This window comes from Haemaphysalis longicornis, unplaced genomic scaffold (assembly GCF_048455015.1).
Source record: "Haemaphysalis longicornis isolate Haplotype H1 unplaced genomic scaffold, Haemaphysalis longicornis Haplotype H1 scaffold_6, whole genome shotgun sequence".
Taxonomy (NCBI): Eukaryota; Metazoa; Arthropoda; class Arachnida; order Ixodida; family Ixodidae; genus Haemaphysalis; species Haemaphysalis longicornis.
In genome coordinates this window covers 161,354,662-161,491,669 of record NW_027526407.1, presented here as the reverse complement: position 1 = coordinate 161,491,669, position 137,008 = coordinate 161,354,662, and the positions used below count along the sequence as shown (strand labels likewise).

Sequence of the window (137,008 nt, the reverse complement as noted above, 5' to 3'; positions counted from 1 at the left end):
TCAATCTCGAGTAGAAGCGCTCTTTGCGAATCCCATATTTTGCGAGATTGTTCTTATAGTTGTCTTAGAAATATCACGTTTTCCTTTGCAATTTGGTATGTGTGCAAGTAATTCTGATATTTAAACGACGCGCTGTGGTTGTTTTAGGGTCCCCGCATTAGGCCAAAAAGTTAAAATCCTTCAAAGATTTTGACCACGCGTCAACCACTTGCTATGAGTTTTATAGCCATATTTATAAAAACTGTAATTTCGAATAAAAACTGATCGCGGTTAGACACCCCTTTCTAAGCTGGTCCCTATATTTTGGCGATTTCTATAGTTAAGCCAAGAATTGGAAGAGAAACTTCATTTTTCTCTGTCATATGGTGATGTAAAAATTATGTATATATTGACCGACACAAATAAAAGTAGGACGCCTGCGTCAGGAAGCTACAGCGAATCGACCGGCATTTCGTCTAACAACATTATACGCTCTAGCGCAAGGTACAAGCTCACAAACTTCAAGGGAAAGAGTGCTGCTCGCGAAAAGCCAAACCGCCGCTGTTCACCTTTTGAAAGTCCGTCTCCACATGCCAGTTAACAAGTCAAGCAGCGTCCGAGGGCCGTCGCAAGGCGGCACAACAGCAATTTTACGGAAGCAAGGGCAGGTTTTCCGCTTCCTTGGTCCCATTCACACACAGGGTTTAACGTTTGCTTTTATAATTCTAACGTTTGCTTCAGCGCCCAGTCTTGTCACGTTCTTTGTCCCGTTTTAGCGCTGTTTTTCCATATTCAGCTTTAAATATTTTTTCCCACTGCACTCAATTTGACGCGTTTCGCCTGCTAGAGGACTGCGATTCTTCACAAGGCCTACAAGCTGAAAGTGGTCTTATTTTCTGCCATTTTGGCTACTAGAGTATTCCATTTATTGCAATACCATTCGCATGGTAGGACGAACTGTTGTTAAGTAGTGACAAAGTGGAACTCATAAAATAACGGTATACAAGCATGCGTCACTCGTAGCACGCCTGCGTCCCCTCTCTCTGTGCTACATCAAACTTTGTCAGTGAGAGCCTATATAAATATATATATATATATATATATATATATATATATATACGAAACAGAAGTCAAACTGAAAAACATAACAAATATTGTAACGTTTCGACCGGGGACCGGTCTTTTTCAAAGATACAAATAGTGCAGATCAGTTTGGTTAAAATACAGTTCAGTTGTGGGCGGAGCAAGCAGATGTATCAAGCAAAACGTAGGCTCTAGGTATATATATATATATATATATATATATAAATATGTGTATATTAAATATATATATATATATATATAGGGTTTGGAAATGAGGGGCTCGTTAGGAAATACAGAAAGAAATGCCGGCAGTCTACAACGCCAAAGAAGGCATAGGGGAGTGGTTAGATTATTTATTTCCGTTAGTGACGTTACATTATTATTAATTTTTATTAATTACGTGAGAAAGAAAGAAAGAAAAACACGCGCCCAGAGTGGGGACCGAACCCACGCCTTTCGATTAGATCTCGAATGCCTTTGGTAAGCCGAAAGCCGAATTGGTAAGGCATTCGGTAATTGGTAAGAAAGCCGAATTGGTAAGGCATTCGAGATCTAATCGAAAGGCGTGGGTTCGGTCCCCACTCTGGGCGCGTGTTTTTCTTTCTTTCTTTCTCACGTAATTAATAAAAATTAATAATAATGTAACGTCACTAACGGTAATAAATAATCTAACCACTCCCCTATGCCTTCTTTGGCGTTGTAGACTGCCGGCATTTCTTTCTGTATATATATATATATATATATATATATATATATATATATATATATATATATATATATATATATATATATATATATATATATGTATACACACGAGAGGGTAGACACACGTAGGAAAACGATGATTGAACTAACGTTTCGACCGGACCCCGGTGGAAACGTTAGTTCAATCATCGATTTCATACGTGTGTCTACCCTCTCGTGTATTTTTGAACGGAATCCCGGAACCTATTCATCGCTATATATATATATATATATATATATATATATATATATATATATATATATATATATATATATATATACATGTGTGTGAGTGCGTGTGTGGCACCAGGCCTATATCAGGGATAGAACATCTAATCGAAACGCACCAAGTCCACACGGTCACGTCCACCGACAAGGATCGGAAGCGCGTCCAGAAAAAGAGCGAGTCATTGGTTCTGTTTATATAAAGATAAACATAGTTGTTTGTTGCATGTGTTTTGATACTTCATTCCTCTCTAAGGAGAAGGCATTACGTGAGGGGTGGCGCAAGTCCAGACTAGTATAAAAACCCAGAAAAGGGGGGCGGGGGTTCCCGGTACATAACTATATAGAATAGCGACACAAAAATAAATGAGTGAACAAGCTTCCAAATAGATGCTACATGCTTTATATTGTGACAAAATGAGTGTTTAAACTGCTTGATGAACCATGCATCGCCGCCGCTTAATGGTGCAAATAATTCATACAAGTCTAATGCAAACAACGGGAAAGAGCTATGCAGCTAATTATTGGGCTTAAGAATAAAAAACCGACGATGTAATGTGAGCATGCAGCACTCAAGTCTTCCGTCTGCACTGAGAACATTGAAGAAAGAAGGCACGCAAGCTATAAAAGAAACGACAAAAAAAGAGAAGTGAAAATACGAAATGGACGAACAAAGGGTAAAGAAAACAGACTTAAGTACACTATATCATTCCGTGCGCAGAGGGCAATGGTTTAATCACTCAGAGACTTTAACCACAACGAAGTGATTGGAAAGAGTGTGCAAACCTTTGAATGAGCGAACAAAAAATCATTGTGCGAATCTTTTGGCGCATGGGCAAGGGGAGGAAAATTGATGTTCATTTTAAAGCGAGTTGAAGCATGCACTTTTGGTGTGACTGAAGATTACGGTGATAAGTACTAGTTAAACATGTGCAATGATGCAAGCCTTCCTAGTTTCCGTAGCTGGTGGTAGTGAGCAATTGATTCGCTCACTTTGAGTTTTGTAACGCAAGCAAAGGAAAACAAATTTGAGAAAGCAAATCTAATGGCGAGGTTCCGATGGCTCGTATGTTGTAGATGAAGCAACGTTCAAGCGGGTCCCACATCGCGGTAGTATAGTCTTGTATTGGGAATGTTTTTTTTATATAGGCTAGCAGTTCTAAGTGTGAAGGAGCAAGGTTCATCGTACTCTGCAGATACACGAAACATCTGCTGGCCCTGGCGATTAGTCTGTTTACGTTTACGGTTGAAGATAGATGTGTGGTAATATGAACGCCTAAGTACTCGTGAATGAAGAGGCTCTAATGAAGAGACTCTAAGAAAAAACCTGTAAGGGTGAAATCACAAATTAATCCCCCGGTACGTCGGTGACGTGAAAATATGTTGAATTTTAATGTGTTTAATGACATTTTCAAATTGTTGAACCAGCTCTAGGTTCAGAAAATGTTACATCCTAGATTAATTCGCTCTTGTTTACACGTAATTTTGGAATATAACACACAATCATCCGCAAACAGCGTATGTTATTTGAAATGTCTGACGGCAGATCTTTATAATAAATAAAAACAGCAACGGGCCGAGCACTAACCCGTGTGATAGGCCGCATAAAATGGATGCTTTGTTCAATTGTGCTCTATTGACCACGAGAAATGGCTTCCTTCTAAGAAGGAAGTTTTCGATGCTGTTAACGGCATATGGGTCAAGATTCAGCAGTCATACATTACATATACGTGACGATGAGGTACCTAAACAAATGCGTTTTCAAACTCGGAGAAGATTACGTGTGTTGGAATGTTACTCTCAAGGCTTACGTAAAATCACGCCTGAATGAGGCAAGCTGCGCTTCGCAAGACAGCCCCTTGCGGAAACTATGTTTTCGCAAAGCGGAAAAAATCACATGGCGCCCGAAGTGATAATAATGCCTAAATCATTTTTGTTCCAACAATTTTGATGGTAAGATGGACTTTAAATGGGGCGGCAGTTCAATGGCGATGACCCATAACCTCTTTTAAAGATGAGATTTGTACCGTATTCCGCTTGATATTCACAATAAAGCAAAAAGCAAAGCGAGCATGGGACGAATAGGCTCTTCACCATTTCTTAGCATTTGAGAGTAGATTTTGTATGGCGCCGTAGTGGACAGTAGTTTCGTTTCGCTAGTCAAGTTTATGGTTTTTTGAGATGGGAATGTTATCAGGAACACTTTTTCAGCATTGTCGTGGTCCGAAGCAATTGGGGCGTTCATATTGGTTTCTTTGTTGAAAACTAAGGAGCACGTCATTTTGAGCACTTCACGCGACTCACTAACACTACATCATACGTTGCTGTCGTTCAACGATATTGTTGATCTGGCAGGACATGCGTAGATTGGTTTCCAAAATTGTGTTGGAATATTTTGTATGATATTAGATAATGCTATCTCAATGAAGTTTTGCTTGAAAATATGAATTGCTCTCTTGTGCCTGCCGTGTGGACGGATCATTTCTGAATTTTGCTTTCCTATACTGCCGCTTTTTTCAGAGTATTCCTTTTTTGAATGAGCTAGAAAACCACGGTGGCGATTGTTCGCTTTGATGTTTGCCGTGGAAACATATTTGTGAAATATTTACTGAATGTTCTCATAAAACAGGCTTTATTTCGTTGCCAGTGCTCACAATGCCTCTAGCAATGATTCCTGACTTTAACCACGGTGGTAATAAGTAAAAACCGAAATTTACGCGTAATAAAATCACGATTTTGAGTGTGGTTTAGGAATATGAAGGGGTATCATTTTGGCAAATCTTGGCTCACGTTGTATATACGTTTACAGTGCATTTAACGCTACATATCTGACTCGCTATAAAAACCGCGGGAAATTTCGAGCTGGGAAAAAGATGTTTGATATTTCGAACAAACATAAACGAGGTAATTACTACGTTTAAAATTAGGTTAGGCGAAATTTTGGAAAATTTGCCACATAAAAAAAGGTCATTAGAACCATAAAATTATCACCATCAACTTTTTTGCAGTCTGTGCTTTGTTGAGCCGAAATGGTCGTTAGGTCCTTAGGTCGAATTTGTGCTTCATTTGGTGTGCGAGAAACCAATCTGACTGCCTAATAGTGTTGGCAAGACGGGCTTCCGCTACAAATGGCATCTGGAGTATCAGCTTCTTTGAAGCTCACAACATTTGCCAGGTATTGTATCACACATTATGGGGAAATACATTCAAAGAGAGATTTACGTACGATACAGCACCACTCGCAGTAGGCCTTAAAAATAATTGGAACGGAGCGTTTTCGTGGATTTAAAATTAGCTCAGTATTTTTCTTTCTTTCAGAATAGCCTATAAATTTTCAGTTGCTAAGTGTTTAGTACTAAATATGTGAAAGAAGATCATAAATGTGTGAAGAAACGTTCATGTGTACATACGTGTAGAATAGTGTGGGCATCAGCAATTGTGTCGGCTGAAGCCTGTGAATACAAGCGCAGAAGTTTTGCCCCCTTGACAAATATAATGATAGTAACAATTCGGGCGCTGGTTGCACCGGAAAGTTTGTTATGGCTTCCTAAGATACAGACGTGCCTCAAACAACGCAGATTTGTGTTCGTTGACATAACAGCACGACGTTCTTAGGTCTCCGCAACACCGCTGAAACAATTGAAGAGAATAGTGAAGTGCAATACCTACGGTATAAATACACTCAGTCACCCTGCTCTACAGAAGTGGATGACGAGAGAATATTCTAGAAATCCAACCATTCAGCAAGGGGATGACAACATTACATATCAGGGTAAATTGGCAGCAATTGACCAAGATAACGAGGTTACGAATACCCTTAAAAGTTTTCTGCCCTAGCAAGTAACTGATGTAGCGAGCTGTCTCCTCTAAAAGAGTCAATATCTTAGTTTTATACCTTCCACACCGCATTTTTAATGCTTCATGTGCTTCAACGAGCCGGTGGGCTTGTCCCGGTGATTGGTGGCTAGCTGTGCGAGGTTAGTGGCGCCACTTTGAAGCCAGCTGGTGTAATTTGTGTATTTTTAAACGTATTTGGCCTTCACTTCCAGCTGCGATGTGCGGGGTCATTCGTTCTCCTTTTTGCTTCTTTTATTGCGGAAAGGGTAAATGAAGCATGCCTTTAAAGGTATTCGCCGTTCATCCGTGGAGTCGCCGCTATACAAAAAGACAAAACAAAATATCTAGTGCGGACACCGGTGACATAAACAAAAGATCCTCCTGCAGATGCAATGGAAGATAAGGACACAACATACAATGGCAAGGACACAAAGGCACAAAGTAAGGCTATGCTGTTCTGTTTTGTAGGGTGATTGGGGCGTTACAGACGGCTTACAAATTATTTTTTTGCGATGGCGTCTTATGAGATCTGTTTATTCGGGATTCTGTTCGCCCTGGTAACTGTTGTCCGCGATTCTCACGTTCTTCTTGGTTTCGCCGGTTACAACAACATACCCTGCAACTCCGGCAATCCATCGGTATCAACTACGAACGTGGCATCTTGGCATTACGTAATAACGCCCGACTGTCTACCTATCAGCCACTTCGCTGGAGGTGTGACGTCACCAGGGCCACAGGGTTTAAAAGAACAGCTGCATCGCTTCGTCTTCAATGGGCGCAGCGAACCGAAGGCGAACTTAGCTCTAAGCATGCCACCCGTTTTTCTCATCCAGGTGGGTCATGATTCTTTTTGTCGAAGTGATGACATGCTACTAGTGGTTCTGCCGTGCCCTCGGCGCTGTCTTTGCACTGCGTACGAGTGTTTTTCTGTATGCAATTGATTGTTGTATGGCGATGTTGAGAGCAACCCTTCTCCAGATATCCAGAAATCTTAAGAGATGATTATAAAATCCCAGGAGTCAATGCAGAATGATATATCCGAAATGAAAGCCTTGAAAATCAAGCTTGATGCTTCGCATTGCAGTGTAATGGCTAGACTAGACCAGATCGAAAAACATGTGACAGGTTTTCAATCTTCGCGCAGCCTGTAGCACCAATCGAACAACACTTGTAGTCACTCCATAGGTCAGTTATTTCACAACAGCAAAAAATAGTGAATCTGGAATATTACAGCCGGTGGTCACATTTGCTTTTTTTTTGTGTACCCGAGGCTAAATCAGAATCTGAAGCTGAACTGATGGAGAAGGTTATCGGCAACATCATTGATAAACAGCTTGGCGTGAAGTTTGCATCCGTTGGGCGTTTCCACAGACTCAGAAAACGTATCAATGAGACCGGTAGCAGTGAAAATGATAGCGGTAGAAGCGAGCGAAAAACTCGAGCAGTAATCTTGTACTTCCAAGACTTCACTATTAAGACGGCTGTTTTCAGTAACGTTAAGAAACTGAAAGGCTCAACATTACACATTCAGAATGATTATTCTAAATAAATTCTCCGCAAGCGAAAACTGCTCTGGGAATGAGCACGCAAGGATAGGGATGAAGGGCTGGGTCTAAAACTTTATGATGATAAACTTAAAATTATGACGAAACATATGTTCGGGATGATTTAACAGGTAGACGAGTGCAGCTTATTCCGTCCCCCGCGCCGTCGCACTCCATGTGACATGATCCCGGCCGTGATTCTTATCGCAACCGGCTTGTTGTATTGAATATGAATGCCCAAAGTGTTGTCAATAAATCCGAATCCCTGCAATTGCATTACTAGCGCAGAACCCCGACGTGGCAGTAATAACTGACACTTGGTTACCCAACGATATCTCTGACGACTGGGTCTTTTCTTTATCGTTTTTGGTCTTCAGACATGACCGTGGGTCGCGAGGTAGGGGTGTGGCTCTTCTGTAAAGAAAAATGTGAAAGCAGTGGTTTTAAATCAAATAGAAGACCACGAAAGCCTGCTTCTCAAGATAACCTTTTCTTGTTTCACTTTTGTCTTATGTGCGCTGTACATGCCTCCCAGTGCTGATTCTTCTTATTTGCGAAAGCTTCAAGTTCGTTTCTTTCGTTTCCGCAAAACCAGGCTTATGCTTGTTGGCGATATTAATCTACGAAGTATTGATTGGCCTACTTGATGTGTCGGTGCCGCAGAACACTCTGATATTCTATCCGACATTATGCTAACTCATAATTTATTCCAGGTTGTTCTTATGCCCACCACAATTCACGGTACAGCTATGTCCGTACTTGATCTTGTGTTCTTAGATCGGAGTTTTTCTGATTATTCATTACATGTAAGTACCGGGATTTCTGATCCCAAGGTTGAAGTTACCAATGTATTTCTAGAACTTCAAAAAGTTTGGCGGGAGTTAAGCATACATATGTCAAAAAGTACTCCAGGGCGAGAGATGAGTCTGTTTTGGATTACCTTGACATAGCTTACGAAAACTTTCAAGGTAATGATTTGCGGTATTTATGTGAAATGTATAGAGCATTGGAAAATTTGTGTAAAGTCTTTTTAGCCTGAAAAGAAAAAAACGAACCAAAAGGGTCAATCCATGGGTTAACCGGGATATTATTCAGTTAAAACGGAGAAATAAACGTATACAGAAGACTTGCAGTTCCTATTGTGATGTCTTAAACAGGTTAGTCTCCGAACTTTCGAGCAGAGTAAAATCCGCAAGGAAACGGTATTTGTTCGAATGTTTGCCTCAGTTTATTTTAAATGATCCAGGAAAGTTCTGGAATGACAACCGTAGTGCATGTAAATCCGTAGATAAATTATTGGTTGATGGCAAGATTGAAACATCTCCTCACTTCATTGCTAATGCTTTCAATTCATTTTTTCATTCTGTGTTTTCAAACGATATAGGTGAGGAATTTTATAAGGAGGCTCATTCGGAACAGATCGAGCTTGTTTGTTTTGAAGAAGTTTTCGAAATGCTTTTGCGATTAGACCCTAAGTGCACTACTGGCCCGGATGAACTCCCGAACGCCTTTCTCCGTCGATATGCAGAATCTTTAGCTCGGTTTTTGACAGTCATTTTTCGTGAATCTTTTCGGGCATCCGTGCTGCCCCATGATTGGCTCATGGCAAGGGTAATTCTAGTTTTCAAAAATGGTGACCGCTTCCATGTTGACAATTATCGACCAATTTCCTTAACGTGCTGTTGTTGCAAGATCATAGAACATATTGTAGCTAACCACATCCTTAATAAACTGGAAAAACATAAAACATTGAGTCCCTTCCAACATCGTTTTAGAAATCTACCGTTACGCAGTTGGTCACCGCCGTTCACAGTTTTAGTTCAATCTTGGATGACTCCATGCAAATTGATGTTTTGTTTTTAGACTTAGGCAAGACATTCGACAGTATTCCTCACGATAGCAATCTTTTAAAACTTAAACTTGCAGGAATGCCTTCTACACTAGTAAATTGGGTTATTTCATATTTGAAAGATCGAACGCAATTTGTAGACATCGTTGGTACTTGTTCCTCTTCTCTAACAGTGACATCAGGTGTCCCCCAGGGAAGTGTGCTGGGGCCCTGCTTTTTTTGTTGTATGGTAATAATTTAGTGTCTGTGGTTAGTCATACTGCGAATATTGAAATGTCGCTGGATGATATCACGATTTATACAGAAGTGCAGTCTGCTTCAGAACAACATCGGCTAGATAGGGCTTTATTTGACATATCATCTTGGTGCGACAAATGGGGCATGAAAGTTGGCACTACAAAAATAGTTCTTTTCGGTATGACCAGGAAACAAAACCCCCTAATTTTAGGTACAAAATAAAAACACCTTAATCGAGGAGGTTAGTAAGTTTAAATACCTAGGTGTCGTATTAAACTCCAGCTTAGATTGGAATGACCACGTTCGGCATGTAACTTCTTCAGCGCTAAAAAAACTTGCTCTTTTACGGCATAAAGTTCAAGGTACACCTAGTAACGTTAAACGTTTAGCGTACAATTCCATAATTAGGCCTAAACTGGAGTATGCAGCAATTTTTTGGGACCCGCACACGAAAAAAACATGAAAGAATTGGAGAAGGTGCAGAGGAGGGCTGTTCGCTGTATTTATAATAAATATATTAGAACTTACTCTCCGTCAGGTATTATGGCACTCAATAAAATCCAATAACTACACATTAGACGCCAAATTGCCCGCTTAGCTTTTCTGGAATCCCTATTTGAGAATAAGACTGGATTATCACCCACTGAATTCATTAGTTCGTTACCCACATGAAAAACACGACGCACACATAGCCATAGTTTATCCCCATTCCTTGCCCGAACAAATACTTTTAAGTTTTCATATTTTCCACGCACGGTACATTACTGGAATAAATTGCAAGAACAAATTTTTAGTGGAAATTTCACGAAAGCCCTACAAGATCATTTTAGCAACTTTTAACTACTGACGTTAGGGTTCTTAGCAACACTTCTCAATGTTGTACGTGATTTTCCAGTTTTATTTGAATTGAAAACCCTGTTTTGTTTGTACGAAAATTTAATTTCACCGTGGCCTGTTTATTTTGTAGTGTACAAGTGTATTCTGAGTTGATGTTACCCCATTGTTTTTATTGCATTGTATGTCATTGTATGTGCGTGCACATTTATTTTGTTCTGCCCTTCCTGCTTGGACCATTTAGTTGGTCTGCAGTATTGTGTAAATAAATAAATAAATAAATAGAATATACGACACAGGGATACAACGAAAGACGTTGCGACGGCACGGGTTACGTCAAGTCGAACCGGGTGCCATGTTTGCTGTTGTGCGCGTAGTTTATTTCCTTGGGGCCGATAGTTCAATGATTACGGGGCAATACATTTGATTTTTGCGGAATTTAGAGCATGCGTTTTGGCGACTCGCCGTGTTTGCCGTTGTGTGGGGTTTCTGTTTGAAAATTGTGTGCAATAAAATTCGAGTTCCGGCCTTTTATAGCGGGAAGAACACTAGCCCAACACGATGTCACAAACCCACAAAACCTTATATAACCCGTTGAAACTTTTGTGGACACTCATATCTCATCAAGAGACAAACATCACATAGTAATTAAGGCACACTACAATAGTGCTTAAAATGTTTCCATTCTCTAAGTTAAGGATTATATTTTAAACAGGCTCGATACAGCCTTAATGATTAAACGCATGTTGCCTACAGTTCTAGCACGTAGTGATAATTTGGTCTTATGGCAGGTATATTCTCAGGATGGATCCCGTGCTTACTACACCTTTTTTCCCACACGTTATTGGCGCTGACGACAAATTTCTGTACATTTGGCCTGGCGGGAAAAGGTCCGTCTTGATGACCACGCAGGGTCAAAGGCTTGGTGTGCTTTCGTGTACTCTATATGGGCATATGGCGACGCTGGGCTTGTAATCCTGTGACCGGCTGAACTATATATTTGACTGGTGATGTCCGCTGCACAACACGGCAGGAACCATTGTACCGTGGCAGCAACTACTTTTCAAATGGGGAGCCCTTTTTAAGTGCGAATGCACTTTATAAGCGACCCCAAACCATCCACCGCCGGCGGCGGCGGCGGCGGCGTCCGCAGTGCTCCTCTATATTTAAAAAAGAAACAGCATCCGGCGCCAGGTTTCGATCCGAGGACTTTGCGGCCGCAGCGCGACGGTCTACCGACTAAGCCACGGACGCCACGCTGATATCAGTGTGAGTAACGCGCCTTATATCTTTAACGCATTCAAACTACGTCGTCAGCGGCGTGCGTTGGCGACTCAGCGGCGTTATAGCGGCTTGATAACTGCGTGGTCTACACGTGATACTACAAACCCGATGGAAGAGATGGAAGAGAAGGCGGCGAGGCGGTGGGCTCCGGGGGCCGAGCGCAAGCGCCGCAAGCGGGCCGACAACCGTGCATTCGCACTTTCACATTCTCCCCCTCGGGGAAATGCGGGGGAATTTTTTTTCACCCACAACCGGCATAAAATGTCGTTACTCAAATTGCTTATTCCGACGCTATTAGTGTTTGTTTGTATATGATTATTCACGTTCGTGACATTCGTCGGTTGTTTGCAATAAGAGAAGAAAGTCAAAACGATGACAAAGTGTAAATTCCAATGTACGCGAGAAGTCGGGTCCTCACACAAAGAAACGAGAAAATCCGTTCGTAGTAACGGCGGCAGGGCTCTAAGAATGCGAAATTGTGCCTGGTTACACTTATCTGATGCTACAAAAGTTGGAACCGTATAACCAAGGGTACGGTTTAAATGTTCGGCGTGGCAATTTTTTGCGATTAGTACCCAGTAGTGTGCGGTTGATGGACCCGCAGGCTTTTATTTATTTATTTAATTATTCAAGATACATTACAGGCCCATGAGGAGGGGCATATAGTAAGAGGGAGCACATAATATCAATATATTTAGTTTGCAAATATTATAACACCGGTAGGCGAAACTAACAACAGATATGAAGTAAACTGTATCAAACACGCATATACCCACAAACACAGACAAAATCGAATATGTGCGCGAGCATCGAAACGTCAAGTCGCGTTAACAGAAATTTCGTTGATTTCCGCCTATTTAGTGAAGGGTTATTCAAAAATGTACAATATTTATTCAAACAGCATTTATACAAAAATGAACAGGATCATACAGAACACGATAAGCGTATCAATGCACTTTGAAATATCGGACACTTGCCGAAGGCGAGAAAAAACAATTGTTGAAATGTAAATGTACGGTGAAAAAGGCCGACCAAGGTCACCGAGAAGTTCGCTGGGTCATCAATGACGCAAAATAGAGCCAAACCGCAGACATTTTGCCTAAGATGCCACAAGCGCCGCTGGTAATACGCGCTAACTAGGCTAAATTCAGTTTCCCCTAAAATTGAACCCTTATTTAGGAGTGAAGATGGCGTCCAATGAAAAGGACCCATCTCCGATAAACAGGTTGGTGGTTGCACCGGAACAACCTTTTGTGACGAATGGCGATTGTGAGGCTTCTCAGCGTAGTGACTCGGATGCACCACTTTCCGATTAGTGACACAACATCTCCAATACGAAGGGAATCCACGGCTATTTCTTTCAGTCGGTTCACATAGAGAAATATTGCAGTGTGGCGCGTTGCAATTGGTGATAGACTGTTTGTCAATGTAAGGTAATAACGGTGTGCAGAAAATAGCATCTGTGGCTTTGTTCAAATGCCCAGCGCAATAGGTTTCATATTCGTCGTAGTCTTGTATTCGCAAAACTCCGCATGCTAGGATTCCACCCGGATGTTTCAATGACAAGGCTGAAAACGTCGGTGGTGGTCCTAACTATTTCCTGCGTCAGCCATAGAGGTGCGGGTAAAACTTTGTAAGCGCACAAACTATGGTCAAGCATTCTTTATTACTCACAAAAAAGTTGTTTCAGTCTTTGGCAGAGTTAGGATCATGTAGGTGGTCACATACTGATCATATACTGCCTTGCTATGAGCGGGAAGTGCTTTTAAAGGAACACCGCTGGCATCACTGCAAAATTTAGTATCATGATCGGAACAAAATGGCGCTGTAATGGCTGGCATATAATCACTCAGTTTTGGAAATTCCATGACGCATGTCGAATACCAGTTTGAGAGACCGCTTTCAACATGAAAGATCTGGATCTTTGGCAGAACAGCTGATGCGAAGTAGCGAATGAAGCAGATAGAGGACGAGTAAAGGAAAATAACGTTCCTAAGTGCCGTACAGAAGCAGGGTTTCGAAATCATGCTGCTTCACACACCTTCTTGTCTGAGAAGACACCTTCTTAGAAGGCATGGCGTCAATTTGTAGGGACACCGTGCAACAGTTCCCTTGGGACGCGTGGTAGCTTTTTGTTTTGATCGAACAAGAACAACAACAAAAAACAACGCAGTTGGCATGCCTGCTGCCGTCTCGGCATGAGACCCAAGTATTACTCTCCTGGATGCATTGATCCCATTCAAAGGGGCGATCGGGGTAGTCTCTTAGTGGCGACAACCATCCCCAGGCATAGGGTCTCTCACGACGTCTAATACACAGCCATAGTGGTGCGGTTGACATTTGTTGAGCGTTTAGCATTTCTCAGGGCATTCTTACCCAGACCGATTAGTTGAATGTCGATACCGGGTTGGTTCAACTACCCTATAACACCAGTTTCTTCCTCAAAGCCAGCTTTTTTTTCCCTTGAGCAAGAACTGCGATGAATTCAGTACCTCTAGCGGCTGATTAAACTATATTGGGTGCTTGTCATCAAAATACCGCAATATCGGCAGAGACGTGAAAAGCTATGAACTGTCAAAAAGGCGATTGCAGAAGCAGTTCCTCCAAATATGCTCTATCAGAAATATTTTGATAACTTCGTTAAACATCCCACGCTTTGCATCGTTGCAAATGTGATTCCGAGATTTTGTGCTTGTGGTAATGAAGCCATTTTTAAGTGAATTAGTTTGCGCGAATTGGACGAAGTGCTAGCGGAGGAAGTACAGGTGCCATAATCTGCGATTGTGGTGTTTGAGAATTCATGCCCCAACGCGAACATCAGGCTGGTAGCAAAATACTCTGAATTTACACCGCGGCCTTAATTTGTAAGCTTTCGGTCGCAATCGAACTTCATTTCTAACTTTGATGACCTCGGCGACACAAATGAATACTCGTTTGTGGAAGCAGTGCGAAGCACGTCTTCGAAACGTATTACGTAGCACAGACGTGTGCGAAATCTGAGTCCACGCGAGTTGGGATGCATGATGCGCTTGATTGTTGCGTGCGTGTTACAGTATGAAGGGTATACGACAGAACATTTTATAAGGAACGATATACTCTGTTTTACGGGTATCAGGTTAAGCCTTGGGACTCTTGGGAATCACCGGAAATTGAGGTGTACTTAAGAAACGTACTCGCCCCGGCAAATAGTACAGCAGTTCATCGTTTTTAGGGAGTGGATACACTTTTTTATAAGTAATTCTTTTTGCACGTTAGTAGTGAAACCAAACTTATAGAACTACCTTTTTTGGGTGACCGGCACAATCGCTTTGCAAAGCAATATACTCCCACGAAAGTATCAGATGCTCTTTATTGAAAACCGCAATGCGGCTGGCAGGACAGAAAACTATCGCTGTGCTGAAGTAACTTGCGCACAGGCACTGTCGATAAACGCTCTTGACTCTCTCCTGAGCTATCGCAATAGGGCTTCTATCTGTATACCAGTTCCTCACACAATACCATGAACACCAACTTCGAATATCCGCTATTGCAGTTCACTAGGCAGTACTTCTGTTTGGATATTTTTCTTTGCATTAATCTCCATAACCCTAGGTTTAGAAGGACCAAACGGCGCACGCGTGTTTTCTTTTTTAAATGTCTGGCAGGCTTATTGGTGGTGCTCAGAAAATATTTTCTTTCTTTATGGCATATATTAAATTCTCCATAAAAACTATGATGTACCGATACAGAATCTCCTCCGGAGAAAAGCATATGACTAAAATTATCAGTAATTCGTTTCACACACAAATGGTATGTGAAGGGGGTCGTCCTACTTCGGATAAGAGCATTAGGATAGCATTTATATATAGATGATCCAAGAGAAACTTTCATAAAAAGCATACTGAACGAGTTTAGGTGAGATGCCTTCTACAAAAAAGCCTAATGACATTTGTTGAGCTAAAGCGTTTACATCTCCTCTTACAGCAACGAGCAAAATAAACTAAATAAGTGCTCACCGCTTTTGTTGGTGAAGGTTTTACCACAAATATGACTTGCATGTAAAATACTACACTGTAATTTAACCAGCAGAAACCAACCGACAGCCGGCTTCTCTAGGATGCAAACCTGATACTTCGAGAAAACTCGTTTAGTTTCTCTAGAAAATTACATATTACAGCAAGGAAAATGTTTCAGTGCAGAGATTGACGGGCAGAAGGGTTTTACTTTGATACAATATTTCTTACTGTTTTCTGTATTTGCACTTACCTCCGCAACCAGCTAAGCAGGCGTAGACGATCCACGCGATTCCTACAGACCACACGATTGAAGAAAGGGGCCAGATTGTGCCGTTCCACGGAGTGGGTAACTTCGGGTCGCAGATCCAATAGCCGAAAATGGAAAACAACAAGCAGAAGGCGCACAACATCCACCCGAGGTATACGTACAGCTGTAGAAAAAACACATAAAGGAAAAAAATGAAAGAAAGTTAAACGCTTGTGATACCCTCTGAAACTACTAGAACTGACTCGTAACCATGGCGGCGAGATGCCGCAGAGTAGGTGCTCGTTCACGATGCCACTCATCGCGGTATGTACGCGCTTGAAACTGACGCGCGGATGTCTAAAAGTTAAATGGTAAATTATATTGGGAGATTGGGCACCGCGCGCCCCCGCATGCCTCCGGGAGGCCTAACAAGGGGGCCGTTCACTCGATGGCGCCATCTGTCAGCCCACCGCTGGAGCTTCTCCAGGCGTGAGGGGGGTCGTTAACGTACATTGCCGGCCGCTGAACAACTCCGCCATTGCAAGACATTTCGAGGAAAGTGCAAAATCGGGCATCTTGAGGCAACAAATATTGGTTTGCGGCTTTTATGCCTATGTGCTGACGATACTACACTCTCACAGCCTGCCTCTTATGGCTTAAGGTATACCACGTTCCAGAACAATTCATACATTGGGTCACAAACGTTAATATTGGCAATGCAATTACATTAGTAACATTGCCTTTCCGGCGAGGGAATGTATGATGGTGGCCAGTCACCGAATATCCTAAAACGGTAATCGAAATTTTTTTTGGAACAGAACGTTTGCTCTTGTGACCCGCGATCCCGTGAGCATCCTGGTAATTCGCTCATATGTACTTGGTCCCCTACGCACCTGCATTACCGACTATTTTAATGCTAACAATAGTATTTATTTCTGCTGCCAACGCAGCGGGCGAACATACTTGCAAGGATGGAAACATGTATGAGAGACACATTGGGGCTGAGGTAACCAGTTAGGTTTAGTTTACTTAGATGCACCCAAACCACACCGCAACACCTGGTCGTCAGAATTTAAGGAATCAATAGGCGATCATATGAGCCAATGACACGGCAAGAGTAGACGTTTGGCATCCTGCCCATATCGCGGCGCCAGATATCATCAACAGAAATAACCGCTATAGAAACAGAGCAACCGACTAAAGGAAACGGGTAATAAGGCTGCACGTCATACCTTGTATTCCCCCTCTGCGCTCGGGCGACAAATGTTATATCATGAGGGATTTGATGCAGCGGTACGATCTATTTGATCGTATGGTTGGCTGAACACGAAAAAACGCAGCCAATAATTGCAATTTTTCTTTTACATCAATCTACTCAACTGTAACAAAAACCACAAGCTGCCCTGACAATAAGGGGTTTGCGCAAAGGTAGTCGGGAAAAGAGACAAAAGGCTTTTAATAGGAAAATACGGTACGCAAAAAAAGTACCTCCATTATAGTTGCGGAATACATGCTGCGCTCAGGAGGCGGATTCAAGAGCAGACCCCTACGAAAAACAAAGTGCGTTTTGTGTGTTGTGGCGGATCCAACTAGCGTGATCGAGCTGGACAAGGACGGTGCTGTGCCAGGCAGTTTTCAGCACAACGCTGAATAAAGAAAAAAATCGCTTACGGGTGTATACCTTATGGTCTCTTTCTGATTAGAAAGAGAGGGTGTTGCTGCGAGCAAAAGAATAAAATGACAGGTTTATTGTACACTTTCTGTAATTTTGTCCCGGTGTTGTTAGCAGCACGCGAATAAGAAAACTCCTGAGCTTTTAAGACTGACACAGATGCAGATATTCTGATCCTGTTTTTTTTTGACATGTGAACATGTCGTTGACGTCCGTGCTTTCGGCCCTCCGGTGGAAAACAGTTGTACCACTAATATCGAACCCCAAAGAATATATCTCAGATTCACAACCGCGCATTCGTATTAGACGCCTCAACAAACTGTAACGTCTAAAGCTTTATCGACATGCGTTCCAACACAGAGATGTAAATAAGTTTTTTACTAAAACGAGACGCTTTAACTCACTTTCGTGACATCACAAGATAGTTTTTCTGCATTCTGGCGGCATTCCCTAGGGGGCAGGTGTGAGTAAAGCAAACAAAAAACGCATTTCCACACACCACTGCACCAAAAACTTGCAGTGCGCATTGCGACAATGTAAGTACAAAAGGCCGTTCCTCATCCAAGAGCGTGAGGTGTATTCCGGGAGAGGCTTTGAAAAACCACGTGTAGTAATTGGGCGCTGATGCGTGCATAAGAAGCGATATCTTAGACCATGTGCTTGGCGATTCTCAAACCTGAGTTTTGTTGGTAGCAGAAGCTACAACTTGAAGGAACTTCCACCTGTGAAATGTGCAACCCCCCCCCCCCCCCCACCTCCTGCCAACTCTGCTAGCGGAAATGTTGGCATTCTAGACATCACGCCTTCGTTAAGATAGACCTTGCGATGTTCGCGGAATCTGCCACTGGTATCACCTTGTTGCTTTTTATCCCGCTTGATCTTGAGAGCTGGTAACGAGTTGGGAACACGGGATGATTTGATCGAGGCAGGGGGGGGGGGGGATCACGGTGAGGGTAGGTCTACCCGGTGCGATGCACATAGCTTTGATGGTTGCCTGGTGCCAAAACGCTGTGACATGGAGGACAGCGTGGGACTTACACCGCACCTCAGAAAGCACTACACGACGACAAGTTGAAAAAAATACAATGCAGGGTGTTTGGTGAATCCATGTTTTTACAAAGCAATGGGACCTACAGAAGTGCCGTCATGGCACTATTAACCTGGCTACGCGCTGGCTACTCCGTCGTCTTCGCAACTCGTCGTTGACCATGGTGCTACAAGATAATATGTTTATTGTTCACGCAGCAATAAGCAAACATGAGTGTAAAAGTTTATATTGTAAGTAGCAGTAGAATGGCTCTGCCAAGCTATAGCGGTAGTAGGGTGTACTTCTGTCATAAATTATTCGAGAAGATACGTTTATACTTTCACATGTGTATATAGAAATATTCGGCTTTATATTGATGGTGATCTATTCATTTAGTAGCAGGAAATCTACGGAGCTTGCAGTTCCAGCCAGAAATAGATTTTTTTTCTTTTAGTGCCGCTGTGGTTGCGAAATATTTCATCTCTTTAGGGTAATGAATTACACAAGCCTAGTAGTCCTTACTCAGAAACCTAGTCACTGCAGCCAAAGAAATATAGAGCACAGTTTATCTCTATTTATGTGCCGCTGTCACTTTTTTCATTGAAGTGGAATGTCTTGATGTATTATGTAAGCAACCTACGCAGAAGGAAGCAAGGAAGCGTTTTACCAGATGAGCTGTTTAAGCCCAAACTTGGTTCATTGTTGTTACCAAGGAACTCGTAGAAGAAAATCTCCCCAGGCGTGAAGCCCTCCGCACGACCTGCACTTATTAGCGTTTTTAATGTCGTCTGGTTAGGCATGACAACGTATAAAAGAAAAGCGCGCGCTGACAATGAATAAATATGTATTGACGTTTCGGAACCACATACGGGTTCCTTGTTCACTACGTAAGACAACAAGTCATCGTGAATTGTGTAGGCAGCATCTGACGTAGAGACCATGCGTAGACAGGAGGCAAAGTCCCATCCTTCTGGTTTATTGTGGCTGACGTTGATTCGATGAAAAGTGATTCCCGACCCGCCGAGATATGTTCTGTTCCTTAGCTAAAATACCGGTGCGTGTGCGTGTGCTCCTGGTGCGTGTGCTCCGCTATGGCGTTCTTCATGTGATTCTATTTTTAACATCACGTTGGTGCTCGCGAAGGCTTCCCCGGCCTCGACAATGTACACAAGACTGCAACCAGCACATGGTAACTTGAATACCACTCCAGGAAATAAATTCCTCTTCACTTTATCTGTCACATTCATCAGCCGGTTCAGGAGCTTGCTGGTCAGTACATGGGCAATGTACATGTCGTATTTTGAAAAGACGCGCCACAATCCTTCGCTTATTCCTGGTACGTAGTGGATGGCTCCGCGTTCTCGTAATGTCCTGTTGTTGGGCGCTCTTGGCTGCATTATCTTATTCTCAGGTCGGCAAATAAGTCGCTTAGGATAGCCATTGGCGATTAGTTCATAGAGGATCGTTCCTAATTAACGTTTCAGTGCACGGTCATCTGAGAAGATGCGTACGGGGCGCGTTTTCAAAGACGACACAACGGACCTCTTGTGGCCGACTTGGTGGCAATATTCAAAATTGAGGTAACGACCCGTGTGTCATAGCTTCTTGTACACTGAGAAGGTGAGAGCGAAGTCATCCTGGCGAATAAGAACATATAAGAAAGGAAGCATGTTGTCTTGTTCAAATTCCATTCCAATATGGACATTCTGGTCGTTGAGGCTGTCCAGAAGACATGGTACATCTTGCTTTTTTTTTTAAATGGAAGGACAGTCGTCCACATAGCGGAGAAATTCTTCGGTGCCGGTTTGAAGGTTGTCAATACCATCCCCTCTAAAGCTTCCATAACTAGATTGGTCGTAAGACGCACCCATCGCCGTGCTATGGGTCTGCTGATAGAGGCTTCTTTCGTAATAAAAATAGGTGTTGCTCAGATGAAACATCAGCAACTCACTGAGCTCGGGATGTCATTATGAGCGGATCGGGAAGACTACTGTCCGTGTTTATTGCTTCTTCGCACGTGGCTAGTGCTCGATCCCCTGGGACACTAGTGAAAAGAGACTTGACGTAAAACGAAACTATGATGTCAACATATTGACAAATGTCAACATATTTTTATTCATGGTCTGTGTTCGCTTTTTTTCGTACCCCAATAGGATGTCCTCGACCTCAGTAACAATACACACTTTATCACAGCTGCCACTCTCAAACATAACTTAACATTCTTATCGTTATTGATTGATTGATTGTCAGGTTTAATGCGCCGACGATTCAGAAGTGATGAGGCGCGCCCTAGTGGAGGGTTCCGGACTAACGTTGACCATCTGGTGATCTCCTAACGTGCGCCGAAGTCCCGAATACACAGGCATTTTTATGTTTTGTATAAGTCAGAACAGCGTTCTCCGTGACCGGGAAAACATCCTCACCATTATCTCTGCTTTTTCTAAGAGATACATCAGCCGTTTTTGTGAGCAGGAGAACATCAGTGACCAATTAAAACTCAACATATTACCTAAAGTTTGTTGCGCCGAACATATATATTCCAAATTTCTTCCACACTGCTTTTTTTGAGCAAGCACCCGTATCATTAGGATCTATTCATGGACAGTTACGAACTACGACGTATACACAAAATACTTTGTTTAAAATATGAATACCACGCAGGAATATTAGGGCTTCATAAAAGAGACCCTGCTAAGGTTATCTGCCATTTTCAAGTAGGCCTTTTCGACAAATGTACAACCACGGAAGGAAAGGTATTTTTACAAGAAACCCCTGTACATTTCTAGCAGAATGAGGCAAGAAATATCCTCACACAACTGCTACGTCAAAAACAGACGTGCGTTTCATTTATTTGGCGATTGTGGGACGAAGATCTGTTCTTGCTCTGTAGGCTGCGCAGTTTTCTTTTCCAACGACAGTTTATAACCCATACACAGCCACGTCTTGGTACAGTGCGTATTTTAGCCGGGCATATTCTCCTCCATGTGTTGTAGTGGTTCTCTTTCCCGAAGATTTTATTGATGCATCTACCTGTGGTAATCTTACAGCGTTTTTTTGTATGCCGAATAGAATTTTTATTTCTACAGTGAGTAATGTTTCCGAATGTGGTATCAGGGTCCGTTAGGGAATCAAAGAGCAGCTAGTTCTAACATACCTTTCTTGGGGGGCACAACGTCTTCTGTCGTTGGTTCAGAAAAAAGCCCATGAGCATACCTAGAAGGTATGGGCTCATGCGAAAGTATGTCTTATTGTACACATCTCGGAAGTAGTCGAAGTCCTTGTCCGTAAACCTGCGATGCAGCGAGATCAATATTTTTTGTTTCTGGACATGCAAGTCCCCTTCAAAATGAAGAATAAAGCGTGAAATTGGGTACACAAAAATGACACTGAGAGAAGACAGAAGAAAAAAGCAGGGCCTGGCACTAATACTTTTAGTCAAGATGTTCTGACGGAATTGTTGAATTAGAAGAAATACTGAGAGCAATAAAATGACGTTATTAGTAGGAAAGTAAACGTGAGACGAAAAAACAGAGCTAGAATCACAATAGCCTTCGGCCTATATTCCTCTAAATATGCTTGTTGTCTTTTAAACCTTATGAGGTTGCAAAAGTGTTTAGGAGCCTTCCGATTTCTAAGGTTTTTAAAGCTAACGTCAAATTTGAGGCATTACGGTGTCTTTGTTCGTGGCGCTGTATTTATACGTAATAAAGGGTGTGCACGTTTATTGGGGTGTTTAAAACTAACTTTTTATAGAATGATACGTAGCCTTTTCGAGCAATGAAATGCCATGTTTTTACAGTTATCTTATTAGTACTGCGGATTCCAGACACCAAATTGTTCAGACAAGTGTGTTTGGAACTGACAAGCTAAGGCAGCGGGGTATATAAAACTGTGAATATGTCACATAGCGCGCGTTACTTCGTTTCGATCATCGTGCGTAGCATCACCACACACGTGTTTTGCACAAAAAGAAAGTTTCTTTTTAAATATTCAGAGAGCCAGGTACACGCATCCGACAAATGTCTAGGAACGGAAGCATTCCAACACCCTCGAGCGAGATCTCTATATTCGGTTTAAGTTGCTGTGCAGCCTATTTGCTGTCTGATGCACTTTTCATGCTGTGTCTTTCCCAACAGCCTTGAGGGCACAATGTGGGTGGTTCTCAGTGACGCTGTTGGAATATTTCCTTAGTGCCTGATAAGATTGAGACCTGCGAATCTAGCTTAGAAACGTATTGGTGGCTTTATTGTGCTGTGGTGGCTGAGTACACAAAGTAGACTGGTGTTGGCTGTATTTAAACTAACAATAACATATCTTGCAATATGAAAACTTTCGGGGTAAATTTCCAAATCATTATAGAAATACCCTTTTTTATGTTTTGTTATCCTGAAATAGTGCACGAGATAAGAAATACTCTTTATATATCTAACACGTTTATAATTGGTATGCAGTATTTTGCACAAATGCTTCCGTCAGCTCGAAGGCTAGGATTTATCAATGACAGGATGAAGCCATTTAACTATGCAAGCATCAAATGCCCTTTACGTTGGTAATTCAACTTACACTCATGAGCCAAACTATCCTTTATTGATAACATGAAGGTTGATAAGGACCGTCTGAGCTATTTTTCGCACCTCAACGCTTCGTGTTTCACTGTCACAGTTTTTGTCAACTATCGCAGGATTTTTTATTTATGGTCTGGAATAAGTAAAATTATTTTTACCAAAACGCAGTTATAATACCCAGAATTATATATGTGGGCATAAACGCGTGTTTGAGTTTATAACACATTGTGCTGGCGAAAAACCAAATGTAGTTATAAAGCACACAATATGAAACTGTAAGCGAGTTTTTTTTTAACATTTTGTGAGTAATGCGCCATGGCATTGAATTAGGTTTTGCGAGTACGTGCATTTTCTTGTATATTTGGGTTTAACAAAAGGTGAGGGGGCTCATTCAGTTTTGAGATAATTGGGACAAGCTGTTTCGGCCTTTTAGTTACGCCCTCACAATAAGTTTTCCTTACTCTGCACATGTTAACCAAAAAGCGTTTTGTCAATGCCCAAAGTCAAACAAATATACTTATTCATAACTAAACGAGTGGTTGATGCAGCGGGCATTACTTTGAAAATGCTACGACCCAGTGCGCCCACTCCATACAGTGTATCACAATCTCGTCGACTGTTCGTAGAGAAAACCCTTTATGAACCGATTCGTTTTTGCTGACGCCCTGCACGACTGCAAAGCGGCTTCGAATGCACTTGTTATTGTGTAGTGAAGTGTTTTTAGCGGATTTTTATGGTACCTGTGAAGCAAGCGAGAGCCGAGAAACAAAATTGTTATCGTGGCCCAAACCGACGTGACCGAGCTGTTGTTATGTTCTATTTTAGATGGTTCCGCCGCAGCACAGGATTGCTGGAAAACTTTGTAAAAATAGGAAAGATGGTGTGCTGAAGAGAATTCCTACATAATTTTGGTAAAAAAAACTCAAACTCAAACCAGTCGCATTACCTTTTAGCACTTACATTAAAGCGATCTATTTTTCACGATGGTGTTTTATTGTGCCTGGTGCTTTCACTTCAAACAATGGCGCACAATTTCTTGTTCAATCTTGTGAGAATCGTCGTAATGAGTTTAGGGGGATGTGGCAGGGGTAGGGTTGCCGGGGATGCTACGAAAGACACAAATTATTAGGAGACAAAATAAACATTTGAATTGCCTGTTATAACAGTGCAGAAATGGAGCTGTTTCGTCTAGCTGCTAAGAAGCTACACTAAGGGTGAGTTGCTAAGTATTCCACGTAGTTGAAACTACCATTTTAGTAAGTCCAGGGAATGCTCACTAGTTAGCTAAGTCGCTTCTGTGACACTTGGCAAAAAGAAGCGGACTGGGGTGTGTCAGACAGCATTTGTTGAATTTTATTGATGGATTGTTGGATTCAACTCGTTGGCGCTACATAGGCGACGGGGCCGGCCGCAGTGGAGGGCTCAAGGTTATTGTTTACCACGTGAGTATCGTTACGTGCGCCGAAATCTCGAGAACACGGGGGGTTTCGCTTTTCCCAACCATCGGAAAAGCGGTCAGCGCGGGCGGTGGATTCTGGAAACCGGCATCAAATTTTTTTTGTATGCTGAACATCCGCTCGTATCCTGAACGGCAAGTAAGACTTGCGCTTCGGCCGACTATGCTTTTTAAGCAAAGCACAGTAACGATATCAATTGCTGCGGGATTGAATTGCAGTGTTAAGTAGCTGCGCTGCAAGGTGGCTCGAGTGGCTGGCTATGCCCAAATACGGTATTCGCAATATTTTTGTTTCGGTCGTATAATCGTGTAAAACCATCAAATATCGGCAGTGTCATGGACAATTTAATAAACCTGGCAGGTATGTATTCCAGACAATCGCAAAAACTCCTGGAGTTAGGAAAATATCTGTGCGCCACTTCCCTAAACAATTATAAAATACGTATGTTCGTTTCATCGTTATACCTGTACTGGAAAAATATCGGAAATTTACTAGTTTTAGAGCGTCTACGCAGGCGTCTTGCATGAGAAAGGGGAAAGTGTTCTTTTCTGTCTATATTGCCTTATTTTGAAGTATTTGTTGCTAAATGGTATTGGCAAAATTATAGTTTACAAAAAAACTGCCAGTTATGTAACTAGGTGGTGGTGGACATATAAGGTTTCGGAATAGTGTAAAAGTTGGGATATGTGTTTTACAAAAAGTAACTGCCTCTGTGTGACGTTTTGTGAAAGGTATTGCGGTGTGGTAAAGTTTCCGTTTGCAGTGCTCTAGTCTCCGCTTATATCATAATCATATAAACCCGCCATGCAAGCTTTTACAAAGGAAACGAAACTCCTATTGAAGGGTACAAAAGAAAACAAACCTCATGGTCATCAGGCTAGCATACGTGGCTGACGCAGTTATTGAGACGATTGAGAGAACTGCGATGATGAGGACACCAAGGCGAGGCTTCCTTCAGGAGACAGGAAAATGAGAAAAGTTTGTTATTTGGAAGTGTTAGATGACACAAACTAGAAGCATGACCACTGCAGTACGCAAAGCTCTTCCAAAACACCTAGCGCTGATAGAATCTTCGGAAACACGTTCGTGTTCGATTGGTATCATAACGAAGATGTCCAAAGCAGGCTTGCGTTGAACAACGAACATTTACTCGCCCGTTAAAAAAATTTAGAAGAGTTTGCAATGTGTTTATATATTGATGAATTAAAATGACCGGTGAATTTAGGTATGACAAAGTATGCATTTCTAGTGATTGATAGTAATAATGATTAAAACGTGATTATTCTGAACTACAAATTTGAATTAGACAATTGCAGACGATTAGATGCAATAAATGAATAAAATGTATTTGTAAATACGATTAGGTGTAATTGTGGGTAGATGAATATTTTGTGTTGCTATGGCTAGAATGAAGCGGAATTATGTACACGAATTTTGATTGGGATAAATGAATGGTAAAATTGGCATAGGTGCACTGCCCACCTGCCGAATTCTGTCGAAAAGAAGCCGTTTGAGGAGTCACGCCATGCTATCGCATTCAATATAGAACCAATAAAAGTTGTTCGAGGTTTTTTCCAGACACAAAAAAATGCTGGCTAACACGACCAAAAAAAATAAAGCTTGGGGCAGAAAAAAAAATATCCACAACTGTGCTGTTTGCCTACACAGTATATTTTTCAGAGATTCTTCAGCGGTTTTTCACTAGTGGGAGGATTTATCCATATAAACACACTTCACGCGGGCTTGCAGTTCCTACGCAGTTAAGTTCATATAAATAAGCTACAGATATTCATGTTTACGTTTTTGGGATATGGGAGGTACACCCAGGTTTTTTGCGGTATTACACAGATTTCAAAGATTTTTATTTCCTCAGAACTACGAGAAAGCAGGCTCGGAATAAAGCCTACTAAAGCCTGACAGAAGCCCCAGTGCTTTTCGGTAGATATTAATAAATACGCAAAATTGAGAAGCTGTAAAATCTAAGGTTATTTTGATAAAAATATTGAGCTATACCTAAAGCTGCAGATGATTATGAGCAATAGGGTAATGAGCAATTGAATCAGAGAGGAGTATGAGATTTACATCAGAGAGGAGTATAATAAAGTACAACATGACAATAAGCGTAAAACTGTGGTTGTGTTTTACCCATTGACATAACTACCAAACCAGTCTACACAATGCCAACAGCTCCTGCCTTCGATGCAGAAGTTTTATTTAAAGGGTAATTGTTCACCTGTGCTTTACATTCGTTTCTGGTGTGTTTGAAATGAATAAGGTCTCAAACGTTTTTTTGCATGTACGTGTGTTGAAAAACAAAAAAGAACTGCCAGCCGTAGTTTGTAATATGTGTGCTTGCATTTGTAAAAACCGGAATGATTGTATACTGCTAAATTTATTGTATTTGCCATGACGGTTTTTTCTGTATAACTTGAAAAGGCTTGATGTAACAAAGTCGGTCCGGCCTAATTATTCTATACTGGAGCTTTCGCATCTGATTTCCAAATTCAACCCGTTTAAATATATCAGTCTAGGAATTTTCAAAACGCAGGCATGTTCTGCTGAGCTGCGGCGAAAACGCCGCTCCCAACAGGGTGTCCCATAAATATGGGAGCACGCGCCAGCCAATTTGATTGAAAACGTTCCCAGAGTGCCCTGAACATCCTCCATTAAAAAAACTTCCCGAAGAACAGGAATGTCCTCGCTAACGCCAACTCTTAATGGAGACCACCGACATCATCTCGTTATACTGCCCTGTGACCCTTTGTTCTCGCCAATTACTTTTTCTCGATAGTCCTGCGTGTCTTAAACAATGTGTAGTTTCAAGAAAATAAGATCGTCCACCCTTTTTTAAAAAGTGTTTACACAACAAAGAAGGCCAAAACTCTCCTAAGTGTTTCTTGTTTTCCTCTTAGTATTTTCAATGCAAATACCTCTGCATTTTATAAAAGCAACGTTCAAATACTCGTGGTAAAACCTGTATTGATTATTACCCGCAAATACACGCTGGTGCTACTGCTTAATTTATCACAAACTCATGTACATGCCTACAATACACAGCCATCTATTGCGGTGGGTACAGGGACGGCGAAAGAGGTGCCTGAATTCTAGACACGTATGTACAACCGGCTGAGGTTTCAAGTTTATATACAGTGTATCCGTGTCCGGAACAGTACAAATGAGAAGACAAATATTTGGCTGCCGTTCACTCACAGCTTGCTTGAATAAGTAGCGCGGGTAATTTGGATGGTCGCTGTAACGGTGGATAGACTACACGAAGTGAAGTTTGTTTTTTTATAGAAAAGAGGGAATTGATGCAAAAGACGATTAAGCTTGACGATGCCTTGGTACCCTAAATCACTAGGCAGTCCAGATATAAACGCAAAAACCATGTATTACATATAAGGTACAGATCTTTACTACAACGGTAACACTCAAGGAGTAACACCTTTATTAATAACGAAAATCTGCACAGTAGTAGACAAAACCCAGAATAATACAGATACACGTACACATTCATGCACACAGGTGAGACGAAGTAAAAAATTACACATAATACTCGTGGGAAACAGATAAAAATATTTATATACACACATCCCTTTAAACACAAACGTTCATGTAGGCACATAAGTCGAAGAGCGCAATTTGCATTTTTACAGTAGAATTTTAGCTTCAATGTATTGTTTTTTGCTGTTTTTTTAACGTGTTTTCAAACGAAAAGAACTCACCAGCAACGGGGAATATGTTAAGGCATTGAGAGCTTAAAAACTCAGTTTTGCTTACCATATTCATCCGCGTTTGCGGAACTCTGAGATTTACCACTTAAAGATTGTAACTTACTTGGCTATCAGGAACAGAGCACACGTGATTCCGGTAAATGTGTAGAAGCAGTCGCAGATAATACACTTGGTCGAATTTTAATATGCAGTTTTTAATAAAGAAGGCTTGAGTGCGTTAGTTTTTTGGTGCACCATAATATCCCTCAACAGCACGCAAGACTCTTTTGCAGTGCAAGTACTTTTTTGGTAATTTGAAGACGAGGTCGTACCTCTACAAGATTACACTAAGAAAACTTTGCAAAAATACGGCATTTAACATTCAACAACTTTTAACCAAACAGGCAGTAGACTCGAAGTTATACAAAAATAGGCCAACAAGTTTGCTTAGTTGCGAAGTAAGCTTCGAAACGAAAACAGGAAATTAAAGATTTTTATTAGACCCCACACCGGCACATTTTTGGGAATAAACCTGGTCAATTGTTATATTGTCATAATGAATATGTACACAAATATTTTTTGGTTATTCAATGGCTTAAAATATTAAGTTTCGTGTCATTTATCGTTAAAGTAAGCGTATTCACGTGTAGCGAATTAAAAAGGTTTGATAAATAAGCATTGACAATATGTTAAAGCAACGATAATGAACTGGAAGGGAAAAGGAGATAAGTGTCAGCAGCGTACGTTACCAGCTCACGCGAGGTATGTATGCCGGTTAGCTCAATGATATATAACAAATATTAACGGCCCCAGTATTGATCCGCGAAGGACACCATGCATTACTGCCTTTATATAGGATGATGTTATTCTTTGGAACATATTAGGACCCATTACACAGATAACCACACAATAGATTTAATCGAATACATCAAGCCACATATTTAGAAAGCTTCTGAAAACGGCCTTATGATGTACGCAATGAGGTGGCTCGCAAAAGTCTATAAATGCGCGAAGGGTATATTTTTGCCTTGACTATTATCTAGTATTTTGTGTTTAGCAACGAACAATGCTTGCTCTTTAAAGTCATTTTTTGTGAACCCATAATACGAATCAACCATGATATTGTGTTCATGGGAAAAACCGGTTATCCGAGCATTGCTATGACCCTAAAAATATTAGACAACAGACGCAGAACAGTTTGTAAATCGACAGTTTATTCATATCGCCACCTTTATGTACTGAAAATATTCGAGCCACTTTCATATTCTCTGGAAAAGCACAAAATGAATGCCTCAGTTTTGCAGTAGGTCACAAGTAATGAATTATAACTGCGCAGAAGTACTTTAAAATATTTTTTATATCATCACATCCCGCAGGTACGTCATTTATAAAGCAAGCATCAATGTAGCTACTTTTTGGGGGTTTGGGGGCGTGACTGCTTAGCGAGTGGATAGGCACAGAGAACTATTCACCGGAGTTTGCAGGCCGAAAGTTGTAAAACCGACATGAATAGAATAGTCATTCAGAGAGCTTGGTCTCTAAGTTAATTTACCATTTGCTGTGAATATTTCAACAAGTTTTATGAAATGAATATTACATATGGTTTTATCTATCAAGTTCCTGATCTATCGCCAAACTTTGCGACTATTATTTTGAATGAAGGGAAAATTACTTATACAGTATCCAGAGTTACATTGTTTAGATCGTTGTTAATTTCACTTAAGTAATTTTTTGTATATTCAGCAAGTAAGGCTAGGTTTCTGCTGTTGAGAATCTCGTGATAGATTTTGTTTTTCTTATCCCTGAGTAAAGTGACTGGTTCATCCAAGACTTCTAAGACTACTTAGGAGTAACACCTTTTTTCATTTGTAAAAGACGGTGTTACATTGGCTTAGGACGTAAGTTGGAGAGCATATAATGATGCATTGACATCCGCTGTATTGTAATAACGCTCCCAATAAGTTTCTTCGATTTGTTAACGACAGTCGTTGATGCCGGAGCTATTAAAAATCTCTGAATATATGAAAAACTGCGGTTGTCACAATACCCACGAGAATACCTCCAGAATACCCACGACCTCCAGAATCTGGAGGTCGTGGGTTCAGATCCCACCTGGCGGGCGTTTTTTTTCCGCTTTCTTTCTTTCCAAATTCTTTATATTGTTACGTGCGGGGAACGACCGCTTATTGCAAAGTCAACAAGGGGGTAGCTCAGTATGTCCGACTGCAGCCGCGAACGCTAGCAACCTCGTCTTTCTCTACCTTGTCAGCACATTCCCTTAAATTCGTTGGTCAATTCCTTGGGACACTTGACCTTGTGGACCGTGACTAGACAGCGTAACATTTCCCCGGGTGGAGACGTTGCCCTCCGGGCCACTCAAGGCATGCCGCGGGAGTAGTAGGGTTTGCGTCGGGCCACGTGAACTGTTTGAGACTTGCTGCTTCGTCTGCCATTTCTAAGGAGCCGTGAGATGACGTAATTCACATCGCTGGTAAGATTGAGAACTACAAATGGCCCTGTGTAGTGTGCCAGAAGCTTTTCACACAGACCGCGTTGGTGGAGGGGGTCCAAAGCAACACAGAATCTCCTCTTCTGAACGACATGTCTCGGTGGCAGCTATCGTAGCGCAACTTCGACCGGTCTTGCGAGGCCAGAGTACGTAACCTAGCGATTAGACGGGCTTCTTCAGCGAGGCACAGAGTCTTAGCTACGCTGCGGTCATCGTTCACAGAAAACGGAAAAATCGTGTCCAAAGTGCTCGACGGCGGACGCGCATAAAGGAGGTAGAAAGGGCTGTATCCTGTGGTCTCGTGGCGGGCGGTATTATATGCGTACGTAATGAATGTCAAGATGGCGTCCCAGTTTTTGTGTTTGGAATCAATGTACATAGCTATCATGTTCGTAAGTGTCCGATTGGTGCGCTCAGTGAGGCCGTTCGTCTGCGGATTGTAAGGGGTTGAGTGACGAAGCTGCGAGAAAGAATGCCGGAGCAGTTCTTCGACAACATCAGCGGTGAATTGGGGCCCACGGTCGCTGATGATGACGCGAGGCGGGCCGTGGTGGAGCAGAATACGGTGCAAAAGAAAGTTTCAGACCTCGGTGGCAGTAGCTGATGGGAGCGCAGCGGTCTCTGTGTAACGGCAGAGGTAGTCCACACAGACAATTATCCAACGGTACCGTGCGCTGACCGTGGGAATGGACCGAGCAGGTCGATACCAACTTTCTCGAATGGAGAGTGCGGTGGGTTTACCGGGTGCAGTTTGCCAAGTGGCCTTGACGCAGGAGTCTTGTGCTGTTGACATTCGAGGCAACTCGCGACGTATCGTTCTGTCACCTGACGCATTTTGGGCCAGTAAAAGTGCTGGCGCGTGCGGTGAAGCGTCCGAGCAAGTCCCATGTGGCCCGCAGTGGCATCGTCATGCATAGCTTGGAGAACAGAAGTAAGCAAGCTTTGGGGAACTACAAGAAGCAATCGGGAACCGGTTGACGAGTAATTCGTTTTGTAGAGTAACCCGTCATGCACACAGAAGGAGCTGCGCGTTGGACTTTGACGTGCTGAATCGAACAGTGATGCTAGGTGCGGATCTTGCAGTTGTGCTTTCCTGAATTTACTGATGTCGGGAAACTCCGTGGTCACAGCTGCAAGATAATCGTCGAGGTTATCAGAATCGCCGTCTGTTGTTTCCATTGGGAGGCGGGAAAGACAGTCGGCGTCAGAATGTTTGCGGCCGCTCTTGTAGGTGACCGTAAAGTTGAATTGCTGAAGACGCAAAGCCCACCGTGAAAGACGGCCTAAAAGGGGCGCGGAGGTTCACAAGCCAACACAGTGAGTGATGGTCCGTAACTACGGTAAAGCTGTGGCCGTACAGGTAAGAACGAAAGCGTTGAGTCGCGAATATGACTGCCAGGCACTCTTGCTCCGTGACCGTGTAATTACGATCGGCTTTGCTCAGCGAACGACTGGCATAAGCAATAATGTGTTCACGGCCGTCATGACGTTGAACTAGCACGGCACCAATTCCCACTGCGCTAGCGTCCATGTGAACTTCTTTAGGGGCCAGGCGGTCAAAATGGCGCAGGATTGGACCCGACGTAAGCTCAAACTTCAACTGCAGGAAAGCTTCTTCACATTCTGGAGTCCAGATGAAAGGGACGTCTTTTTGAAGCAGGCGCGTTAGGGCAGACGCAATGTTAGCAAATCTGTGCACGAAACGTCAAAAATACGAACAGAGGCGAAGAAAACTTCTTAAATCCTTTACAGACTGTGGCTCTTTGAAGGACGCAACAGCCTCAGTCTTGTTCGGGTCTGGTCGCACACCATCCTTGTCAACCAAAAAGGCCTAAAACAAGGGCTGGGCGCTCACCGAAGCGACATTTTTTTTAGTTCAATACGAGGCCTGCGTTCTGTATGAGGTCAAGCACAACAGCTAGACGGGAATTATGCTCGTCGAAAGTGCTACCGAAAATGACGACATCATCCAGATAGCACATGCATATGTTCCACTTCAGACCACGCAAAACTGTGTCCATGAAGCGTTCTAAGGTGGCAGGCGCATTACACAAGCCAAAGGGCATAACATTAAATTCGTATAGTCCATCTGGCGTGACGAAAGCCGTGGTTTTCTTTGTCGCTTGGATGCATAGGAATCTGCCAGTATCCGGATCTTAAGTCGACGGAAGAAAAGTAAGGAGCTGAGTGGAGGCGGTCAAAAGCTTCGTCAACCCTTGGTAGAGGATATACATCCTTTTTTGTAACAGCATTCAGGCGGCGGGAGTCAACGCAAAACCGCCAAGAGCCGTCTTTCTTCTTCACCAAAATAACGGGCGCTCCCCAAGCACTCGAGGACTCCTGAATCACGCCTTGCTTCAATATTTCGCCGACTTCGTCGTTAATAACTTTGCGCTCGGATGGTGATAAGCGATAAGGTGTCTGCCTAATTGGTGGTGCTGATTCAGTATTTATGACGTGGTGCGCCCGCGATTTTGAAAACGACCGCGTGGAGCGGGTCTGGGAAAAATCAAATACGGCAGAGTACCGAGAAAAAATCCTCAACAGAGACCGGCGTTCGTCAGAGCGGAGAGATTTATCAATCATTCCAATGAACTTTGCTTCCTGGGGAGAAAGATTCAGAGAATGAACTGGGGCATCGGTCAGTGCAGAAATTGCGGTTGGGGCATATTCGTCGTACGAACCAATTTTTATGCCCTGGGGAAGCACGGTGGTTTCGTTCGAGCGGTTCACCACCCACAATCTGGCACAGCCATCAGCAACTGAGACGACACAGCGCGGAACAAGTAGGTTCTTTTTGGCACAGCGTTCATGTACTGGCTCCACCAAGGCTTCGAACGTGCCTGATCGGATTGTGGGCGAAGTAACAATAAAACTTGCCGAAAGTGCTGGTACGGCACAGTCTTCCAATACAGAAAGAGCGGCGATATCAGTGCAATTATCCATGAGGGGTGAAGGAACATCATCAGGCAGGTGAATTTCTACATTCGCGGAATCAACAGTAGCGCCACACTCTTTCAGGAAGTCAATACCCAATGTGACATCGTGTGTGGAATGGGGGAGTGCAGTGAATTCTGTCTTGAACACCTTTCCACCGACATGCACTCCTGCTGAACAAGTCCCAAGCGGACACAACACTTCGCCTCCAACTCCACGAAATGTAACAGGTTGATCCCAATGAAACATCACCTTTCGTCGTAAACTCTGTTTAAATCTCAAACTCATAACCGAAACCGTAGACCCAGTGTCCATCAAAGCGCTTACGGGAATTCCGTCAATTATAACGTCCACTTTGTTCTTTAATATTAAGACAGGCAGAGGTATTTCCCAAAAAGACTGTCCCGCGACCTCACCCCATCGGCCGCGCCGGCTAGTTTCTCGGCGGGGGCGAGCGACGTCGTGGAGAGGGGGACCGCCGTAGGCGCTGAGTGGGGGCTGTTGCAATCCTGTCAGAGGCGAGAGAGTTGTTGCGACGAGATTGCTGGAATGCCTCCTGTCAAGGGGAAAGTGGTGACTGCGGATGTCCGTAGCCCCCAAAATCGCGAGGGTAGGTAGTGCGCGACAACACGGGCCGTTGTTCGAATCTCGGTGTTTGGCGACGGCGGCGGCAATAACGCGCAATGTGGCCAACGCATCCGCAAAAATAGCAGACAGGAGGTTCTCTCCGAAACTCGGTCTGACCGTCTCTGTACTCGAGGTTAGGGCGTCTGACATAGCTTGGGTACTGGGATAGGTATGGAGGGTTGAGATGCTCATTACGGCTCCTCCTATCCCGTTCGACGTGAGGTGCCAGCTCCCGGGGATCCGCGAGCGTCATTGAGTTGAACCGGGTGTTCCTGGTTGGGAAAGCGTTCAACGGCTCTTCTTGCATTGCACAGCCATCGCGAACGTCATCAGGCCGCTGAGTCAACTCTGCGTGCCGTACGAGTTCTTCTCGCACGATACACCACACAATCTCAGCGAGGTCGCCTGACGCGGCCACATCAACTGCAGCGACCGTGGTGACATTGGAAAGACGTCCAAACTTGGTCGTAACGCGCCGCATCTTCAAAACTTCAAACATCCTGCAGTGCTGGATCACATCGGCCGTAGTGTTCAGCTGATCTTTGCTTATCAGAAAGTTGTAAACATCTTCGGCGATGCCTTTAAGAAGGTGACCCACTTTGTCTTCCCCAGACATCGCGAATTTACGATCCGGCAGAGCTGCAGCACGCCTTCAATGTATGCCGTGCATGTTTCCCCCGGGAGTTGAGCTTTTTGTAGCAAGGTCTGTTCGGCTTTTTTCTTTTTGGCTTCGGAGTCACCAAAACGCTTCCTGATTTCCGTTACAAAGCTATCCCAACTGGTGACGGTTGATTCATTATTTTCGAACGAAGTCAACGCTGTGTGAGTCAGGGAAAACGGAACATTGTCGAGCTGCATGGTCGCATCCCATCGGTTGTATCGGCTTACTCGTTCGTAGTGCCGTAGCCAATCGTCGACATCCTCACCGGATTCGCCAGAGAAGTCGCGGGGCTCTCGTGGATGTTGCAAGGTGGTCAGTGGAGCCACGCGATGAGCTGGTTCGTTGGGCATCTCCGTCAGCAATGGTGGTAGACCAGCGACTCGTCGGCTCCGGCGAGGAACCTGGGTGTGCTGATGATCCGTCGTGGCGTACCCCGCACCTCCACCACAATTGTTACGTGCGGGCAACGACGGTTTATTGCAAAGTCAACAAGGGGGTAGCTCAGCATATCCGACTGCAGCCGCGAACGCTAGCAACCTCGTCTTTCTCTACCTTGCCAGCACATTCTCTTAAATTCGTTGGTCAATTCCTTGGGACACTTGACCTTTTGGACCGTGAGTAGACAGCGTAACAATATGTTTCAATGACCTGCCACATCTTTCCCTTTGCTTTCTCAGGTTTTCTTGACTGCAAACAATATATATTATATATATATATATATCTATATATATATATACATATATATATATATATATATATATATATATATATACATATATATATATATATATATATATATATATATATAAGGAAATGAGGGGCTCGTTGAGTAAATACAGAAACATAGGTCGGCAGTCTACAACGCCGAAGGAGGCATAGGGTTGTGGTTAGGCTCTATTTTCTAGTACGGTTAATGAAGTTAAGATTTTTTTTTTAACTATCAGGAAGAAAGAAAGAAAGAAAAACACGCGCCCAGAGTAGGGACCGAACTCACGCTTTTCGATTAGATCTCGAATGCCTTACCAATTCGGCTATCTGGGCGACTGTGTTCTCCTTCACTTTCTTGGCTATTTATATTTACTGGAAGTGTATCTGACGCTTGAGATTGGTAGCCAGCGGTACTCTGACTACACGGGGAGAAGGGGACCTTCTTTTCCACCCCCGGGGCATAACTCAAACGTCTACAGCCTGTCATGAGTGGGTAACTGGCGGGAAGCCCTCTTATGCTACCTAGGCATCAAGGCTGCCAGAGCCGAGACCCTCGCTAGGATTTCGAAGAATAATATAGTAAGGAAATGAGGGGCTCGTTGAGTAAATACAGACACATAGGTCGGCAGTCTAAAACGCCAAAAGAGGCATAGGGGTGTGGTTAGGCTCTATTTTTTAGTACGGTTAATGAGGTTAAGATTTTTTTAAATATCAGGAAGAAAGAAAGAAAGAAAAACACGCGCCCAGAGTGGGGACCGAACCCACGCCTTTCGATTAGATCTCGAATGCCTTACCAATTCGGCTATCTGGGCGACTGTGTTCTCCTTCACTTTCTGGGCTATTTATATTTACTGGAAGTGTATCTGACGATTGAGGGTGGTAGCCAGCGCCACTCGGACTATACACTTACAGTTAATATAAATAGCCCAGAAAGTGAAGGAGAACACAGTCGCCCAAATAGCCGAATTGGTAAGGCATTCGAGATCTAATCGAAAGGCGTGGGTTCGGTCCCCACTCTGGGCGCGTGTTTTTCTTTCTTTCTTTCTTCCTGATATTTAAAAAAATCTTAACTTCATTACCCGAACTAAAAAATAGAGCCTAACCACACCCCTATGCCTCCTTTGGCGTTTTAGACTGCCGACCTATGTTTCTGTATATATATATTTATATCTATATATATATATCTATATATATTTATATATATATTTATATATATATATATATATATATATATATTTATATATATATATATATATATATATATATATATATATATATATGTTCTGGCAGTCTTGGTGCCATAGGGAGGCTAAGAGGGTTTAACGCTGTATGACCACTCTCGACATGTCGCAGACACTCGAGTCACGGCGCGGGGATTAAAAGAAGGTCCCCTTCACCCGAGAAGTCAGACTGGCGCTGGCTACCACCCCCAAGCACAGGAAAAAATTACTTTGACATAAATACCCCAGAAAGCGGAGGGGGGGGGATCGCCCCGCCGGTAGCGTAGTGGTTATCGCACCAGACCGGTATACTGGAGGTCGTGGGTTCGGATCCCACCTGGCGGGAATTTTTTTCTCCGCTTTCTTTCTTTCTTTCCAAATTCTTTATCTTTTTCAATGACCTACCACAACCTCCCCTTTGCTTTACAAGGTTTTCCTGGCTGCCAACCCTTATTTCTGCGTTATTTCTATGAGCCCCTCATTTCCTATTATGATGCGCTACATGCATAGCGAGGACCTCTGTTCTGGCAGTCTTGGTGCCATAGGGAGCTTAAGAGGGTTTTACGCTGGTTGACCACTCTCGACATGTCGTAGACACTCGAGTCACGGCGCGGGGATTACAAGAAGGTCCCCTTCACCCCGAGAAGTCAGAGTGGCGCTGGCTACCACCCCCAAGCACAGGAAAAAATTACATTGACATAAATACCCCAGAAAACGAGGGCGAAAATCGCCCCGCCGGTAGCGTAGTGGTTATCGCACACAGACCGGTATTCTGGAGGTGCTGGGTTCGGATCCCACCTGGCGGGCATTTTTTTTTCGCTTTATTTCTTTCGTTCCAAATTCTTTATCTGTTTCAATGACCTACCACATCCTCTCCTTTGCTTTCCGAGGTTTTTTTGGCTGCCAACCCTTATTTCGGTGTTATATCTACGAGCCCCTCATTTCCTATTCTGATTCGTTACATGCATAGCGAGGACCTCTGTTCTGGCAGTCTTGGTGCCAAAGGTAGCTTAAGTGGCTTGAACGCTGGTCGACCACTCTCGACATGTCGTAGACATTAGAGTCACGGCCCGGGGGTTAAAAAGAAGGTCCCCTTCACCCCGAGTAGTCCGAGTGGCGCTGGCTACCACCCCCAAGTGCAGGAAACAAAAATACCTTAAGATAAATACCCGAGAAAGTGCTGGGGAAACAGCCCCGCATGTAGCGTAGTGGTTATCGCACACAGACCGGTATTCTGGAGGTCGTGGGTTCGGCTCCCACCTGGCGGGCATTTTCTTCCGCTTTCTTTCTTTCTTTCCAAAATCTTTATCTGTTTCAATGACCTACCACAACCTCCCCTTTGCTTTCCGAGGTTTTCTTGGCTGCCAACCCTTATATCGGGGTTATTTCTATGAGCCCCTCATTCCCTATTCTGATTCGCTATATATATATATATATATATATATATATATATATATATATATATATATATATATATATATATATATATATATATATATATATATATATATATATATGTGTGTGTGTGTGTGTGTGTTTCTGTGTGTGTGTGCGTGTAGTTCCGGATAAATACCTATTCGGGGAACGAGTCCCGAACCCGTTAAAAGATGAAATATTAGTGCAGTGAAAAAAAAAGTTTTGCACTATAAATTCCCCCAAAAGAATGTTTGCCCATTGAAGATATTGAAACTTTATTAAGCATGGTGCGATGTTAAAGTCAACTTTAAACACCTAAGGATAGATTATAAGAAAAACGAAGCCAGAGCTCGGTGCCCCCCTGAATTTTCCACTAATGGCCAAATGCTTCAACTACCCCGCACGAACGCCGATGATCTCCAACTTGTTTTTGATAATACGTACAAGGCCCTTCTATCCCACTACACCCTATCCGCCGCGTATACCCATCTGCGCGCCACACCCCATGACCAACCAGCAAGTCATAATCTGTCGTGGCCTAAAGTTCAGTACCTTTAAAGAATCACATCATCCTCCACCAAACCTCACCCACAATCTATACCCGTCAATGACAACACTGTGACGCCCGCTCACCACAGTAGACCTCGTTTACTCATGACCTACTCCCCTTTCTTCACCACCGCGGAGCGGTTCCAGACTGGGCTGATCAGCGCGGATCCGGCCCGGCACAGGGCCTAGGTTTCTCAAGCTATTTAGTCAGCCCGGTCACAAGGCATCCTGGACTCTTCACCCCCACCCTCACCTCTTTTCCTTTTTCTCAATGAAAGGTCACAACTGCTGCCAGCCACTTTTTCACCCTGACCGAATGTTGTGCTAAAGGCACCCACAAGAGACATGACTGTGGGATTTGTTGGCACGTCTTGTTCCCTGCTAGTGTACCGCTTGGATGGTAACAACGAATTAACAATCTACCAATTCTGTTTGGGTTATTTCCTTGTCATGTCAATATTCTTTCTGTAGAGCGGAAAGTAGAAAAGGTTTTTGATGTTTACAATCTCCTCTTGTGAGAACATCTTTGGGGCTATAGTGGGGTTGAAGAGTTACCAAAGGCTAGTTACAAAAAAGGAAGCTGTTTAACCAATGCCGGCAGTGATGACATGTTGAGCGGAACCTTGGCGCTTACTAAACAACTAGAAAGCAAATAGGTCCTCCCGACATGCCTTGGAGCGAATAATGTTAGAGTAACGCTTAGGGATTATGGTAAAAACTCGAATAGAAGATATCACAGAACAAGATATAAAAAGAAATGGACTTGGGCTGGCAATGAAGTGTGACAAACTGACAACAGGAGTAGCCTAAGAGACCAGAAGGGGAAGGCTTTTAACTCGGTGAACATACAAAAGATAAGCTGTTGTTGTTGTTGTTGCTGTTGTTGCTGATGGCGATGATGATGATGAGTTCTTTTAAATAAGGCAAAGTGCAGCTCCGTTTTCATTTCCCGTTTATTGTCCCTAGCTAAGCGTGGAAGGAGACGCGGCAGCGAAAAAGCGCCGACCACGGCATGCATCATCAGTCTTAGCACCACAAAAACCAAGAGGGAATGCTACCTGCATTCTTACAACCAAACAATATACCAAAACTTCCACATAAACCACCCACACACATTAGGGCGTGGCATGCGCCTGTGAAGAACATATGTTTTAGGCAAGAGATTACCGCACCAAATTTAAGACACTAGTGGAAATTTGCGAACTCGATTCGAACGAACGAAGAGGTTCGAATGAACCTCTCGATTCGAAAGAACACCATCTCTCGAAGTTTGAATAAGCACACGAAATTCTCCCTTTGCACATCTGTCCGCCTACGATCCGCTGTTGTGCGTTTTAGGAACCTAATTCCGCGGTCCGGGTCCGTTGGCTGTATTTTTCTCCCATTCTTTTTCCGTATGGTTCGCTTAACTTGTATAAAGACGATGTCCGAACTTACAAAAAATAATGGCTTGTACTGACAGCGCACGTGCACTCCTGTTTGTTTCTGTGTCCGCCCTTAGCACTGCTGTTTTGATTCCTACGATAACATACCAACCAGCTAAAACGTCAACACTTTTGAGGTGCTACAACGTGGCAGAGGTCGGCGGACTCAATCATGAGTCTACTCACTCAGACTTATTTGGGCAGAAACTCACACGTGAGTTTGAGTTTGAGTGAGCGCGAGGCTAGTGTAGCATGGTAAGTTTGTGCTTGAGTGAGTTTGAGCCCGACTGAGTTTGAGTACGACTGACACCGACTGAGTTCTGAGTCCATTTTGAGTACTGAGTACATTTTGAGTTTGAGTACATTTTGAGTTTTGAGTGCATTTTAAGTTTGAGTACTTTTTTATACTGAGTACATTTTGAGTTTGATTACATTTTGAGCTTTGAGTTCATTTTGAGTTTGAGTACAATTTGACTACTTAGAAAATTTCGAATTTGAGTAAATGTGAAGTTCTGAGTACATATGAGGATCCTATGAGGCCGATATGGTTGGCGATTAGGTTTCATGTGCCGTTTTGGAATCGCAAATCAGGTTAGCTTCTGGTACTGCAGCATTGGCGATGCGTATTATCGGTTGGGGGGGGGAGACATCGGTGGTGAGGGGAGTGTTACTTCAAGGCGAAGTGGTAGAACAGCGTATTCCGGGAATGTTATATGCAGACGACGTTGTTCTTTTAGCTTATAACCTGACCGATATGCAACAGCTAATAAATATTAGCGGCCTCGAATCCACCAACCATGGGGTAATTTTTAGTGCAGAAAAATTACGAAATTTAAATTACGCTATCACTACGTATAGCGTAATAACGTATAGCCAACAGACTGTCATCATAAGTCATAGGTTGGGATCAAATTCAAAATGACGCCACGAGGGCGTGTGGAGAATCATATTCAAGGTCTAATAAGGGGAATCACGTGGCGAATTACCTAGAGTGAAGGAATATGAATATTTGGGAGTGTGGATAAACGAAGGGGATAACTACTTAAGAATTCACGCGGAGCAAGTTAAGGTAAGGGGAAAGCGAAACGCAGCTATATTGGAGCATACAGCTTTTTGAAGGTATAACAAATAGGAAGTTGTAAGAGGAATGGTCAAAGGAGTTATCATTCCCGGTCTCACATTTGCGAATGCTGTACACTGCTTAAAATCACACGTTCTATTAGGCCTTGAAGTGAAGCAGAGAATGGCAGGACGTTTGGCCTTAGGCGCGCATGGAAAAACAACTAACGAAGCAGTACAGGGAGATATGGGCTGGTGTCGGTTGAAGTTAGAGAAGCACAGAGTAAAATGTATTTTCATATGAGATTGAGAGCAATGAATAAATGAAGGTGGCCAGCTAAGGATTTCAGATGCCTATACTTAAAAAGCGTGGAAACGCAGTGGTTAAAGGAGCCATGAAGAGAAAACAAAAGTTTGTTTTATTCGAAAGATCAGGTGTTTCATAGTACCCCAAGCGCTTTACCGGAAGCAAATGATGCTTTATTCACTGAGAAATAAGGCAATTTAGGCCAAAATTTTAATCTCCCGCTAAAATTACACTTTTGGTGACGTGAACAATGGCGTCATACGAGCCGGTCCATGAAACAGATATTTAGTATGTCGACTCCATATAGCACCCACACGCGGAGTGAGACAGGAACCGAAACTCGTGCCGAAACCAAGACGGCGGCCATTTTAAAAATACTAGTAAAACCTAGTGCACCCGCAGCCCTAGTCATGCAATCGCCTGATCCGGAGAACAAAACTCTCGCCGAGGAGCTAGGGCTTGCATTTAACAACCTCACACCACTTGAACGCTCAATGCTTCTAAGTGCACGAGCGGCAGGAGTTGTGGGATACGCGGTGGACGGGAAAGTGACCATTCCGCGATAGCCACAACAGACGACCGCCCTGCCGTCGGCACCGCTGCCTCGTCAGCCCTGTCACGACGGACGAATACAGACTGGTACGTATGTGTCGTATTTTTATTACGGTTAATAATAGTTCAATTTCAGTAGTAGTATCGCTTATGCCAGTTGGCCGGTGTTGTGTATGGAAAGCCGTTCGCGCGAGCTCTCTGCTCCGACCAGAAAGATACGAGCGTCAATGCGCGGTGTGTACGGCATTTTTTCTCCCAAGGTCAGAGCGATTTGACGGCGTTTTGACGAAGTCGGCGACGAGCGCCAGCATGTCCCAGGAGTGAGTTAACGTAAGGGTCCCTGCCGTAATGACTTCGTCGGAAATGAAGCGAGCACACACGTACTTCCTTTAGCTTCCTTTCTCCTCTGTTTGCAAACTTCACAAAACGTAGCCACTTGCTTCGCCGCGGTTCGTCGTTTGCAGCACATGAAAGGAGATCTCTTCACCGGCGGGGATGTCGCACTCCCTCGACGATTTGCCCGTACTACATGGGCATTTCAAAACGCTGCAACAAAATTTCATTGTAAAGTACTCGAACAAACTGAAGTTTTCAGTGTTTGTAAACTAGAAACGAGCTCGTAACGACAGCAGCAAGCCAACACCATTCGAAACATATGTGACGACTGGCACTATCTCGTCGCTTCTTGCTGTTGCTTACTCCCCTCGTTTCTATTTTTACCTTTGCTGGTTGGCGATATGACGGCCAACCTCCTGTCAAGGGATTAAGATACCAAGCAAGGTCGCGGCTGTACGTGCTGGAACGGTTCGTTGGCCCCTAAGAGCCTCGAACCCGAAAATTCGTCTGCGCGACGGCGAGATGTCGAGCACGGCCGGCGGTAGTTTCGTACGCATTGGCGCACACGCTTGCGTGTTCGTTCGGAACTTCAACCGTTTACTCCACCGTTCTTTGTCATAAAAAGAATGTGCAGAATGTTTCACGGGCATATAGCTCGCTATGCAAACTGTAAGCCCTGCCTAACATGCGTTTGCTTTTGCCGGCCTCCGCCAATCGCAGGGCATTCTCGAGTGACATCATTGGTTCTGCTGCGGAAAATGAGCTGGTGGGTCGCATGGTCATTTTCTTTTTTCCTAATTATGTAGCTTATTTGAGCGAAGTTTGCGTATAAGTGGTGTCGCTATGGTTCTAACGAGGCAACCTTTCGAATGAACCAAACTTGTGTTTTCTCTTCATGGCTCCTTTAAGGAAGACTAGAAGGCTAACGATAAAATACTGAAAGAACAGTGGAGAATCCAAAACACCCAAGGTAACCGAACAACAGGCAAGGCAGATTGAAACTAAAAAATGGGGATTAAAAATGAAAGCTAAAACGTCGTTAGATATGTAGAGGGCGGTGAAATTGAACATCAGAAAGAAAAATTTCTATATCAAGTCCAGGGCAGTGCTTTGCTTTTTGAGGCTAGAACAGGTTGCTTGCGAACTAAGAGCTGTGTGAGGAAGTATTCACAAAATGTTTGGGTATGCGTGGTCTCCGGAAAAGAAGCAGAAACTATGTGGCACATTGTGTTAGAATGTGAGGGTATCTATCCAAATCTACATGACGGAAATATCCGGATACAGGAAGGCCTAGGCTTTCAGGGTAGTACAGAAGAAGTAAACTTCAAGGCTGTCGAGGGAACGGAAAGAATATTACAATAATGGTGCACGAAAAGCAAAGACGCGAATATAACCTAGGACAGTTACCACCTGCAGCAGGAAAAAAAGTATTTTGTGCCTAAAACATTTTTCGTCCTTCCCTGAGGAGCCCTAGGTAAAACATTGGAATATTTGTCCTTTTTGCGAAGACGACATGTCATCACCCCGCTACAAAGGGGAAGCCAATAGCAATCATCAATCATCAACATGATTTAGCGGCTGTGGGTGAAATATAATAGACTGGTGGGGTCATAATTAAGGGTTATCACACCTTTTACTCTTGATGGATCCTCCTAGAAGGTAGGAGATGGTGGTGGGAAAGCACATCGTGTCGCTTGCTTGCTGGTTGTTCACCTGCTTCTGTTAACGGTTTGATTTGATAGAGTCAAAAAGAAGAGGTGATCACCCGGCGTAAGAGACGGCGGCTGTCTCTTCCGCTGTTTGAAATAAGTTGTCAACTGAACTGATTGGGCGACACCTGCTTTTATAGAATAATGACCCTATTATAAAATAGATTGTGCAAAAATTTAAACAGATGTCGCCAAGCCGTGTAAGAAATGTCTTGATGAATGGCATTACGCTATGTAACGTATAGTCGTCAGACTGTTATTATAAGTCATAGGTTGGGTTAAAATTCAAAATGATGCCACTAGGGCGTGTGGGGAAAGATGTTCAAGGTCTAGATGAGGGGAATCACGTGGAACAAAAAGGCGTTACGGGTATAAAATGACCTAGTCCTGGCTAGTCATAATTTGGGTTAAAATTCAAATTCATAGCTCTAGCGCGTGTCGGACAGATGCAGAAATTCTTCCTGATTGTTATCATATGACATAGTCATGCGTTACGGGTATATTATTGGGTTAATATTCAAAATATTGCCATCCAGTTGAATCCAGGGATCCAGTTGAAGGTTGTGATGAGGGAAATAACATGCGACAAAATGCGGTATGGCTACATCATGAGATACTCATGGTTAGTCACTGCTTGTGTTAACATTCAAATCAATGCCACTAGGATGTGTTGGGTATCGAAATATGGTCTCGATGATGGGAATCACGTAGGACAAATACAAAAATGCTTCCTGGTTATAGCCACGAGATAGTAATGGCGAGTCTTATATTAGGTTAAAATTCGAAGTGACGTAGCTCTCGCGTGTAGGGTATCAAATTTGCGGTGTTGATAGGGGGAATCACCTGGTACAAATAAAAAAAGGCTTCGTGGTTTTAATCATGCGATAGTAATGGTGAGTCGTAGATTGGGTTAACATTCATGGTGGTGACGCTAAATCAAATAGGGTATCAAATTCAAGGTTTCAATTAGGGGAATCACGTTGGGCATATAAATAATGCGTCCTGCCTACAGTCATGAGGGTTATATTTATTCAGATTCAATTAAAATTTCAAATTATCCTGCTAGGGTGTGTGGGGCATCAAATTAAATATCTCGTTGAGGGAAATCGCGTTGGAAAATAAAAAAATGCTTTCTTGTTATAGTTATGAGATAGTCGTGGTGAGTCATAAATTGAGTGAAAATTTAGAGTCACGCCAACAGGGCTGGTTGGGTATAAATTTAAACGTCTCGATGAGGGGAATTGCTGGGAATAATAAACAAATGCGTCCCCCTGAGCATGATATATGCCTCCTCATCATGATAATGTCATGGCTAGCCTATGATTGGTTTAAAATTCAACGTGATGCCGATTGGCGTGTAGTGTATCAAAATATTGTCTCGGTGAAGTAAGGTGGATTGGACGAACCATTTAAAATAATGGCACTAAAATCATGGCATCGAAAGCATGGCACCAGTTAATAAAGGGCTTATTTATTGCCCGATAGATATAATTGTACTCGTGAATTGTTGGCATGCCATCTTGAAAGCGTGTTTGGGTCGACACATTGCAGCATTACACATCTGTGAACAAGCCTGCGTTCCCATGAAACAGCTTAGAAACTATTGGGCTTATATGCCTGCAATGTATAGGCAAAGAAATAGTGGGTTCGATGCCATCGATCGCGCGCGTGGGAGTTCAAATTTTTAAGCATGGCTTGTTGCTGTCTTTGCGCGAACGTGTCGACATTTATTACGGGCTCCCATACCTCATACTGGGTTGGTTGTTAAACAAGGCCATAAAATACTCCTATAACTGCACAGGTCGTAGACGTACAGTCTTTGTCAAAATTTTGTGGGCCACGGCGACCGTGGCTAGAGCAGGCGCGCGGCCGAGCAGGAGGAGAAGGAGGAGGAAAAACTTTATTGGTGGCAAAAAGTAGATTTTCGTCTTCCCAAGTGAGAGGAGCCCTCATTCCAGAGCCCCTGTAGCTTTGGCTGTCGCAGGGGCGCTGCGCTTTCCGCTGTCGGCTTGTTGCGCGGCTAAAGAGAGCGAGGGGAACTTTTGCACTTGCTTTTGTAGTGCGTCCGGCGCGACACGTGCTGCGCAAAGTGTCTGCGCTCAAGCGGAGTGCGCCTAATCCGAGAAACCGGCCACGGTGCACGTATCGCGCCAGCAATAGTACAAAAGAAAGCGGGAAAGTTCCCCTCACTCTCTTTAGCCGCGTAACCAGCCGAGAGGCGCAAGCGCTGCGCCCCTGCTCGGCCGGCCGCCTGGCCGGCCACGGTCGCCGTGGCCCACAAAATTTTGACAAAGACTGTACATGCTCATAAAAGGAAAATATTTGCCGCCTTATAACACTATCTCCTGCTGCCAAACAGGGGCAGCCTATTTGATACACCAATATTTCAGTGCCGTTGGCGTGCTTAGAATACCTTTAGCGTTTCAGCGGCGAGTGGTAACGCGAACCGCTTTTTCCTGCCACGAGCGGGCGTTCTCCGCCATCGTGACGCTTTTATTTTGTGTTGGAGTCAAATTTTCCCTTACCCGAGGTGCAGCGCGGTATCCGGATGACTTTTGTCGGCTGCCGTCGATGAGATGAACAGAACATAACCCCAGAGATCAAAAACAAGCGATAGGGATTGAACAAGAGGGTGAAACAAGAGTGCTTCCTGAAGTAGCGTACGACCGTACGTTTTCTGGCAAATTTATTGGTTCTAAGTCTTCCCAGTCAACACGGCGACCAATTCGCGGCGGCACTCAACGAACGCAGGGAATGTTTGCAGGGAATAAATTCCACACAGGCAGACACTTTTTGTGCCGTGGTACACTTCACACGTTTATTGCACGAGACCTTTCCCCTAACGCTGATTATTGGTCCTGCCAACAATGGTGTACTCATGTCCGGACAAGTAGCTCCTGCACATTGCCAAGAAAAGTCAATGACTGAAACCTGCCTTCCCCCAATCAAGAAAATAAACATGAATTGGGGATGAAAAGTCGGGCGTCCTGCTTGTAGGGGTAAACGTAGCCTCACGGGCAATCCCCGCCAGGACAAAGTGCTGGCCTAGCATAGAGCTCTGGGGGTTATAACAAATATCAAGTAGTAAGAGGAATGTGAAACGGAGTTATTGTTCCGGGTATCACATTTGCGAATGCTGTACTCTGCTTAAAATCAGACGTTCTATCAGGCCTTGAAGTGAACCAGAGAACGTTAGGACCTTTGGCCTTAGGCGCGAATGGAAAAACAACTAACGAAGCAGTACAGGGAGATATGGGCTTGCGCCTTTTGAAGTTAGAGAAGCACAGAGTAAAATATATTTTGATATGAGATTGAGAGCCATGGAACCACGAAGGTGGGCAGCAGAGGTTTTTAGGCACCTATACATGAAAATCGTGGACATGCAGTGGTGAAGGAAGACTAGAAGGCTAACGATGAAATCCGGAAAGAACAGTGGAGAATCAAAAACAGCCAAGGTAACCAAAAAAGAGGGAAGGCAGATTGAAACGTATAAATGGAGAGAAAAAATCGAAGCTACAGCGTAGTTACGGTCGTACAGGGCTGAGAAATTGAACATCAGAAAGGAAAATTTCAATATTTCCCAGGGCAGTGGTTTGCTTTTTGAGGCTAGAGCAGGTTGCTTGCGAACTAAGCGCTTTGTGCGGAAGTAATAACAAAAAGATGGTGTATACGTGGTCTGCGGAAAAGAAACAGACACTATGCGGCACGTTGTATTAGAATTTGAGGGTATCCATGCAAATATACATTAGTCAAATATATGGCTCCAAGAGCCCTAGGATTTAAGGGCAGCACAGAAGACGTTAACTTCAAGGCGGTCGAGGGGACGAAAAAAAGGTTAGAATGCTGGTGGACGAAAAGCAGAGAGGTGAATATTGACATAGACAGTTACCACCTGTAACAGAAAAAAAGGTATTTCGTTCCTAATAGGCTCTTTGTACCTGCCTTAAGAAGCGCTAGATAAAGCATTGGTATATCAGTCATTTTAAGGAAGATGACATGTCATCACCATGCTACAGAGGGAAAACCAATAGCAATCATTATTCATCCTCATGATATAGCGGCTCGGTGTGTGAAAAATAACCGACTGGTGAGGAATAAAAAAGTGTTATCGCACCTTTTGCTCTTGATGGATCTTCTAAGAAGGTGGGAGAGGGTGCTGGGAAAGCAGATGGCTACATTTGCTTGCCGGTTGTTCACCAGCTTTTGTTACGGTTTGATTTGCTTCGGTCAGAAACGAAGAGGTGAGCACTGGGCGGAAGAAGTGGCGGCTATCCTCTCCGCCCACTTTTTCAAATGAGTTGTCAACTGAACTGAGTAGGCGACGCCCGTTTACATAGAATAATGACCGCAATAGGAGATAGATGCAAAATTCAAACAGATGTCGCTAATGCGTGTAAGACAGGTCCCGATGAACGGCATTACGCGAGGTAACGTATAGTCATGCACTGTCATAATAGGTTATCGGTTGAGTTAAAATACAAAATAATGCCACGAGGGCATGTGCGGACTCATATTCAAGGTCTAGATGAGGGGAATCACGTGGGACAAAAAAGCGTTACGGTTATAATATGACATAGTCGTGGCTTGTCATAGATTGGGTTAAAATTCATATTCATAGTGCTAGGGCGTGTGCCCTATGAAATTAACGGTCTTCATGGGGGGAATTACGTCGGACAAATGCAGTAATGCTTCCTGTATATTATCATATGACATAGCCATTAGAGGTTTTAAATTGGGTTAAAACTCAAATGAATGCCATTAGGGAGTTCGCGGCATCAAATTAAAAGTTGCGATTAGGGAAATTACAAGATACAAAAATGTGGTATGGCTATATCATGTGATAGTTTTGGTTAGTCACTGTTTGGGTTAACATTCAAATGGATGCCACTAGGATATGTTGGTTATCAAATAAGGGTCACGGTGAGGAGAATCACGTAGGGCAAATACAAAAATATTTCCTTAGCGTGGTGCAAGGAGGTTTGTGTAGAGCAAACCTGCTTGCTCTACGATCAGCCACCTACCACTGTAATATTGTGGCGCAGTCGTTTCACCAAGTGACCACGAAGAGAGCGTTTATATTGTGTGATTAATCTGAAGGGGAAAGGTGCGCCAGAGGTTACGAAGTTGATGGTGCATGAAGCAGAGGAACCCTAAACAACACTCAGCACCCGTTACCATTAACGAGATGCTCGAATCATTCTCGTGCACCAGAAACCGGTATTTTTTTTTGTTTTCAGTTCCTGTTCCACACCAAGATATATATACATGTATATATATATATATATATATATATATATATATATATATATATATGTATGTATATCTTGATTTTATGGCGAATAAGGACACATCAGAACATCAGAGTATGTGCCATGCGCAGGGATCAGCCATGTGAAAAAGTTGTCCGCTGTACCCATGATGCTATGGGTTCACGCCGGTGTCAGCGGAAGCAGTAGCCGCGCAGGGTCTGCTTTTGCGCGTGGTGTGGGCCATCGTCTGGATGCTCAAATCTACGCTCACTTCACCTCACGCCGTAAATGAATCCCCTAGACTATCAACCTCCCCCTCGGCAATCTCTCTTACGTCATGTATATATATATATATAGATATTGTGGGATTGTCCCTGAGGAAGGAAGTTCCACTTCCGAAACTGCCGGACTAATTTATAATAAACAAGTTAACCGCAAAGTTGTTCTTAACTTTTACCTGACTATCTATATATTTATATATCTATATATAAAGAAAACTTTGAACAAGGTAGAAACCACGATTCTTGCCGACATTCACCAAAGAGGCTTGCCTTCGTGGTTTCTACCTTGTTCGAAGTTTTCTTTTCTTGTGTTCTCTTTGCGACACAGGTATTTGTGACACGGTAACAGTTCCTGTAAAGTTTGAAAGATAGGCAGAAAGTGGAGAAAAACATGCCCGCCAGGTGAGATCCGCCACCAGGACCTACACAACACCCGTCTGGTGCTACAAGCTCTACGCTAGCAGCGGGGCGGTACTGCACTCCAATGAGAGATTTCTTTACCTAATTATCGAGCAATCCGGAAAAAGATATTCAGCCTTGTTATTTTAACAGTTTTTATAAGAGTTTTTATGCCCTGTACTGTTATCTGTGAGAGCAAACCCAATGTATACCACACAATATTGGGCCCTCAATCTATATTGGCGTACGCAATGTGTAGTAACAGCAGTCAGTATTACCTTCACCATCATCATAATCATCATCATCAATATAATTATCACCCTATCTATTCGCACTGATGGGCAAAAGCCTCTCCCATTATTCTCCAATAACCCCGGTCCTGAGATAACTGCGACCAATTTATCCCCGCAAACTTCCTGATCTCATCTGCACGTCTAACTTTCTTCCGACCCCTGCAACGCTTGCCTTCTCTAGGGATCCACTCTGCTACCCTTATTGACCAACAGTTATCGTGCCTTCGCCTTACATGCCTGCCCACATCCATTTGATCTTCTTAATTTCTACTAATAGTTCCTTAAAACGCGTTTGTTCCCCGACCCGCTCGCTCTCTTCTTGTCTCGTAATGTTACGCCTACCATCTTCCGCTCCATTGCCCGCTGAGTCGTTCTCAATTTAAGTTGAACTGTTTTAGTGAGCCTCCACGTTTCTGCCCCAAGGTGAGTACCGGTAAGATACAGCAGTCATACACTTTCTTCTTCAGGGACAATGGTAGGCTACCTTTTATTATCTGAGAACGTCTACCGTAGGTACTCCCCCCCACTTTAATGCTTTTAATTATCTCTGCCTCATTGTTGGGATCCAGGGTCACAACTTGGCCTAAGTAGATATATTCACTTACCACTTCCACTGCCTCGCCACCTATCTCAAACCGCTGCGCTGTCCTGAGGTTATTGATCATTTCTTTGGTTTTCTGCATATTATTTTCAGGCCCACGGTTCTACTACGGTGGACCAGTGCGGAAAGCATGATTTGCAATTCATTCCCCGAGTGACTTAGCAAGGCAACATCATCAGCCAATCTGAGGTAACTGAAATAATCTCCATTAACCCTTACTCCCTCCTCTCCCCAATCCAACGTTCTGAATAATTCTTGTAAACATGACGTGAATAGCATTGGAGAGATTGTGTCTCCTTGTCTGACACCCTTCCCTATAAGTATTTTACTGTTCACCTTATGGAAGATGATGGTGCTTTGGACCCACTGTATATATCCTCTAGTATTCTAACATTATGCTGATCTACCACCCGCTTTTGTAATACCTGAATGAGTGCTCAGGTTTCGCCGGAGCGTAATGCTTTCTCATAATCTATCAAGGCTATATATAAGGTTTCCGTATATAATGGAAGCTGGTTCATCATGTGAATATGGTCGATTGTTGAATAGCCTTTACAGAACCCTGCTTGTTCTTTAGGTTGTCTTAAAGCTAAGGTTGCAGAAATTCGGTTACCGATTACCTTGATAAGTACCTCGTAGACGACTGATAGTAAGGTGATCGGCCTGCAATTTTTCAAGTCCTTTGTGTCACCTTTTTTTATGGATCAGAATGATGTTCACATTTTTCCAAGATTCCGGTACACTTGCGGTCATTAGCATTGCGTATACAGATTTGCCAGTTTTTAAAGTACAATTTATCTGCCATCTTTGAAGAGGTCTGGTGCTATGTGATCCTCACCAGGTGCTTTGCCACTTTTCATTTCGTTCAAAGCCTTCCTTACTTCTTCATTCGTTACTGGTGGGATGTCTATCTCCTCTAAATTCCTTTCTCGTTAGGAATTATCCAGGATGTCCCGGCTACTGTACAGATCCCTATAGAACTCTTCGGCCACTGTGACTATTTTATCCCTATTCATGATGACATTGCCTTCCTTTTCTTTAGGTACATACATCTGATTTTTTCCCACGCCAAGACGCCTCTTCACTGCTTTGAGGCTACTCCGTTCTTTACAGCGTATTCCGTCCTCTCCATAATATACTTCCGTATGTCAGCGTTCTTACTCCTATTGAATTATTTAGAAAGCCCCGCAAGTTTTTATCTGTCAGGTGGGGTGGAGATTCTCATGGTTTGACGTTTTCTTATTAGATCTTTCGTCTTCTAAGAAAGTTTACCAGTATCCTTTTTATCCATCATGGCCCCGACTTCTAGTGCACACTCCGTGATAATGCATGTAAGGTTGTCGCTGGCTTCCTGTGTCGTAAACTCTGCTTCCTCGGTAAGAGCCTAATTTCGGTTCTGCAGCGCGATCCAGAATTCTTCTACTTTAAATCTTACTGTTAGCTCACAAATCGGCTTCTTTCGTACTAGCTTGTTACGGTCCCTCTTCACATCTAGCATAGTCCGAGATCTCACCAAACGGTGGTAACTACAACTTACTCTTCCGGGCACTTCCCCATCCTTCACGACGCCAGTGTTACCGCACAATATGAAGTGTATTTCATTTTTATGCTCACATTCGGGCTCCTTCACGTCCACTTCCTGCTCACCCATTTGCAGAGGAAGGTATTCATTACGCGTAGGCTTTCCGTTCTTCGAACTCGACAAGTAGGTGCCCCGTGCTATTTCTACAGCCCAGAACATAATTCCCAACTGCCTTGTCTCCATCCTGATTTTTGCCTACTTTAGCATTGAAGTCCCCCATAACTATGGTGTAATGTGTTTTTACTTTAGCCATTCCCGATTCCACAGTTTCATAGAAGCGTTCCACTACCTCTTCAGCATGGCTGAATGTGGGCGCGTAGCCCTGTAACACCTTGAATTTGTACCTCTTATGGAGCCTAATACAAGACCTGTGGCCCTTTCGTTATTGCTATACTATTCTTCTTGATTGCCAGCTATGCTTTTATGGACTAGAAATCCGACTCCCAGTTCTCTCCTGTCCACTACACCACGGTAACCTAGGACGTGTCCTGGTGCCAGGAAATTCCCACCGGGTTTAAATAAAATCCGCGTATTGATAGAATTGCAGAATTAGGATTGGGGTGCGGCTTGACCCCGGCCACCATTGACGGTAACGCACTCTCTCAAGAGAGCAGGATTGGAAAACTTGGTGTAGGAACGCCCACCACCTACCATGAATTCGCCAATAAACTCACGGCCCGCATTACCCAGTTGCTGCAAAGCAACTGACAACGGCGGTGGTCAGACCTGTGACACAGGAGAGAATGCTAAGAATATGTGGACACGGAAAGGCCGCTATTTAAATATGAACCGGCCTACGTTTAAAACGAGAACCCTATCTAGTGAAGCGAGTCTAGAGGTGTTCTTCGAGGAACTAGGGGGCATAAAATTGGATGTCATAGGGCTTAGTGAGGTTAGGAGGACAGTTGAAGCCTTTACGGTGCTGAAAAATGGATAGTATTACCTTACAAATTACTTACTTGTATAGGGGGTACAATATGAGTGGAGATACAAGGTAAATCTGGAAATCAGCAGCCGAGTACCACGTGTGAGGCAGGCACTGTAATGAGAATGCCACAGTGAAGCTCAAGTTCAAATTTTTGATGCGCTACTCAGATTGGGTTTCTAGTTTTTTAGTTACAATTTTTATATTTGTCTTTGTTTAATGGCACTGTCCCGAATGATGGGTTATGCACAAAAGTTGCGCCCATTTTTAAAGCTTGTGACCGGCCTAATGTTTCTAATTATGCCCAATTTATACCACATGCGTGGCTTGCAAAGTGAGAACATGTAACTTCAAAATATTTATTTCAATATATACAAAACAATAATCTGTTTTATCATAAGCAACACAGTTTTAGAAAAAGCCTTTCAACCGTAACTCAGCTCATTGAAACCTCCATGCTTTCGTTTCGGTGATAAACTCAAAAGAACAAGTTGATGCTGTAGCAATCGATTTCTCTGATGCCTTCAGTAGTGTATGTCGCCAGAAACGTGTACAAAAAATGTTGAAACTTTGTGTTTATGCTGAAATTGTAATATGGGTTGAAGCTTGCTTGCGCAATAGGTTGCAGTGTGTTGAAATAAGCGGCACATGTATGTCTCTTTTAAGCGTATCCTCAGGTGTGCCACAACGCTCTGTGTTGGGACCTTTACTCTTTTTAATTTATGTAAATGATATTGCAACGGTTGTTCCTCCTTCTCATGATGTAAGGCTATATGCAGATCATTCTGTCTTGTTCTGTCATGTGAAAAGTGTTTCTGATCAAATACTCCTCAATGATGCTGTCCGATGTATTGATAACTCGCATGAAAAAGGTATATAAAGATAATTTTGGTAAAATTTCTTGCATGACAATGTGAAATAAAAAAACCCTGCTAACTCTAAATACACAATGAACAACACAGAAGTAAGCGTTCTACGGAGCCTTAATACTTAGGTGGTACTCTATCCATCTATGTAAAGTGGGACAACCACATTGACAACATTACACGACTGGCGAAGGGAAAGCTGGGTTTTCTGAGAAGGAAACTAGGAAATGCAACACCCTCTGTTCAGTTGTTGGCCTATAAGACGATTGTTAGAGCAACACTGAAGTACGCACCTATCACATGGAATCCGCATGCTAAAACTGAAATTAACAAACTTGAACGAGTCCGAATATTGTCAGCTAGGATTATTTATTCAAATTACAGAACACAGTCTGTATCACTTTTGCTAGCCATTGCTGACCTTCAACTATATACTACACGTAGAAAAATAGCTGGTCTAAAATTTATTTATGGGCTGTCCATTAAAAAAAACAAATTGGATCCGGGAATATACGTGCGTCCTCCTGGACGAGTGTCCGCTCGTACCGATCACTCGTTTGTTGTTCAGGCATTTGTACCGGGGGTGGATGTATTTAGGTTTTCATTTCAGGTGTGACCTATTGTTGATTTGAATGCGCTTCCTCCCGAGGTGTTTAAATGATGCAAATCCTCACAGGACTTTCAACCATGGCTGGACTTGTTTTTTGCCTAACATATTGTATTGTACACCTGTTAACTTCCGACTCCTGCTACAGCCTGCAAGGACTAAAAGTATTGTAAATAAAACAAATGAAATAAAGAATGCATTTACATTGTGCTTAAAAAGTTATATGTTAATTTTCAGAAATACAGGAGCCTTATCAAGACTTAGTTGAATACCACAGCAGTACTTTTTCAAATTTTAATAGCCAGTTTGACACACATATTTCTGCATTGAAAATTGAGAGCTAGAGAGCAAAAATAAATTCTTTGACTAAAAGTGGTTTCCTCCTAATGGGAGTCGTTATGTTGCTCGCGTGACTTGTTTTCTGCTGGCTTGTGGCAGCTAACGTACTTGGCTAAACACTACAATATCTTTCATTACAGATGAGAGGTAAGTCAGGGGTGGAGGTACTATTGCCATACTCATTATTCTACTGTACGCTGATGTGTCTGTCATAGAAGGAAACAAGGTGAAAGTCTTTATTAGGGCTTCGCCCCTACATTTCGAGAAAGCAGACGTGCTACAGAGATTTCTTTCCACCAATTTCGACGTATATTCTTGTAGGTACAGGGTTCAGGTTATAAAGAAACTTCAGTTTTAGAAATTTACTGATATAACCTCCTCAAGCTCTACGTTTACTCCCATGCACATCTCTGGGTGTACATTTGCGCTTGTACCAATTTTACGGAAAGGTGCCCGGTGCCAGCAATGTACACGAATACGCATTGCGACTTCCACAGCCACGGTGCACGCTCAACTCGGTAACCGCCTTTCGGAGGAAACTTTACGGCTCCTTTCACGGGGGCATTTCCCGACAAAGTCGGCCATCAACCCAAGAAATGGATTTCTTGTGCTGGAGGCGCTCGTACCAGATTTTACTTGTAGGTGCCCAGCGATACTGAAGTATCCACCAAATTTTTGTATCGCATCGTGCAAACCCACGTGGTGGAACTGTTTCTAGTACACTTGATCCCCCGTGGGTGATCACCTATGGGCATTTTAACATTGGTAGATATCCAGTACCTCCAAAAGAACCTACAACGTCTGCCTCAGAGATAGTGCGTGTCGAAGCCCTTCATCTCCTGATGAGATAGGGTGCCCTTGTTCCCTTTGTATAGGTGGGTGCCCAGGCGTCCCGACCCCCCGCCCCTCCCCAAGGTGTTTGAGGGACAAACCCCGTGAACTGCCGTGGCTGCTTGTGGTCAAGCAAGAAGCCTTTCTTCCACCGTCGAGACCAGCTACCGTACGGGGACACTTGCACCTTTTAAAGAAACCAGTGCGTATCTGGCGTCTCCGGATTTGAACCTGGTACCTCAAGCTTACGATACGAGTGCTTTACCACGCAACCATTGCCGTTAGTAGTATCGACAGAATACTGTGATACCCAGAAGTTATGCCAAAAATTTTATATTTATACCAGACAACATTCAAAAGTTCATCATCCGTGCCAATCAAATCTTCAGTCTTTCCTAGTGTTAGTGAACAAATGTGGTGCAGCAGAAACACAAGGGATGGAAAGAATACACACGGACGAGCGCTCGTCCGTGTGTATTCTTTCTGTCCCTTCGTCCGTGTGTATTCTTTCTGTCCCTTGTGTTTCTGGTGCGCTACATTCGTTCACTATGAATTACCAACTAGCCCAGTCTACAGCTTTACTTTCCTAGTGTTACTTTACGAACCGAGTATTGATGCGTAGCTACCCTGTAAATCAATATCATTAACGGTGCCAGAATCTTTCCGCGACCCACTGGCAGAGAGGATAAAAACGAAAAACTTTATATATTAGTAAATATGAAATATCGCTATTAACCTGCGCTTAGGCGTCTTGCATATCTCACCTGCTGGTCCGTAAGGACGAAGTTTTGCACGTATAGGAGATACGTCCACCAGCTTACTCGGCATCTGGCCTCGTACGTTGTCAGGATCTCAGGCCAACGAGGTCCATCGCCAAGGTGGCGCATCAGGAAGGCACATATGGCGACGACGACCATTAGCATAGGCACGGTCCTGATTGGTACGCGAAGAAACGTTATGTCAGAGTCGAACTCCATGGCCATTTCGCGGCATTACCCGCCCCTGATCTACGCTACTAGGCATTTCTTAGTGAACAAACATATGTTTATAGTTTACTACGCCCATTTACATGCCAATGGTTATATCATAATGAAGCCTGAAGAATAGAGGGTCTCGCAGTTTGGTATACACAGGTTGTATACAGAGGGGCGTTTCCTAAAGGCAGGAACACTCGATCAAAGTGAGTGGTGCGGATTACAGGTGAAAGGGCCACCCACTGCTCTACAGCCATACCCCCGATGCTAGTTGTCTAGTTGGAACTAGTATTGTTTCATTGATGCATGCGCTTGCAATTTCACCTATACACCCCGTAAAATCACAAAATTGCACAAACAGCTCCTTAAAGAAATATTCTCTCGAAAGGGCAAATCTACTAGTGACAATAGGAATGTATTGATCTTAACAACGATGGCTTTCTAAGGACACGACGCAAAACTTCCACCACTTAGGTTGGGCTACATGAACCAAACATGAAATGAATAATAAAATATTCAATGAACCAACGTCAAATTCACCTGAGGAGCACACTCAATAAAACAGCAGCAAAATGCAGCTAGAAATTTTTGAGACCACCGAGGTCTGTTAAATTTACTGCGCAGCCTACCATCATACTCTTCGATATCAAGTGGCGAAAGAAGGCAACCTTAAATTTTATTCATTACTGATTTCAATTGCTTACACTTTTGCACATGGCTGCCATTTTGCCAGAAGGACGAATCTCAACAAAAAAGCTTGTGATTTCGTTGAAAGAAGCACCTATTAAGCAATGATATACGGCTCGATTCGTTCAAAAGACGTTTTTTGCTTCTGAAATGAGAGCCTTAGTTATTACTCTGTTAAAAAAGCTACTGGTTTTGTTTTCACCCAAAAGTGGTTTATTCAAAGGAAACCCTGTATTTTAGGGCATGCTCCACTGGAATGTTGCAACCCCATTAACTCTATAGTTGGTACCAGCGAGTAAAAAAGGACCAAATATATAGTTCTTTTGACGATAGTAATGCGGAACAATATACAATATAAGAGTTGAAAGTTGAGTAAGATTTTAATGGTTATTGTTACAGAAAACTGCGACCATATTGGCGGGAACGGGAGCACACGTGAACATTACAAGAACAGACACCCAACTAGCGTTTATTAAACACGTCAAAAGCATAAATACAATGCACCTAAAAAGCGCCTCCTACATGCGTCAGTTTCGGGCCCATTCTGTGCACTTACAGATAAACAAGAAGAACAATCTTTTCGTCGCACAAAATCCACAAAAGCAAAGAAAGCAATTATAACCGTATATAATTTGGCACATAGGAAAGCCTCCAAAAACGAAAGTCCTCAACGGGCACGGCAAACACATTGAAGGCACATCATGGCAGATCGTGCTTTCTGAGGGTAGAGCAGGTTGCTTGCGAACTAAGGCCTTGGGGGAACTATTCACAAAACGATGGAGTATGCGCTGTCTGTGGAAAATAAACAAAAGCAATGTGGCCAATAGTACTAGAATTCGAGGGTATCCATCCAAACTGCATGCGGGAAATATTTGGCTTCCAGAAGCCCTAGATTTTGAGGGTAGCGTGGAGGAAGTTAACTTCAAGGCGGACGATGCGACAAAAAGAAGATTAGAATGGTGGTGGACGAAAAGCAGACAGGGGAATGTTGCATAGCACCGTTACCACCTGTAAAAGGGAAAAAAAAGTATTTTGATCCTAATACATTTTTCTGCCTGAACTAAGCAGAGCTGGTATTATCCCAAGAGTGGAAAACATAGGTATATTAGTCTTTTTTGGTAAGAAGACACGTCATCACCCCGCTACAAAGGGGAAACTAATAGAAATCATAATCATCATCACCATCATCATGCGACTTCCCTGCTAAACAAAGGAACAGTCGGATGACTGATAGAATCAGGGCGAGCTGTTATAATGTACCTGGCTTTCACAGTTCCTCAGTTGTAGCGTTTCTTATATCTATAACAAGATGGCTGTGCGCTCGAACACAGGGGCACACTCAGAGATTCATGCGAGGGAATTCCCAGATTAGTGTCTAACATGTCATCCCTACTTTGAAAAAGTGTGTTTCTTAGGCTGGTATACACATAACGTCCTGTTTGTCCCATTTATGATTTAACGTAAGAATGGAGGACCCAATACACAACTCCTGTAGCATGCGGGACGATCTTGGTTTGTTAATATTTCTGCATGACTCATGATGGTTTTTGCTTTTTTGTTCACTCTCAATTTTTACATAACTCGTTAGAGGTTGAAACCCATGGGCTTCCCGTCAAGCCTTTCCGTAACTTGCTTTAGGTCTTGAGACATTTCTGAACGCAAGCCACCAGGGCGAAGCTCTTGAGCTTCTCTATTTTTCTCCAACATTCTTGGACTTTGCTGATTGTACCAGCTAATCGCAGGCCCTACAGATATTATGACAAAGGTAGCCTTATTTCCTAGCTTCTCCACCTAATATAAAACGCTAATAGCCATTGAATTCTCACTTGACTACATCGGCCAGTCTTCAGGAAGAAAAGTGGAATACGGCGCATTGCCTGTTTCCAGTGTGCGACTCAAACGGCAAAAATTCGTTGATGGACCTCGCAAAGTACACGTAGCACACGTGCCCTTTCCTAAACGTAGGTCTCAAATCCAATCCGAAAACTCGAGCACTCTACTTATAGTCAAATTAAAGGTAAACCGTAAAACACAGCAACATTCTTCCAAAATCTTCAGTACGTCAGGGCAAATTCTGCAGGGTGACCTGTCGGCATCGACAAGAAAATTGTCACCATAACAGAACACTAAAAAAACGTGTTCCTCAGGATCATCTGTCCCAAACTGAACCAGTCTTCCGCGAAAGATAATAATAAGGACAGGGGCCACTAGGGACACAACGCACACGTTACTTTTCTAGGTGAATTTGCCTCTGTTATACTCGACCATGGTACAAGCCGAGTAGAAAGACAGCCGTTATAAAAAGTGCATAACAGAATTTTCAGATTTAGCAATAAATGCACACTTACTATTTCCTTGCTTTATGCAATTTGTTACACTGCTAATTATTTCTTCATATGGCACAGAGTAATATAAATCCTTTACATTAATGTTAAAGGCTTCTTGGTGTAGTAGATAGGTCACCATGCAGAATGTGCCCTTATTTACTTTAAGTTTTTGGTAAGTAGCCGCGTTTCACGATTCACTTTTGAATTGCCGAAAGATAGAGTGTACCGTCTTATGGATTTGAAATTGACTTTCGGGGAAGGGCACATGTCATTCAAGTAATCTTCGAGTTTCCTCAACTTGCTATTAAACTTTGATCGGACACACTCAAAAGTGGGAAAGCATGGTGTTTCACGTTTCTCCCTGGACTGGTTCTCATTGTAATCCTGCCAGCGTCAATGTTTACCAGAAATTTCAAGCATGTGGAGAAACCATGAAAATCAGGGTACATCGTTCTCATAAATTTTTGGGGACAGTGGCAAGCTGGTAAATTGAGTAGAGCCCGACAAGAAGGCAGAAAAACCAATAGAAAAACCCAACAACTTCGCCGTGGTTCCTCACGTTCAAAGATGTTTGGCGGACTAACACAATTCGCACGAAGAAATTTTATGAGCGTCCTGTTGTCGGCTAATAATGAGTTAGAAATGGCCTGTCGAATACTGCACAAAAGAAACAAATTGTCAAGAGGGGTTTGGTGTCACTCCCATGAAGAAATGTGTACGGTGTGCTACAGGGGTTGTTTATTGGTCCGCGTTCCTGTGGGGAAGTATATACTGGCCAGACGGGAAGTTGTGGATGTGCCAGGCTGATGAAACAATTTTAAACAAGGGAAAACTTTACCTTAGCCACTTATCCTCTTCTTGCCGGGCGTGTATTTCTGATTGTGGCGCTGTGTTTGAGCGCAATGCTTGTTATGTAGAAATAAGAACCAGCTAACACGAAAAGTTCTAGAAGCCAGCCAGTATTTGAAGCTTGGCCAGATTTCGTCAGACATCCAACAGTTGCTTTGCTTAGTGCGGAAGCGGCATTCTTTGATGCCCTGTAAGTGTGATTGCCTTGCCCATTTAAGGCATTCATTGTTGAAGGCTTAGCCCAAGTGCCATCTTTGTTGTGGTTATAATACATTTATTTTTCCTTCATTTTAGGTGCCTCAAAAAGTGTTCGCGTTTTTCAGTATATGCGTTCGAGTGCGCCGGATACTTCGACACATGTTGGACATGTCGATTGTTTGTTTCGGTAGTTATGCTTGGTATGTGCTTAATAAAAACGTAAATCGAGTATGTATTTGCATTGTCTCATTATGAACCCGTAGAAGTCAGTTTGTGTGCAGTTGCAAGTCTTAAGTGTTCGGGTAATTGCATACGTAATCGAAACAATACACAGGGGCCTTTTGCTTCTGCAGCTAATTGACGTGTGGCAGCTAATACGTATATCAGGCCGGTTTATACACCTGTTCGTATTTTTTTACATGAAGATAGCGCGCGGGCTTGATCACAATTAAAAGATGCGACTGTTGGTGGTAATATAATGAGTCCACACAATCTGTTGTAGCAGTTGCCAAATGCACAGTTTCACTTCTTTGCTCGACGACGTTTTGCAGAAGCCATACCGCGGTTTTATAATAAACGAAGCAATAATTCGTGATTATGTGAAGATACAGTGAGTTAATAGGAATAGTCTTACCTTAGGTAGCGGTGCGCATAAAAGAGGATCCAATTCTTCTTCCCACCAGTTTTCTGGAGTTGCTTCAATGTGGAATAAGAGAGCACCAATCCCCTGATGAGGGAACGCAAAGCGAGAAATAAAGTATACTTTGCGAAATGAAATATTTGTGGCTTCATATGTGCACAATTAAGTTTGAAGTTTCTGTTATTTTGCAATAAGCACGGTACATTACTCCTGCCTTTTTCTCCGGTATGAAGTTGCTAAGTTAACAAGGTCACTTAGTGTGTTTGTATGAAGGAAATGGAGACTAGGGCGAGTTCATGTGCAAGCCTTTATTGAATTAAATTATTTACCCACATGACACTGAGTATCGGTTGAAAAAGCAATACGAATATATCATTTTATTCTATATCAGTTGCATCGGTTGTGCAGTTGACTGGCACCACAAAAGCCACACTGATTATGCGAACGCCACTGTACCTCCTCAGTGACATGCATTCTCCCAAAAAATCCAAAGTCCGCAGGCAACAACATTAGGCACATCAAAATCAACGAGCAGCTGAAAACAGAGATTATTGACTTTTGTAGCCACTTTACACTTGTTGAAAGCCGCAACACATTCATTGATACCCCCGCTGACGATAAAGGCTATGAAATGAAGGAATAAAATATCTAAGGAACAACAAGGCCCGATGGTATGGTAACCACCATTTGGAAGAAAACGTGAGTTAAATGTTTATGTTGTTACAGGCTCTGCGTGGCATACTTACCTTGGGAAATTATATCGTTTGACTGTGCCTAGCCAACCACTCCTTCTGGATGTAAACCGAGAGGATTGGGCTGATTTCCGGCCTTGCTGCTTGTAGTTAATCGGATGCCTTAGAGTATACGTTGCGGACTTGTGAACATCAGTCGAAATGGGGTGATAATTTTTTAGTACCCAGCATGGAGGACAAGGAAGTGTAAATGAATGTTGGTTTTGGGACATGTGATGGTGGTGAGGTGCTGGTTTAACTGTTGATATTTGGTGTGTGGAGGGGGAAAATGTGTCGCCCGCGTCTTTAGTGTACAAATATGCCCATTTAGCGCAAGACAGGTGTACGATTCGGCGCCAGGGGTGTTTGTTCTGTCGTGAGGGAACCTTCACAATGTATATTAGCATGGAAGCCGCCTAGGCCCCAATATTAGTGTCGAGGAATTCGGGACGGTGAACCCAAAATACGTAAACCTCGGACGTTTTGGGTCTTGTTTGAAGGATAGGAATGGCAGTTTTCGAAATGGGCACCCCTGACAATTACTCCAAGCAGTGTGAAAGTGTATGAAAATGGTCATTATGTCTTGGCCAGTATGATTTCGTGAGCCAGTGTGGCTTTTTAGCAGTACCTTTTGCTGCGATTTTGACTGAACTAACCGTATTTTTTGCTCCTGTTCTAACTACGCTTACTATACAGGGTGTCCCAACTAACATGCACCAAGATTTAGGAAAACAGCAACGGCGTTACTCGAAGAATACCTAGTGCATAATGTTTGGTGTACAGTGGCGAAGCGTACAGTAATTTTTTGTTGTTGAGACTTAACTAATTATTTGTAATTAATTATCTAACTCGGGAAATACTGTCATAATCACGGAATTGTCAATGAGGCACTTGTAGGTACCCACGAGGGGCATGTAACTGCGGTGTTTTCAGCGACGAGCTAATTGCGTACTCATTTATTCTGAATGATAAAGAAAACCCGCGAAATATGAAAAATACCACGTGAAGGAACTTCTGCGAGCATTGTAAAGCAGGGTCACCAAATAAGCTGGTTGAAAGCAACTGCTTCTCCTATCACCCGCCCGAAGGGACAGCTCACCACATTCATAATGACATGCATGGAAGGAGTAGGAACAGCAAGATTCGTGGGGCACGTGTGCAGATAAGGCACAAGCTCGGGCGCGATTTCTCCTTTCTTTCTTTTGTTTATTTCATTATGGCTAACTCAGAGGCAGCGTGTTTGAGGGCATTGCTTTACGATTTGCGCGGAGGCGCCGTCACGTGGTATTTTTAAAGTTCCCGGGTTTCCTTTATCAGTCAGAAGAATTGTGTATGCAATTATTTCGTCACTGAAAATACCGGAATTAAATTCCCCTCGTGGGTACATACAAGTGCCTCTTTGACCCTTTAGTGATTAGGGCAGTAGTTCTTGACTTAAATAATTACCAATAATTACTAAGGTCTCATTAACAAAAAAATGCTGCCCGATTCTCCTCAGTACTGCAAACATTACGCACTAGGGTATCTTCGAGTTATGCCATTACTCTTTTTTAAATCTTGGGGCATGCTTGCTTGGACACCCTGTAAAGGCAGAGAGTGCTGCAACGCATATGTGGTAAACATTGAAAGCATTCCCTCTTTTATATTTGCATGTGTATGGATCGTACTCCGGCAACGTGTCGGCATTTTTATAATCAGGTTGCTTATTTTTGTATTGGAGTCACACGGATGCACTGGGTACGTCTGGAGCAGCAGATCCGCGTGGCAGAAAGCTGTACGTCCTCGTTGGTATTTCATCTGTGATACGATAAAGCTCTTTGTGTGTGATGTGGCATGCCGCGTACGTCATTGTTTCATGCGCTTTCTTGTAAAGATTCGGGGTGCTTCATCTTATTCCAACCCTCGATATGCAATTGCAGTATTTTATGGCGACGTCTTGTACAACTGAAAGGCGCTTTAACACGGTCGGCGAATAATCTTATTCAGCCTGCGTTTCATTGCTTTAGTTGCCTGGTAAGGCATTCAACATGCGGTAGTACTCATTAGTAGGGTGGCTTTAGCTCTACGTGTGTCCATTTGTTTTAGGACGTACTGATGGTGCTCATTTTGCCTAAAAGAGTGCATTTGCACGTCCGCAGTATTGCTGAGCGTGGGGATTGCGTTATCTTCAGAGCCAATTTAGGGAAAGTAAGCCCAGAACAGGGAAACACGCTGCGATTGCAAGGGACTGGTATTTTGAGTAGATCGGTATCCGCAAAGGTGGTCTTCTTTTGTTTTGCCGTACTTGCTCTCAGTGGTGAATGGGTTACTTTGCTGTGCTAATTCAAGGTTCCTTCTCAGAAGGTAGCTCTTTGATATGTTTTAAGCTAATTCAGCTCCTTTTTTCGGCCTTTTTTTTTCCGTTAGGTATCCATAGGTTTCATTCTTCACGTAAGTTGCATGTGAAACGTGGGATAATCTATCTAAGGGGGTATATTTCAATGGTATGGTTGAACAAAAGGAGTGATATCTGTTGTCTTTGAGGGCTGTCTCTAGAGATCATGTTTAATGTTTGAGAACGCAGCAAACTAATTTGAATGGTCATTGTACCGTTGGCACGCTATGAAACTACGTAACTGTACACAGCTTACCGGCGACCTAGGGATGCCATGTTCGTTAAAATGGCGAGAATAGTGACGTTCGCACCATTTCCGCCAAACGTTTAAACGCACCGCTCTAGTGTCTTGGGAAGAGAGTTCATATTTTGCGGTTTATTTTGGGGAGTATGATTTTAGTGGATAGGTGCGGGGACAGGTGTTTCCTGTTGGTTTGAAATTACTCTTCTGTAGATAAATGTATAACAAAATTTTGAATCTGTTTTCAGGTTTCTTTCCAACGCAGGATGATATTTAGATGAGTATAGGATCGCTGGTTCTAACGAATTCTCACTGGTCAGAATTATTCTTTTATCGGCATGTGTTCACGAAGGCAGTATTTTTTGTCACAAAACCCAATCGGGGTTTTAGAGCTTACGTGTGATTCTGGAAAATATTATTTAAATGTTTGTGGTAGTCGCCCGGGTGTGGCTGTGAAATACGTCTTTGATTTCGTATAGAGGGAAGGGATTATTGATTGAAGGTAAGGGAATGCAAATAAATGATAGTCGGGGTTGCACGATTTGGGAGCAGTTTTACTCTGGATTTTTCTTGTCAAGGATGCATTTCACCTTATCTCATGCATTAGTAAGAAATAAATATTAGTAAATAAATATAACGAGTTAAAAATAACGCACTGCTTCATAAAAACAAATATACCCCGCTTACAAATTGCGCTGCTCGGTATTCTATGAGAAATATATATTTAGAAATATGGCGCTGCCATCGCGATGTCTTACCTACAAGACCAACATAAAAGAACAAACACAAAATTGCTTCAAAAACGCAGTCAGATTTCGCAACTTGTTTCATCCAGTGTGTATGCGGGAGTTGTAAACAGTCTTCGAGAATATGTAGGAAGGGTGCCGCTGGGAATGCAGCGACTTATAGCACACCATCTGTGGCAAACTCTGATTAACAGGTTAAAAACCGATACAGTATGAGTGTGCTCGAGTCTTCAGCGAGGTCATACGCCCAGTTCGCTGGTACTTTGAGGCCAACGGTGACTTCTTACAGCCTCACCATGTGGTCAATGGTATTTGACAGTGCTATTTGACCTTCTCTTTGAAATTTACCGTCGGTACTTACGTCCACTCTTGACTACGGTAGATACCATTGTGAACTACCGTTTTAGAGTAGCAAGTTTGAATTGCGATGCAGTTGGCAGCTAGATCAAAGATCTCCGTTTATGGTTACAAAACGGCGATGCTCTTTTTATTTTAACGCCAAAAGAAACAGTTTCAAGGGAAACCGCTTTTTGCTGGTGTTCTAGGTATTTTCGCAACCGTTGTTAAAGCTGCATCAAAACAATCAATGCAAACATTCTTCAGAAAAATTTTCCTCCGACTCTGCTTGCTTTAAAAATGATGCATTTTCCAAAAATACGTTGTACCCGGTAAATAGCTCAAAATAAATAATTTTTTTCAGTTTGTCTCTTTCTTTGGATCAGTCACATTTATGCTTTTGGATTCCGTGCATGCGGCAAGTATCAAAAGGATACGTTCCGTCTTACATCTTACAAAAAGATGTATACCTATTTTGGGCACCTTTTATTTTCGACATACAAAGTGAGGGCACTCAGATTTTTGTCCACTTAAGAAAAGTGGTTGACACAACCGACCTTGTATCACTGAATTACCGCAAGCCTACTAGACCCGTCTTACCTAAGTAGGGGCAAAACCTAAACCAGCGTGAATCCCCAAGTTTTGCCATCTGCATCTACTTCCGATCAACATTAGGTCATGATCCTAGAACAAATTGTCACTGTCAGCAACTTATAAAAACGGCTTTTGTTCTTATTAACAAAACTCCACCTTAAGCTGAACTGGCAAGAAATTACAAACAACTCCTTTGTTACGACACCAGGTGTGTTCTGTGTTTATTTATTTATTCTTTATTTTTAATTTTTTGTGTTTATTATTTTATTTATTTATTAATTTGTTTATATATTTGTTAAATTTTTATTTATTTATTTATGTATTTGTTTATTTATTTATTTATTTATTTATTTATTTGTAAATAATGCAGTCCCCACTTGGGGCGATTACAGGAGTGAGCATACAACAGAATAAGTTCGAACAGCAATTAAACAGAGAGGCGGAAAAAAACAATAATTGCACAATCACGACGAATCACAAACGGCAACTAAAAATTTCTCGAGCGCAAAGAAAGGGGCGTCGCCAGACAATACGTTCCAGTATTCGGCGGTTAAACGAAAAAAAAAACTAAATTTGAATGTGTTCGTTCTACAGGGGCCAGCTTTGATGCTAAGATGTCGATTGCTTCTAGTAACGGACTGCGAGGCAACTGAAATATATTTAATGTCAGCCATGCGATAAGCTTTATGAATAAAAAAGTGAACCGGTTTCATAGAAATGTTCAGTCAGCGCCTGCATAGTGGGGTACGTTTAGGGATGAAAGGGCAAGGGATGCCGAGAAGCAACCATTATAAACATTACAAATGAATCTGATGGCTTTTTAATGGCCTCAGTGTTATCATATCGCCCTGCTTGTAAGGCTTTCATATGGGGCATGCGTAGTCAAAGACGGGCCGAGTCCACGTTTTATACATTAGTAATTTAGTTCTTTTTGAAGATTTGGAAGCCGTTCGTCCTTATAAACTATTTTTTAATGATTGCGTGCAGAAAGGGGTCATTTGTTCCCACCAAGATAGGTTGCTAGAAACGATAACACCAAGATATTTGTATTCTGTTAGTGTTTTTAGGGTGGATGACAAATCACCAGTGGCAAGGAACGTTTATACCTGATCTTAAAACTACTTTCTCGAAATACACCGAAATAATTTTTGACCAGTTGGAATGTCTTACAGGTGATTTTCTTGGCGATATCCCCTTAGCGACGTGAAGCGTGGTGTTTTTTTTGTGTGTTTGTGCAGTTAAGGAACGTTTGCGGCATACTCAAAAATATTTGACTGAAGTTCTGCAATCAAATTAAAAAAGGCGCAGTTCAAGCACAGAATTTCGGACGTAAGATTATCAGTATGCAAAAAAAGTTATAGGCTAGCAAAAACACGTACATAAATACTTACCCGATGAAGAAAAATGTGTCCACGGCCAATCCCCCTCGCATAGCGATTTCAGTTAAAACAGTCTTTACGTATGGGGCGCCTTCGTCATCTGAAAAAAATTAAAGCTTAAAAAACGCGCCTAAATGGCAATTTAACTCATTGTGTATTCTTAGAGTGGAGAAATATCCGATGGGTCACTGTAAACGCGTCAATATTTTGCAGGGCAAACGCAAATCAACCTTATATTTGCCGGTTTTTATCTTGCGATTGATACTATATTGAGTGCTATATATTACGATTGAGTGCTATATATTACGCAGAGCACCAGATCTACTTCTTTACATCTTCAAAAAAACGTTCAATGGCAATAATGACGTTTCGCCTCCTGTGCTCAAGCTTGCACTTTCTTTTCCAATGGTTTGCTCACTGAGAGTTTCGCTTTTTTCTCGGAAGACGGGAGTAGGCGAAGGTGAATAGCAGTTTCGCCTGCACGTGATCGCCAATGGCCCTTGGGCTGTTTGTGCGGGCAGTTTAACCACTACTCAAAAAATATTTGAGTTTAGAGGAACGAAGACTAAAAAAAACCCCAAGAAGCGCGCTCAGAAAATTGCGGCTTCACAGCCGTTTTGGCGGGAACTGGGTAACTGAGTCTCACTAATGAAGGCCCGCCTGTGGGGTGGCCTGTGTGTGCCCTTCCGAGAAAGTGAACTTATAAATTCTATCCTGCTATACACACAGCTATGAGGCAGGCTACGAAATGTACACCAAACGCATATGTTGTCGGAACATTGTAGGAACGCGCTTCGCTTTTGCTTGTCCTAGCCGCGCAAAAAAGTAGTCACACTCTGGCAATTTTTTGCAACCTCTTATTCCTGAGAAAAGGTGCATGCAAATAGCGAACACGTGAAATTTTACACAGTTCTTAGAAAAAAATTTGAAGAACGTACGGAGTAGTGTAAAAGCGACGGCTGTAATCGCGTTGTGGATTAATATGACCCAAGCCATAGAGAAGAAACGTAGGCCATGCAGAACTCGAATTGATCCGCTTTGTGGATGGTCGCTTTCAAACAATTTCTTTCCATTCTGGAGCAAAGAGAAGCAGAGAAGAGCATCCTCTGCGACGTTCGAACGCTTCTGTTCTGAAGCAAGCAAGAAAACAAATTGTATATTAGTATCGATGTCCACATTTTTCTCACAGAATAAAACCGTCCTGACTATTGCCACAGATACTAAACCACAACAGTGAGAGTACGTTGCGGGTGTGTCCCGCATGCACTGTGAGATGTTTTTCCCTTTCGACGAATAACTACAAATTGAGCTAAAATTTTGGTGAATGAGAAACAATAAATAAAGCATAAATACTGCGTCTCTTGCACTCCTGCACATTTTCTTAGCTTTTATGTCTACAATATTAATTATATGTGCTCGCTTCTTCCTAAATCAGTTTGGTAAAAACACAATCTATATTTGGTTATTTGGAAACTTTGCTTTACTGTGCAAAAAAAAAACCGGGAAAACGAACTTCTTTTTAGCTGGGACACTGAAACCATTTTATCAAAACGTGGTTTTGCAGCCGAATAAAGCGCCTAGAAAACTAATTCTGGATAATGGTGGCGTGGTGTTGTGACTCTTGTAATGCCTTACTTCCAATAAATGTTTTCCTGTTTCTGATATCCTAAATGTGGGTCCTCTTTTTGAATATATTCGTAAGACCACGCTGCGGTTCGTTTTGAAGCACTACTAAAATATGTTTTTGTATTTACCAACACCATGTAAAGGAACGCCAATATAGAGAGAGATACAACTTCTTTATTGAGCCTGCGTGGAACCGTTAGGTCACCTACTGTCGCCGCCCTCCAGCCCCCTGTGGGGGGGTGGGTAGCAGCGATTTCGGCCGCTGGCGCTCGATGGCCGCAAGCGCGAGCTCCGCAGCCATCTTCTGGTGTTCGTAAGTTCCGCTGGTCGCCGCGCGCTTCACACGCGGTGGTAGCGGGTCGTCCTCGTCTGCTAGTGGTGATTGGTGGCAACCCCACAGCATGTGCTGCATGGTCGCCCGAGCGCTACCGCACAGCGCACACGTGTCCGTTGGAAATAGTTCGGGGCACACGTGCTTGGCGAACACGGGCGTCCATATCGCTCGCGTTTGAAGCTGTCGCACGAGCACCCCTTCCCTTCTGGTAAGGTTCCGGTGTGGCGGCGGGTAGGCTCGTCTGCCCTCCCTGTACCATGCCAGCACGTCTCTGTAGGAGCTAAGTGGGGTTGTCTCCGCTTCGTCATCCCCGTCTTCATCCGTTTCTTTGTTGCCTTCCGCGTTCGATGGAGGGGGCGGACTCGCTGCGGCCGCAGCCGCCACCAGTGCCGCCGCCCCCATTGCGGGTGTGGCAGCGGTAGCAGCGGCTGCGCCGGCGGCATTGCCGTGACTTGTGAGCACGCGCGCCGCGCGGTCCGCCTCCTCGTTGCGGTTGGTCCCGGTCCCCACTGGTCCCACGTGTGCCGGGAACCATTTGAGGACCACCGGTAGCGTCCGTCGGGGCAGGGCCCCGCACACCCTGATCGCGCACTGCGACACCGAGTTTCTGGCGTAGTTCAGCACTGCACTTCGCGAGTCGCACAGCACTGTCGCGCACCGTGGGTCCACTAGGGCCAGCGCGATCGCCAGCTCCTCCGCTTGCGTTGAGTCCCGGGCTCTGACGCTGCCCGCCGAGCACAGCTTCCCGGAGGTCGCTGCAATCACGGCCACAGCGTACGTGCCCCGGCGGTTCGGATATTCCGCCGCGTCCACGTAGTATGCATTAGTGTCCGTCGCGTGCACGGCCGTTAGGGCTCTCGCTCTGGCCGCGCGGCGCTCCCGGTTCTCTTCTGGGTCCATGTGCTTCGGTAGCGGCGGTATCTGCATGAGGCCGAGCAGCCCGCGCGGCAGCGACCGCGCCGGCACCGGCAGTGGCCGCCGCGGCTCCTCTCCGCCGCCGCAATCGCCGCTCCCGCCCCCGCCGCCCTCGCCGCTCCCGCCTTCGTTTTCGCGCAGCGTTCCCGATCGGTAGCCTATTCTGCGGAGAATTGACCTACCGGTTCTAGTCAGTGTAAGCCGCGTGAGCTGTGCGGTGTTTTGCGCTTCCGCGATCTCGCTAAGGGTGTTATGTACCCCCAGTTCTAGTAGTCTCTCTGTGCTAGTGTGTGTATACAGGCCTAACGCTGTCTTGTATGCTTTGCGCAGCAGAGCGTCCACTTTCCCGCGCTCCGCCACCGTCCAGTTGTGAAAGGCAGCAACGTATGCCACGTGGCTCACGGCGAATGACTGGACCAGCTTAAGGAGGTTGGCCTCCCTCATGCCTCCGTGTCTGGACGCCACTTTCTTGATTAATCGCATCGCCGTCATGACCTTCAATTCGAGCTTGGCAACGGTGAAGCCATTGTGCCCGTGAGCGTCGACGTGCAGTCCGAGGACTCTAAGCGTCTTCACCCGCGGAATGGCGGTCCCGTCCCGTGTCTTTAGGTTGATGCCCGGCTTCTCTTCTTCTTCTTCTCCTCTCTTGTGGCTTCTTCTTCTTCTTCCCTTTGGTGTTAATATCAGCAGCTCCGACTTGGTCGGGGAGCACGTCAGGCCCGTGTCTTGTAGTTGGTCTTCGACCGCGTCTATGGCTTCCTGCAGGGACGCCTCAATCTCGCCGTCACTGCCGCCGGACACCCACAGCGTGATGTCATCTGCGTATATGGTGTGTCCGACCTTCGGGATGCCCTGGAGGCGCTGGGCAACCCCGATCATTACGATGTTGAACAGCGTCGGCGAAATCACGGCGCCCTGCGGCGTTCCCGTGCTTCCCAGACTCTTCTTCGGCAGCTCCATGTCTCCGGCCACGATCTTTGCAGTGCGGCCCGAGAGGAAGTCGCGAATGTAGGCGAACGACCTCTCCCCCATGTTGAGGCGCGAGACCTGGTCGAGGATGGCTGAGTGGCGGACGTTGTCAAACGCGCCTTTCAGGTCTAGGACGAGCACCGCCCGGTTGTCCATGGAGCCGGCTGGTCGGTCGAGGACTTCGTGTTTGAGCAGCAACATCGCATCTTGAGTGCTGAGCTTGGCCCGGAAGCCCAGCATGGTGTCCGGGTACAGGCCTTCCTCTTCGAGGTATGCTTGCCACCTGTTTAGCAGGACGTGCTCCAGCACCTTCCCCACACAGGACGTCAGGGATATGGGCCGCAAGTTGTCTATGCTCGGTGCCTTACCCGGCTTCGGGATCAGGACCCTTTTGGCCTCCTTCCAGCTGGCTGGGAACTTGCCGGTCCGCCAGCACTTGTTGTAGTACCCCGTCAGCGTCCTTATTGCCGCATCGCTCAGGTTACGCAGCGCTTTGTTGGAAACCCCGTCCGGCCCCGGGGCGGACTTGCTGTTTATCGTTTGGATGACTGCCCGAACCTCCCACTCCTCGATGTCGGCGTCGAGCTTGGCGTTAGTCTTGCCCGCGTAACTCGGGAGGGGGGTCGGCGGGGTGGACGGGAGGTACTTGCCGTCTATGCGCCGGCGGACCTCGGCTTCGCCGAGCTCCTGCTTCGCCTTGTGCATCGTCCGTGCGAGGATGTGGTGTTGGGTCCCTTTCGTTTTACTCTCGTCCAGAAGGTGCCGGAGCAAGTGCCAGGTCCTGCTCTTGTGGATTTGGCCGTCCGCTTCTTGACAGACCGCCTGCCACTGCTGTCGGCAGAGCACTGCGCTGTGCTTGTCGATTTCGATGTTTAATAGTGCAATGCGTTTGCGGAGTCTTCTGTTGTGACGTTGCCTCCGCCATCGGGCTTTCAGCGAGTTTCTCGCCTCCAGCAGGTGCGCTAGGCGGCTGTCTATCTGCGGGATCCCTTCGTCCGCCTCGATTTCCGTGGTGGCTGGCCGCGCGGCCGCGTTCAGGGTTCGCGTCCACTCTTCGATGTCGTCTTCCACCCGTACAGTCAGGGCGTCCAGCTCCGCTCTGTACTTGTTCCAATCTGTGGTTGCCTGCTTGCGGGGGGCCGGGGGTCGGCCGTGCAGCGGCACCGCAATCTCGAGGACGCAGTGGTCGCTGCCGAGCGTCTCGCCCGTGTTCCGCCAGCGGACTCCGGCGGTGGCTTTGTTGCAGAAAGCGAGGTCCGGGTTCGTGTCTCGCTGTATCGACGTGCCGTGTCGCGTGTGGGTGTTCGGGTCGTTGAGCAAGTGGTATTCCGCTTCGAGGGCTTCGTCGTGTAGGCTTCGGCCCTTGGCCGTGGTCTTCGGGTACCCCCACGCCGTGTGCGGCGCGTTGAAGTCCCCGCACACGAGCGTGGTGTCGTCCCCGGCCAGCTGCTTCGTTTTATGCATGAGTGTCCTGAACTTTTGCTGGAACTGTTTGGGATTACTGTAGACATTAATTATGTAGGTGCTTTCTTTCCTCTTGCGACCCGTCACGACTTCGATTGCCAGGTGCTCAATGGTGCTGTTCTGTAGTAAGCCGTGTTCTATGTAGGTGATCCCTTTCCTTACCAGGGTACACACTCCCTGCCACGCACCTTTCCCGGCCGTTCTTGCGCTGGGCGGGCTGGCGTAGGAGCGGTATCCCGGCAGGCTCGGGGGGTCTTCTGTGTGTGTCTCCTGTACGAGTATAACGTCCGGTCTTCTGCCGACACTCTTGATGTATTGTTGTAAAGCTGCCTTCTTTGCGCGCAGGCCATTCGCATTCCATTGCCACACCACGAGCTCGCGCGCTAGCGTTGTTCCGGCCATGTTGGGCCAATAGGGTGTGCGTCAATCTAGATGTGCAGTTAAATACAAATGCGCATATAGACGGGTTTTTCGCTTTGTTATACACCGCAGTACACTTTTCTGTAACTGTTTTACTATTAGGAATATTTGTTCATGAATCCAAAATCCACATAATATTGGTACTTTCCATTACGCCCAATCGTGATAAAGCTGTATAAGTTAATGTAGAAATTCAAAAATTTGCAATGAATTTTGTAATCTGGTACTCCTAGTCTTGCGAATGTCTTAGTTACGAAATTGTTTTTATCAAATAGGTCTACTGAGCCTCCAGGGTTCACCTTAGATTATTTGTTATTTGACAAATCTTCTTGAAACTCCGATGTTGACATCTTTTTACCGCTTTTTGTTGTTTGAAATCCAGCGACTAGATTAGGGCTCTACGCATCGAAGATCGACAAATATACGACCTTTATTTTCTCTCCAATGTGTGTGCCGGCATTCCTTAACCTAAGTCTAATAAATAACAGTCGACACTGCGCCAATGATAATTCTAGAATATGCTAATTTTGCATAACTGTATGCTTACTAAAGCATGTTAACGGTACTTGCTGTCAGTACTGGGCTTTGAGTTGTAACCATTACTGCTAGCCAAACACGGTTTTAAAAGCCCGTTACTGTTGCAGTACCATGACATATGCCCCTCAATTTGAACTTCTGAATCAAACTAACACCTTTTTTTATTTCCCCAGAAAATTGAAATTGCGAATTCATAGGTTCACTGGGAAGGCTATGTTTTGGCGTCTGTAGCCCCCCGACAACTTAGGAAGAGGCCTAAAAGCAAATAGAAAAGCGGTGAAGTCCAACTTGAACGCCAAGAGTTCTTTGAGCAGTTTGGGGAAGCGAAGACTGTATGAATGTAACCGTGCTTCTTCATAGTATTGACCCAATATTGCACTTTCGATTACATCAGCCGTCAAAGTCAAAGGAAGCAATTGAGCCTCCCCGCTTGCATGGTTCCGAAACAAAACACAGCTAGGAAATAATTTTGAAACTGGCGCCTATGTCCATTTTACTGGAAATAGTGCCTGTATAATATTTTATAAGAAACTTTTGATGTTTCTAAAAGTTTTCATGATTGCGCCGCTAGAGAGCAATAGTGGTGCTAACAAAGAACTTTGCATCTCTAACAGGAAAAACGAAACAATGAAACATAAACTTCAAGCTTTTTTGAACGCACTTGGTTCCACGTTTCGGGCTTGTTAAGATTACTTTTCGCTTGAAAGTTGAACCAAATGCTAAATTTTGTTTATAACTGATAGGTGTGATTGCAATGTTATTATTCATCAAAATGCTTAAAGGAAAAAGCTCACGTCTAAGAATAACTGAAACAAAACTACAAATGTTGGTTTTGGTTTCACTCTTATTCTGAATAGGCTGAATTTTGAAAGCGAATAGCAAACCTAAGAACATAAGAAATTGGCTGCACTGAAAACGTCTGCTTTCCAAGCACCATAAATCCCAATCCAAATTACAGTGCACCAGAAGTAGCCTCATGTATAAATATATTATCGGCACTTATTCTTCTTCTCCCTGTGAGAGAATTTAAGGGCGGAGTAAACAATGCTGCGGATACAGAACTCTTAACAGACAATTTACAGAGATTGCACTTGTTCTGCCATTTTGGATGTTTTCAGGCATTTTAAATGTAAAGCGTAAGATTTGCACATATCACGAATTTTAGTGTTTTCTACACTGAAATGCAGTATAGAGGTTTTCTTTAAACCCATTTTTACTACATTTAATGATGGCATAGTACTTTATGTCGATATTAGCACGTTGTTCTAAGGCACGGATTGATTTGTGTTTAAAGCACCGCATCTTTAAACCATTACACATTCTGAAGTGTTCGCCATCGGTTTCAGCTGTAGGAATGACACTACAGAAATTCTGCTTGAGTATGTGTGCAGAGGGTAAATTGCCACGAACTTCTCCAATGATCTGCTATTGTTCACAAGGACGGAACTTGTATGTACGATAAAATATATTTTAGTGACAGCAATATAACTTCTGCGCTTTGTCGAGAAAGAACTTGTGCAAAGGCTTACCTGGTGGGCGAATGGGAGGAACATAGTTTTTGTTTTCCGGCGCACTGATTCCGTCAGGGGTATTTTCTTTCTGATGCACACTGTTCATTCGTTTGCTATCATACACTGTTGCTGCCAGGATAATTGCTCCTACGATGGAGAGAAAAAACCTGGCACAGAGAAACAAGTTTGCTGAAGAGCTCCCAGAAGAAAGAGACATATTCATTTTTTTATAAAAAATTAAAAAATGTAACATAAAAGCAGAGTAAAACCACAGATATACAGATAAGAGACAAGCTCACTGTAAAACGTTTGGCTGGTTATTTTGCAAAAGGGGTTGCTTCTCCTGCCGTACATAACTTTTTATATCCTTCGTTCCATGTTTTATAAAACTAACGAGATACATCTAGTGTTTATTACGTCTCTAGCTACAAGGTTATTTCTAACAGTTTATTGTCTCTTCTCAAACAATAACTACGAATAATATCTTTGCGTATTTTAGGGGACATAAACCAAATTCAGTACAGTTTATTCGTCCTTTTTTAAGAGATGTGAAACAGCATTTCCGCTGTGGGGTCACAAAAAGATGTGATGGTGATTTGGCGTCAAACATTCTGGGCATATTGCTGCCATACGGTGTGTTACTCTTCTTCAGATAACATAATAATTTTTTTATAAATTAGTAATTACCGCATAAACTTCAGTTCGGACCACTGTTTCCTGTCACCATGCGATTTCGAAGCATGCAGGTTGGCTTTTTGCAATAGTGACTTATTTGTGAGTTACTTTTGGGATAAAACCGTTTAACCTTCTACAAAATACAGTACGCTAGTCTGAACTATACTCGCGCTTGCAGAAAATGTCGCTGTCAGTCTATCGCCAACTGGGATTTATCATATCTATCGTCATCATTGCTAATATTGTTTGCCACTAAAGCATCGCTGAGGATAAAACTTGCCTACAAGAGTCGTCAGCAGTGCAGGTAATAAAACAAGCTAGTGTAGTACAACACCTATTATTGGAAACATTTTTCAAAATTCAAATTTTTACCTTTGTAAGGAGTATCTTCTTCACATAGTTTTCAAGAAGGTTATGGATGCCGAAAACATACACATAGAGTCTCTATTGGCTTTGTAAATTGTACAACTAGCGCATTCAATGAGGCCGTCAAGAGTTTCGCCTTGGAAGATGGAGCTTTACGTGTCACCCTGGGTTACTCAAGTGGCCAAATCAATCATTGTTTCTTCTGCTCTTCCTTGTTTTTTATGGTCGATGTCAAGACTAGCGCGAAGAATTAGTATGTTTCCTATGTTCTTCAGGGAAAAACATTACTGTTCATTGTTTAACAGGGCACAATTACCTGGCGTTCAGTACTACAACTTTCTATTCCCGAAGCCACCCATGGGAGTCCTTTGGGTGTGCAACCTACATTTAACGAATGAACCATAATAATGCTATATTTTGAGCAGTGTTGCTGTCGCACTGATGACAACTGACAATCATCCTACTTTTGACACACGTTTATGCATATACACTAGATTACAGCTAACAACAGAGCAAATCTTCTAAAAATATAGATTTTGTAATTTTACGAGAAGAAAACAACACAGGTAACTAAAATATGTAGTTGCAAGATATTACGTTACAAAGCACAATTATAAATTTGGCGAAAGTGGGCATGTTGCAGATGCCACCATACCGCTGACGCTAAACAGACGCTACTAAGGCAGTGGAGAAAGCTGGGTTTACACGTTCATCGGTACATTGCATAATCAAACTTTGAATGCGCTCGGAAAATGCACGTTGCCACGGAATACTTATTGCCAGGTAGGCGTAGAGAAGCACTAGCCCGCTTGCCGGGAGTCAACCCAACCAGTCAAGCGTGATTTTCCGCAGCGTCTTGTGATTACAGAAAACGTACACTTGGCATCACTTTGAACATGTCGAAAGCACGATCAAACCTTGGTATTTCTTTATAACTGCAGATTGGATGAGCACAATTCGGGGACCTACCCAATCCTTTCTCGCATATGTTAATTGAATAGGTTTAAGCACCACTCATCAAGAAAACAGCGAAGCCATGTGCCACTCTAGGGGACACACGTGGCTGGAATGTTCTCGGCGGCGAGTGTGCACTGCGCTTGAGATGATTCATTGCTTGCATATTCAGAACGTAATGATGCCAAGAGTAAATTACTTCTCTGGTTAGCGATGGAAAGTATACTACAATGCCGCTGATCAAAGTAGGACACAATGAGGATATTGATATACCGCTAAATGACAACACAATGCACTAGGAGTAAGACCTGTAATTAATCCACACCCAAGTGGCACAACGTGCTGAACTTCATCTATCTGATGGTGTTACAAACTGCCACATTTGAAGAAAGCATGTTTTACATTGTTCTGCATGGAGAGAAGTACAGCTTTTAGACCAAGAATTGAATGCAAACTTTGGTACGTGTCGTTAGATGCCATTTCTCTCGAACAGCAAGAGCACATGCGAAACAAAACAGTGTTTGTACAATGTTTCAGCAAATCCGCTCATTTTCAAAGAAAAAAACGCAGGTGCACTAATTTTATGTTCCATAATGTTTGCGCAGCGTCATTCATTGTTACATACGGATTTCTTTTCAATATCGCAACATGATAAAGCGACAGTTTCTCTGGAGGATGAACTCTGACTGCCTTGTTATACGGACTCAAATTAATGCCGGATTTAAACGTGTAAATATGTGGTAATTTTATTGGAGTATATGTTACTTAAATTTGTGTTTAGGGGACTGACCCGCGTAGCTGCAGAGTTGGAGTGCAAAATGTGTATGCAATGCCCAAACTACAACAGCTGCGATAGTGTGGACATTGATGACAGAACCAAAGTAGAGTATCCGCTATTTTTACTCAATACCCCATATTTAAAATTTTGTTTTGAGAGGTAGCATTGAACCAGTCACAAAAAATTACCACATTGTAAAGAGTGTGCCTGCTAGGAGTTGAAGCCGCGAAGACGACGGCGACGAGTTGTTCTTCTGCGTGGAACTTGTAGGAGAGTTCTTGGAACGGCTTCTTTTATAAAATGTTGATTTTAATGAGTGGCTCTTCGTGTGACACCACGTCGTCTTGTGGCTCTATTTGTGTAGGCAAAATATAAGTAAATAAATTTATGTCAAAAAAAATCTCGAAACAAACGTCTGTCGTTGCCCCCAACTTTGCCTGTTGTACTTCTTGCAATGGAACACTGCTGGAGGTGTTGGGTATGTCTAGCTGTTCCACTGGCAGCTGTTCATCCAGCCCCGGCAGGCCTCCACTCATCCACACGCCTATCCATCACAGCCGGCATAGCCTTCTGGGCCTGACGTCTGAATTTGGCCTCATGCCCAGTAACGCTCCGGCGTGTCAAGCTGCTGAAACGCAAACTGTGGAGTCCAACAACTCACAGGTGACTTTCACACAACATCGCGAGCCAACCAGCTTTCTTGTCATTGTATTCCAAGACGTCCATGACTGGCTAGACCAGTAAGGACTAGTCGTTTCGTAAGATCTCAGGAATGCCGCCCAAAAACTAAGAAAATGTCAACTTCTCCTGGAGGATGGTGCCCGTACATGGTTTAAGAACCGTGAAGCGAGACTTCAAACATGAGACGACTTCTGCCACGAGCTACGTGAGGCAATCTGAAATGCAGTTCTTCGGAACCACGCATTGCTACTCCTAAGAAGCCAAACAAAAGTTTGCTGGCAATGTTAACTGCTGACGACTTGGCGCATGTTTTTCGCCATGCCCATATTGATATGACCGAGCTGAGAACCGAGAAAGCTCCCGTACCTTATGCACGGCGTGAATCAGCAAGTCTTTGGTTGGCTCGTACGAAGCCCGCCACAGGCTGTGCTGCAGTTTATAAAAAAGTTACTGCCATCGACCGAGCGCGACGGGATCGCTGCCGCGAATACAACTGACTAGAAAACAAAACGTGGGTGGAGGCCGCCATTCTCTCATCCACCATTAAAATTGGCTTCGTTATGTGATCCTGAGCACTTTCAAGGAAGAACGAAGAAAGCTTACCACGAGTTATTTCCAGCCACAATTGCTACTATCGCTCAAGTAGTCCGCGAAGAGATCTTTTAAGTGATTGTTCTTTCTGAACGCAGCTAAGAAGTTTTACAAGTTAGCTGTGCGAGTGCCCTGGGTAGTCCATCATCTGCACGGCTCGCATTCAAAACGCAACGCAAGCCGCATTCTGAGACATGGACCCGAAAGGAGCCTATATACCAGCCAACGATAAACATGATCGGCTTATAGGGCACCGTAGGCCAAAGACCGGTATGCTACAATTGCGTTGAAACGGGTGAGGTGTACCGTCGCTGCCGATACCGTGAGAATTTATTTACCGTTTTTCGCCCGCTGCTCGCCGCCCTCCTTATTTCGCGAAACACCAACGTGAAATGAAGGCCTACCTAGTGGAAAGGCAAGAACAGTGTGTGAGACAGCGGCCACGCTCGCCCTCGCCAGCTCACTTGATCACTTCGTTCAATCTTCGATGCTTCGAGGTTGCGTCAAGGAGAGGTCTCAAAGTCCCCACCAGGGAAACTAGAGCCGACCACATCTGGAGGCAAAGTTGCGGCCGATGGAAGTTTCTAAGACCCTCTAATGTCACGGTGGTCGGTTGGCGTACGGCAGAAGAATGCGCTGGTGCAGTGGTGAGGGCCGGTTTTTATATCTTAATGGACGGGCAGAAAGTAACTGCTCTGGTTGACACAGGCGCAGATTTTTTGACAATGGACCAAGAAATTGCAGACAAGAAAAGTAAAATTCCATGAACTGAACTAGAGATTTGGTCCGCAGCCGACGACGAAAGGGTGGCGTCGGGCAAGTGTTCCGCGGGAATTTGTATAAATAATTCGAACTGTTTCGGCACTTGCGTCATCTTTCTCTAGTGCTCTAAAGACGTTATCTTCGTAATAGCCTTTCTTCGCGAATATCACACCATTATAAATATCACAGACAATCTAGTCACATCCTCCACCGAATTTACCAGTCGAGAGCTCGAATGCGAACAATGCGCCTCGACCGTGCGTATCGTTGATGAAGACTTCCTTTTGCTACTGAGGTCGCGCGCCTTCGTTTCTATTGAGTGCGAGGTTTTCTGGTGTGGCGGAGGCATAGTTGAAGCAACAAGTGACCTTATGTTTTCCGTGGCGTCTGAATCGCAGAAGAAATGGTGTACGTAAACGATCATTTTACTGAGGTTCTTCTAACGTCAGCAATGAACGGTCGCAAATCTCCACAGGAACCGACGTAGCACGCTTTGAGAACATTGGTGAAAATTCAGGAGATGTAGACTTAGAAGCCTCAAGGGCGCCAGGTAGTGGTGAAATCCACGTCTACGCCATATGCCCTGGTGTACCGGCCACGAAGCAGCAATGCCTGCTGGAGCAATTACAACAGGTTATTGATTTCTTCTCTTGTACAAGCAAGACACGACTGACGAAGCATTGTATCATTGCCGTGGAAAATGGGTGTCCATTTCGCTGAAACCCCTATCGTGTCTCTTCCAAGAAACAAGTTTCCATACACTACCAGAAAAAACAAATGCGGGATGATGATGTGATAAAACCATCGGTAAGTAACTGCACCTCTCCCGTTTTTCTGGTGCGAAAGAAAGATGGTAGCTCGCGCTTCTGTGGGTACTACCAAAACCTAAGCCAAGTCATCAACAGGAAGTGTAGCGGCTACCGCGAATCAATGACTCCCTTGATAGACTGCTCAGCGCACGGTGTTTTTTTCGATAGATCTAAGGAGTGGTTACTGGAAAATTGAGGTCGATGAGGGAAAGCGGGACAAAACGGCATTCGTGATCGTGACACGGGATGGACCTTATCAATTCGAGATTCTCCTTTTTTTGTTTATGCTGAGCTCTAGCCAATTTAAACGGCTCATAAAAACTGTCTTGAGTGGCCTGAAATGGTAAACGTGCCTTGTGTAACTGTATGACGTCATTGCCTTTTTCGACACTTTCAAGGAGCACATAGAAAGACTATGCTTGGTCCTTCAGGCATTGCGTTCTTCCGGACTCACACTCAAGCCGGACAAGTGCAAGTTCGATCACGAGATCTTCAACATTTAAGGCCGCGTCGATTGGCATGAAGGGGTGCGCCACACCGTCACTAAATAGCCGCTCTCGCCAATTTGCCGAAACATACGGGCAAAAAAGGTTACGCCGCTCCTTCAGAGTCTGCTCATATTACCGCTGATTTTTTCCACCCTTTTTTCACATCGCTGTTGCGTAAAAGAGCCTACCCCGATATGATACTCGATTTGCGTAGAACAAAAGCAGCAAACGGCATTTATGGGGTTGAAGCAGCGCATGCAATTACCGTTTTGTTCAGCCCATTTTGAAGAATTCGTCAAACCAATTAACTAAATTAACGCAAGCAATGTAGGATTAGGAGTACCCTTGATGCCAGAACAAGATGGCACCGAACACTTATTGCTTTCCGAAGCAGGACTCTCTTCCTTGTGGAGGCGAACCACTTTTCAACCGAAAAACAAAGTCCTTCCGTTGTATCAGCGGTGCTAAAATTGCGCAATTACGTGCATGCTCTGCCATTCCAAGTTGTAAGCGACTAGCATTCACTATGCAGGTTGTGGAGCCTTACAAAACCCCCGAGACGCCTTGCTTGCTGGAGCTTGATACGTTAGGACTTCGACATGATCCTTGTTCATAAATCTGGACGACACCACTCTCATGAGTACTGTCTCTCCCGAGATCAGGTAACGTCTGCAATGCCGAAGAATACGAAGTTCTGTTAATACGAGCTTTAAACACAACCGCAATGTCCCACATGCAGCGCGAAGTCCCAGAACTGCGACCACTCGTCGTCTTTTTGATGGGACAGACAAGTACCGTTCTGAAAGACTTCACAAGAGGGTTGTTATACTTCTCGTTGGAGAAAAATGCGCTTTTCAAAAGGAACTTACCCACCTTCTAGCCGTACACGCAACGATACGCGATGGCATTTGACAAGAGTTTCATGAAGAACCCTCCGCGACTCATCTGGGCGTCATCACACTTTGGACAGAATCCCGGACAAAAATATTGGCCATGCCTCTCATTCACCATTCAACATTCATTCCGAACGTGCCATGATTGTCACAGAGACAAAACGCCTCTGGGCTGACCTGCCGGTTTGCTTTAACCCGTTCAAATTTCTCAAAACCTTTTCAAAAAGTTGTAATACACCTTTTGCGACCTTTCCCACTTTCATCTTCAAGGAACAAATTCATAGTCGGTGCAACCGACGATCTCCCTGCTACACCCAGACAAGGCTCAGAAGGCGGAAAAGTTGGTCACCCGCGTCATCGATTGTAATCACATACCGCGGAACAGCCTTTGCGTCCCAGCTCATGGAAGCTGCCATGCCGCTCAGCGGGATTTATCACAGGAAGACGACAGCACGCCATCCGCCCACCAACAGTTTGACCTAGCGCATGAATAACAAATAGCGTACATGTTCGAGATTTATGTAGATGTCGAGCATAAAACCTGGGATACCATTCTGCCGTACGTCACTTTCGGATACAACACGGCGCGACAGGCGACCACCTGGTGTACGGTCGCAAAGTGTAGACTAGGTTGGACGCTATGCTATCTCAGTCCGACAGCGACGACCATGTCGGCCCTGAAGCGTTTACACGGCGAGTGGAAGAAGCATGGCACGTTGCCCGCGTGCGCGTAAGAAATCAGGAACGCTATTACTCTAACGGCTACCATCTCCGCCACAGGAACGCGGACATCCAGCATGGTGACCTTGTGTGGGTGTGGAGTCCTGTTCGTCACCGCTGGTTCTCAGAAAAGCCGCTTAGACGACACTTTGGGCCCTGCAAAGTTCTGCATCGGCTGACGGACGTTACGTGTGAAGTCATCCCGGTCAGCACTGTACCAGAAGCACATCCTAAGCTTCATCTTCAAACTGTTCCTGTCATACGCATGAAACCCAACTATTAAGACGATCCGACGTGCCACGCCGTCACAGGAAGGAACTGTGCACATCCTCTACCATTTCCTATCTGTAGCTTCTAACCTGAGCATCGGGATGGTGCCCTTTAGACAGGACGAAAATGTCACCATTGCGTCTGCGTTGTGCCTGAGCCACGGATATGACGACAACGGAATGTTCCTCCACGTGGCGTGAGTAATACAGCTCTTGGAATGACTGGTTCTATAGAAGGCTGATCTGGCTGAGGGGTGGTTCGCGTGAGATCACATCTTTTGGCGGCCCTCTTTGTAGACGCACAAGTTCTCTTAAATAAATTTCCGCTTGTATTTCCCCCAGACATCACATGTTGCACTTGTTGAAACGGAACAATATATTATATTTGGTATGGTGGCGTATAAACGAGTATCTTTTGCAGTTTATTGGAATAGTAAGACGACAAGTGCTGAAGGGAAGAGAGATTGTAGTATGTTTGCTGAGGACAGTGATTTAAAACGTGCGCTGTAGACTTGCATACACGTAGAAATTAAAATTTTACGCATGTACAAACTACGCCAGTACAATGACAATGCAGGGCATCACGTCGGAGCTAAATGTCCTCGTTGCGTGACGATTTCAATACATGCGCTTGTCCAGTGCACGTTGCAAAATAATGTAAACGACTGAAGCAACAGAAATGGAGTTGTGAGAAAAAACATTTCATCATCGTCATCATCATCATCGTCGCCGTCGCCGACGTCGAAGTCATCATCATCCTCAGCCGATCTACGCCCACTACAGGGCGAAGGCCTCTGCCATTATTCTCCAATAACCCCCGTCCTGTAACAAGTGCGACCATTTTATCCCCGGGAACTTCTTGACCTCATCGGCCCATCTGACTTTCTGCCGCCCTCTGCAACGCTTGCCTTCTCAAGGGATCCTCTCTGTTACGCATAATGACCAACGGTTATCTTGCCTTCGCATTGCATGCCTTGCCCATGTCCATTTATTTCTTAATTTCTTCTAGTATGCTCTTTACACGCGTTTGTTCCCTTATCCACTCCGCTGTCTTCTTGCTCCTTAATGTTACACCTACCGTCTTCCGTTCCATTGCTCGCTTAGTCGTCCTCAATTTAGGTTGTACCATATTAGTGAGCCTCCAGGTTTCTGCTTTGTTAGTGAGTACCTTAAGATGCAGCTGTCATACACTGCCTTCTTCAGGGACAATGGTAGGCTGCCATTTATTATCTGAGAGTGCCTGTCGTATGCACTCCACCCCTTTATATTTACAAAGTGGTAAATTGTGCTTTTGCTATCACTATACAATGAGCTGCGCAGAGGTATGCAGTGGAGTTTAAATCAATGTATTTTAATCTTTCACATACGTTCCTTCTATGTGTGAGGCTACGTGGGACAAATACAGAAGAAATGCTGTCACTTACGTAACCACGATAGCTCGCCAATCCTCGGAGAAAGGTGCTATCGGGCGCTGGCATGTCGTAGACGTGACGTTGGCCGAGCACCCTGACTCTTGTAGGTCTGAAAAATAGAAGAGGTGTGGGTCTAACCCCCGCTGTCTAATTTCGCAAACTTACTCTTGGCAGACTGCTTCAAATTCAATTCCAACTCTAACGCAGGCGTTTTTTTATATGTTGCCCTGTTGCATCATCTAGCTTGTCCCGAATTGCTACCCCTTAACAGAAACATGTCAAAGAGATGTGAAGCCGAAAATATAGTCATCTATAGTTACCTGTATTAAACTGACGCTTCAACGATGTGCTGTACAATATACCGCATTAATTGGCTACAGCTGAATTTGATTTCTTGACTCCGGCGCGGCATCTTGGAGATACTAAACAGGTCGCCCGAAGAGAGACGAAGCAGATTGATGAGACACCACGTTGAATTTCTCTGCCTCACCCTATCTCTCATGTCAACGCCATTTGACAATCTTCGCTGGTCGCCGCTTTCTCGCCATTTTGTTTCGACACCCGAACATGTGCAACACACGGCCAAAAAGCAGAAAAACCTGAACAAGCATGTCAGCCACCGGTCGCTTGCTTACCTTCACACATCTGCGTTTTGAATGTTGTGCACGTTTAGTGCAGAGTGGAAAAGAGTAAATCTATGTCAATTTGTTCATTTTGCGGATTAAGTGTAGAGGAAGTCTGGGTCTCAAGTGTACAACTTCATCACTTTTACGTTGCCTGTAAACGTTAGCAGTGTGGGACATTTGTTTTATTTGTCTCGTCGCGTTCTCATTCGTCGTAGGCTTGACATTTGCAGACTAGTCTTTGCAGTCACCGCAGGCAACTATGGTCAGTATGCTTTTGGAAAGGTCTGTAACATGTCGGCTACGTTTATTGGAGGTATTTGACCATTGTGTTTGATTCAATAGTGACAGTGTATTTTCTGCTAATTTCGACAAAACCTGACAATTACAATCTGACGATAATTCTACAATCTGATGAGAACGCAATCGAAGAGGGGGGGCGGCAGGGGGTCTCTGTAGGTTTTGCTACAAGCTTGAAAAAGAGGCCGATATCTTTGAAGCCAGCAAAATCTGGACTTACGAGGGATAATGTATGTGAACATCTCTCTACGACCACATGTAAATCTCGTGGGGGAAAACAATTTCCTGGAAATATTTTTCTGACAAGCCTACTGCAGTTGCACTAATTTCTGTAAATTTCTCGCCTAACAGAACATTCTCCCATCAGATAGGAGTCATTGCAGCGATTGTTTTTTTCCGCCAGAAACAACAAATTTATACGGCGTAGACAGAAAGTATTCTCATTGGAGCTTTTCAATATTTTTTTCAGCTGTGTGTGCAGGAGCATAATTATAGTCGGCATACTCATTAAATATATATTTTAAATGCTTTCTCAGTCTTGGCATGTTCATCGTATTAAACATTCGACCCTCAGAATTGCCAGTGACCTTTCTGTCCACTTTAGCATGACGTCTGTCTAGTTCGTCGCAGATAATAACATTCGCAAAGAAGAACACTGCGAAATTCACAAACCTAAAATGGTCATCTTACGTCCAATGAAAGCAGGCATTCAAAGTCTACCCCGAAATAAAAGTCTTTTGGGTGTTTTTTTGTTTTATAAAAAAATGCATTGATCCAATACCACATAAAAAAAGAAACTGAGATAAATTCTCTTCGGTGAACAAAGTGGGACTGCCAGAATTCCCGCCGTAAAATTTAGAAGTGGCAGGAGCATTTTGCATCCTTTCTCATCGAAGTACCATTTATTTTCATAATGCCCACCAAAGTTGCTATGTTTGCATATGAAGTTGGGCTACATAATAAGAGCTCCGAGAAAAAGTTATTCTGCATTGCTCGAAGTGCCATAACTCTAAAGCACATATAAATATAATGATGGCTCTGCCTGAATTCGCTTGTTTCAGAGGATTTCAACAGAACTGTTTAGGTAAGTTGTGTTAGCTCAGTGCCGATTCTTGAAAAGAGTGTATTCGATTAAAGCAGTATTAAAAATATCTTGTAGAATTGAAGGGAACAACGTTTTCAAATGCCGGTGGCCTAATGAATGTGTTAATACTGGAGCCATCAATCTAAGAAATGTCCGTGCGTGGAATGTCAGAAATGTAGTGTGTTCATTGCTTCGGTGTGACAGCTTTGACAGAACGCACCCTGCATTAAAATGCTCCAAGATGTTTTTGACCTCCTGGAGATTTTTTCATGCTTTGAAATTCTACACTTCAACCTTTTGGACTTTTCCCTCCGGCGTACGCGAGCTTTACGTGTTTAAATTCAAATAAGGCTCTCCGGGTTCTACGACGAACGCCTCAGCTAATGAGACGCTCTGGCCGAGCCTTTTCACTCAGCGTGCTTTAAAATGGGGTTTGGGTTAATTCACTGCAAATAAATCCTGCTTGGAAAAAAATTCTTACCAAATTATGCGTAAGACAGTTTTGTCATTGTATTAACCAAGGAAGCGTTTGTATTACCACTGCACCGGCTGATGAAACGCATGGCACATGTTCGTTTTTATGTTACATCACTCGTGCTACATATTAAAAGATCGTCAAAAGAATGTATTTCGCGTCTTCCTCAACTAGCGTGTTTCCCGCAATATCAAGAGGCTTCGAAAGTCGGCTGCGACGTGTTTTCCCGAAACCAGACTTAAGTTATTCAGCCTTCTACGATTGTCTACAATACACGCTGGCACTCCAGGCTGCAATTTTTGTCTGAAAATATTTTTATTAATTAAACTGACTGATCGCTGCCCAAGCAGAAATATCTCAACTATGTACGAGCTGCGGCAGCCAAATTGTGAACATTCCAATTGCCCTGTGAAGCATGAAGGACGCATTACAAAGGAACTAAAGAAATGCGTGGAAAGAAGTAGTTAAACACACTGTGTGGGTACACCCAGATCTTTTTCTGAAGCACGAAAGCACGGAACATTTTTTTCCACATTATACTTTCTTACATCCCACATTTTACGATGTCCGTTTCACAACCCTACAAGAGTGCACGTTCGCAAGGGGCTCTCTCATGAGAGTGTACCACGGGTACAAAACCCGAAACGAAACCAGTGGACTATGCGGGAGACAGGTAGTATTGTTAAATGGGAAAATATCGGACATGTAACGTGAGCGTATTTGAGTAGCATATCGTCTCTAATTTGGCATAATTTTATTTGTATGATTTGTATGACATTGTGGTATCCCGCATATGTAACTGTGACGTCGTTGACTTTATAAGAAGAGAAGCTTATGCCCGCACTTTTTTTGGATGATGCTTAATGCAGCGACTTGTTCTGTAGGTGTATATGAGGCTGCCCGGTGTCGTCCCGTTTTTGTGCTTTGAAGTTGGTGATGCAGTCGTGTGCTTTATTAAGAAAAACTCGCGTAAGCAAGCAAGAATTCAAATTGGGGGATCATCTTACACAGTGCTGCAATTTTCCCGACGTCGTCTTCGTTGCACGTAGAAGGCACACACACTGCAAACGTAAGTTGGACACCTCGAAGTTGGTCACAAAATGCCGTCATTTGGGTCTGGAAAAGTAAAAAAATGAAACACAATACTCAAGACCATGGTTAGAGCTGTTGGCCACTTTTGTACACATCTATTTAAAGTGTAAAACTACCCGCGTAATAACAGGAACCATACTTTATCACGAAACTCTACATACACAAGCCTTTTATTTGCTGAGTGGAGCCGTCCAGTTGTATCTGAACATGTTCGGTTGCTTAGTTGGTCAATTTGTTTTAAACCCTATTGATTGCAATCAGTCAATCCCAGGGATGTATAAATTGATACATACTATCATCACCACCGTCAGCCTATTCAGCCTAACTACAAAACGAAAGCCTCTTCCCGGGCAACTTGACTTGTCCTGCGGTGTTCGACTTGGTTTCCCGGCTCATAGTTGTTGAACTGGAACCGAACCGAAAACCGAACAGAAAACCAGAAGTGAACCGGTATTTTTGTTGGAGCAAAACCTGAACAGGAGTTCTCATTTTTTGATCACGCCGAATAGGAAGCCGAACTGAACCTAAAAAAGAAATAATGGTTACCGGTTTATGCCAAAACGGTTCGAACCTCCGTTGTTGATATTGCGCAGTGAATGCAATCCAGGTCTTTTTTCTTTCAAGTACCATCAACTTTGTACCCGCTCGCGCACTTTCCCTCCAGGCAATTGAACAGTATCACGCTCTATGTAACCCCAGGGGAAATAAATGAGCACAAATGTAGCAATGGTCTATTGCTGCTGGAAGCGCGAGCGTAGTGCAAGCTGACCAAACAAAATGTCATTCTCGCCAGCTTGTAGTGCATATAAAACAACTTTTCTCTACCCTAGCTGCCACTTTATTGGAGCAACCAGGCTGCAGGAGTGCTCCACTGGGCAAAATTGAAAGCCTACACCCGATGTGTGCAAACATTTTTCATTTTCATATTTCGTTTAAAAGGTCGGACAGCTGCAAATTGCTAATACTTGACAAGTGTAACCGCAGCAGCTGCTCAGTGGCTAAGCCGTTTGCTGCTGACCACAAGCGGCCTCGATCTCCCTTCCCCATGACCATTTTTCTGAAGTAGATGGAAATCGAGAACGTCGGTGTATCGAGATTTTGATCCACAATTATTATCAGCAGCTGGTTAAAATATGTCTTCCTGCCTTCAACGTAAACTGCGCCTCAGAGCAGAAATATAGCACAAGGCATGAAATTAGCCAGTTTTCTTTGTGTTTACATGAAAAACAACAAAAAAGAAAAGGCGAATCACATTGTTTTAAAATATTACCAAAAATTAAGTAAAACGTCATATCCAAAAAAAGCACGAAAACGTGGATATTGCTCTATACTTTTCTTTTCCCTGCCTTCCACAACCAAACCTGTTATCAATACGAAGGAATTCAATTCTGTGGTCAGTTGTTGAGGACAGTACAGTGGACAAGTTTTGCTTTTTACAGATCATAAAAACAACAGATATGTCAGAAAAAACTGTTAAGGTGCCCACTTATTTCTTTGGCAAGAAACTCCACCCCTCGACCTTGTCTTGGAGACAGAAAAATTAATAAAGCAGAATACACGTGCACAAAGGAGGGCCGGTACCTCACACTGTCCCATTTGCCGAGTGGTCATCTTTTCCGCTTGTTCTAGAGTTTTGTCTCTTTCAAGTTTGCTTTTTTTCGAAGGTGCATTTGTATTGACTGCCCAACTCGTTACATCACTTCTACTGCTACTCGTTCTCAGGGGAGTACTGCTGTAGACGAAATAAAAAGCGTCTACCCAAAAAGTTCCATCTCATGCTCTGCGCGTCAAATTTCCCGTTAATTTTGTAACAGCATAATCTGTTGTAAAATTCAGAAATGTAGCACACGGAACGATGGCCGGGTGTCAGGCGATACGATGGCATACTGATTGTAATGCACACATGCAGTACTGCTATCGCAAAAGGAATTGCAGTGGTCAGAGCAGTATTGGCGTGACTAAGCGTTAATTAAAACTTACTTTTACAAAGGTGTGTCTCGCACGTGCAATCAGGTGACAGTTAACAAACATTTTCATGGTTACGAAATAATATCATTCATTGGTAGTATTTACGTGCATGTTGTAAGATTTGTCAGTTTTGTTACAAATATAAAAAGGTACGAAATGGATATTAAGCAGTTCATTTGAACGCACCGGTACACAGGCCTAAATTTAGGGCTTCAAGGTTAGCGTGATGGGCACAGGAAACAAAAAGCACAGGAAAAAAAAAAACCTAAACAAATACCCACGAAAGTGGAGGGGAAAATCGCCCGCCGGTAGTGTAGTTGTTATCGCACCAGACCGGTATTCTGGAGGTCGTGGGTTCCGATCCCACCTGGCGGGCATTTTTTCTCCACTTTCTTTCTTTCCAAATTCTTTATCTGTTTCAATGACCTACCACATCCTCTGCTTTCCGAGGTTTTTTTCACGGCCAACTCTTATTACTGTCTTGTTTTCAACGAGCCCCTGATTTCCTATTCTTATTCGGTATATATATATATATATATATATATATATATATACATGGCGATCAAAGTTATGTCGAGAAGTTTTTGTAAAAAATAGGCGCTTACATTTACGTGAAGACCAACTCTAAAGCGCTAAGTTGGGCGAGTTGGTTACTGTATACTAAGGAATTCATCGTACTACCGAACATTTGGACAGGGACACAGCTAAAGAGAAGACGAAACACACGCTAAAACTTAAACTCAGTTTATGCCATATAAACAGGAAAACAGCAATAAGTACATGAAAAACGAATGGGTTATCGTAAAAACCTAATGAAACACTATCACTCAATAAGGGTAGCGTCCTGGGCACTTTGGTACTCCATTGTTAAATAAAATGATTGCGTTAAAAAGGGACATGGACGGAGTAAGGACAGACACACACGGCGCCACTTATAGATAGGGCATCAAGTAAATGGAGCTTTCATAGCTCCCTGGTACCACATTAGTATAACCAATTATACCCAATTGCAACAGTACAACAACAGGCCAACCGGCAAAGAGAATTTTTTCCACCCGAAGGTGGAGAGAAATTAACCGGCAAAGTTCTCTTGCGACCCAATGCCAGGGGACGGGCCCCGAGGGACCCCCCTTGTCCCCCCTAGGAAGAAGCCGGATGGGGTAGGTTGCTGGGAACGGGAATTTGGGCATCGCGATGGGTTATGGGGAAAATGATGGGAATGGGGGGAGCAATTTCACTCCGATCCAGTTGTCTGACTCTTTTTAAAGACTGATTGCTCAGCGAGGGCATCAGACAGTGCCAATTGCCAAATCTGCGGTCCCTGGACGGGTAACCGCTCACTCATAGGGTCCGATAACTGGGCCCCAACCGTCGGAGACAGCAAGTACCCTATTTGGGGGCGACGGCCACCCCCCCCCCCCCGACCTCCAGCTCCGAGGCCGATGTGTACTAACGTCCTCGATCAACGGCCCCGCACCAGGTACTAAAGAATCACCAGTGAAGCTTTCCACTATACACGAGTACTTGCAACCCCTGCTTTTCATGGTCTCCGGACACCGGAAGTTTGTATGCGCACGAAACCTCAACGGCCCGTTCGCAAGGTACCTTAAGCAGGTTAAGGGCCTATTCTTATGTCCTCCTCTTTGCCTACTCTGTCGCTCATAGGAACAAGAGTCTTCGGGCATTGCCTTGCATATGGCAGAGGAGATATGCGCCGTGTGTGTCTGTCCTCACTCCTTCCGCGTCCCTTTTAGCGCAATCATTTTATTTAACTATCACTCATATCACAGGCGACATTACAGCGCTGGTTCATATCACATTGCGGAAATTTAACAGGCACGTGCAAATAGCATTCATCCTTCGCCCACACTCAACCACCTTCCCCTTTCCAGCATAGAATACAGGCTAGCTTGCTGGAGCAAGCGCTCAGACTGAAAGCGGCAGCTTTTCCACCTGAAATGGTGGCCTCTGTAGTAGAGAACCTTGTGAAGGATCTCAAAACAGACCACGTGGCTGGTTTTTAATGCCAAAGGCAGAGAGTTCCTGTGGTAGCCTTGCCTTACGTACACCAAGTGTCCCACCGCCTGAAAAAGGTAGGTGAGAAATGTGGTGTACAGGCGGTTTTTTCGGCACCTGAGAGGCTGTGAAATATGGTGCGTAGGGTTAATAACCCCGGCTCTGAGCCCACCTGTGCCGTGGAGCATACAAGCAGGTTTGTGGATTTCGCGACGGGGGTGGTCTACAGGATCCCCCTGTCGTGCAAAAAGTGGTACATTGGCGAAACAGGCTGGTGCATCAATGTGAGGCTGAAAGAGCTCCCGGCGGCTGTCAATGCGCAGATGGGGGCTGGCCTCCTGGCTGATCATTGCCGTAGGTGTAAGGGGTGCACACCAGATTTCTGTGGTACGCGCATCATGTATATGTCATCCTCCCAAACCGAACGAGAAATTGTGGAAGCCTATATATATATATATATATATATATATATATATATATATATATATATATATATATATATATTTATATATGCATATAGCGAATTAGAATAGGAAATGAGGGGCTCGTTGAAAAAGACAGAAATAAAGTTTGCCAGTCAAGAAAATCTCGGAAAACAGAGGTGAGGATATGGTAGGTAATTGAAACAGATAAAGAATTTGGAAATAAAGAAAGTGGGGAAAAAATGCCCGCCGGGTGGGATCCGGACCCGCGACCCACGACCTATTCTGATTCGCTATATGCATATCGAGGGACTCTGTTCTGGCAGTCTTGGTGCCATAGGAAGCATACGACGTTTGAACGCTGGTCGACCACTCTCGACAAGTCGTAGACACTCGAGTCACGGCCCGGGGGTAAAAAAAGAAGGTCCTCTTCAACCCGAAAAGTCGGAGTGGCTCTGGCTACCACCCCCAAGCACAGGAAAAATTTACATTGACATAAATACCCCAGAAAGTGGAGGGAAAAATAGCCCCGCAGCTTGCGTAGTGGGTATTCTGAGCAGTATTCTGGTGGTCATGGGTTCGGATCCCACGTGGCGGGCATTTTTTCCCCACTTTCTTTCCAAATTCTTTATCTGTTTCAATTACCTACGACAACCTCCCCTTTGTTTTCCGAGGTTTTCTTGACTGCCAAACTTTATTTCTGCCTTATATATATACACACATATATAAATAAATATATAAATATTGTTACGGCATCAAAGAAGAAGAAGACAGCAGTGGCGTGTAGAGTCACGCACAAGCATCTGCGACCACGACGAAGCTTGGAGGCGTACGCTGCCTGGCTTGCATTTTCCAACATTGTTCATCTGCGTCACTATCCTCACCGCGCTGCAGCTTCGACCGGGGGGTAATGTCACGGGACACCTAGGCGGCCAATGCCCTATACTGCAACGGCTCATCACAGAAGACAACGAAAACGACGAAGTGGCTGAGTCCATGGCCGCGTTATAAATGGTGTAAATAGATAGTTCCTCATCCTTCATCCATTGTTCGAACCATTAGCGGTGCCGCCACGTTACAATTAATATATATAAACATATATATACATATATATATATATATATATACACAAAATAGAAGTACGCTCTTCGGAGACTTTATTTCCAACGTTTCGACCTGAGACAGGTCTTCCTCAGGAATGAACGCTTTGGGTAAAATCGTACGGACTCAGAGTGGGGGCGGCGCCCCGAAACACAAGCCACATGGGAAACAAACACACAAATGACCACACACAGCATACAGAGCTTATTCTGCCAAAGGCAGGCGAAAAAGAGCCTTAAAAAATAATATTAATAAAGAAGGCGAAAGGAAGAGGGAGGAACGAGGTGGCAAGGAGGAGGCAAGAAAGAGGCAAGGAGGAACACGCTGCATGAACGCGGGTGGTGGGGATAACAGGAAATGCGACGAGTTCACGGGCGGCGAAAGGCCCAAAAACATCCGGTGTCTTCGGGAGGGAAAAACTACAAAGCACACGCCGCCACAAGCAGTGAGTTTACATGCGCGTCACCGGTAACAAGGATTAACTACTGACCGTCTTTAGCGGCATGGTCAAGAATGCAAGCGGGGCCAATTACTGCATCTGAAGCGCAGGCAGCCTCCACGACTTTGGGGGGTCCCACAAAAGCCAATGGGGGAGCCCATTTGAGGCGTCCCCTTCTCCGCCTACGCCTCCATTTGTACACGGCGTCGCGTCGTGTCGCGCCAGGTCAATGTACGGCCTGTTAACTGTTAGTACTCGGCTGTCGCCGGCACGCGTGGAGCCCTGGGCCCAATCCAGGAAAATATGTCGGAGCGCGGCAATTTAAAAAAAAAACATGAAAACAAGAAGAGAGAGGCGACCGTCGGTATGTGCCGTGCCTCTTGGGCAACCAAAGAAAAAGAAAAAAGAAAAAGAAAATGACGGAAACAATGAAAAAGAGAAACAAAGCAAAACATGAGTGGAAAGACAGGAAGGACGCGTGCACTCCGTGAACACCAGCATTGGGGATCACAATGTGATTACAAAACACGCGAGGCATAAGCCACAACAGGCAGCAAAATAAAATACTTCTTACACGCTCGGTTGGAACTAAAAGCTTCAACATTCCGTTTTACATTTCTCAAGGACAAAATGGGTATGACATATGGTGACATAAACAGGCAATGGGTACCATCTGGTTATTAATGAGGCATGTTATGCTTGCCGAGCGTTGACACAAGGAAATGAGAGAAAATATAAAAATAAAAATAGCGGGGACCGGAAGAGAAGTGTTGGTAGGGGGTCGGGAGCGGACGAGATAATTGTAGTGACTGCGGAACATAATGGTAGTTTGTTGGTGTTACAATGTACAACCTCACACCTGGAGCAACAGGCTGCCTGTAAACCTCAGGCCGTGCAATTCCCTGCGCGGGAAGGGCCGATAGCAAAAGGAAAACAAAACTACAAGGTCTCGTATGTCCCGGGGTCACTATGCTTCAATGGTCATGCAGCGTACGAATTACAGTCATAGTCCCAGGACTCTCATTAAGACCCCCCTTCAGAGTATTAAATTTGTAGATTAAGTAAGACTCACATTGTTCTCGCTCCCTACAGCTAGAAAAACTGCTCTGTAGAAGCGTGACTTTAATGTCATCGAAAGAGAATATATGTCATATATAATATATATATATATATATATATATATATATATATATATACACACACATATATATATCCAGAATATGTACCATGGGTGGGGGCTGGGCAAGGGGCGGAGAGTTTGTACAGTGGGATTATGGTTGGGCTAGGGCAAGGACTGTGAGCTTCAAATCATTGCAATTTTTTTCTGAGGACTTTACCTTGCTCAATGTTACGTTATCGTGACGTGTGAAAGCTCCGCTGACTGCCTCGAGGGCCTTCTTCCCAAAGCTGCCTGAGCCTCCACTTTTCAGAGGACCACGTTTGTTGGCAATATGAGCCACACAGTAATAAGCCAATTCTTCCATTTTCATCCGGTCACTCTAAGCTGCTGAAAAGGGGTATTGTAATGATATGCTAACTCAATGCCCTAACCAGATCATACTCCCACAGGATGCGAGGTAGCATCCAATTACAGGGAGAACGCTTGCACAGCTCTGACTAGCCAGTTGATGTGGTTACATCTGTGGATGAGCGTATCTTGAGGGTGTTCAAATAAAACCGCTGCCAGAGCGAGAGTGAGGCCAGGGCCATGCCAGAAAAAACAAAGAGAAAGGTCGTGGAGATTCCCTACATACATGATGAAGCCCATAGGCTAAAGAAAATAGGGAATGCCGCTGATATGAAAGTAGTTTTTTCAGCCCCTCGCAAACTGGTGGCCCTTCGCAAAAAGAGCTACCTCCAGAAACAGGAACCCCGAAAGTGCTCCATCAAGCACAAAACGAAGATAGTCGCATGGACAGCGTCGTTAGTCTATGAGATTCTGTGGTCATGCGGCAAAAAGTACGTGGGCCAGACGGACAGGTGTCTGAACACAAGGTTCAGAGAACACTGTAATAGCGTCCACAAAAGTGTTAGAGGGCACTTAGGCATACACTGCCGAGACGGCAAGGGCACCACCAAGAAATGCACTTCAAAATTTGACGAACGCCAGGTCATTCAGAATCATCGTGACCAGTTGTCAAGGGAAATTGTGGAGGCTGCAGAAATAGGTAGGCTAGGCGAACATTGTGTCAGCGCTTCTTCAATACCCCAGTCCACAAATAAACTTGAATATCTACACTTTCAAAACGGAGCAACCTAGCTTGCCATGTCAATGTACACACACGTGCTGAGTGCGGGCGGGCTGATAATCATATTGGCGTCTGTTTTGAATGTCATGTTTCGGGCACATTTGATATAGAATAACTATCGCGTCGAATGTTGTATTGTAGGTGTATGCTTTCGTGTATATAAATAAAGCTGATTTCTGTAATAAAAGTTCAGTTGGAAGTCAGCGCTCGTCCTGTGTGCCTAAGCCCAAGTCTTTGTTTCTACTTCGCTGTATTGTTAAGAAGAATTTCTCCATTTGAGCAATCAACAGTAGCACCAAACTCTTTGAGGAATTCAATGGCCCATATGGCATCGCGTGTGGTACGAGGAAGCACAGTGAATTCTGTCTTGAACACCTTTCCATCGAGATGCACAACTGCTAAACTAGTCCCAAGCGGACACAAGACTTCCCCTCCATATCCAAGAAATGTAACCGGTTGATGCCATTGGAACGTCACCCCTCGGCATAAACGCTGTTTGAATCATAAACTCATAACCGAAACCGTATACCCACTGTCCACTATAGCGCTTACGGGAATCCCATCAATTATAACTTCCACTTTGTTCTTTAACATTAAGAGAGGCAGAGGTATTTCCGAAAAAGTCTGTCCCGCTACCTCACCCCCATCGGCCGTGCCAGCTAGTTTCACGGCAGGGGCGAGTGACGTCGTGAAGTGGGGGACCGCCGTACGCGCTGATTCGGGGGTGCGACACTCCTCTGAGAGGCCGGAGAGTTGTTGCGACATGATTGTTGGAATGCGTCCTCTGCAGGAGGAAGTGCTGACTGCGGATGTCCGTAGCCCCCAAATTCACGAGGGTAGGTAGTGTGTGAGAACACGAGCCGTTGTTCGAATCTCGCTGTTTGGCGGCGGCGAAAGAAATAACGGGCAATGTGTCCAATCAATCCGCAAAAAATAGCAGACCGGAGGTTCTCTCCAAATTTCGGACTGTCCCTGTCAGTACGCGAGGGTAGGGCGTTCGACATAGCTTGGGTACTGGGACGGGTATGAAGGGTTGAGGTGCTCATTACGGCTCCTACTATCCCGGTCGACGTGAGGTGCCAGCTCCCGTGGATCCCCGAGCATCAACGAAAGAAAACGGGTGTTCCTGGTTGGGAAAGCGTTGAAGGGCTCTTCTGTATTGCACAGCCATCGCGCAAGTCATCAGGCAGCTGAGTCAACTCTGTGTGCCGTACCAGTTCTTCTCACACGATATGACGCACAATCTCAGCGACGTCGCATGACGCGGCCACATCAACTGCCGTGGCCGTGGTGACATTTCCAAGACGTCCAAACTTGGTCGTAACGCACGGCATCATCAAAGCTTCAAACGTCCTGCTCTGCTGGAGAACATTGGCCTTAGTGTTGAGCTGATTTTTGTTTATCACAAAGTTGTAAACATCTTTGGCGATCCCTTTAGGAAGGTGACCCTTCATCAGACCCTTCTTCATCAGACATCGCCGAATTTACGATCCGGCAGATCTGGAGCACGCCTTCAATGTATGCCGCACGTGTTTCCCCCAGGAGTTGAACTTGTTGTAGTAAAGTCTGTCCGGCTTTTTTTTCTTTTTCACTGCAGAAGAACCAAAACGGTGCCAAATGATCGTTACAAAACGGTCAAAACTGGTGAAGGTTGCTACAATTTTTTCAAAAAAACCAATGCTGTGTGAGTCTGGGAAAACGAAATATTGCTGACCTGCATGGTCGCATCCCATCGTTTGTATCGGCCTACTCGTTCGTAGTGCCATAGCCAATTGTCGACATCCTCACCGGATTCGCCAGAGAAGTCGCGGTCTCTGGCGGATGTTGCAAGGTGGTCAGTGGAGCCATGCGCTGAGCTGTTTCGTTGGGCATGTCCGGGCAGTGATGGTGGTAGACCAGGGACTCGCCGGCTCCGGCAAACAACCTGGGTGTGCTGAGGATACGTCGTGGCGTACCCAGCACCTCCATAACAATTGTTACGTGCGGGGAATGACGGTATATTGCAAAGTAAACAAGGGGTAGCTCAGTGAGTCCTACTTCAGCAGCGAACGCTAGCAACCATCTCTTAATCTCCCTTGCCGGCATGTTTCTATAAATTCGTTGGTCAATTCCTTGGGTCGCTTGACAGGGCGGACCATGAGTAGACATAGTAACAATATATATATATATATATATATATATATGCCCCTGACTGAAAGCAAAAAAAGAAGAGGCGGAGAGCACGTTCCCGTGGAGAATACACATGGCGTATAGAGATTCGGACGTGGGTTTACTACAAGTGGCGAAGTCGGCAGGACCGTTTTTCGTTCTCACTCGGAGTAATTAACGTAAGCAAAAACACCTCCGGTGTTCTCTGGTGGACCTCTGGAGGCCGACTGGGAAAACTCGGAGCCGCTAGCGTTCCGCATCCCTTTGTTGCCGTCGAGTAGGGCACCAAAGTCTTTGTGACATCTCCAATGGGTGTCTTGGTTGGCCAAGCTTTTTGCTGTTTGCAGCTCACTTAACTCCAGGGATTCTTGTTGGCCTTCCGTCGAACTGCTCTTGAACGACGGTGGTGGCCAGCTCTTCGGAGACGCATTCTGCAGAGCTGCCTGAGTCGAAGAAGGCTCGCTCACGATGATGGCTTGTGTCGGCGTCGAGGCCTGGCCGGTCATCTTCCCTTGTAATGAACAAATGTCCGAGCCTCAGGACACCATGTTTATTCTCCAAGAACGAGCTCTGCGCTTCTAATTGTTTCTCTTCCATTCAGCCGCCGCCATCTTCTCTTTGGTGGCAGATTGGCTGCTGGACTCACTCGGAGATTTTCCTCGACAAAGCTTCGCGTCTTCACACTCGGCCGGACGGCGATATGGCGCACCGATGAAATGTTTTGGTTTGCTCCTCACTCTTGATTGAAGGTCTACATAAAAGTCGGTATACGAACGGCGGAAGAGGAGGTTGCATGTCTGTGCTCGGTAGAACTCTTTCGCATTTCGCTTGGTGTCTTCCTTTCTAGCTAGCGCTGTGGTTTCTATCGTTGACGAGTAAGGCCCTGCGTCTTCCGGCACGATCATGTTCTGTACGCCCAAGAGGTGCGCCATGCAGCTCGCTTGGTCGGCTTTTCGTTTACTAAGTGACTCCCTCGTTCCTTCTCCGTTTTTACCTTCTCAAAGTTTCTCGTCTGCTTCGAAAAGTGTCGCCAGAACGTGATGGTCGAATGGAAGTGCTACCTTGTATCCTTTGCTCTCGGCTGGGCCCGTTTCAACATTTGATGATACTTCGTTGCTGGCCCCGGACTGAATTGTAACCATGGCAGCTTCATTAGCGGATACGTCTGCCACTTTAGCAAACAAGTTGCGTGAGATGTTTGTTTCTAAGACCTTCAGATGTTCTAGTTGAATGTCGTCGAACTGCTGCAAGCTGCCCTCGGTTAGCTTCGGGGTGGATATTTTCTTCAACCCCGCTCTTGAAGAATATAGCTATCAAGGCCACCACTGAATCTCGCTGACCTTCCGGAGAGCCATGGTCAAAAGAGGCGAGTGGGTGCCTCTCAAGAGACACCAACTGCTTTGGTCCTGCGAACGTTGAAGGCGGCTCGCCTACGAACGGGGGGCGGGACGCCGTGGAGGAAGCCTTCATCCAGGTGCGGGTCTGGCATAAGGCTCGGTCTTCAAAGGCTGTCGGGGCCACCTCGCCCATTGCCTCGTCACCCCTACGTGGCACATTAATCAATTCGGGACGAGGGTGACACGTTTCAGTCAGGGTCTGCACCATGCCTTCAAGGTGAGACCCCTACCTCGGCCGAGTCGCACTGTGCTAGAATTCCGCAGCCAGGCAGATGAACGCTTGAGGGCTCTCTTCTTGCGGCCTCGCGGTAAGGGCTGGAGCATGTGCAGGGTCGGCCCGGCCGTCAATCACATACTGCCACGCAAAAGGAGACACCTGAAGTGAAGTCACAGTCTTTCAGCAGCCGCAGCTTTTCGTAGATGTATGTCATGAAGTTTTTGGTAGGGCTTTGTCGACTAGAAGGCATTTTCATGAAGCGAGCGTCATAACAGGCAGTCCACTTACCGAATGCAGTGAGTAATGCGCGAGTCCAGCTTTCCCATTACAAATGGTTGTGGCCTTCGTAAATTTGCTATGCTCGAGCAGCATCACGCAGACGTCCTTATGCAAATACCCGCATCGTGCTGTCGTACCAGGCGTGGTGGGCTGCAAGTGCGTCGATTAGCTTTGCCTAACAAACAGCATCGTCCTGGAATCCCACGGATGCAAACGAGGTTCAGAACTGCAACAGCTACGTCGGCGAAGTAGGCTTCCGAAAGCGCCATCAGGAAACGTGCGCGAGGGCCAACGACATCGTTTGAATGAGGAGCAGTGCCACCAACAAGTCGGCGCTTTTCCGGCCGCCATAAAAATGTCATCCGGAGCAGCGGCCGGATGTGTTGACTCTGGGCCATCCCCTCGAGTAAACAAACCGAAGACCGATCGTACCACTTGGTGAACATTACAACAATTGATAAACCTAGTGGCTCACCTGGAAGTGTTTTTGAAGCTTCCAGTCATGGACAAGCCACCGTTTTTGCTGCGCTCGATGAGCTTCAGATTGAAAACTTACCGGTAGAAGCTAGGGACGAGGTAGCGTCAGGCATCTTAATGGATAATGAGAAGCTCTAAGGACACAAGGAGGCAATCGTCGCAGACAAGGACTCTAACTGACCATCCTCGAAGCATACAGCGGCAAAACGGAAGGCAAGAACACCAGAGAAAAGGTGGAATCATCCAGCAAGGACAAACCTGAAAAGAATATTAGCCGCGGTAAAAAGCCGCCGAGCATGATTATTCCGAAAGCCGCTTTTGCATTCTTTGCAACAAAAGAAAGCATTTCTCTTGCACAAGCTAGAAAGGACGACATTACCAACGAACCATGAGATCCACCCACCGAGAAATTATGCACAACGACCCTAGTGTCAAAGTGAAGGACCCACGCCAAGAGCTCGTTGGTGCTTGCCATGGCAGTGTGGCCACGTGTAAAGGCACGAAGCTTTGCGAAAGAAAAGCTCCAAGCGTTGTAGGCGGTCAATCCACCATCAGAGCGACGACGACGGCGGCCGAATGGAAGCGGAAGACGAAAAAACGGAGAGCTCTTTCTGGACGAATAAACATGAAAGCTTGAAAGACGGACATTGTTTCATTACAAATGGCTTGACTCACGCAGCTCCGCAGAAAGCATCTCCGGAGGGTTGGGCACCACCGTAGTTCAACCACTGTTCGATGGAAGGCCAACAAGAACCGATTGAGTCAAGCGAGCTGCAAACACACAAAAGCTCGGCCAACAAAGACACCCATTGGGGATCTAACAAATACCCCTGTGCCCTGCGTGACGGCAACAAAAGGATGCAGAATGCTACCGGCTCCAGGTTTTCCCAGTCAGCCTCCACAGGTCCACCGGAGCAGCGGCCGGATGTGCTTACTCTCACGGTCATCCCCTCGAGTAAACTAACCGAAGACAGATCGTTCCATTTGGTGAACATTACAACAACGGAGACCACCGACGGCTCATCCGGAAGCGTTTGTGAAGCCTCTAGTGAGGCACAAGCTATCGTATTAGCTCCGTCGAATGAGCCTGAGATTGAAGACATACTGGTAGAAGCCAGAGACGAGGTAGCCTCGAGCACCTTAATGTATAACGAGAAGCGTGAAGGACGCCACGAGGCAAAAGGAATCCTTTTGTTGCAGTGTTCAAAATGAGCCAAGTCAAGTATTTCTAAGGGAGTGTGCTTTTGTTTGAATGTATATACCAAACATTGTAGCCTCTTTGGTAGCTCACACCTGACTTTAGGGACTGCCAGGCGTGATGAATGATATATCAAAACATTATAAATAAATACATAAAAATGGCCAAGCAAATAATAAATACCTAACCTTTATTTACTTGAAGCCGTAAGCTTTCCCTAGCTGACATGTAAACGATGTCTCATAGTAGTTTGACAAAGCTGCTTTTAAGTGTAGTAAAAGTTTTCCCCTGATTTCTCAAATTGTGTTTGGGACGATTTCTCATTTAAAAAAAAATGAATGCCTGAATTTAAGCCCGGTTTTAAGCAGGCGCTGTGTATCCACAGAATTTCTTAGAGGTTTTGGTTCGACCAAATGCTCTATAGAAAATGCATATTGTTAACGTCAGAACGCCATCGGTACCACTGCGACAGCATTCGCTTTATTTTTTTTCTTAAGAATTTTGCATTGACAGCAAGCAAGCAGAGCAAAGTTTTCCGAAGAGATTTGTTTGTTTGCGTGACTTGTAGTGCTAACGAAAGGCGTCAGACACTGGTAGACCTACAGCAGTAGAGAAACCATGCTTAGGTGAACTCCAGCATGTGTAAGAATTATTGCAAAAAGAGGTATTTATATAAGGCAGTTTCAGTGGCACGTACAATTAGGACCTTCTAAATAAACGAGATAAGAGACCTGGTTTATGTTATGTGCCCTTGCGCATTAACAGTTTTCGCCCTATCTTGAATACACAAAATGCGGCAGGAAAATAGAAAGAAATCGTATCACTTCTTGTGTATTACAAACGTCAGACTAAACGTATCCGCCCCAGTGCCGTCGTTTGACAACCGAACACAAATTAGGCTCAACCGCCTTGAGAATAAAACCTAAGCTGCTAGTTTTGTAGTGACGTGCTCCTTGAAGACGCCTTTTTAGATAAACATGACCAGTCTAACACTTTGGTGGAGCTTGACGCCATGATAAAGAAGCTCCGGCGGGCACAGGGTATGATGACAGGGTGGAGAAGAAAGTTGAAACTTTGGTTTCTCAAAGGGTCCATATATATCTACCCACTAACCACCAGCTTTATTTGTTTCTTCACGTTGAAAGGGTTGTGCATAAAATAAAACTATGAAACATTGTTCTAACCGAAAGAAAAATTTCATTTTCCAAATGAGTTGTATTGGTGTGATGCCTCTAAATTTCAAATTTTTGCGTTCGTGGCTCATTTTTTTGTTTCAGTATGGCTGAGTCCGAAAATTAGAAAAAAAACAGAAAAGCAACTCTTGTTTAAAAAAAACCTTAAGAGCGCTGAAAGAGTTCATAGCACACCTATCCTTGGGGATTTTTGTGCATTTCTTTAGTGGTAGGCGGTGATACGAAAACTGAGGTCAACAATGCAAAAGTTGGAATACCTTAGAGATTTCATGGAGCTGGGATACAAGACGCAGGGTGGACAGACAATACTTGCTCGAGAAGTCCAGATCTACGGTTGACTTGTCCGCTATGTCCAGAAGGGCGCCATTTCCTGTCAGTGCTTCCATGCATTGGGAGTAAAAGCCAAAAAAGGTATGGCCACCCTTCAGCACACCACTCTCGACCTTGCCCGAGCTGTCCATCACTGCAAGAAGGCGCGATGTTCTTTCAGTCAGTCATGTTTGATTACCGCAGAGCGGTGGCAATATGTAAATGAAGATTTTCCGTGCGTAAATTCACAGCGTCAGGGCTGCACACTCGTTTTCTTTCTGGATTTTTTTAGTTTATTAAATTTAGGCCTGTATAAAAAGAAATACAGCCTAATGAGCACTTCACTTAGGGCTGTATGAAAATATCGGAACAAGCTAACTTTTGAGCTGAAGAATGCGAAAGAATTATACCACCTATGCTTTATACTGCCTAGGATACCACCTATGACCTACATGACGCAAATAACAATATTCAAAATATCTTTCCTTCATGACCTGTTTTCGTTTTCGGCGATTTTAATTTTCCCAGCACAATGTGGCGCACCGAGTGGCCTCATATTACCTCGTTTTCTCAGGAATTTAGCTATTTTATAGAGATGTGTTCTGTATTCTATTACCCTCAGTTTGTTTCTGAGCGAAATGGAAATCCGCATAACTAGGAATTTGTATAAAATTACGACTAGCAACACTCATACCCTCGGCCTTACCTTTACTTATCGCCCTAACTTCGTTACCCTTATCACATACTTGCCTTAAATAAAAGCATATAGCCTCGCAATCTCGATCTTGATGCACCCATCATAAATACTAAGCGCGTTATAAAACCTATGCATCACTTCGCTTCCAGAAATAACGCCTTGTCACAATTCATTGAAGTATTTTTTTAACTTTTTGATGACGTTATATTCGAGAAAATTTAAACATTTTTGCGCTAGAGTTTATGAACTGACAGATAAGTATATTCAACAATGTACTGTAACAAAAACACGCACGTGACTTGGTACAATATCCTAATCAAACTGGTAGCTAATAAAAAGAAGTGCTTTGGTTGACAGGGAATACAAAATCCAACTAGAATGGTGTTGTTCGTCTATAAGAACGCTCCAAATGCTTACGTTACTGCTATTAAAAGTGCCAAATTGTTCTGTTTAAAAAAAATAGACTGCGAGCCATCCTATGTAACAACCATAGACAATTCTGGAGCACTGTACATCCACATATTTTGAAAACATTTCCTTGGTTGACCCATCCAATTACCTGAACGCTAAAGATGAAAGTGTTACCTCCTTCCAAGAGGTATTTGTTAACATCTTTTCAGGTGAAAAACGCAACTACCTGCTAGTGAGAAATTACTATGACTACACCATATTGCCTCAGTTATCTTCCGACAGCACTTGTATATATATATAATAACGGCTTTCTAATTATTCTTTGTCTGGCTAACACAGCATCACCATAAAAGTTCCAAAAAACACATGCACTTACAGTGACATCCTACTGGACAACATTTTTTGACTATCGTTAGATATGTCCGTTGCACACCATACAAAACTGAAATCTTGTACAGCTAACAAAAGTCCTATTTATTTTACAAGTACTTGTTCCAGCTATTAGAACTCATCATGTACGCCAACCTGGTGAAACTCTTTGAATCAAACTCATTTGTCACCTCGGCTCAACATGAATGTCACAAATTGTGCTCTTGAAAAACTCAACTTGCCCTGCTAACCCACTAACTCCATTACATTCTAGGTCGCTCATTACATGCCAACTGTATTTTCTTGATTTCTTAAAAGCATTCCAATAGGTACCACATGAACTACAATTCTGTGAACTAGGACAATTAGACGTCGATGAAGCGTTCACAGATTGATTGAGTATTTTTAAGTAATCGTAACCTCTTTGTTTTACCTAGCAGCTGTAACACCCAACCAATTAGGGCTGAATCTGGCGTACCCCAATGATTGATCTGGTGTGCGCTTTTATTTCTTACCTCTAATAACGACTGTGATAACACTGGACGTTTTATTTGCACTTTTTCGTGGATGACTCTGTTATATTACGGTAAATAACAAGGTAAAACAATAGTCGTACACCTAAATATCATCTCTCTGCAGTTATTAACCGGAGTAATACATTTCTCATGGAATCTATTCTCAATAAATGTAGTCATGCACGTTTCTAGGATACAAGGAGGTAGATGTCCGTACTACATCAAAAACGTACGCCTGTCATCCGTTGACTCTTACAAATGTGTAGCTGTCCATTTTAAGTTTACCTTATTATGGGATGCTCACGTGCAACGCGTTGCTAATAATGTTATAAAATGGGAAGGGGGTACTTCCCCAAAAAATTCCACAACGCAAAACCTTCACTAAGTCTAGTAATGTATAAAACATTAGTGCCCTATACAATAAATATTCCTCATCAATATGAGACCAATGTCGTGACAAACTGAATCAGCGTCTTGAAATGATCCAGAATAACTGTGCACGCTTCTTCATTTTCTATTTATAACCGTAAAGCTAACCTAACTATAATGAAGTCTACTGTCGACCTCCGTTATTATATACTTGTCTTCAAGGTTCTTGCTTGAGCCTATTTCACAAACTGCACCGTCGAAATGGGCTACGCGATAAATTAATTCCCTCTCCTTCATATGTTTCCATTCGCATTGATCATGCTTGTAAAGTAGGTTTCAATTCATGTCTTACCAGAACATTCGCACAATCATTTAGAGTACCATGCATCACGAGACTGGAAACACCTACCTGCTCCACTTGTATGAACTAGTTATAACCATTTTTTTTCTTGGTGCGCTTGCTAACATTGTATAATAAGGTGAAATTTTATTTCTTTACCTACGCACTTCTTTATTGCTTGTCTATTGAACAATTGTGAAGACTTCTCTTTTTAATGCCATCGAGTGATGACGGCAAAGGAGTAGATCAATGTGCATGCAAAAAACTCGAGATACCAAAACTCCAAACGCAACTACTGGCCTTTCCAAATGATGTTGAAATGTATAGCAACAGACTACCACTTCTAACAATCTTGAAATATTTCAAGTCAAACCACCCAGAAAAGGACAATCTCAGTCCTAGAAGGGCTGCTGTTGCCCCTAGCTTTTAAGGCTATGTATGACAAAAAATCTTGGATGTAAAAACAGCACATCTGTGGATATTGAGAGAAAGGTTCACAGAATAAAAAGGAAAAGAATAAACCGAGAACGAAAATAACAATCCCAGAAAATCTAACCAAAGCAAGTCCAGAGTTGTTAAAATTTTACTATGATAAACTGCCGCCACAAGCTGGAGCTGAATAATAAACACAACTTGGTAATGTCTTTACGTCTGGAAAGATGAAACACAGTAAAATAAGTATATACCGTTTGTGCAGATAAAAACTAACGCTATGTATCTTGAGGAAGCAGACTTTAATATAGCGCTGTTAACGAAAAAGGTAACTGTGGATTGAAGCAAAACAGCTTTAGCAACTTCGATCAACAAAGTCCTAATTACAGTTGATCACAACAATACTTTACAAGAATTACAGCAGCCTCCGCTTTTTAAAATACCCCAAGCGATCAAAGGCAAAGAGAACACAGGCTTTCAACATTTTCAGTCACCTTGGCAACAAAAGGGTAATCAAAACCACCCAGGAAGCATTAGGCTACCAAACCAGAGCGAACATAAAGCAGTGGGTGACTTTGCTGTGTCCAAAAGAAAGCCGTGTAAACATCTTTGATGCGAAAAAAATCCGCTTGGGAAATCCAGTAAAAACTTTTTACTGAAGCGTAATAACCAATCTCGAAAACTCAAGCTGGGGAACTCAGTGAATCCAGCAGGCATACCTGTCTTAAACAACGAATGATCAAGAGCGACGGTCAGGAAACCCCGTACAAAGCAGATCATTCATTGTCACTGTCAACATTACATGAACCACCGGAGCAGACAAAACATTCAATTTCGAAGGACGCAAGAAAAGCCTGTCGTCACTAAGGTAAACAGCTCTAAATTTTACAGTAAGGAATGAAGAGAAAGGACAAAGAAAATAGCGAACAACAATACTTTACACGCACAAAGACATTCATTAGTCATATGAGAAGCAAGGCTCGTTCTGGTATTAAGTTGTAGAAGACAAAACTGCAAGCAGAAAAAACATATCATCCAAAACACGAATACTGGAAGCTCGAATCTTTGTTGAACGGCATCAGATACATCGACGTAATCCTGTCTTGCGAAAGCCGAGCGCCAGCCCATTTTGGGACAATATCAGAAGAGTGACTGACCCATTTCAAAATTGCCGCAGCTTGCCCTAGTGTTGCAAGGCTAGAGAAATATCAGAGCTGAAGGCCCTCTCCTTTCGTCAGAGGCCCTACTGCTGCCCCTCACATAGATTTCTGAACTCGCCGCCGGAAGGTGTTACGACTGCAAGCCAGGATCGTGTTGTCTGCCGATTCTCACATCAATCCCAAAGTAGACCGCATTAGCAAGCACTAGAACCGAAGGCAACCACCAACGATAACTAGACATCTGTTTTGCAAGCTCTATTTTCTTCTCAATTTGGTGCGCGGACTTACGTAAACTGTGTTGTTGGTTTTTGCGAGATATTCGCGTGGCGCAGGTCCACGCGCAATCCTGCATGACGCCAAGAAACCAGTTCAAGGGCAATATGAAGCATCTGTGTTGTTAAGCACGGCTCTGGGTATCTCAGTTTTGACAGGGAGGGCTTTGAGAACGAACGAAACAACAAACGTGCGAACGAACAAACGGATGAACTAGCGAGTACACCAGCGAACGAAAGAACGAAGCGGCGACCGACCGCGCATGTGACGTGCGAAGCTAACGCTACGAACAACCTAAATAAAATAAAGCTGGGCACTGGGAATGCAATATTATGTCAATTGGATAGACATGGGTCTTAGAACGCAGAGGACCGACGTTCGATTCCCACCCACAGCGTGTTTTCTTGTTTCGAATTAGAGGTTTTCGGATTGCGTTGGACGACTTACGGCTGGGTTAAACAGCTCCGCTGTAATAAACAAGAGCTGAGGTAAAAAAGCACAAGCCGACTTCTAGCTTTAATTGTCACTCCCGCCCCCAAGCACCGAGACCCCAGAAGCCCCGTTCAAAACTTGCGCCTGGCGCACTATGTCTGCCTGCGAACGTGCCACCATGTTCTCAGAGCCTTTATTATTGCAATATGTAGGCGTAAATCACAAATCCGCGAGGTCTTCCACTCCCACCAAACGCTTACTCGCTCAGCTAGAAAGGCAACACGTTTGCACAGGACTAGTGACCGCCCGATCCCCTGATTGCTGAAGTTTGCTGCACTAATGTGACTCTGCTGTCATAAATACACTTCAGCGTAGTTGCGTGGACTGACTCCCAAAGTACTGTGTGGACGGAGCTGTAGCAAGTGGCTTCCATGGCGAAAAATTGCTTAATACTTGAATGCATGTGACGGTTATTACGACAATGTGCGGGTAATTGTAGGGGCATTTTTCTTTTTCCACGGTGGCGTGGATATTATGTTCCTTTTTAAAGCAATCGTTCAAAAAATAGGACTCAAAGGTATGCGAGGTTGCATAGCACACGGCCTGAATGCGAGTAGTTGTTGAGGCTTTTTGTAGAACCTCTCCGGGGATGCACGTAGACGTTATGGTCTGGACAAGGCCTTCTGTCCGCGCATTTCTTGTCTGGTCATCATTCGGGCCTTGCCTCAAAGCCTCATCCTATACTCATCCCTTCCTTGTTTGAAGAAACTCATCGAAGTACTCTGTTCGTAATTGAAAGGGCAATCTTTCCGTTGTCGGGAATGGCGAGCTCTGAACACCCCTGTGGGAGTTATTCCTCAAACGCCAATATTCAAACATGAGTAAATAATTGAACTTCCGCAATACATCTCCATTCAGAACAATGGTCAGAGAGTTCATAAGGCGAGTTGTGTCTACCTTAAAAAACCGCCCAAAACAGCAAGAGAAGCCTTCATTCTCGGGTGTTTTTGTGCACAGAACCAACGCCGCCTGTATAAACAATGCCTAACGCGTGAGCGAAAAATGGCCAAACAGCCACTCTCCTGCTGCTGTCTTCTACCCTTCGCCGCTCCGTAGCCTTCCAACGTGCTTTCGTGTCCACCAGCCAGCGCCGCTTCTCGAAAACTATGCAAAATAGTGGAAAGTTTGTTTAGCGTTCCCGAGGCGGCGCTCCTACGCCTTCTTGTTTTTCACCATGCCTTTCTGTCTTGGTCTGTCACTGATAAAACTTCCTTTGTCACGAAGCAAAATCCCTCGCGCTGCCGCAGGCTGATGCCGGCTTTGCGCGCTTATCTACTCGGATCACAGGCCCTGAAATTTTCCGAGTTGGGCATCCCACCTCTATCGCCTTCGCATTTGGGTATTGTTTTGACCCCGCTGTTCGCACTCCGCATCGGTACGCACTTCTAAAATTGAGGACTGTACTGTAGAAGCGGCCAGACAGCGTGGCGGTATCCCAGCTGCTTATCCTTTTGTTTCCAATAATTTTCTGAAGTTTACAAGCCCGTCATATTTTTGGAAAGTAATCGTAGAAGTGAGCGCCTGAACAAAAAAAGGGCACGCAATTTTTTCTTCTGTAAATACTCCAGAAAAAAAATATTAGTAAAATAATTGCTGCCCCATCCGAAAATATCGTTTTTCTGTTAGCTATATATCTACCCGACAATGAGTATGTTCTTGCACTTTCAGTCCGCCTCCGTCTTTATCTTTGGAAAAATGCAGCAAGTATGAAGCGAGCGACACGTTGAACGAGATCCCCCAGAGCGCCACAGAACTAGCGCCCCGTCGCGGCTAAGATGTAACCGAAACGGCCCTTAAAGCCCAACATGCAAGCTGACAGACACACGTCGTAGAAGTGGGTGGAGCGTTCGGGACTCGCGAGCAGTGACGTAAGGCGAGATGTCCGCTGGCACGCGCCACATAGCGGATCAGTGCCTGAACTAAGCGTCCCTACCCTTCCCATTGAAAAGCGCGCGACGCGTCAGGCAATGTTAATACAGGCGGCGTTGACAGAACAAACACAAGGCTGCTGGATTTGCTTTCCTTGCTATTTTTCTCATTTAATGTCTCTATAATGGCAAATCCTGGCTTGCAGTAATGCCGACCTAAGCAGCATTTGTTTTTTTTCTCCCTGATATAAATGTCTCTATGTGGACATAAACATCCAACTCTGGTTCGAACCAAGGAGATGGCTTTGTGCTTCTGTGAACTCCTTGACTGGTAAAGCCATGGGGTCAGCTTGTTTCTTCCCCTTGTCTACGCTGCTCTAGCGATTGGTGTTGCACTTAGGTTCTTTACCGACGTCTTCACAAATGCAAGCAACGGCAGTACACTCCACGTGTAAAGCCAAGCTTTAGTGTTGACAGCAAAGGATCGCCCTGACGACTCTACACATTTGCCTTGCACCTCAAGATCACCTGAATGCAATGACGACCGAATATCCTTTTCCCCAATAGCAGCTAAATTCAGCCTACAGGCTGTATCTTGTTCCATAAATGTCTGCTGATTGCCATTATGAAAACCACCATGAACGTATCGCCAACTAACCGGAGCAACAATCCACCCACGGAATATATGTGGTAGGAAACCGCTGATTATCTGCAGAATGGGTGACTCGTGCGGAGTAAAGTGCATCGCTGCATGTCTCCATGTCACGGCTGGATTTGATTCCGTTCGCGTGGTGTCAAAGATGCACATTGTGGTAGCATGTCGTCGCTTACATGGCGTACATTTGACCTTTTCGGGCAAATGTGTGCGAGATGTCTCCTGTTGGTACATCTAAGGCATCGGCCGTCACTTTGCAGGCGGGTGTGAGTGTCAGCCAAAAATTAGGTAAAATCTCCAGTCCTCTAGTCAAACCTGTCAAAGACAAACCTGCACCATGTGTCAAAAGCCACAGCGCCGGAATAAAAGGCTGATAATTTTTACTTTAGACAAGTTAACCCATCAATATCATGGCGCTAAGCATGAATGACTCAAAATAATAAAAAAGTATTGAGGAACCCAACTATAGCACAATTCAAAATAAGATACTTCGTTGATAGGAATAAATTCAGGAAGAAAAAATACCCCCCCCCCCTTCCAAAACCTCAACTTGGCAATAGCCACTAAAACATAGGCATGGTTGGGGAACACATAGCCAAAGCAATGATAAGAAATTCAGCAGAAAACCATATAATGGCCGCCAACTATACGAAAATAAGAAATTCTACGCTGACCCTATAGCTTTGGAACACGAAGTATAGAATAGCTTAAACGTATCTTTCTTACATCACGTCGATGGACGAATTGTGAGTCAAATGGTACACTTGTTACACTACGACATCATTACAACAAGCAGAGCTAAGAGCTTAATGCAGTTTGAAGACAACAGCCAGACAGCGGCAATACCGAAAACTATGATAGGTTTCAGAACTGGTTTACAGGCGCACGATGCCTTCTTGCATCTGAAAGTGTAATTGTTCAATGGGTTTCCAATGGAAGTAAACACATAATCGCTGCCCTATACCTATACAATCCTTCGATAATTGTCAAATGGAACTACAATAAAAACACTAATTTACGTACATTTCACAAAAGGGTTCTAAATCTACCTGAAAATTTTATTTTGAGACAAGAGAAAGCGACAGAGATTGAAGTCACACTGCAAAGATATATATAGTCCTAGAGATATCACCTCAACTATAAGTTATTTACACCGTGTCTTCAACACCCAAAAGAAATATTTAGCTAAAATCCAGGAAATGCCGAACGTTCACAGAAGGATAACTGTTGATCACGTATTAATATGAACAACCAAACTCCCCTTCACTGAAAAGGAAGAGCTACTTCAACAACCAGTGGTTTGCCTTAAATTCTTCTAAAAGCAGCAATAGGAGGCGTTTCAGAAATATCTAAGATAATCAGAATTTATAACAGCAGATGAGAAAGGCTACGTCATCTAAATTTTCATGTTTGTACAACAAGTGGATACTAGGACTGCTACTTCAGAGCAATCTAAAGGGGTATTACTGTATACACCTGCTCCAGAAGACTACCCTGGAAAAACCACAATTTTCCTAAAGAAAACAACGAACAAACTGGAATGGTACAGAAGGACGCTTCATTAGGTTCAATCCCAAAAGACAAGCGTAGTGGCATACAACCTGTTTTTTCAGCGGCTGAAAATCAAGTGAAAAATAAGATAGAAACAGCAATACGAATATCCCTTGAAACTGCAATCAGACACCCTCCATAAACAGCTGCAATAAAGCTACTAGGAATATAAACAATAGCAAACACATTTGAAGAAATGGAAACAGGTGGCCTAGGCACATAAATTGGAAGCTACAAACACTTAGAGCCATCAAGGCATACGTGAAGTGCTAGGCGTCTCCTCTGATCAAACTATTTCTGAATGAGATTGGCCAATATTGGAGACATGTGCGAGAAACCATTTTGATAATATTTCTATAAAACAAAGCCAACATGCGAAAAACATTTGCATCGCCCTAGAGAAGGTACACGGGCATGACCGTGCCTTTAGGAAAAAATACAGAAATACTGGAATGACATCTCTATAAAAAAACATCGCTCTAAATCTGAAATACTGTGCACCAAAGCAGCAATATGAGAGAAGAATGATAATGCTCCTGCCACTGTTACAGATTACACCCAACACCTAAGATTATTTGAGAATCACGAAGATGAGTTCCAAAGTGGAAACAGCAAAATAGTGAAAGATTTGAACAGCGGAGCAGTAAGGAGAAGTGCCCATATGTCATGTGGTGGTAAGAGCACATACCCGAAGGGGGATTGGCCCCAGAAGAAGATGTTGTCATAAAAGAGGAAGAGAAAGAAGAATCAGCATACGGGATGGTGAGAAGGATTTTGGAGTGACCAATAGAGAAGAAACACAGGGTAATCGAAGGGGAGGAGGAGGTAGCTTGTTCAGCGAATGGGAACTGCACACGATTAATGCGAGGTGAAGAGGAAGAGAACGGGGTTGGAGTGGACAGAGTGGAACGGGTTCTTTGGAGGAACGGTGGGAAGTTCGGGCCGTGCCTGCACAACGCACCAGCGGCATCGCACCGTTTGGCAGCGGGCTGCCCGGAACCACCGATTACCAGCAGCTGCGCTCTGCTGGCCTCCTGCTGACCGGCGGCATCGCACCGCCGGTGACCCGTCGAGCAGTGCCCCACGACGCACCAGCGGCACCGCACCGTCTGGCAGCGGGCAGCTCAAGACCACCGATTACCAGCAGCTTCGCTCTGCTGGCCCCCTGCTGAGCCGCGCTGCTCAGCGAAGCCGAGTCGTCGCACCGCGGTCCGCCGGACCACGACGCACCAGAACGGGCCATCGCGACGTTCGGGGACGTTCGGCGACGCGGAAGCCAACCAACCCACTGGGCCACGTCATCTGCATCGCACCGTGGTACCGGCGGTAGGATTTGTGTGAATGTGACAGATGCAGTTAATGTGTCATAGTGACTTTAGGAGTAGATTTTTGGTAGTGTGAGGTTGTGCCTGTTTTTTTTGTATAGTGTGATATGCTTGTGAGTGTGTTATGTTCGCGTTCGTTTGAGGTTTTGGTCCTGTAAATATATTGTGTGGTCATCAATTGAATCAAGTTGAGCCTCATTTCTCCGCCGCGTGAGACGCGTGACAAACATTTGGCGAGCCTGCCAGGATCTATCCTTGGCCCGACCACACGTCTCACCTGGTGGAGAGATGGATCTCGAGAAGATTCTAAGCTTGGCTATTTCGTCAGGTTTAAATAAAGAGCAGTTTTTTGCATTGTTAAATGAAGAGCGGCGCAAAGAGCGCGAGAGGTTGTCTGCCGAGCTAGAAGAGTTGGACCGAGAAAAGGCAGAGTTAACGCGGCGCCTCAAGGAAAGGGAACGCATAAAGAACCGTGAACGCGCCGCACGTGAGCCTGAAGGCATGCGGGTCGCCGACCTTCGTGAGGCACGTGAGAAAGAAAGTAATCAGATTTCCGACAGTGAAGAAGCACGTGCGGTTGACAGAACGCGGTTTGCACACCGCTATGAGGAGAAAGGCGCGTTGGAAACGCAAAGCCGTGAAATGTCTGGGGGAGGCAGAATCGCAGACGAGGCGCCTGCAAATGAGTGCACTGAAAACTCACCATGCGAGGACAGGGCGTTGCCTCCTAGTATCTCTGTTGAGTCAGTTGGTTTTATGGTCTCTGAAAAATTAATAATTGAGACGGAGGTACTTGCCGCTCCGTGCACTGGTAGAAATAGCATCCGGACAGAAAGCTCTATTGCTGATCGGGTCGAAATGCCTGGGACTATTGACAGTACACTTCTCCCACAAAAGGACCGTTCCCAGTGACCAGGAGGAAAACGAAGTCGATTATGAATATATAGTGAATGGGCAGAAGAAGGTTTTCTATATAAACATGCTAAAACAATATGAGGAGAGAAGACCGGAAAGACCACCAGAGATTGCATGCATGGTGCTAACCGAGGAAGTAGGATCTGATGTGGAGGTGCCTACCTTTAATGCTGAGAGACGTTTAGGAGTGAAAGATGTCATTATTAATCCAGGTGTGGGGGAGAGGGAGACGTCTGAGTTGAAAGGTCTGCTTCAGAAATACCAAAAGGTATTTTCCGACCTCCCAGGGAGAACGAACGTTGTCGAATGCCAACAGCGAGTGACATCAGATAAGCCCGTTCACATACGACAGTACCCCCTTCCACTGGTTGTCCAAGATGCTGTTGAAGAGGAGGTAGGCGATATGCTCCGACAGGGCATAATTGAGAGATCCACCTCAGCCTACAATGCCCCACTTGTACCAGTGAAAAAACCCGACGGCACTCTTACAGTCTGTGTTGATTTTAGGGGCCTTAACAAGATTTTAGTGTCAGACGCAGAACCGATCCCCCGAGTTGATGTGGTGTTCGCAAAGGTGGCTGGAAAGAAGTATTTTTCAAAGCTTGACTTGACCAAGGGGTACTGGCAGATCCCGATGGAGGAATCTTCGAAAGAGAAGACGGCCTTTTCATGTTATCAAGGATTGTTTCAGTTCAGGTTTATGCCATTTGGGCTGAAAACAGCGGCTGCCACTTTCACGAAGCTAATGAGAACAGTGCTGAATGGGTTGAGAAACGTGGAACACTATATTGATGATATTCTGATCGCCACGGATACGTGGGAGGAACATTTGGATACGTTGGAAGAGTTGTTCCGGAGAATACAACAGGCAGGAATGACAATCAAGCCATCCAAATGTGAGTTTGGATACAGTGATATCACGTTCTTGGGACATAAACTTGGCATGGGGCGAGTAGCAACCAAAGAAGATATTTTGGAAAAGATTCAAGCCGCAAGACCACCCAAGACTAAAAAGGAAGTTCAGTCATTCTTGGGATTAACAGGATTTTACAGAGAGTTCATTCCTCATTATGCTGAAGTCGCCAATCCGCAGGTAGAACTCACTAAGAAGGGTGCAAGCAATGCAGTGAAGTGGACGTCCGAGCACGACAAGGCATTTGCAACACTCAAACAGCATATGGCGGCGCCTCCGGTTTTGCTAGCTCCGAATTTGCAAGAAGAATTTGTTCTGAGGACAGATGCCTCTAATGTAGCCCTAGGTCCGGTGTTGCTTCAGGAGAAAGACAGTTTATTACACCCCGTTTCATATGCCAGCAAAAAGCTCAATAATGCTGAAAAAAATTATTCTACAGTAGAAAGAGAATGTTTGGCGCTCGTTTGGGGAATCAAGAAGTTTCACATTTATTTGTATGGGAAGCACTTCAAGGTTCAGATGGATCATCAGCCCCTAGAACACCTAAGCAAAGCCAAATTGACAAACAGCAGGATGATGAGGTGGAGTTTGGTGCTTCAGGAGTATTCGTTTCATGTGGAATACATAAAAGGAAGGGAGAATGTAGGAGCAGATTGCATGAGTAGATTAGTGTAAGAGGATGAGGAAGTGTTGTCTCTTAGTGTTACGTATTGTGTTTGAGTGTAGAATTTGAAGTTAGTTTTGGTAAAGAGTGAACTCGGTGTGCGATGAATATTAGTAGTTGAGTAGGACTGATGTAGTAGGTTAATAGGACTGAGGTTGTTGTGACGTACGGACTGCGGACTTTGTTTCCACGAACAGGCGTGGTGTGTAGCAGTTTTTTTTTAACAAAAAAAACTCTTCAATTTCGGGGGGTAATGTCATGTGGTGGTAAGAGCACATACCCGAAGGGGGATTGGCCCCAGAAGAAGATGTTGTCATAAAAGAGGAAGAGAAAGAAGAATCAGCATACGGGATGGTGAGAAGGATTTTGGAGTGACCAATGGAGAAGAAACACAGGGTAATCGAAGAGGAGGAGGAGGTAGCTTGTTCAGCGAATGGGAACTGCACACGATTAATGCGAGGTGAAGAGGAAGAGAACAAGGTTGGAGTGGACAGAGTGGAACGGGTTCTTTGGAGGAACGGTGGGAAGTTCGGGCCGTGCCTACACAACGCACCAGCGGCATCGCACCGTTTGGCAGCGGGCTGCCCGGAACCACCGATTGCCAGCAGCTGCGCTCTGCTGGTCTCCTGCTGACCGGCGGCATCGCACCGCCGGTGACCCGTCGAGCAGTGCCCCACGACGCACCAGCGGCACCGCACCGTCTGGCAGCGGGCAGCTCAAGACCACCGATTACCAGCAGCTTCGCTCTGCTGGCCCCCTGCTGAGCCGCGCTGCTCAGCGAAGCCGAGTCATCGCACCGCGGTCCGCCGGACCACGACGCACCAGAACGGGCCATCGCGACGTTCGGCGACGTTCGGCGACGCGGAAGCCAACCCACCCACTGGGCCACGTCATCTGCATCGCACCGTGGTACCGGCGGTAGGATTTGTGTGAATGTGACAGATGCAGTTATTGTGTTATAGTGACTTTAGGAGTAGATTTTTGGTAGTGTGAGGTTGTGCCTGTTTTTTTTTGTATAGTGTGATATGCTTGTGAGTGTGTTAGGTTCGCGTTTGTTTGAGGTTTTGGTTCTGTAAATATATTGTGTGGTCATCAATTGAATCAAGTTGAGCCTCATTTCTCCGCCGCTGAGACGCGTGACACCATATACGACGACGAATTTAAGGTAGCATTCTCAACAGTTCTTTATATGAAAAATGCCTGGAATGGCAGAACATATTCTAAAAATATCAATGAACACCGAAATGACGTATTGATCCACCCTAACTCCCCTCCACCTGTTAATAGGCGGGACAGGAAGTCAACAGTAATTAGTGTTAGTGGAATGAACAGCCCGTTGCAAAAATGCAGGTCCACAAGCAACCTCCGAATGACTACTGGGCAGAGAAGAGTAGAGGTTTTTAAGACAATCATTAGGACCATGTATTTGTTTCTTCCTTCAATTGTTTTGTTGTTGTGCTTTCTTTCTAGCTTCTTCGATCTATTCACGGCAAAAGTCAAAAGTCCCGCTCGCTACCAAACAGCGAAGCGATATGGAGGAGTCTTTTTAAATGCAGTCTTTTTAAATCCAATACATCCTAATGGTCAACATAAACTGCTACTCATATCTAACGTATTCTGTGTGAGTGCTACCCAATTGTCGTACAGGCCCAATATTTTAGAAGAAAATTGAGCCATGCAGGAAGGCTTGTCAAAAACCAGCCTGTATAATCAATCATATCTGGGCTCCCTTGGGGCTGGGTGGAAGTCTAGACTTCGTGGTGTTCTTGAGAATGGGCAACCCACCCCAATCAACGATAATGTTATTGGTTTTAATGCGCACTGTTCTTTTTTTTTCTGCAGTAGGCGGATTTTTTTGTACACTTTTCCCCCCACAAACGCGCAATTAGAAGCGACGTAAGCTATGTAGTTCGGTGCCCTCTACTGTATTTCTTCATAAAGGCAGTGAGAGATCATCTATGATACAGTTTGCTTTTTCTAGCCGTAACCCACTCCATAAAGCGTTACGGTAATAAGCGATATGACATTGTAAAGGGGTAAGTCTGGTATGGCTTTCTGATTTCTATTCTATATCACGCATTCTAATATTGATTGTCGCTCTCCTTACACCGGTTTTTGTACGTATTCTTAAAACGTTCAGTTTGCAACTTCTGATACTATTTTTTGTATCATACGCCTTTATTTCTTTATACAAGGTATATTTCAGTTCATTCGCCCTAAGAGAACAGAGTTTTGTTCCATCTAGTTGTGATTGCTTTGCAGAAAAAGACCCTATCGGTGCTATTCCCTTTTTGTAATTTCTTGGGGTCTGCAGCTGTCCTTTTGCCTATGGCTTGTTAAACAAGCGTTGGGAATTTGTCGTAAATAAATAAATAGAAATACAACAACGAAAATGCACGGACCAGAGTTATATATGCTAGAGAAAGTAACATGCATGTACGTCTCTTTAAAAACGTCCATTCTGAGCAGAAAAAATATTAATGAAAAGCAGAAGTGTCTCTTTCAAGTGCCTTTAAAAGTCACGGAAAAACTGAAAGGAAAAAAATAACGTGCAGTCATCACGAGCACAGTTTTTATGTTCTTCTCGAGCGTTAATAAAAAACCAGAGGCCATCAGGACTAGTGGTACTACATCATCATCTTGTGTGCAAGTGCGACCTTGATCACTCGCTCGACTCGGTGAAACAAAAGATCAGACAACTTCCCTCTGTGTAACGCAATGTTCAAGACATTTGTGATATCAATTCTTTTGTTTCTTTTTCTGCTCCACTTGTATGACCAACAACGTTTTACACAGACCCTCGAGACTGTGGTGGAAACAAAAAAGAACCTTTCAAGTAATATTACCAAGGTATTTGAGAAAGCTGTAAATCTCCAAAACAAAAATGAAGTAATTAATACGTATCGCGCCCACATGCTTTCTGCCAGCATCAGATAATGCAGCAGGCGTTTGTTCGACTCTTTATATTAGCGACATCCGTATCCGGCACAATTTTCGCCTCGCTCACCTCCAGCGCATACAAAACTACACACACGCACACGCACACACACACATACATACACAAATATATATATATATATATATATATATATATATATATATATATATATATATATATATATATATATATATATATATATATATATATATATATATATATATATATATATATATATATATAATATATATATATATATATATATACAGAAAGATAGGTCAGCAGTCTACAACACCAAAGGAGGCATAGGGGTGTGGTTAGGCTCTTTTCTTTTTCACTATGATTAATGAAGTAAACACTTTTTTTTTAAATACACAGAAGAAAGAAAGAAAGAAAAACACGCGCCCAGAGTGGGGACCGAACCCACGCCTTTATATATATATATATATATATATATATATATATATATATAAATTATTACTCAAGATGAAAACCGGACCTCCGATCGAAACGTCAGTAAACCACTGTTTATGTTTTTAATCGTGCGTCTACCATTTTCTCAACTATTTCTTCTGGCTCCTCGAGAAGTTTGTGTTACTGCTTATATATATATATATATATTTATAAGTATATAGGCTTGCTGTATAAAAACTCACTCATTGCGCGAGGGAATCACGAAAGTAGAGACAGCGACAAACGAGAAAAACAAAAAAATTAAGTGTACTGACGTTTTAGGAAGAGGACTTCCTTTCTTCAGAGTACCGTATAAGTTGGTTCCAGGATTATATATACGCAGAATGTAGCAAAGGTGCGGGCAGGGAAACGGAAGGAAGGGTTCTTACAATGGGGCCATGGATTCTGGGAAGCAAAAAACGAAAGATGAGAGAAGTGGAAGAGGGAAAGAGAGAGATAACAACAATCACAGTGACAAGGCGTAAACATAGGAAGAAAAAAATATACTGAACAGAACAAAATAAATAACAAGGAAATTTCTCTTCTCCTGACGTGGCTACAGGGCAGAAAGAGAGGGGTCCAAACAAGATATGACCATGCACGCGTTTGGCATGGGCGTGAAACAATTACAACGAAATCAGTTACCTGGCACGAATATAAGAAAGAAGTACGAAAAAAAATTACAAGGTAGTTGCTATTTCAATTCTCCCGTGGCGACTGGGGATAAGAGAATGTCCAAAAGAAGATATAGCTATGCACGCATATGGCACACATCCGTTCTGAGAATCGAAGTCAGGGGATCGAAACATAAAATTGTCTTCTGGGGGTGGGAAAAATGCTAGCGCACACAAAACCAGTCGGGCAGCGAGTTTCGACAGGAAATGAGTGGACATTCCTATTTCGAAGAGCAGAAAAAGCAGGGGAAAGAGAGAGAGAGAAAAAAAGAGAGACAGGGTCAAACAAGTCGTGAAAAGAAAAGAAAGATAACAGAAGGCACGTGCACGCACTTGACCCGCCCCTTGAGGTACACATCCGATCTGCACGTGGTACCGGTTCAAGAAACACCAAGGCGGTCAGCAATGAATAGTAGAAAATAAAAAGACACGTGAAGGGAGAGTAATCACACACACGCACGTGCGGAAAGAAACTACAAGTTGAGATTATCAAAGATAACAATGGTACGGCAGCCTTCTACGAGAACCGAATGTTAAGATTTGCTGGTCAAATTTGTTTTAGCGAAGCCACTGAGGTAAAGAACGCGGTGCAGGGACGCAACTATACCCGTCTACGGAAGGTTGCGAACTGATGGGAGAATATTATCGAGGGAACGAAATGGACAGCCACAACACTATCCTTAGAAAAGCAGAATTCCAGCATATAAATAATAACGAGAGGGGTAGGTGAAGGCAAAAGCCGAAATATTAATCTGAGGATGAAAAAGTCAGTTTGCCAAAACTTTCAGTTATGCCAAGATGCGGACTTACTTAAAAATAAGGTAGGACTCATAAAATGGTGATGCGTTTCAAAACTAGATACGAGAATTGTGGCCATCAGCTATTAAAAAGAATGACCCGGAATGTTAAGATGTCTTGATAGAGGCAAAGAAGGGCAGGTTTTTTATAGAGAGCGGTGATTGTTCAACCTCAAATGGAAGGGTGTTTCAGTCTGGCCGATGTACTGTTTGCCGCAGAGGGTGAAATCCAGCTCGTATACGACGTTGGCCGAGTCAGAGTTAAAGTTCCCTTTTACATTACCGTAATAGTTGTAAGCCTTCCGGCCGGCGTGCTGTGTGGTGGTCATTTGTGGACATACCTTACACAGCGGTTTTTTACAAGGCATGCAACCAGTAGTCTGTCGTCGGCTGATGCTGGATTTGATTTGAACGTCGCCTAAACTTTTGCTCCGTCCATAAACAACTTCGTGGCGACTAGGGAAAAATTCTTCTTAGACGTTAATTTTGAAGAAAGATATTGTGATGTTTTCTTATTATGGACGTAACATTCGGGGAAGAGCCCGAATGAGTCAAAGCAAGGTTTTTGTGGATTGGGTTTCTCAGCTTTTTTACGGAGACTTATCGGAGCGGCTCAAATGGTTAGCTTAGGTAATCGCATCGTCGAGCACCTTCTCTCGGAATTTTGTTTTTGCACCTCATATATTGCGTTATGCACCTCATATATCACACAGATTATGCACCTCATATATCGCGTCTCTCGTCCTCGCTTCGGCCTCAAAGAAACTGATACGCTTCTCCTCATACAAGCCATCCTCATTAGGTAGATTGCATATGGTGCTTCATACCTAACCCTCCAACCAGCCGAGATCCTTTAACCTAACTCAGCGTTCCGCCAAGCATACAATACAGCCCTTGGTCTCCCTACCAAGACCGCAACTACACAACTTCTGCACCTTGGCATCCACAACATGTGGGAAGAAATTGAAGAGGCACACCTCACCTCTCAACTACAGCGGCGTAAACTAACTCCGACGGTGGGGTAACTCTCAATAGCCTTAAATATTCCATACCACCTAAACACGACCAGAAAATTCGCATCCCCCAGGTTATACGAAAAAACATTCGCGTTGCTCCGATCCCACGAATTATTCACCCCACCTACAACAAAACATGCCGAGCAGATATCCCGCAGCTTTTATCACCACTACGACCACCTCACATGCACCCTATATACGGATGCATTGCCATTCACCCAGAAATCTGCACGAGCCACCCTCATATATATATTGGTACGTGGCGGTAGATGACACAAACCATGCAGCGATTGAGCGATGTATTTACATATTGGTGAAGAACTATTTACATTTAGCCATAACCGAGCCCGGCCTGGCTGCGCCGCGTACACAGGTCTTCTTCGTCGTCACCATCTTTGGTGGTGGGCCATGGCGCCACGGGGATTGTCCGCCACGTCCCGTGACATCACCCCGCCGGTCGAAGGCGACCGTCCCGGTCGACGCCGACGCCCGTTGGCGAATAAATGCGGTTGAGTGTGCCTAGAGAAATGCAGACGAATCGCTTGCCGCCACGAATGACGATGATGGTGTTGATTGATGCCTGGCCCAGCAACAGCAATGGCTTCAGCTTTGACGAAGCGCCAAAGGTTCTAAGGCCGCGTCGGATGGAAGGGCGGGGGAATCCATTTTCGGCTTGTATGGGCACGGCTCATCTCGGCTTGTCGTCACTTGGGTCTTTCGGGCTGGGGACACGAGGCGGGGGACATCGTCGTGTGGTGGTCTCTGCTGGGCTGGGGCTGCCCGGAGCGGCTTCGATATCCCTGGCGGCAACGTCCATACAGATGCGATGCGATGCGATGCTGGCACCAGGATGGGGATGACGAACCCGCACGCTCCACCAAATGTTACGTGGCGGCAGATGACACGAACCATGCAGCGATGAAGCGATGAATTTACATATTGGTGAAGAACTATTTACATTTACCCATAAGCGAGCCCGGCCTGGCTGTGCCGCGTACACAGCTCTTCTCACCTATCTCCCCTTGCGGACATCCTTTCCCTTTTCCGACATGCTGGCCTCCAACTAAACTCTTCTGAATGTCGATTTGCTCGCCGCCGCATTACAATCCTCGGCCATCTCGTCGGCGCTGAAGGAGTTCAGCCTGACCCAGACAAAGTCAGCGCCGTGAAGAACTTCCCGGTTCCGTGTTCTACAGACGCCGTGCGGAGCTTTGTCGGACTTTGTTCTTATTTTCGACGTTTCATTAATAGCTTTGCTGATATCGCCCGTCCTCTCACTGACCTTCTCAAGAAAGGCGTTAAGTTCTTCTGGGGTATCGACCAAGATGAGGCTTTTCACACCCCAATATCCCTCCTTACATCACCCCCAATTTTAGCCGACTTCAACGCAGCCGCTCCCACCGAAATGCGAACCGATGCCAGCGGTCACGGGATCGGCGCTGTACTGGCTCAGCGACAGGACGGTCACGATCGCGTTATCACGTACGCCAGTTGCCTCCTCTCGCCTGCCGAACGCTACTATTCTATCACCGAACGGGAATGCCTTGCACTTTTGTGGGCCTTTGGAAAGTTTCTCCCCTACCTGTACGGACGGCCCTTCACTGTTGTCACCGATCATCATGCGTTATGTTGCTCTCTTCATTGAAAGATCTATCCGGACGCTTGGGTCGCTGGGCACTAGGCCTTCAAGACTATTATTTACCCGTCGTCTACAAGTCTGGTCGCCTTCATCGGGACGCTGACTGTCTTTCTCGTTATCCGGTTGACCCTCCTGAGCCTCCGCCCCAATCCTGCTTGTTGTCCATTTCGGGATTACTCCACATGGGTGATGAGCAGAGTCACGATCCCTCTTTGAAATTCATCATCGACAGTCTCACCATCGGCTCCCCTGCACCTGCCACTCATCTGTTTTGACTCCAGGATGGCATCCTTTACCGCCAGAATCTCCGTCCAGATGGCCCTGAGATCTAGCTTGTTGTCCCTAACCACTTTCGTTTAGATATTCTCACACAATTTCACGACCTACCTACAGCTGGTCAACTGGGTGTTTCCCGAACGTACGACCGTGTGCGTCGTCGATTTTGTTTGGCCCGGCCTTTACCGTTCTGTCCAACGTTATGTGGCCACGTGTGACCTATGCCAACGCCGCAAGAAGCCCACGGCGTCACCGCCCGGTCTCCTACAACCGTTAGACATCCCCACTGAGCCCTTTTATCGTGTTGGTGTTGATCTCCTCGGTCCGTTTCCGGTGTCTACCTCGGGCAACAAGTTGGTAGCAGTCGCCACCGATTACGCGACACGCTATGCCATTACCCGTGCTCTCCCCACCAGCTGCGCATCCGACGTTGCCGACTTCCTTCTACGCGATGTAATTCTTCATCATGGAACACCTCGCCAGCTTCTTACTGATCGTGGCCGCTATTTCGTGTCCCGAGTTGTTGAGGACCTTCTTCGTGCGTGCGCAACACAACACAAGGTCACCACTGCTTACCATCCGCAAACCAACGGCCTCACGGAGAGCCGATGTACGTCTCCATCGACCATCGCGACTGGGACGTGGCGTTGCCTAACGTCACGTCCGCTTACACTTCGTCCCGTCACGACACTGCAGGCTCGTCCCCATTCTACTTGCTCTACGGCCGCGAGCCATCTTTGCCGCTTGACACCCTTTTACCGCCTTCTCAGCCCACAACTGAGTATGCCGAAGCCGCCATCGCCCGTGCCGACCGCGCTCGCCAAGTTGCCCGCTCTAACCTTCTCTCATCACAAGTCTCTCAAAAGGCGCGCTACGACTCGGGACACCGAAACCTATACTTCCCGCCGGGATCACTTGTTCTGCTGTGGTCGCCGTCAAGCCGCGTGGGGCTGTCTGAAAAACTCCTCTTTCCCTATTCTGGTCCTTACCGTGTCATCCGACAAGTCACCGATGTCACGTACAAAATTACACCGGCCATGCCATCGCCAACTTCCCACCGTTCAACAACGGACGTTGTTCACGTAGCCCGCCTCAAACCGTACCACGGTCCGCGACCCGCGTCGCTATAATTAGCAGCGAGACTGCACTTTCCGCCGCGGGGGTTATGCTACGGTACGTGCATAGCCTATGCACCACATTGGGACATGTGCCAGATACTAGCCGAAAGAAGATGACGGTAGCGCACGCGGACTCGAAAAACGAACTAGATGTCGAAGTAGAAGACGATCTTGTGCCTGGCCTGCGGGGTGCTCTCGCGATTGTAAATACACTGTGCGGATACCTCTTGTACCGTGTGGCTACACGTCTTCCTTCACGTCACCGTAACAATATATATATATATAGTCTTCCTGTATAAAAACTCACACATAGAGCAAAACAATGATGTAACTAGACACAGCGACAAACGAGACAAACAAGAAAACCTAAGTTTACTGACGTTTCATGAAGAGGACTTCCTTTCTTCAGAGTAGAGGATCGCCGATTTGAGAAAGTCCCAAACTAATATGATCTTAAGAACACATGTGGCTGCTGCATACATAGATGACGTGCCGAAGACTCGCCGCAGCTCCGATATGAAGCGCTGCCAGTCACGCAAGTCGGGCTCATTGTTGTAATACCATGTCTCCGCTATCAGGTAAAGGTAAAAGGAGATGTGCCTCAGCTTGAGGGAGTCGTCCAATCGATTGAAGTAGCTGACTGGCTCATAATTATAAAGCCAGTCCTCCACGTCCTCATGGGGAAGCCCAGTAAAAGACCGAGGTTCGCACGGCAGGCAGGGGTAATGGACCAGGTTCGCGCCGATGAACTCGCCGGGGAAGCACCCATGGCGGTGTACACATCGGTGGGGCCACCTTGCATCATAGTGAAGTTCGAACGTTGGACACGCCATCCTGAGTGGAGCTCCAGGGGTAAGCCGGAGGTCGAGGTACATGGGAACGAAGGAGCTAACCTCCACCACTTGTAAGGCACGCACCAGGAATCTCGGGGGACGTGTTTAATAGGCGAGCCTTGTCCTACGTGACAGGCAGCGAGCCCCACAGAACAACCAAAACGGTTGTTGATGATGATAGACAACTGATGACGATAATGAAGCGTGATTGCATGTAGAATACAGGCCTCCGGAGTAGGAGTCCACTGGCGCTTACCCTCGTTCTAGTACTTGGCAAATACCGTTTGTGTAAAACTACCGGGGGATTGTCCGGACGCATATTCCTCTGGCGTCGTGGCTCTAACCAGCGCTTACAATATATATATATATATATATATATATATATATATATTTCGTTGAGTGCCAGCAAAACGCTTTATCTCCAACGGTGGTTCGCTTGCATCAGCCGCGTTGTTATGCTGCGGATTTACATTCGTACAGCCATTTGTGCAGATAACATTACGTTTTTTTTTACTTGAAACGTACAAAGGTGTGGGCATGGCTAACCCCAAAAAATTTCCAATCGAACACGCGTGTCTCAAGATTTGCATACGGAATCTAACTTCTGTGATAATTTCGGGAAAATAATTGTTGCGTGGAAGGTCCGCCGTATGAGGTTCTAGTGGACGTCTTTTCGAAACTGAAAGCTGAAAAAGATTTGACGATTTATTGCTCTAAACGTGAACAGCATCTTTAAGGATTACACGTTCACACCTAAGATTTTTACTTTGGCTAGTTAAGCATGGTTGCTGAGCGTACAATAAAAATTTTGCGAGACGTACTGTTTATGTTCCACTTACTTCAAAGGGCTTAAAAAGTTACTTAGGCGAACATTTTAAAACTAGCCTATTTATAAGAATAGCTGACAACATAAGATATAACAGGGTACGCTGCACTTTAGGGTCTCTAATAAAAATCCCACTGAATATCTGCGCTGGAAACAAAAAATAGGATTAGTAGGGTGTCCGAATAGGGTCCGAAAACTGAATAAAATATGTACAGTAAGGCTTCTCACTATTCAATGCCCATGTTGCTCCTTCCTCCAGTTGGTGAAGAAACAGGCTGAAGTCTTGTTGGCACTGGATGCTCAAAGTATTTGGCACTGATACTACGCGCTCTTTGAGTGCGGTGTCGAAATTCAGCTGAAGTTGGCTCTTCTTTTCGCATTTCACGGCACGGAACTCTGCGATGACAATTATTATTATAGCTACAATAAGAAACTGGCGTAGGATGCATTTCATGCTGCTGAATAAATTGTGGATGCAGTTCTTTCAGGTCTGAAATTGAAAGGATTGAAAACGGTTAAACGTTTTTGTGGAGGAGAGCATGAATCATAGCATTTGCTCTCGGAAGGGATGATCTGGCTGAAGCATTTGGACCCGCCTACAAAAATCTAACTGATCACGCTACTAATATTTTCACTTAGATGTGGTTGGCCAGTTTACAGAACATGCGCTGCCTTGAGCTTTTGACGGCAGAATAAAACCAGCTGTGGTATTGTACATGTCAGAAATCGTACAATCGCGGTTCATACATGCTGCGCAGTAAGCCTAAAGGCTTCAAAGTCGGCCACGTGTGAACACCTAAGCGACATTCCACATAAAGGTATCCCTGTCAAGGTTTTTTACCTCTGGAATCATCTTTCATTACGTTTTTGCACAGTGCTTGTCCTCTTTATGGCTGATTACTACGACCCGCGGCCTGCAGAATTCGTCCGGCAAAAGTGACAGTCACAATTGAAGTTTCGGGACAAAAAGAGACATTGATGAAAACAGATAAAAAGTTTTTTTTATTCCGTTCGGAAATTGAAACACATGGCGTCAGACGAGGCGGCCCTGTCCTACGTCGACACGCCAGAAACCCTCGTGTACGGCTTTAATAATTTCCGAAGAAAGCAGAAAAAGATCGATCATGGACAACAGTCATAATATGGTATGGGAAAGCACATTGCCTGTCTATAAAAAATCTTTTTTTTCAAAAAATCAGAAGTTGCTAACTATTTATTTTGTTGCTGTGACAGAAAATTTGGAAAAGCTGGATAAAGCGAGTCGGGGAGAATGCTGTACTCATGTTGCCAATGCTTGGACCCAGAAGGGGATGCTCTAAGTGCCATACAAGAGCTTCTAAGCATATAGTATGTTTTATTACTGCTCTGACTAGCTTAGAGCATGGGATGATAAAAATGGCGCAGCGAAGAAACCAAAAACACGAAAGATGTCGTGAAAGTACCGTGTCAAGCTCTGGTCGGGAAAGTACGTTTTGCAGATTTAGACATAGGTTGAAAAATGGCCTCTCGTTATGACCGTTATTAAAAATGATTATTCATTTGATAACATTCACAGATTTTCGAAGCGTTTGCGATCGACAAAAATAACTGGAAGGGGGAAGAGATGTGTTAGAATTTTCTGCGTATAATTTCTAATTGTCTATTGCAGCAGTTTAGAACATTTGACCGAGTTTTTGACTGTAAAAATTGTTTCGCTCAAAACGACTCACATAGGCTTATCGCCCATTTTTAAGGTACCTACTACCGGGCTGCGACTTAACGTTTCCCCCAGCGGCAAAACAAAAAAATTTCCGAACGGTGCGAAAGCCCTAGATAGGTAGACAACAGCTTAAATAAATTAAAACTCCATGTATCACGTTTTTTTGTGCGAAGCCCCGACCCTAACCTGCTGGTCGAATTAAAAAAAAAACACACAAAACAAAATAAAGAGTGACCTAACAGTGGCGAAGCTAAGGTACGATGAGCGCTTTCGATTATACGTGCAACGATTTAAAAAGACGTGAAAAACCGTGGATGTGATAAAGGGCTGCAAGAATACCAAATACCACGCAGTTTCATGTCCTCGCTTGAATGGTAGACGGATAGAATCAGAGGAAATTGACATCGCAAGAAGTTGGCATTTCGTCGAAGCTGGGCTTACATTGCGGAAATCGATAAAGATAAAATTAGCGCTATATTGGAGCCGCCACAACTTCCCAATTCCGTCTTTTTAAGTACGACAAACGCGAGAGAGTGGCAAACCTTTACTCTTAACCGAAAAACAACGTCGTATCTGGCATCGGTGCTATTGCTCCCCTTCCCGTTAAATAAATTGACCCTAAAATTACAGAAATATACCCTTTAAAATAATTTGGCCGAATCGACGGAAGTTTTTCCTCAAAAATTGAAAGTAGCGCGACTTAGGGCAACTCACAAAAGTGGTGGCAGATGTGAAGTGTTCAATTACGGGGCAAACCCTGTGTTGACTGTCTTTTCAAAAATATTTCAAGGAGTTACACGTAAAAGACTTAAAAACATTCCAAAACCAACGCGATCTCACCATATTAGTATCGCTTTTAAAACAACAACCCAAGGCAGCGAGCTCTACCTAGTATAGGGTTTTTGAGGGTCATAATTGGCGGATCTGCCGTACAAGGCACAATAAAGATGATGAAAAAGAAGCCTTGCCTCGTGGACCGTGCAAACATCATCATCTAGCTTCTCTGCTGTTACTTTCTCATTAAACCTACGCTGTGGAAACGTCCTGCGGTCTCTCGTTATTAAAGATGGTGCCGTGTCCAGGTACCGATACCACACTTGGCTGGATAGTGCATGGACCAGTAACCGACAATACAATCAGCCTGAAAGGGACACAGTTAGTGATGGTGGTCGAGGTTGAGACAACTAAGTGGAGTTGAAGACAGAGCTGGAAATATTTTGGAGCTTAGAAGCCATGAGAATGGAAGCAAGGACTAGGCAGATGGACAAAGGTAGCAAGGTTTCCCAAAAGTATGTGTAGTAGAGTACGTGTAGAAAGAAGTTGGGCGCTATAAGTTGAACCAGGGGAACTCGAACTCATGACAGCGGTTCTGGCAGTAAGGTTGAGCGAGTGTAAGAGAAAACAATACGCCGAAAACTTCAACATTGCCAACTACTGGACGGACTCTAGAAAAACGCTTCATTGGATCAGAGGAGACGCTAAAAGAGAAGTATTTGTCAAGAGGAGAGCAGAAGAAATACGCGAAAGAATAAACAAACACAGTTGGGGATTCTTCCATGGGAAAGAAAACTTTGGCGACATGCTGACACGCGGAATCAGCCCCAGATATCTAATAGAGTCGTCATTGTGGTGATACGGTCCGAGCGTCTTAAAATCCGAAGAACAGTGTCTGAACCCGGGAGAAAATGTGTTAATATCAACGCTGAGAGCGAGAAAAAGACGGTACAATGCAACCAACGGTCAAAGATCAAGCTTCCCCCTCAGTCCCTAACAAGGAGATATGGCTCTTAAAACAAGCTGCTACGTGTGACAACCTGGATGTTTATTTTCACCAAAAATACCAAACGAAGACCTATAAAAAGCGCACTAACAGCCGAGCAAGTACTAAAGGCAGAAGAATACGGGATTAAAAAACTCAGAAGAGTTTTAAGCTTTTTTCAATAAACACAGATAGCCATCCGAACAGGTGCTTTCAGCTGCAGGGAAGGGAAGTTTACCTGGATGGCGCAGCCATCATAAGGCACAAAGGGCGACTGCAGTTCAGCACTTTAGGAAATAGCCATGTCATAGTACTCCCAAAGGATGCATGATTTACGGAGCTTCAAAACCGGCACGTTAATAACGTAGTGCTGAACGGTAGTGGTCAGGCAACTCTCACAAGACTTCGTACCGGGCACTGGGTCGTACATTGACATCAGGCGGTGAAGCGGACCATTATCAATTACATAACATGCAAAAGGCGCATCGCAAGACACGTATAACAGCCAGTACCTCTAATTGCAGCGCATCGGGTAAACGAAGCGAAGCCATTTGAAGTTGTTAAAGTAGACTTCACCAGAAAACTGTACGCTACGTACAAAGCCTAACACGTACAGCAACAACAACGCCTGATACGAAGAATTAAAACATCCATACTCAAGGTAATCGCCAAGAGTATATTATCTGTTGGGGAGCTACGGACTGTGGTATTAGAGGTTTAAGGTGCTCTGAAGAATCTTCCAGTGATATACGTATACGGGGAGCCCCCACAAGCTGTTCCCATTACACCAGCGGAAATATTTGGCGGCAAGCTGCACCTTCATGGCTCTCCGGGTAAGCAACAGAGCCGCGATAATAAAGAAGCATGGAGAAGGCGTTTTTGCGTAACGCAAGAGGGGGGCTGAGATGGCGAGGTGAATACTTAAAGCAGCTTGGATCAACGGCACGACCAAAAGCAGCAAGCAGCTCACAGTTATCGGAAGGCGACATAGCACTCATCCAAGACAAAAGCCTAGTACATTTTGATCATGTGCTGTATAGAACGAACGTATACCGGTAGCGATAGAAAAATAGGATCACTCCTTCTGCGATCAAGCAGCGAGGAGTTGCTACGAATCAACAAATGACATATATTCGCGTGGAAACTGCTTCATATGAGAGTGCAAATTCAAGCCATTGAGCCATTTCCGGCTGGCGGGAACCTGTTGAAGATCATCATCAGCGGATCTGCCTTAAAAAGCCAATAGAAGTAATGAAGAAAAAGCCTTGCATCTTTGGAAACAGCGCAAACTAACAGGGACACAAAAAGAAAGAAGTGGACATGACTAGCGTGGACATGACTAGCGCCATCCACTTCTTTCTTTTTGTGTCCCTGTTAGTTCGCGCTGTTCCCCAAGATTCTAGTACACCAACTCGCCCAACTCGCCACCCTGCTGCAGAAGAAGCCTTGCCTAGTGGAGCGTTCAACCATCATTATGTACTTTTTTTGGCTGGGCCTTTCTCATTAAACCTACGCCCTGGAAATGCTCGGCGGTTCCTCGTTGTTAAATACGCAGAGTATATTTTACACTATTGTTTCCCTTAAACCTACAAAAATGATTTGACTCAAGCAATGACGAAACATTACTTAGAAAGATAAAAAAGTTTAGGAATAGGCGGATTAGCAGCTGACGTATTAAAGAGCTAATGAAGCAATAGGGAACCATTTACTGACTTTATTCGTGTTTCTTTCGAGGTATTGAAAATAGAACCTGTGTCCCCCCGTGATGAAATAGGGGATTCCTGTTGTATATATTAATAGTGAATGATATTACAAACAGAACATTTACACCCCACACAGATGGCACGAACATATACTTCTCCAGCTGGGGTTTAGGCAAACTCTGTTATTAAGAAAATAAATATTTAGAAATGTCAAACTTGTGGAACGAAAACTTTCCACTAGTGAATATATCGAATACTACCTATACCATTTTTACACCATTGAATTAGGAGATAGTTCAAGGCATTCATATTTAATATCCGGGCAATATCATCAGCCAAACCAAAGAACCGAAGTTCTAGGGTGTATAAGCTCATAAACAATTATCTTGGCATCCCAATTTGGAATGGTTAGACAATAAAATTTCAAAAACAATGGCCTTCCGTTGACATTTAGTGTTGTAATACCACTTTGGCTCACAAAACCTCTTGATGACACTCTCTTCTATTCAAGGCTTTGGTCAGCACTTTTACCTTGTGAACATCAGTTAAAACAAATTACAAAGGGCTGATTGCCTTACAAAGAAGAGTTATCCGTATGTTCGCGATTTTCGCGGACAATAGGACGTCTTGCAAACGGATGATTCTGTTCTATTATTAGAGCATGATTAGAGCTTACCAATTTTATATATTACGTTTTTACAACGTATACACAACATTTCCTCATCGCAAATATAACGACACCAGCCGTATATACTCGGCCAGGTGTCCCAAATTATATACACTAAATTTAGAACAACTTACGGTAGCCAATCCTTTCTGTCTCAACACACCGACAAACTCAACGAAGTTGCAGACCAAATGGATTTCAAATGCAGTAACAAAAAAGGGAAATACCACGGAAATATTATCTCTTTAGCAACGATTTCCAACTGCAATGGCTAGAACTGGGGATGTTGTTTAGACTTCTCGTTTATATTGTGGTTTTGTAGTTGTGTTTTTGAAATACAATTAGAGTTCGACGCTGATTGCCCAATTCTACATTATTTTGCCTTACTCTTGTGTACTCTAATGTACAGTCTAGTACCTTTATTTTTTATTCTCTGCTGCTATACATGTTGCTTGCATTGTTCATTAATGAAACATTACACTTTCCAGCTTGTCACTTGTGCCTATTTATTGTACTGTACCAAAGGGGCCCGGGGAGTCTGTCATAATTTTGTGGCCTTTAGTACCAAGCTATTTCCTTGTACTCATTAGGAAATGAAATATTTGAAATAAACGCAGTTACGTTCTTTACCCTAAATGCGGCGTCACCCACACATTCAAGAACAACGAGCGACGTAGTTGCAAAAAATCACGTTGTGAAGGGCGGAAGAATATTATTATAAAGATTTTCAAGCTTCTATTCTTAACCAATACTTATATAGCTAGCGCACGTGGGGCAACCGAGTTTGGCATAGGTAAACATCAATTCGTTAGTCAGCTTCGTGGTATCCGCGCTGTGTAAGCGTGACAAAGCTATATAACTATATCAGACATAAATGATTGCGAAATGTTTGCTTACCAGTATCTGAAAGGAAATGCAAACGCTGAATATATTGAAGACGACTCAAAATAAATATTAACAGAGTCGCAAAGAGTGCGCCGTTGCGTATTTTATTGAGCCTTTCTTGAGTGCGTTCACAACCGCAGGACTAGAACGACCAGTATAATTATGCGGACTAAATCACCGGTTTGTCTCCTTCAACCAGTCCTCAACCAAAGTACGTGCGCTTGATGTTTGAGCGGTCTGACCTCTGTACCATCCCCTTCTTCTAACGGTCACGAGGAAAGACATGCATTTGGTTGTGATGGAAGAAACACTTTCAATGGCGGCGTGCATTTTTTGTGGCATCTTACGGCCGAGTTGTTCGCGAAAACACGCACAAGAAAACTGGAGCCTTTCTCGGCCCATTGGTTTTACTATCACTACAACCTCTTTTTGCGAAATGTTGTGCCAGGACCGCTTGTACTACCAGACACAGCACAACAAGAGCATTCTAGCGCTGAAACAGCCAAACAAAAAAGGCCGGGTGTAACTCTAGAGAAATCAACGTGTAGAAAAAACATTTCGCGTTCAAGCAAAACAGAACGGTAAATGTTCCTCTCAAGTGAAACATACAAACGATAAATAACCCCAATAGGACGCGCTATGCAGAGAAGCGAAAAAACCGCAACCAGAAGAAGACACCACAATTAAAGAACAGTCGAAGTAATACTCGCTCGCGAGCACCACAAGGGAGACAAAAAGGAGGAAAGAGCACCTACAATAGCAATGCAGTAAAAACAAAACACAAAGTCAACGTTAGTCTACTACCAACCATGACGATGCGAGAAAGAGCCGCGGAATAAACCATGCACGAGCGTTTCATCAGTCCAATACCGTTTTTTCTTCCAACAATAGCAATTGAAAATTCCGGGTGCATCTTCTGGGCGAAAGTCCACAACTTGCTTCTTGCGCAAAGCGCGGTATTCGGCATTGGGTGATCCGCCAGCTGATCAGCCTCGGGAATGCCTGTGAGAAGCCCCTTATGCCACATCCATCCATATTTTCTCGGTCCCAGGCTGTACGTCGCATACACGCTTATCTCGGTGCTCTCATTGTTTCTTCCAACGCTTGCCAAGTTGCTTTCGGCCGCTGTTTCATGGACCCAAGTTACTACATGGGACCTCTAATTTGCTGCGCCCTCAGGCAGCGGTTCATCAACGCTCGACGCTGCAGTATTGTGTTTAGCCTAGGCGTATCCTAAAAGCTCGTTCAGAGCACAATGTGAGCCGGTGTCAGGGCTTTTTGACGGCTTTAAATTGAGGTTTGACGCTACGAGGCTTCACAGATGATGAGGCCCCTGAAGCATCGGCCTACTTATACGGTTGGCCTGCCTAAATGTCGGCCACTTATTAGGCCGACATATGAGTGTTGTTTCGTACAACCATACAGTATGCTGGTTATCAACGCTGAAGAACCTCTTCGTACGCCTGGCAAGTTCGGTTCCACCACTGCAGCAGTAAAATTTTTATATTGCCTATAGGTCGGGCAAGAAGCAATTTGACGCCGACGCTTTTTCGCGCTTCCCATTGCATGAACCACCGCTGTCTGGCACTTTCGCAAAACAAACTGCTCTACCGATCACACCCATATTTACTACAATGGTTGAGGATCCAGCCAGTCTTTTGGCACTCCAACGAAGTGGTACATATTGTCGTACAATATTGGACAGCGTAAACGGCTTCGCACCACCACCTAAACGCCGTCTACGTCGACAGTGAGAGAAATTCGGCTCGTAAGTGGAGATCTCTATCGCAGCAGCCGTCACCGTGAAGGCAGCCGATGAGTACCTTTTGCAACTCAGCAACTTCGGAGAACTATGTTATAGGCGTTTCATGATGATGACACAGCAGGACATCCTCATCAAACGCCTCCATAGTTGCTGAGCTGCAATAGGTACCCATCTTGGTTTTGCAAATAATCACGACACATTCATAGTCATTACTTATGGCTTGGACTCTTCACAAGCGTGGGGAAGTAAATTTTTGTGTGTCAGATGTCAACACCGGAAAGGTCGTACGTCACCGCGGGCGGTCCGCTACAGCCACTTCCTTGCCTGTCGGTGCCTTTGCACCAGAGGGCATTGGTGTCTACTATATGGTTTCGAGAACACCCGCCGGCTAACATTGAAGTGAGACTGCAGTAATAAATTAGCTACCAACGTACGCTCAAACAGCACTATTGCGATTTGGATGCGCCAAATTATTCGCCGAATTTATTTCCTGCA

General features: G+C 44.4%; 1 protein-coding gene across 1 annotated transcript; it reads right to left on the bottom strand.

The window, feature by feature from the left end:
* Positions 1-15,715: 15,715 nt before the first annotated feature.
* Positions 15,716-128,707, bottom strand: LOC144142030 (nose resistant to fluoxetine protein 6-like). The gene is made up of 13 exons (XM_077673455.1): positions 128,264-128,707; positions 104,465-104,670; positions 89,019-89,127; positions 85,542-85,638; positions 76,150-76,298; positions 69,294-69,485; positions 68,368-68,455; positions 61,949-62,041; positions 57,044-57,212; positions 53,671-53,750; positions 25,442-25,531; positions 21,712-21,847; positions 15,716-16,042 (listed from the first exon to the last, which is right to left on the bottom strand). The coding sequence occupies exons 1-13, from the start codon at positions 128,487-128,489 to the stop codon at positions 15,836-15,838; spliced, it is 1,842 nt and encodes a 613-aa protein (XP_077529581.1). The 5' UTR covers positions 128,490-128,707; the 3' UTR covers positions 15,716-15,835.
* Positions 128,708-137,008: the final 8,301 nt, after the last annotated feature.

Bases quoted from the DNA above. Each gene is read 5' to 3' on its own strand.
- LOC144142030 (XM_077673455.1), bottom strand. From the start codon at position 128,489: ATGAAATGCATCCTACGCCAGTTTCTTATTGTAGCTATAATAATAATT. The intron at 69,486-76,149 runs GTAAGCCTTTGC...TGCTTGCTTCAG, and splicing joins TCCTCCCATTCGCCCACCAG to AACAGAAGCGTTCGAACGTC. The intron at 16,043-21,711 runs GTATGTTAGAAC...TTTTTTCTACAG, and splicing joins CGTTGTGCCCCCCAAGAAAG to CTGTACGTATACCTCGGGTG.